Here is a 125,000-nt window from a genome sequence, read left to right on the forward strand (position 1 = left end):
AATTTACCGAAAAACCAAAGGGGGGGGGGGGTAATGCCCCTTTAATAAAAAGGGGCTAAATTTTAAAATTTCGAAAAAAGCGAAAAGGCAAGTACCCCAAAAAACCCAAAAGAAAAAAAACGGGGGGGGAAGGGTGGCCCGAATTTTGAGGAAAAACCCACAATTTTTTAAATACCAAAAACCCCAAAAAAAACCAAAAAAAAATTAAAAAACATTTCTTTTTTAACCCAAACCCAAAAACGAAAAAAACCAAAAAAAAGTTTTTACAACAAAAAAATTTTTTTAAAACTTTAAAAAGACAAAAAACCCAAATTTTAAACAAAAAAATAAAAAACACCCAAAACCCCGCTAAAATTAAAATCGAGAAAAAAATTTCCCAAAAAGCATGGATGAAATTCTAAAACATTTAAAAACAGCCCATCATAAAAAAAAAACAACAACAAAACCAAATTACATAACGGTGTAAAACCTGTTAAAAATATTTTTTCATAGAACCCCCTTTTCCCGAAAAAATCATATTTTAATTAATAAGAAATAGCCTGAATTATTTACATGAAATTATTTTTAAAAGATAAAGGGTTTCCCATGATTAGAAAACATTTTACTTCCCAGATTTGTTTTATTTTAAAATGTTTTTAATTTTTATTCAAAAAAGAAATTTTCCCTTTCCCCATACAAGTTTTTTCCCTTTTCTTTAAACTCCAAAATACATTCCAAAAAAACCCCGAAAAAAACAGAATTAATAAAACCATTTGGGAACGAATGAATTCAAAGCGTAGGATGGCTTTTTTGGGTTTGGGAACTTTCTTAAAAAAAGATAAATACATTTAAAAAAATTTTTTTTAAATTTAAAAAAAACGCTAAAAAACTATGTATGGATAGAAAAAAAAACGAGCATGAGGAAGAAGTTAAAATAGGTCTGCATATTTTTTAAAAACCCGGGCCTTTAAAAACCTCGATCGCTACCTCTTTTCGGTCTTTTAAAACCCCCCCGGGGGCTATGCAGACCCCCTCTACGGAAATTTACTAAATTAACACCCTTTTAAAAAAAAACAAAAAAAACCCAAAAAAATTTTTTGTAGTAATTTTTTAAGTGTTGTAAAATGAAAAAAAATCGTTTTTTCCCCCAAATTTCATATAAGTTCTTTTTATTTTTTTTCAAATAAAATTAATACTTTAAACGCGTGCAAATATCGTTTTCAAATTAAAATTTTGTAATTTTTAGAATTTGGCTCGACGTAAGTCTTCGTTTAAGGCCTTTTTTTTTTTGTTTTTAAAGCCTCTTTATTCTTTAAAATTTTATTTCTCAAATCTGATTGAAAATTTTTTTACACATGGATATCAAATTATGATTCGTTGCCCCAGAATTTAATAAACTTTTATTACACAATACGGGGGGCTTTTATTTGATTGAAACTGATTTTGCGTCTTTTCTGAAAAAATTTTTTCCTTTTTAAAAAATTTTGACCACAAAATCTGATTTAACTGTTCACTTAACTTCCTTTTTTTTGTTGTACCAAAAACCTTTTTCTATTTGTGTTTTCTTTTGAATTATAACAGTTTAATGGGATCCCCTACGAAAACGACATATTATATTTTACCCAAAATTTGAATGTTCTTTTGGTTTAAAAGAGCGAAGATAACTAAATCTGGTTGTAAAAACCCCTGCCCGTCAAATTTCTAATTATGAGTTAGGGGATATTTTAAATTTTCAATAAAAAATATTCCTAGACAAAGAGCAATTTTTTAAATTTATTCCTTACAAATAAAAGATTTCAAGTGGGGATTGTAATTCCAAACATATTTTTAAAAGATCTTTTATTTTAAAGTTTGTTTTAATGAATTATTAAAGAAAAAAATAAAAGTTTTGTTTTTTTTTTTTGCTAATTTTAAAATGTAATCTTGGGGGTAAAATTTTGTGGGAGGTCCTTACGGATTTGTATTTAAAAAATAGTTTTTTTCCGGCGATACAGGGTTTTAAGAATATAATTTTTTAAAACTATAGTTCACCCCCATTATGATTTTTTAAAATTATGCAAAATTTTTTACTAACATATAATAAGGGGTTATGAGCGTTTTCCGCGTACCCCCCAAAGGGTGTACAAATTTGTTTCCTTATTACATGCAAGAAGACCCAGTTTTGAGTAAGCGACATTTACCATTTTTTGTCTTAAAAAAAAATATTAAGGGGACTAAAAAGGGTTTATAACAACAAAAGAACATGCATAAATTTTGACAACTTCTATTTAATGACCCGTCATAAACATTGGTCTGCGTAAAATTGGAAAATTGATAAAAATAAAAAAATATTTCCACCTAATTAAAGCATTATACGTTTAAATTTTCTTTTGCTTTTTTATTAAAAAAATTGAAAAATTTATATATAAAAGGGGTTTTAAACCCAAAACCTTAGCCTAAAACCTAATTAGCGGGATGATAAAGGAGTAGTGATTTTAAAAAAAATAACAAAAAAAAAAAGTTTTTTCAAAATTTTTTACTTTTTTTTTTTAAAATTTGAAACTAATCTTTTCTAGAAGAGTATTTTTTTAGAGGGGTAAATTGGGAAAATTTTCTAAGCTGGTTTTAAAATGTTTATTTTAATTTTACTCATTTTTGTTGTAAAAACAATTGAGTCTTTAACACCAGAATTTTGGACGTAATTTTTTTTAGATTATGACATACCTCATTCCAAATTTGGGAAAGGTCGCGCGAAAAAGTCGCGCGCCCTTAAGGTCCGAAATAGGAAAGGTCGCGCAGAATTTTTCCCCGGGCATGCTGTTCAAATAGGGAGAGGTCGCACAATAAGAGGTCGCCAGTCAAAAAGTAAAAGGTTTTAAGTTATTTTAGCCCTTCACACTAATTGTTTTAAACAAAGCATAATTTGGTCATATAAGTTTTTATGAAGGGATTCTTACCCATTTTATTATGTCAGGTTTATTGGGTTTTAAATGTTGAGCTGTATGTTTAAAGCGGGAAAATTTTAATTTCTGTTTTTAATAAATTATCATCGTTTAAAATTTTATAGAATGTAAATCAGTAAAAAAATTTTTTTTGTTTAAAAACCCATATATAGTAATTATTTTTAAATTATGCAAGTATATTTTGCATTATTAAATGCTTTATGGAAATAATTATTACCCTTTTGAGTTTTCAAACATGAAATTATATAACTTATTTTTTTTTGTACTAATTTTGTATGAAAAAGTCTGTATCCCTAAACCATTGCGGCATTTTGAACATTTTTAAAGGTTTCAGCTTTTTAAAAAGGTCGGAAACTGGGTCGCGCAAGATTTGTGCAAAAGGGAGGGGTCGCGCAATAAGGCGCGAAACAGTCTACTTTTGCAACCCCCCCTGCTGCGCAGCAGGGGGTATATAGCTGGGAACTTTTCAGCGGGGTGAGTTTTGGGTTTTGAGGTTTTTTGGTGATTGGAGTGGTTGAGTTGGTTTTTTTAATTGCAAAAATGTTTTTTGTTGAAGTTTTAAGGGATTTTATTTTGGTTTTTGACTTTTGATAGAGAATAAAATATATTATTTTGATTTACTGCAAAAATAAAACCCTGCTTTATTGGGCTTGTTTTGTTCATTTTACAGCATGAGAAATTTTTATTTTTAAGCAAAAAAATGAATAAAAAAAAGTTTCCCCAAAAAGGGAAATAGTTTGAACACTGGTGGCAGCGGGGGGAAAAAGATTTTAACATCTCAAAAGGGAAAAACTTTGATTTTTTATTTTTGAGTTAATGGACTTCAAAATAAAAGGAATTAGAATCATTGCGTCAGACTGTTTTCTTTTGTTTTAAAAATAGAAATATCCAAAAGAACTAGTTTCATAGTGAAATCAAAACTAGTCTTTTATGTTTTTGTAAAAAAGTGAATGAAATTTTGAAAGAAAAAAATAAAATCAGTGAATTAAAATCTAAAATGCAAAAGGAGAGACGATGACATCATTTTTAGAAGAAAGCAGTAGTAGGGGATAAAAATCTGCTAGATCTGATCAGATCACGTCTTAAAAAATTCAGAACCAAGGGATTTACGTCAAAAAACTTTCCAAAAAATTGATAAAAAATGATGTTTAAAAGCAATTTAACTGATGCATGGAAAATTTTGGGAAAAATTAAATAAAACTGTAAAATTTTTACAACAAAAAAGCTGGTTTAAAAAATATAAAAAAAAAAATGAACAATTTGAAAGATAAGGAAAATTTAAAAATCTATATATAAAACCCCAATGAATAAAAGACAAACCCAAAGTATTGACAAAAAAATTGATGAATTAAAAAATATTTTACAATCAGAGTTTTAAACTTGCCTGGAACTTTGCATTAAAAAAAGAAACCAAAAAATTTCCCGGGATTATAATTTTCCACTACCAAACAGTTTTTTTTGAGGGAAAAAACGTCATACCCCCTTTCATACTAAATTTGCTGTGTTGGCTAAAACATCCCAAGGTGAAAAAAGGAGGATTTCGCTTGCTGAATAGTCTGGGGGATGATGCAGCAGATTTTTGTTTCAACCAGGTCGCCAAAAACTCAAAAAATCTTCACACATTTGACAATGTCTAGCAGAAGATTTGAGAAAGACTCTATGCCTTTTATCTGAGGACCGAAAATGTAAGTTTTCATTTAAAGGGAAAACCGGGGAGATGTTGCGAATAAAGCGCGGTGAAAGGGCTACCCACTGCAGATATCAACTTTTGGACAATTTTTTTGGGTTTTTTTATTAGATCTGGGTCCCCCGATGGCTGGGGCAAAGGGGATAAAGGGACCCACATACAAAAAATCACCGAGATTCTGGAGATCTATATTTTAAAGATAAAACTAAGGCAAACACCAAATTCAAATTTTTCTAAAGGGGAAAAAAAAATTTTTTCTCAGAGCATTTTTTGTTTTAAAGAAAGAATCGATAAAAATTTGAGGTTTGTTTTCATTAAAAAGAAAATTTGCGCCAAAAAAATTAAAGGGGGATTTTTATGTTGGTTTATAATGTATAATTTTAGGTCATTATCACGGATTGCACGGTCAGAAGTGATAAAAATAAAACGGAAAAATAGGTGGGGCAAGGGAGACGCCTCGTTAGTCCAAAATTAGTAAAAATATAAAAATTTATTTTTTGATACCGCAATGGGTTTTTGTTATTACCTTTAATTTGGGGATATAGTGCAAATTTTGTAGTAGAAAGGGGAATTTTTCTATTGTTTTTTTAATATCAATAGTTGGCTTTAATTGTCCTATTGGAGAAAAATTGATCCAAATTTTAAGCTTTTAAATTTCAAATGAAGGGATTTTCCCCCTTTTAGGTAAATTGATGAGTTTTAAAATTTATAAGGGTTATTTAAGTTCAAAGTTTTTATTTCACCCAAATTTAAGAAAATGGTCTTTTGGGTTTTATTTTCTACAAAAAAAATTTTGTGTTAAGTGCAGAAAGGTTTGCTCTAAAGGAAAGAAGATCCTAGTTGTGGGAAATTTTATTTTAAAATGATGCGTGTCAAAATTCAAACAGTCTTGTACAGCAAATAGGAAGGATAATAAAGGAATTTTTTCTGGGGCAAAATTGATACCGAGTTTTTGGGGGAAATTTTTAGCCATTAAAAAAAATTTAGATAAAAATCTTAAGTTGGCCATACCGGTCAACCTCTTTTAAAAATGGTTTTTCCAATTCGTTTAATAAAAATTTCAAGAAAATGTAAAAATTAAGCAACTCCTTGGGTATATTTAGAAGGAAAAATTAGTTTTGTAAAAAAAGATTTTTGTTAAAGAAAGTGTGACCAAAGCTTCCCTCTCATTAAATGACTTTATGAAAATTATGAAAAACTTAATTATGATAAAAAGTGAAAATAAGAATTTGATAAAGCTTTAAAAGGTTTGCAAATCCCAAATGATTTTGGGGCGTCATTGAAAAAGAGCACAACATCAAAAACTGGGAGCAAAGCTATTTAAAAACGCCTAGGCCCCCCAAAGTTTTGCAAATGAAAAAGAGAAAATAATTAAAGATGTTCGGCCAATTTTATTCAGGAAATAATTTCCTTGGGGTCACCCTTTGTTATGTCAGGGAAAGTGATGGAAAACACATTTTGTGGATTATCGTAGCTTTTAAAAACGTAAAGAAAAAGATGAACCCCCACCCAATATTTGTGTTGTTTGGGAAAAAAATTTTGGGGGATCATATATTTTTCGTCTTGGGTTTTTTTCACTTACAATTTTAAGTTTATGGGATCGCCCCAAAAACACCTTTACACGAAAATTTGGGTTTTTTTGAATATTTTGGTAATGCCCTTGGATATGTAATCACGTCAACCTCAACGAGTAGGGAAATTTGAATAGAGGGGTTTGTGGAAATTTTTTCTGATATACCTGATGATTTTATTATTTTTGCCGACTTAAAACATTAGATAGGGTTTATTAGTTTAAGCGTTTTTGTGATGTGGGAAAGAAATGAAGCCAAACAAATGTTTTTTGTTAAAAATAAGTTCATTTAGGGGCTGTTTGTAAGGGGCATAAGCCCCCCAAAAAAAATAAATTAGTTTTTATTGCAAAAGGGAAAACCGTACATTTAAAAATTGCGTCCTTTTTGGTTTTTGTTCATATAAGGATTATATTTGGATTTTCCCAAAAAAGAGGCATTAAAAAGGGTTTTTGAGGCCCCGGCAACCTTTTATGGGCTAAAAAGATGTCAGAAAAATTTCACGATTTACGAGGGATTTTGGGGAGAAGTCTGAAAACCCCAAAATGATGGGTTATTCATATTGATTTCGAGCGTCGAATTTCGGTATAGGTGGAGTTTGTACAAAAAGCTTTTTTGGGAAAATTGGACAGGTTCGAAACCAAAGAAGGAGCAAAAACTTGAAAAAGGCCAAAGACCTATTGTGAACCTCGGGGAAATGTTGAGTTTTTTACATTTTTTTCATGTTTAAAATATTGTTTGACGTTTGTTCTTGGAATGGATATTTTCTTAAATGGGAAATTTTTCAAAAACCGAAAACAGATGGGAGTGCTTGAAGTGTACACAATAGACTTTAACTAAGCATCGAGGAACTAAGCATAAAGTCTTTTTCGGATTCCGGTTTACCCCCTTTTTCGTGCTTTTATAGTGGTCCCCTATTTTTAAAAGAGCTTCCGTGGAGGGTTTAAAAAATGTGTGAAAAAACATGAACAGTGTCGGAACTGCAGTTTGAATTGGCCACTGGGGTTAAGAAAGTAAAACGGGCAGAGGAAAAAATTTCTGCCCATTAATTTTGGGATGTTTGCTCATGCGAAATTTTTTGTTGTTTTTTCTTGATCTGGGGCGTTTCCAGGGAAAATTTAAAAGAAATTTGTGGTTTGGGAAATTTTTTCGTGGGAAACTTAGGGGAACGGGGGAAAACGTGCGCCCAAGTCTTTTGCGGATAAATTGATTTTAAATGATGCCCCCAAAAAAAAGTAGACAGACATTAATCGAGGGTTTTACCCCAAAAGGTACATTTCTTCGAAAAAGGTATAAATTTCAAATTGGGGAGGTTGAACTTTTAAAAAATGGAAAGGGCCAACTAAATCAGTAGCGAAAAAAGTTGAAAAAAGTTTGGAAAACATTTAAAAAAAATGAAAATTAACACAAAAAGTAAATAAAAACAATTTAAAAATTTCAGGGAAAAAATACACAAAAGGCAGCTAGATTCAAAAATAAAGAACTTTTAAATTTACACTAAAAAAAATTAAAAAAATTCCAGAAAAAAAAAAAAAGATGACTTTTAAAATTCTTAGAACTAACAAAAGTGTGTTGAGTTGTGAATAAATTGAAGAACAGGGAAAATGTTTTTGGGTTTTTTCTAATTCATAAAATTTTGTTTATATTCTAAAAATCCCTTACTTATTTTTTAATTGTTTAGTTTTTTTATTTAATCTGCATAATATCATATAAAATAGTTTTTTTCACAGTATTTTTGTAAAACTTTTGTATTTTTTCCCTGTATTTTTAGTCCCAAAATTTTTCTTTTTTTTTATTTAAAATTTATTACAAAGTTTCAAAGGTTGTCAAATTAAAATTTAAATATTAAATAATTGGTTTTCTTGGAGTAAACAAATCAAAAGGGGGGAGGTGTTAAAGAAATTTGAAACTAATCTTTTTCTAGAAGAGTTTCTTTTGGATGGAAATTTTGGCAATATTTTAACTGGTTAAAAAGTTTTGTTAACTTTTCCATTTTTTTTGAAAACATTGATCATTAAAAGTCCAAATATTTGGCACACCGTTTTTTTTGATTTTGACAAACCCCATTCCAAATTTGGAAAGTCGGCAAAAAGGTCGGCACCTTTAAGTCGCGCAAAGGAAAGGTCCGCAGAATCACCCCCCGCAGCTAGTTTTAATAGGAGAGGGCCACAAAAAAGAGGTCGCGCAGTCTAAATACAAGGTTAAGTTTTTTACCCTTCAGCATCAAATTTTGTTAAAAAAAAATAAATTGGGCATATCAAATTTTTTAATGGGGTTTCCCTTTCACAGCTTATTATTTTAAAGGTTATTGGTTAAATGTTCTGGTTTAAATGGGGAATTATTTTCGTTGTTTAATGAAATTACATCAGTTTTAAAGTTTATAGAAAAGTCAACAGTATAAATGTATTGCTTTTAAACCATATATAGTACAATATTTTATTTTGAAGTATATTTTTCACATTAAATGCATTATTGGGCAGATAAAAATTATTTTTGAGTTTAAAATGTAAATTTATTTAACCCATTTTGATTTTGTACAAGTTTTATTGTAAACATCTGATACCTTAACCCGTTCGGCCCTTTTGACATTTTTAAGCTTTTCAGCATTTTAAAAAATCCCCCAAAATTAGCGCGAATGAGTTTTGTGCAAAAGGGAGGTCGCGCAATAAAGGCGCAAAGTCTACTTTTTCAACCACCCCGCGCCCAAAAGGGAAAGATTTTAGGGTGTTTCATTGGGGGGCATAGCCCCCCCAAAAATAAACCCATATAGAAAAACTACAGAAGTCAGTATATTTAATGCAAAAATCAGAAAATACCCCAGAGCTTGCAGCCCCTTTTATTTTTTAAATGTCAAAGGGGATTTTTTGATTGATGAATCATGAAGCCGGTTGTTTTCGTTTTCCTTTTTATGTTTTTTGGGAAATGGGGAAAAATTTATACTATCAAAACGACGAACGAATACGGAATATTTTAGCGCATATGTTATGAATAAAAAAAAATGTTATAAATAAGCAAACACTATCAACGCCTGAATCCCAGGCTACACCAAATGCTTTAATCGAGATATGTACGAAGGCACTCGTTGAAAATGGTCCTGAGACAATTTTGAAAGTTGGTCAAAATCCTTTAAGAATTGGATAATTTGCGCACAATTTGCTGTTTTTCTTTTCTTTTCCTCTCTTTTTGAAAACAAACGAATATCTCCGCCAAAAAGATTGAATCAGTAATATACCAACACTTTGCGCGAGGGTGACAAGGCTTCCGTGAAAATTTGGTTAAAATCTCTTGACAAATGTAGGAAGAGTGGCATACAGAAGAAATAAATTACGCCCGCCAGCCAACATACTACAATCTAATAACCACGAAACCTGGTTAAAAAGTCTACTTTTGTCTTTCAAAAATAGAATTGATAAACAGTTGTGCCTTTTGTTTGCAACCATAAAATGACACTGATTTTCTTTGACTGATTCAAAGATCATTTTTAATATACACGTGCAGTCAAAGCCGGGAAGAAAAGTACTTAATTCACCTTACTAACTAACACACTGATGTATTCCTTAAAAACGAAGTAAGGAATGTAAAAAAAACTCTTGACAGATTTGATCAAGAGCAACATAAAAAGTATATTAACACATTGTTTCATTCTGTAAAATTGTAGCGATAGCCAATGTGAGTAGTGTTCAGGGCCAATTATAATGTTTTCCTTCTTTACCAATTTATATGCTTAAAGGTTACGTACATACAACAACAATATATTGCTTGTTTATATTTGTATTCTAACTTATATACCTATATCTAAGAGGAACACGATGAAACTAAAAGAAACATACAATAATCAATATTTATCAAATTATCAAACGTCAGTTCACATAATGTCAAACTTAAACATTGGTCCATTCATTTACAACATGTAACTCCTATATGTACTCTAGATAGTCTAAAGGAATTACATGGACCTTCAGTGTGTGTTTTATGTCAAATGGATTAGTATTTTCTTTTAATACTTCTCATGTTTTGCTGCGATTTGGAAGGGACTGCTTCTTGTTTGTTTGAAATGGAAATATTTAATTGACCAAGGTGATCACTTTATATGTATGTATACACTAATTACAAAATTCGTACTTTTTAACACAATTTAAATGCTAAGATGTTCGGCATAGGGGTAGATTCACAATATTAAATAGTAGTCAATGACCATAAGTCATGTTCAATATTTTATCTTGACACTTTGTTTTGAGTATAAGTTAGAAATGATACTCTTGGTCACGAATAAGCTCTTTTTGTCGCGAGCATCGCGATAATTTATTGTATGAATGTTAATAATTTAATAAATGTTTCGTTTTTTCTTGTATTAAAGATAATAATATGATTAACTCATATAATGAATTTACACAATATGCATGCTCTTTTTCATATGCAACGGTGTTGTGTGTTGCTGTAAAGTATTCGTTTAGCAACGATGTAATTTACATTATTTGATATACATATACCGTTCTTATTGTAACGTTCAATCACCGCCGGGAAACGTCTATTGTTACATCAACGGTGTTTGACACCTTTGGTCATGTATTTTACGTGTCTTCTATATATTTGGCGGGAAAATTGATTCTATATAAAGGTTTCATAGTATATGTAAAAGTTAGTTTGTTTATGTATTTAGACCTTTCGGACTTGTAGAACTTAAAACTTAATATTGGATTTAAATTGTGATTCTTTGATCATTTACATGAAAAAAAGGATATTAAAAGTAGTCAATCATTTCTTGTTGTTCTTACTTATATATAACTGTTTCCAGTGTAGCTTTTAAAAGCTTAAAATTAAAACTTCGCTACATTGTTCTTCTTGTTCTTGTTTTTATAAAAATGACAAATATCTCATATATCAAAGGTGTTAAAACTAGGTTTTGTAATGTTCTAGAAAGAGAAATTAGTGTAGCCAAGGATTTACTTACGTGTATTGTTGAGAATGACGAAGAGGAAGAAATGGAATTAAAAATCTCAAAGTGCATGGAAAAGCTTACTTCTTTTATTGCAAAAAGTGGAAGTTCAAAGTGAAAAACTGTGTTGTTTCATTAAAGAAAGCTAAAGTGAGCCTATTGGAATGATGTTGGATGAAAATTGTTCATTGTGTACAGATGCTATAGATTTACATTCGGATTCAAAACATTACATAGAGGATATTGAATGAGTGTAGTTTAATACTAAATTTATTAAACGAGTTGAATAAAATCATATTATGCGAGCCTCTGGAGAGCATAATATTGTTTTGTCAACGAGTTTAATAAATTTAGTATTGAATCTACACGAATATGATATTCTATTTATCACATAATATAAAATAGGAACAGTAAACTGTTAAAATGAGTATTTTTTCAATGACGCGCCTAAAGTGTAAGGCTAACAATAGCGCGCTTTAACGCTTATTATGTTTATATTTAGCGCAAATGACGTCAGGTCAAAGTGTTATTAAATGCCTTTATTACATGCTTTTTGGTGGTTTATAGAAATATATCAGTGAAATAAAACTGGTAATTTCACTGTTTGAAACAGTGAAATTACCACTTTGATAATTTCACTGTTTTGAATTTAAGCCCCTTACGTTGTTTCAGTGAAATACCAGCGTGCACAGTACTGGGTACCAACTTAATGACGTAACGTCGTAAATGACGTCACGTTGTATTATTATTTGGCGCGCTTTTCATTCAGTATTAGGTTTAATGTCTTTTTAAAACGTTTCTTTGCATATAATAAAAAGAAAATGTGTTTAGTTTAGTGTAAGATCGAAATATATTTCACCTTGTGAACACCCAAAGTTCATATTTCACTCGTGGCTGCGCCACTCGTGAAATATACCTTTTGGTGCTCACTCGGTGAAATATATTCCGATCATACACTGAACTAAACAAATATCCTCTATTTATTACACTCCTGCGCCGCGTATTATGTGATAAAAAGAAATAATTGTACCTTGAATGAAGAAAAGCACCATAAAAAAGGAAGCTGTTGATCATCCTACAACAAAGCAATTACTTGATCTGCAAGCTAATACGCAGAAGTTACTTGAGTCTCAATTGAAACAAAAAGAACATTTTGAAATGAAATCGTTACAAAATGTTTCAACGGTTAAGTTACCTTAAATCGACATGATCTCATTCGGTGGAGACAAAACAAAATGAATCGAATTTTGGGACTCTTTCCAATGTGCTGTTAATAATAACAAATCTCTGACGGATACTGAAAGATTCAACTACTTAAAAACAAAGTTGTTTGGCGAAGCTAAATTTGCTATAGCAGGTCGAGCACTCTCAAACGAAAACTTCAAAGTAGCAGTGGATATACTATTAAAGAGATTTGGTAATTCTCAAGAAATCATTGATTTACACTACAATGAATTGATAAACATGCAACCTGCTTCAAATAAAGTTGAGTCCTTTAGGTGTCTTTCAGATAAAGTGGAGAGACATTTGCGAAGCTTAGAAGTTTTGAAACAAAATGTGGATCAAGATATCTTTGTGTCCATATTACGGTCAAAACTGCCGGAGGATGTTCTTATTCAGCTTGAAATTCAGAAAGGAGTAGACGTTAAGTGGACTGTGACTAGATTAAATAAACAATTACAAGAGTACTTGGTTGCTCGTGAACGTGCTGTTAAAGAAAAGGTGAAGGATACAAAAAGCAAAACAGAAGGTCATGAACGAAATACATCATTAAATAAACTGCCACAGGAGAGATATTCTTCTACCAGAAATGGTGTTACAAACATGAAATCATCGGCAACGGCGTTGGTTACTACAGTTGCCAATGCCGTAAAGAAACCTTACGATACCAAAATGCAGTGTCGTTACTGTCAGAAAGCACATTGGAGTGATGAGTGTAATCAATACAAAACTATACGCGAAAGAAAAGATCGTGTAAAAGGAAGTTATTTAAATGTCTGAAACCTGGGCACCTATTTAATGATTTCATGTATACTGCGGGTAAATGAATGCTCACCATAGAAGTCAATGTCCAAAAAGGTTCAGTCAAATTGAAAATGTGACACATTTAGCAAATAATATACAAATGAGTGACGAATCACAAGAAGTGAAAGAAAATGGTCTCAGGGAAATGAACAAAGTGATATTTATGCAAACTGCAAGCACTGAAATTCAAAATCCAGTAACAATGGAAAATTCACAAGTAAGAATACTTTTTGATTCAGGGTCACATAGGAGTTATATGTCGGAAACATTAGCACAAAAAATGAATTTAAAGGTGTTTGGAAAACAAGATATTCATGAATCAACATTTGGCAGAAGGTTATAACTGTAAATATTGTGCCATTTATAAGTGAAATATCTAGAGTCAGAAAGAGTACATGCCATAATGCATAGTGTGCAACTTGCAGATAGTTATGTCTCCAATTGAGTTTTTGATTGGTAATGACTGCATGTGTTACATAGATTTTGTTCTCAGTTAAAACCTGGTCTTTATTTGTTGGCTTCTAATCTCGGATGGATCTTCAGTGGAAGAACCTGTAATACAGAAGAGAAGATGACATAAGCATGCTTATTCTAATACATACCAGTAATACAATCAATGAATGTACATTTGCTAGTATGGACAAAAGTTTACAAACCACAAAAATTGCAATGGACGATCTATGGAATATTGAAGCAATCGGTATGACAGATAAACAGGTAGACACTGATGATGAGATAGCAATGAAGAAATTCCGTGAAACCATTCAATATAAAGACAAAAGATATTTTGTAACATGGCCTTGGAAGAATGAAGAACCCGATATACCCTTAAATAGAGAGTTGGCAGTAGGTAGATTAAGATCAACCGTAAATCGAATGAAAAATAAGCCAGAACTTATGCAGAAATATGATAATGTCATTCAAGAGCAATTTACAAAGGGCATCATTGAAAGAGTAGAAACAAAAAGAGTAGGAATTGTCCACTACTTACCTCATCATGCTGTTATCACTCCACAGAAAACCACCACAAAATTGAGAGTAGTATACGATGCCTCATCTAAGTCAAAACAGAGCAACAAAAGTTTGAATGAGTGTCTCTACAGAGGACCCGTAATGTTACACGACTTGTGTGGTATGCTTATGCGATTTAGACTACATAAGATAGCATTGGTTGCAGATATTGAGAAAGCCTTTCTACAAATTGGTTTATAGGAAAGTCAAAGAGATGTAACACGCTTTGTGTGGTTAAAAGATATCAATAACCCGAGATAAGACAATTCTAACTTACAGAAATATCGATTTTGCCGGGTGCCTTTCGTTGTAGTATCAAGTCCGTTTCTAATGGGTGTGACCATTGAACTTCATCTAGACTCCTATAATAGTGAGATTGCAGAAAAAATAAAAAAAGAACAAGACGTGTAACGAAGTTTGATTGAATGTACGTGAATGGATATCAAACAGTTTTGAAGTTAACAAATCATTTCTAGAAAAGGACAAAGCAGAAACTGAATCTATGAAAGTTTTAGGACATGATTGGGATGTTGATAATAACACTAATGACTAAGCAGTTAAATTATGGCAGTATTAATCATATGAGCCGCGCCATAACAAAACCAACATAATGGGTTTGCGACCAGCATGTATCCAGACCAGCCTGCGCATCTGCGCAGTCTGATCAGGATCCATGCTGTTATTATCAGTTTCTCTACTTGTAATAGGGTTTGTAAGAGAACAGAATGTCATTTTGTGTGTCTGAAAACAGAAAATAGACATAAATGACAGTGTATAATTGTTAACACTAACATGCATCACATAAAAATTCACTGTGTACAACAGTTAATTCTAATGTGCATGTCACATGATAAAAAATAAAGATATGCAACTATTTTTGGAAAATAAAACAAAACAAACAAAAAAACCACAACAACAGTGCTGAACATAAACAATACAATATTGTTACAAAACGCTTTCCTCTCTAATAGCTAAGCTGGAAAGTGTTACATCTGAAATCTTTGATTCAAGAGTCCTTAGTGAGACACAACTTTTCTATATCTAGAAGCATCATTTAGTAAATGACAATCTGTATAATATCATTGAGCTTTATACCATATTTATTTCTGTTTTGTTCTTTGTTTTTTCTTTTTGTCGGGTTTTACATCACACCAATAGAGCCTCAGGGGCCCCTCAGTGCATTTTTTCAGGAACAAATAGAATAGAACGAATAGAACCACAGACATTCCACAAGATAACTTGAAAGCTTCCTCTTTATACTTTTTACAATTAAACTTGTACCTTGATCCAAAATGACACAATGTTAGGTACTTGTATGCCAGCCATTAAATGAACTCCAAAGGAAGGGAGATAACTTATTGCTGAAACTTAATATCGGTATACCTTTGTGGTCTCCCTTGTGAAGATTACTGACAACATGTGTAACAAGCTCGTCGAAGTAAGACGGCCTACTTTTATCATAGTGGTCTCCCTGTATGAATTAATTTACAAATTATACAAATATCAATTAAATATCTAAGGAGATGCAGTGCTTGCTGCAAGGAAAGGTTTGCTCTCATATATGGAAAGTTTAAAGGAACTCCACTGAGGATGAAAAAAAAACACTAAAAACATCAAATATGAATTTACTTAGGTCAGCCGGGACATTTAAAACAGAAAAATATACAAAAGATGTTTAAGAAATATACTCTTGAACTATTTATAGCCCAGTTTGAGTGAAAAGCGTTGCAACACTTTCAAATTAATGTCATTTCTCATGATTAAAATACATTGTAATTATTCTCAAAACAAAACAAAATGGAGAGAGCGATTGATCTTAAATTTTGCACAAAAACTATTGGTCTATACCTACATCAAATGGAACATTATCTCAAAAAAATATTTCCAGTCCTGTCATGTCAAAAAACCTTAGTAGAGTTTCAAGTCTATAGCTTTTATAAGTTATGAGAAATGGCCTGGACAAAAATAAAGTATGAAAATTAATAAAGGTTAATAACTCAAAAATAAGAAGTGCAGAGTACTGGTTCTTATACACTGCACTCTTTCTTAATGAGATCTATCATCCTATGAAGTTTCATGTTCATAGCTTTTATACTTTAGGAAAAATGGCCCGGACAAAAATAAAGTATGAAAATTAACAAAGGGCAATAACTCAAAAAATAAGAAATGCAGAGTACAGGTTCTTGCGCACTGCACTTCTTCTTAATGAGATCTATCATCCTATGAACTTTCATGTTTATAGCTTTTATACTTTAGGAGAAATGGCCTGGACAAAAATAAAGTATGAAAATTAACAAAGGGCAATAACTCAAAAAATAAGAAATGCAGAGTACAGGTTCTTGCGCACTGCAATTCTTCTTAATGAGATCTATCATCCTATGAACTTTCATGTTTATAGCTTTTATACTTTAGGAGAAATGGCCTGGACAAAAATAAAGTATGAAAATTAACAAAGGGCAATCACTCTAAAAATAAGAAATGCAGAGTACAGGTTCTTGTGCACTGCACTTCATTATAAGAAGCATGCATACCAAGTTTGAAGTCAATCTGACTTATAATGACCGACTGATGCTCCAGACAAGCTTAAGGAGACACCGACGCCAACAACGATGCGGACAATGACGCCAACATCGACAAAAGTAACCCCTATATGTCACCTTTTTCAAAAGGACACAATAAACTACCTTTAGGGCATCCCTGTGATTATGTTTGTTTCATTCTAATCAAACTCCCTTACCCTTGTGGGTTCAAATCTTGCTAGATAAACACATTTCATATTAGGAAGCTATTCAGCTAGCTTAATGACTGTTTTACTGTCAACTTCCTGCTTTGTCTATAATAATGCCCAAGGTCTTTCTCCACCCACTACATGTCGATGTGACTTAAAACTTAAATTAAAAAACATAAATATTAACTAAACAAACATAAAAAGTCAATCAAACCTGTTTAAAGCCTTCCTGAGCTGTTTTATGAATATTTCCGTCACTCATGCTTGTAGATTTTGATAGCAATGAATTAACCCACTATGTCTTGTTGCTGCACATTTAAACTAGTGTAGAAAATATATTAAGCATGTCTTCATATAAGGTCATCAGATAATTAGAAAAAAACTACACAGAGATAAGTTTTGACCTGTGTTCAGTCACAAATGATAACAAATACTTCAGTTTTTTCAATCTTTCTTGTGACATTGTTGTTTTTTAAAAGTGATGTGTATCTGTTAAGAGGGAAAAATCAGGCTATACTTACTACAAAATTGGACAATCTAAATCTTTAATCACATTAAACTTAAAATGAAAATTTCATAAAATGCAACATTAACCTTATCTCATGTTAATAAAAAACTAAATAAATACTGTAAGTTTCAGTTGAGATATGATTAGTTTAAACATTATATTTACTTGTAATCTTTACATTTACATAATAAAGTACATAAAAATTTTTTATGGATTGAGTAGGAAACTCAAAAAGCAATTTTTAAAAACTCTCTCCCTATATGATTAATTATTTGTTCATTTTTTATATATAAGTCAAATGTGGCTGAAATGAAGTTCTTTCTAAACTTTAGTAAGAAGAGTAAAATTATACCATAATTATTATAGTTTTTCAGTGACATATTTCATCTACAGTACAACCTCTACAGCATAACACCCTAATGGACACAAAAATTTCAGTAGCTGCTGAAAGGTGTTACTGTAGAAAGATCAAATTTACTGTTAATGTTTACTTTTGGAAGAAACAATATTGTTGTTATTGTTGAACAGAGGTTATTGCTCTACAGAGGGTCTTTCTATAGAGGTTATACTGTAATTGAAAGGCATATTATAAACAAATACTTTATTCAGTGGGGTTGAGATGCGATGAAAAGAAAATCTAAATTTACCTGTGTGTAGTACAAGTGTTTAAAGTGAATCACTTATAAAATATAAATAGATATAAACTTTTATTTTGATAAAATCACCATTAACATGTTACCGTAAAAATTCAAAAGGCAAAACACTAGTGTTGAATGAAAATAATTTTGACTTTAATCACACTTGCATCTATATAACATCATGTAACTGGCTAATGAAATGTAACCAGTAGTCATGTCATGCATAAAGAAATTACATAATGTATTTTGTTAATGATCTTGGGAGTAAATTATACCAGCACAGTTTTTGTTAATAATCTTGGGAATAAATAATTCTTACCAGCAATGTTTTTGTTAATGAACTTAGGAGTAAATTATTCTTGGGAGTAAAATTAATTATAGCAGCAATGTGTTTATTAATGATCTTGGGAGTAAATTATACTAGCAATATTTTTGTTAATGATCTTAGAAGGAAATTAATATTCGGAGTAAATTATAGCAGCAATGTGTTTGTTAATGATCTTGGGAGTAAATTATACCAGCAATGTTTCTGTTAATGATCTTGGGTGTTAATAATACCAGCAATGTTTCTGTTAATGATCTTGGGAGTAAATTATATACCAGCAGTGTTTTTGTTAATGATCTTGGGAGTAAATTATACCAGCAGTGTTTCTGTTAATGATCTTGGGAGTAAATAATACAAGGAATGTTTTTGTTAATGATCTTTGAAGTAAATTATTTTTGGGAGTAAATTATACCAGCAATGTTTTTGTTTATGATCTTGGGAGTAAATAGTACCAGCAATGTTTACGATACTGTACAATTGTATCTACACTATATATGTAACAGCATGATAAATATTCAAACTCATGTTCCTTTAAGCTAATGTAGATCTGATGTTTTATTAATGAAATGTATGCTGACACATAAGTGATCACATTTTTTAGAAATTGAGTATTAACACACATTTGATTTAATGATAGAAAATATTCTTAAGACATTCACACACTTTTTATTTCAAAGAACCATATTCATTTAATGAACATAAAATATTTTTTGGCCAAGGGGCCGGGACAAAGTGGAGGCAGTAACTCTGAAGTATGTAAATAATAAATAATGAACTTTACAAAAACAATGGTGAGATTTACTGTGAGATTAACAACAAAAAGAATATCTTAAAATGGCATGCTCCCATCTTTGAGATCTTTGACTGGGACTCTATATGACTAGAGCAAATGAACAAGAATTTAATTCTCTTTCATGGGCAAAGGGAGAGCACAACTTTAATTTTGTGATATTGCAATTTTGTGATATTGCAAGATTTACTCCTCTTTGATAAAATAAATTAATGATGTATAAGTTGCTGCAGGTCATTAAAAAAAAGCCAAATAAGGAGTGGAAGAAAATGAAGAGAACTAAATTGAATCACATTTTATTGTATAACTTTCTCAGTACAATAAAAATCAGATTTAAAAGGAATGTTTATTTCTACATCATCTGTAAACGTCTCGTCAAGCACGGCTCGGAATTTCTGCACTGCCTCCTCTTTCCGCCGGGGGTCCAGCCTCGCTATAACACTGATTGACGTGAAATGATTGAGCACAAAATCTTTGTCACCCTGGAAACAAATTAACAATTTTGAATACAATATACCATTCAATAATATAATTTTGTACAAAAGAAAATGCACTTGATAGTCTGAATTTTATAACGGCTTAAATTATATCACAATTAAAGCTGTGACTTTATAAACATAGCACATTCACCGACTACAGCTTTAACTCAAAGTTTAAAGGATTTCAAAAAAAAATAATAAAAATAATAATATTTAAGCTACCAAAAGTATAGAATTATATATCAGATTGCACAGATGTGCAGGCTGGCCTGGCTCTATACTGGTGTTAATATAAATATATCATGGTTTAAGCATATTAAACAATTTATCTCCCTGGAGAGTCTGTGCAGTCTGACCAGGCTCTATACTATTGGCTTCTCAAATTTAAGTAGACTTTTGAAATCCAACTCCAACTGGACACTTCCAAGAATACAAAGTAGGGTTGTAAGTCCTATACCAATCTCAAATGGGTAAGGGTTAAGCAAACTTGTGGTTTTCATTGCACCAACAAAATTTAGGTCCAAAAAGGAATTCTGGCCAACCTCGTGTGTTACAAACTTAAAGCAACACCAGAGTTCATAACCATCTCACCTGCTGGAGCTGGGATATGCTAAGACTCCATTTATTCAAACTCATTTAGTCGCCTCTTACAGGGGGCATAAACAGTGGCTGCAATTCAGATGTTTCAACCCTTAAAGGCAAACCTTAAGCCACAAGGGAAGAAAACTTTTGTTTTGAAAATCACTTACCTTCATACCGTCAATACCAGCAAGGTATCTCCGTTCTACACATCTAAATAATGAACAATTATCAAATACATTCTTCCATGTCTCATTTATCTTCCGTGGTGTGTCGTCATAATAGAGTGTTAAAACGCCTTCCACCAGTTTTTCTCCAGCATCATTTTAGAAAAATTCTCCAAAAAGTTTTTCCACCTTTTCTTAAATAATTATTTCCATAAAATCTATATGTCAAACTTGTTTAACAATATTTAAAAACTATTCCTAAGTCAGTGTGAATGTAAAAATAAGGTGACAATTAAAATGGAAAAAATAAACTAACCTTTTCTTAGGTATCATAAACCAAAATTTAAGTCATTTATCATTGGAAGGGTATGATATTTTTGTGGCCGTTACCATTTTTTTAAAAAAATGTTTTGGCAAAAAAAGTCTGTACTTACAAAGTCTACCTCCAGGAACAAGAACTCTATGTATTTCAGTCAAACTTTCTTTGTTTGCAAACCAGTGAAAGCATTGAGCACAAATGATATTCTGAAATATATAAAAACTTACTTACACACTCCTATATGTAAGTACAATGTACATTATTGCACAAAATCAAACAAGTCCAATGAAAGAATAACACAGAGCTATATTAAGAGGGAGAGGAAGCTATGACATCATACACTTCAAATCTGAATCAGGGATTGATTATCCTGCAAGTTCACATTTTTGTGAGATTTCCCAAGACTGTCTTTAACATAGCAAATTTACCATGTAATCTGAAATTTGTTACAGTAATCGAAAGAAGTGACGAAAAAGTAGTTGCAAAACAAAAAGGAATAAAAAAAGATTACGAAGTGGAAAATATTTGATAATGGATGAAAATGTAAACACATTCAGTTAAAGTAAAACAAAATAGCAAAAATTGATTGACTAGAAGGGAATCTCATGCAAGGGATTGTGGGTCTGGACATGAAAATGTTCTATTTTTAGAGCTTCTTATCCCTCTATAATATATTTGTCTTTGAGAAGAAATGATAAAGCCACCCTCATGCTTCCATTCCTTTCTTCCACCTTGTAGAATGTGTTAAAAAACATTTACAATTTGACCTTGATTTATGTAACCACAGTTATGCAAGTCAAACAAGCATATTGAGAGAAATGATATACTCTCGTTTCTGCCCCCATTCCTTTCTTCCGTCCTATAGAATGTGCCTATACTCAGCTGATATGTGTAACTGTTAAACAAGAAATCATGACATTATTCTGCTATTCAGGGATTTTTTTTTTAAATTTTAAGTCCTAAGTAAAGCCTACATTTTTACACTAGCTTTTTAAATGATTTATTTGCATATGCAGAAGTCAGCAGTTACTATACAAAAAATTTGAAGATATTCAGAAAGAGTAATTTCAGGACTTGATTCTGTTCAATACACTTTTCCCAAAAATCCAAACTTACACTAGCTCTTTACTATCCAAATTCAGCAATTTTAACATTAATTCTTCTCAAAATCAAAAGGCTAAGACTGCTTCCCAATCAAAAAGGAAGAACCATTGACTTAATTTACAACATACCTGTACAGAATTTTCAGGAAAGGGTAATTTTGTGGCTGAACAGATTAGGGTATCGACACTAGGTGAGCGCTGTTTTAATACTGATAAAAATTCATCTGATGGCTCTGTTGCTAAATATCGTATTTTCTGAAGAAAAAAGAAAGATGACAAGAAATGAGCCGCGTCACGACAAAACCAACGTAATGCGTTTGCGACCAGCATGGATCCAGACCAGCCTGCGCATCTGCGCAGTCTGATCAGGATCCATGCTGTTCGCTATCAGTTTCTCTACTTGTAATAGAGTTTGTAAGTGAACAGCATGGATGCTGACCAGACTGCGCGGATGCACAGGCTGGTCTGGATCCATGTTGGTTGCAAACGCACTATGTTGGTTTTGTCTTGACGCGGCTCAAATCATTTCTGAAAGAATTAACATGTGCTCATAAGACACAAATGTCCCTATCTCTAATCTGTGTGTTTTTATGATGTTATTTTCATGACAATATTTTCATCAAATATACAACATATACAGATCATTAAATCTAATGTGCTCTCATTATAAATACATAAATAAAGGTTTGAACAATTTGAAAGGGGTAACACTCCTGATGAGTAGATAAATTTCAAAAATCTATCTGAATTTTTTTTTTTTTTTTAAATGTATAAATATTCACAATTGAAGTGAAACCTTATATGGTGTAGGCACAATATCATAAATTTGTATCACCATATTACTACCTATTAGCCATCAGTTTAAAGTTGCATCCTCCAGATGAGCCGAAATATTTTAAGAAAATCAAACTTGAGAAAAAATGCATTAAGATTTTAAGAAAAGTAAAAAGGTTCAAAATTCAACTAATAATTTACATGTCATATGCAGTTTATGACTGATTTTGCAGTATTTATCACCATATTTTCTGTTCATGACTAACTGGAGATAACACAGTAGTGGCTACTATTGCAGACAATGCAGGACAATATTTGGTGATTTACTAAGATTAAAAGTGCAGTTTGCAATGTGTAAATTATTTTCTTTGTCCACTTGGCAATATGTTTTCAAACTTTCAAACTTTTCACAAAAATTAACATGAAACTGGAGGCATGCTGGTTTAAAGTAAGTTCTGAAATTTATCTGTTCATCTTCAGGCATGCAGATTTAAACTTTAAACAAGATTGCATTTGAGAAAAATGCTATGCCACCGCATTAATCCTTGTACCTTCAGACAATAAGATTTTTTGATTTTTTTACTATATGTTTATATTGAAAATCAATGACCCCCGGGGCAAAGGCAATTTTGACCCCATTGCTATAATTTAAACAATCTTGCTAGAAGTTCATTTCATAATGTTTCATGCAAAATATCTAACCTCTAGCATTTGTCAATTACTAGAATAGATAAATAGAAGAAATACTAGAAGAAATTTTTTTAAAGTTTTTACTACAAGTCATGTTTAAGTTTTTTTTCCTATATACATATAAGGAAAACCAATGACCCCCGGGGCGGGGCCGATTCTGATCCCAGGGCTATAATTTGAATAATCTTGGTAGAGGTCTACCAGACAATGCCTTATGCAAAATATCTAAGCTCTAGGCCTTTTGGGTCTTTACAAGAAGGTATTTTAAGTTTTTACTATATGTACATATAGTGAAAATCAATGACCCCCGGGGCGGGGCCGATTTTGACCCCAGGGCTATAATTTGAACAATCATGGTAATGGTCTACCAGACAATGCCTTATGCAAAATATCTAAGCTCTAGGCCTTTTGGGTCTTTACAAAAAGGTATATTAAGGTTTTGCTATATGTACATATAGTGAAAATCAATGACCCCCGGGGCGGGGCCGATTTTGACCCCAGGGCTATAATTTGCACAATCTTGGTAGAGGTCTACCAGACAATGCCTTATGCAAATTATCTAAGCTCTAGGCCTTTTGGTTCTTTACAAGAAAGATTTTTTAAATTTATTCTTATAATTCCTTTTGGTTGCCATGGCAACCAGATTTCTGCATGGAATGAAATTCTTTCAACAACTTTGGAAGCCCTTCACCCAAGGATCAATCCTGCCAAGTTTGGTTGAAATTGGACTAGTGGTTTTTCACAAGAAGATTTTTTAAGTTCACTATATAATCTATATAACACACACACACACAAACAAACACACACACAGGTGAATCGCTATATGCCACCGCATCGCAGATGCTGCGGTGGCATAAAAAAAGAATTTTAGATTTTTACTGGCATATCTTTAAACTTCTCCATTATTTTCCTAGTAAACAATCCAGTTCCTGCACCAAGTTCTACAATGTCATATTGTGTGTCTGAAAAAGAAAAATTGAATAATACACATAATAATCACTGTGTACAATAGGAGATACCTATGTGAATTCCAGAACAATAAAAACTTCAATGTTTGCTATATTTATGCTGGGCATCATCAATACGTTATTTGTCATTTTTTTCATTTTGGGAAAATAAAGTTTGAACAAGTTCTTTTGATATATACATGTGCATTGAAATTTGTTTCAAATAGTCTTGTAAACATGACCAATAAGTTCATTACAAGAAAAACACAAATTTCATTAAATATCTGTAAAATAATTTCTTTCTTAACCCTTTACTCCATAGATACGTGTTTTAACGCATATGCGACCAGTGCAGATCCAGATCAGCCTGCACATCCGTGCAGTTTGATCAGGATCTCAACTGTTTCTATTTTATATCCACAAAAGAATTTTTGACTGAAAAGAGAACAGTGGAGATCCTGATCAGACTGCATGGATGTGCAGACTGATCTGGATCTGCACTGGTCACATATGCGTTAAACAGGTATTCATGGGGTAAAGGGTTAAGTAAAAACTGATCAATATACAGTATATTAATATGCTAAGACTTAGCACAGGTGAATGTCGCGAGGCCATGACTTACACTATGCCACGCGACGTTCACCTGTGAGACTTAGTTATTCTTTTTTTTATTAAAATTGTAAAATAAATTTTAAGAATTCAAATTTCATATTGACCGACGATTATAAGTCAAAACTTTACTGGAAAAAGTCAGTAAATTATGGTTAATCTTTCAATATATATTATTTATTCTTAAACCATGTACATGTACATTTGTATTTTTCTTTATCATTTTTTAAATTATCATTAAAAATCAAATAATTAATAAAATCTAATTTGTTACTTTGAATAATTCACCGGCATCTTTACGAATAACAAATAAAATAATATGTTTCAAAGTTAATAGAGTCATATTAAAACCATAAAAATGTACCTTTTTTCACAATTATTGTACATATTTATTGTTTATATCTCGTATAGATAAAATGAAACATATGCTATTGTTGTTGTTGTTTTTTTTTTCGAATTGTATGTTTATGTATAATAATAATCAATATATTTGAGAGTTGATCTATGTTTATTAATTATTGTAACCAAACTAAGTGACAAACATTCATTTTGGAAAAAAGCTTATTTATCTGTAAAATATTTGTTCTGTTCTGTAACGATATCAAACATCTACTCCAAAAACCGGGAGAGATCGGACAATAAACGTGTGATACTTTTCGCCGGTCACTAGTATCACGGTCAAAATAGACCGGGAGAGACCAGAATTACCGATAGGAGTACATCCCTCTATAAATAGATTTTCGAAATATTTAGGTCATCAACTCATCATTCTATTTTAATAACATACCATGATAACCCACTGTGTACTACAAAATGATAAATAAAAAACCGAAGAGACGGAAAAGGTTATTGCATTTGAAAATGAAAAGGTTATTGCATTTGAAAATGTTTGCATTGCGAAATCCTCCAGTTCGCTATTCATTGTAACATATCGCGACATTTAATTAATAATCAAGCACCCTCATACCGATCGGAATGATCGGCTTTTATCATGACCGACTTAAAGGCTCGAGAAGTTGCTGTCACCCTTTCACAAAATCTGATTTCGTTCCATAAAGGGGCGCGCGGACGCCAATAATTAGGTTTTTGAATGGTGATTATCTTCACTATATCACAGTTGGTAGATGACCAACTTATATAACTCAGCCCAAGACAGCTTATTTCATGAAATTGACCGGTTTTCAAACAATTCTATTTGCACAACTCTGGCTAGCTAGGCACATCATTTTAATAATGATTCTGCAGATGATAATTAGTTAATGTCATTTGTCCACAGTTACAATAAAATAAGATTTTTATGGAGAAGTTGGCAGTTACTTGCAATTAGACAGGTCAGTACTGGCGCCCAGTCCTAAATCAATCTTAATGCATTGGCTTTCCATTAAATTGCTGAAATATTACTAAAACTGGTACTCAGCCAATTAGAAAAGGGAGGTAACAAATTGTTCTTTATTCTATATATTACCTTTGTAGTCTCCCTTGTGAAGACTACTGACAACATGTGTAACAAGCTCGTCTGAGTAAGACGGCCTACTTTTATCATAGTGGTCTCCCTGTATGAAAAAAAATTACAATTATAAATCATTTCCAAATATCTTAAATGGATTCTTCCATCTTTTAATCTGGACAATACCAATCATCATTGTTTGGGAAAACTTGGAAAAATGTATAGACTGAATCACTATCAGTGGAGACCATAATCAGATGGCAGAGATGTGGCAGCTGGTCTTGGTTTGCACTGACTACATGGGTATAGTTAGTTGCAGGCTTAAGGTTAAAAAGTCTTAGACTAAGCAGACACAGTTACAGTATATTTGTACACCGTTCCAAGATAAGCATTGTTCTCATATTTTATAACGGTACAGAAACCAACTAAACTGGGTTAGCAATGATAGTGGCTTTGTTTTGGTTACAAACTCTAAGTACAATGTACATATATATTTCTATGATGAAAGAAATTAATTATATTAGAATTAAGTAAACACAACTTTACAGGAATTTTCCTTCATCCTAAACACAATATAAAATATTCATAATGTGGATTAATTTGTCAGATTGTCATTATTTCAAACATGCTTTACGTAGCATGTACATTTTTCACAATGCTTATGAATTCGCATTCAGGCCAATAACAAACTGCAATATAAATATTGAACTTAAAATATAAAAAACCCTTTTGGGCCTCTCTGGCTATATGTTTATGGATGTTAATTTTTAATCACATTTCCCGTTATCCAGCTAGATAAAAAGCTATTTATAATAAAGCTACTCAGCTAGCTTATTGACATTTGGTGATTCTATTAAGATGTCCACTTTTTCCTACAATTATGCAAAGAGTAGCACCCCGAGGTAAATCTGGAAATTCGCAATATGAACTATCAGTGACTCAGTCAAAAATGTGACTTAAAAGCTAACCAAAAGAATTTCATAACAACAACGCACAATATTCATTAAACTTTGATGAAAAAAAAACAGAAACACAAAACAAACAAAATCAAACCTGTTTAAAGCCTTCCTGTGCTGTTTTGTGAACATTTCCACCACTCATGCTTGTAGATTTTGATGACAAACTTCTTGTTGCTACACATTTAAACTTGTGTAGAAAATGTACTAAAGTCTGCCTTCTTAATGTCATTAGATACCTATAAAAATATGCCATGAGAGATAAGTTTTGACCTGTATAAAATGACTAATGTCAAATAATAGCAAATACTTCAGTTTCCTGTGACATCAGTGATTATATTTTGTCTGTCCTTGGGAAAATAGTGGCAATAGTGGCAAGTACCTTTGACAGGGAACAAACAGGACAATGTTACTTAGAACGTAAAAATGAAGATTTTTTTTAAAAAAACTACCAAATCAATACTGAAAGTTTCAGTTGGCTTAATTATGCTAATTGACTTGTACATCATTAATAAATAGTATAATATTGCCCAAAATAGTACAATGGACTAGTAATTTTTGATATCTTTATAATTCTAACTCAATATTAAGTACCCTATATGTGTGTAATTAGGTTAAGTGAAGTTCTTTTTAAATTCTAATTATGATTAACATTACATTATATTAATAAACAGGTCCATGTTTAATTTTAATTCAAGTATTTTGATTGTTAAAAAACTAAAATTGAATAAATAATTTGTAAGTTATCAAAAGATTGGCAGAAATGAGATAAGAAACTAATCTAACCAGTTATCAGAGTGATTTTGTTGGTATAAAAATATTGGGAAAATCACAATGTTAAAAGTACCTGCAGACAGATTTTAAAGTATAGACTTTTGAACATGTCCATGCCTTGATATCTGACAGTCTAAACTCCATTTCTTTAACAAATGGCTATTTTTTTACAACCCTGCCGTGTTTACATTTTCAACAAATCACGATCAAAACTAAATCATTAACTTTTCTTAAAAAATATTTAGTGCGGTTTTAATAACTTTATTTTTATTTTCTCTAAAAAAAATAGTTGGAAACAAAAAACTGACACTTACCTTATTGAGTTACAATTTGACAAAGTTACAATTTGACAATAAATGTCAATTAGTACTTACAAATGTCGTATATGAAATAAAGGGAAATCACTTTATTATCGACTTTTTAAAATATAACTTTCGATTACTTCCCTTGAAAATACATTAAACGGGAAAGATTCGTTGAGTTGAACTGAAGCCTATACTCTGGTTAGGGCCCGAATTTCGACAAATTTGATGGAGTTTTTACCAGCAAATATCGCTCTTGAGCACGGATCATAATTACTATAATATAAATCCGTGTCTTAGCAATAAGCGTATAAACCTTATTACTTGAAGTATAAATGATACAGTACAGGAAAAATCTGCAAACAAGGTTTTTGGTCGCACTCTGGAGATTCGTGGCCGGAATTTTGTATATTTTTGTTTGTCACCAAAGGCAGGACTTTTATATATATATGCATTGTGTTTATTTGGAACTATCTAAACTGTTTTGTGTCCTAGTTATAGGCTTCTGTAATCATACTGATACAACAAATAATTACAAGGCCCAATTTAAAGTTCCTTTATACTACTGAAGTTACTCGTTTGTCCTACGTCACAAATAAAAGGCTGGAAAACGAAGGTCCTTCACTACAAGTTTTTTCGACATGGCTAAAACTTTATAAAATTTAGATCCGAGACCAGATTTTAATACTTTTTTAACTGTAAAGTTTTTATTGTCCAAGACGATATAAGGCTGTTATAACAGTTTGAACAGTTTATTGAAAATGCTGGGCCTCTTAGAGGCATCAGTCACATATACAATAATATACATATAACATATACAATAATATACATATAATATGAAATATTATAAAGAGATATCCACGAAATACTACTAATGTACTACATGGCAAATATAAATCAAAAAGTTACAAACTATGAAAATAAGCTTAGTTATCAGTTACTTATATGCTGATATATTTTTTTTACAGAATATTGCAAGTTTTAACAATAACAATATATAGCTCCGAAACGCCTCTTTTCCGAAGTATACAGGAAGAACTGATAAAGTTCAGTGCTAAGACGACTTACATATGGTATAAAAAGCAACCAACCGTATCTACAGAATGGTGAGAATGCCAATGGCATTGTGAAGCCTGACAAGAATCTATACTGTTTACTTCTCAAGTTTAGCTTCTCACATTGAGACACTTTATTTAAAATAAATAATTTAAGTAAATGATAATGATCAGTTTCAAATTTAAATAAACACAAGTTAATTACACAGAGAATGGACCAATGAAATAACATAAGTCCTTTGATATCTTGTATTCTGTTCACTGCTTTGTTACACGTGGTACATGTACTAGATGTCATTTCTCCAGTTCTTTATTCGCGATATACTATATGTACAACAGGAATCTTTAGACTTTTTCAACGCAGAAATACTCGGATTTCAAAGGCAGATATATAATTTCGTCGTCAGTGAAATGAACATCCAAAACAGCACGAAATTTTCGCTCAGCTTTCAGTTTCTCTTCTATGTCAAGTCGAACTATTACGCTAATCGACATGAAGTGGTTCAACATGAAGTTCTTGTTACCCTGTGGGGGATATAAAAATATTGATATTTTATAAATAAATAATAACACTACTGTGGGTCTCATCTTTTAGCTGTTATCAAGTCATGTTCAATCCTCAGATGTTTAGGGGTGCTTTGATTAATGCATAGATTAGTGATTGTTGGTCAACATTAATGAGGCAGACTTAAAGGGACTCCACTGAGGTTTTTTGACATGATGGGACTGAAAATATTTTTTTTCCAGATAAATGTAGCATTTGATGTAGGTTTAGACCACTAATCTTTGTGCAAAATTTCAGATCATTTGCGCACTTTGTTTTTCCAGATTAATTATTGAAATTGTAAAAAAATGACCCAAAATTAAAAGTGTTTAAACACTTTTTACTCAAATCGGGCTAAGATAAGCATAAAAATACGATTTTCAATTCATTTCAAAGTATATTTCTTAACTATCGTTGCATTTATTTCTGTTTAAAGTGTCCCAGCTCATTTATGTAAGAAATTCAAATGTTATGTTTTTAGGCTTTAAACCTCAGTGGAGTCCCTTTAATGAAACATCTACTGACTAGAATACAAAAACTAATCTACTAAGTGGTTGAAATCGTGTTAGCGCGAGTATGATACAAGTTTGGGTTAGATGACATGAATCAAAAATTTTATTGGACAAAATACTGAAAGCGAAACGAACTAGCTTATAGTGCCAGTGCTTAACTTTGGGGCAGATCACTTATAAAGCTACATACACGTATACTTTTTTGATAATAAAAGATGCACTGAACATACATGTATAATATTTCTGAATCACCGAAACGAAAAAACAGACAGACAGACGGACATTTATATAATTTGACAATAACCTTCATCACGTTACTCCCCACGCTGTCTATATGCTCTACACATCTAAATGTTGGACAATTTTCAAATGCTTTCTTCCAAACGCCCATTATTTTACGTGGCGTACCGTCGTAGTATAACGTCAGTACTTCTTCCATTTTTCTCACCCATCCAATTTCAAAATCTCTGGTAAGCCAGACTAAAACTTGAAAAGGAAATAAACAATAATTTTAAAAACTTAATATAAAATATGAGTAAAAGTATACAGGCAATGAAATACATGTTTAGTGCTTCGTGGAAATATTTCGAAGTAGAGCTACCGGCTTTCTTTTATATATACTAAAGGTTGTATTTTGAAATGTGAAACTGAGATTTTATGTGGTAACATTAATAAATGCATGAAATATTAATAATGATAGCGCAATTAACACTGGAAAGTATCATAAATAAATTTTGACTTATACATGCATTAAGTTACTATAATGGCTCGAACAGTTACATATGCCTTCAACATTATGTTACATATGCCTTCAACATTATTTCTAGATATTTATGACAATTACATGTATTTACAATTGCAACATTTCGGCACTTTTCGTTATAGTAATAACTAATCAGCAAGGTGTCCCGAATGGTATTTTGTTAGTGACCCGTTTGTGAGAAAGAACAGACAATTTTAACATTATTTTCATCTTAAAAGACCGAAGATAAAATAAGTTTTTCAGATGAATTTGAAATATCTATAACAATGTACTTAGTCTCCCTCTCGGAACTAAAACTCTTGCAATTTCTGAAATACTTTCACCTGTGGCAAACCAGTGAAAACACTGAGCGCAAATTACATTCTGAAAGAAGAGATTGTAGCAAGTTTTATAAAGTGTTAATGAAACTAGGGAAGTTAAAAATTCAACATGATGCTCTTTAATTTCACCCTTGACGTATTTTTTTAGTAATATTTTTATCCAGTAATATAATTACTGTATATTGGCATCCTTAAGTGAAACTGCATTAGTTTATTTTTACACGAACACTTGGGATTTAGAGCTCCAAAACCACCGTAAAATCCGAATAAATTGTAAATTACTCAATCCCAGCACATACACCTATCATGTGTATCAATTAAACCTAATGTACGCAGTTTTGAAAAAAATCATGTCAAATTTGGATTTTAAAGGCGCATGGAGGTTTACACCCCAAGTGTCTGTGCCTAGGACCGTTAAAGCTTGAAAGTCGCTATAAGACATTGCCAGTAACGATGTGATTTTAATCTCTTATTCAAATGTTCAAAAAATCTTATGAGAATATCCTTCTTCATAATATGCACCCAGGATAAAACATATATAGCTATGAATCATCAAGGTCTCACCATTGCATGGCATGTTTTAAGTTGTCAGATGTCTTTCAAAACAATGATAGATTTCCGGCATGTAACGGGGCAATAAAAAACCTCAATAAAAAAAATATAAAATGCCATATTATATATATTGTATTATAAAGCCGTATAATATAAGTAGCATTTTTTGTAATATAACAAAACTGTCCAATACTCTCAATACCTGTATAGAACATGACGGCAATGGTATGCTCGAAGCCGAGCACACACTGGTTGTCAGTTCAGGTGTCTGTTGTCTAAGAACTGATAGGAAATCTTCCAGGGGATCCGTTGCTAAATAACGCTGAAGCTGAAACTAAAGTGAAAAAGTAAAACATTATTGAGAGAAAACAAATTAAAAATTGAACTTGAAATTAAACAGGCCATGTCATGCATTATCTTAGCGATGCGTTACTTAGGCAGGTAAAAACATTTAACATTTTGGGGTCGGTCCTCGGCTGGGTACCGTAATGCCAAGAACACCCGGCTGAGCAATGCCAAGGAACACCCGGCTTGGTAATGCCTAGGAATGCCCGGCTTGGCAATGTAGCTAACTAGTTTCACGCTTAGTATTTACAAAACAGCCTACCAATTGGTCAGTCCGCAATCGGTATGAGCTGATCGAATTTGATATTACAGGGAACGCACTGTAAAGTTGGATATTACAGTGAAGGCACTGTAAAGTTTGATATTACAGTGAAGGCTCTGTAAAGTTTGATATTTCAGTGAAGTCACTGTAAAGTTTGATATTACAGTGAAGGCATTGTAAAGTTGGATATTTCAGTGAAGTCACTGTAAAGTTTGATATTTCAGTGAAGGCACTGTAAAGTTGGATATTACAGTGAAGGCACTGTAAAGTTGGATATTTCAGTGAAGGATATGTAAAGTTTGATATTACAGTGAAGGCACTGTAAAGTTTGATATTTCAGTGAAGGCACTGTAAAGTTTGATATTTCAGTGACGGCACTGTAAAGTTTGATATTTCAGTGACGGCACTGTAAAGTTTGATATTTCAGTGACGGCACTGTCAAGTTTGATATTTCAGTGAAGGCACTGTAAAGTTTGATATTACAGTGACGGCACTGTAAAGTTGAACAATCTACTCACAGCTACAAGTAGAAACCGTCTCTATAAAGATTATGGTGATACAAGTAAACGCAATTGTTTAAATTATAATTATAATTTTAGATAGAATAAAGCATAAATTTATCAATATTGCTTTATTGCGATACAAATCTAAATGTTTACTGTTTGCTTTTTTTATTTTTTTTTTAATTTTACTCCGACCCAATCATACACATCTGGATTACGAACTATTTGGAAACGAATAAATAAAACTCAGGTCAGTATGAATACATTGTACTTACATTTGTTAACTTATCCAGTATTTTTCTTGTGAACTTGCCAGTACCTGCTCCCAGCTCTAGAATATCGTAATCCGTATCTACAAAATGACAACAATCATTTGAGATTAAAACGATAAAACAACAATACATGCAACAAAAATGCTGGCAGACATGTTAAACAGTTTGCTTGTTTTACCTAGAGATGACCAAGCGTCATACATTTTCATTCCTATTAGATTAATGTAGGCCTTAGTAATCCCAGAAATTCAAAAAAGTATTGCTTTCTCCCAGACTTTTCATGTTTGCATATGATGTCTATGACCAATAAGTCAGCTGCCACCGCTTATTGTTTCAATATCACCAGGAACATGCGTGTATAATTCTTTGTTTTGAACCTTTCAGCTTGTTTAGAAGCTATGCTTTGTGGTAAAGATGTTTTTATCCTAGCTTGTATAATACTAAGGTTCCATATTGAGGGGGTAAGTGAGGTCTTCCTCAACAAGCAAAAGATGTCATTTGATTTTGCTAGCTTAATAACTGAGTCAAAACCAGTTTTGTTTTAGGAATGTACGTGTAGGTCTATTCTGAAAGAACTTATATTAGTTTTTTTAGAAAGACTTTGATGGGTCTTTAGCAAGTGATTTGTTTTGAGTAAATTGTTTTAAACTTCATGTGAAAAGTCGATTTCATAAAACGTATGCAAACAATGCCTGATCACTTAAAATCATTTTGAAGTGTAAAATACGCCGAGAGCAATTAAACCGAAATCAAATAAGTGAATATCGTAGACTCCGTTCATTAGAGACAAATCACGACCTGTATGAAAATATATTACCGTGTCGTTCGGTGTAGAGATTCTCTATAACATGTGAAACAAACTCGTCCGTATATTCCGGTCTATACTTTTCATAAACAGTCCCCTGTATAATGTTAAAATATATACATAATTATTTAACAAATATTTATATAAAACCTTTTAGTGACAAACTCTTTTAGAAAATCAAAAGTTTTTTAACAGAAAAATGAGCCGTAACCAAATGCCTCTGATTAGATTTGAGATGTCCGACGCTCCAAAATGAGCTGAAATGATGTCATATTTTGAAAGTGAACATGTATATCAAGTTAAAAGTGAATAACTTTGATGTTTCCCGAAAAATGGACGTTAACAAAAAGGTTCACCAGGGCTAAAAAATCTTAGTTGAAAAAGAGGCTTAACTTTAAAAAGTTAACTTTAAGATTATCTGCCTTTTTTGAGATGGCATTCTTTTACGACAAGAAAAATATATACCAAGATTGAAATGAAAAGCATTTCCGAGAAAAAAATAGCCCTGAACGGAAAGGTTTACCAACGCCGACGAGAGCGGGACATTTCTTCGAAAGTTATGATTGTACTTTTTGTTATTTCATATAGATAACACACTCACCGTGTATATTCAGTAACGCTGGAATGTGAAAATAACGCACGATTCGTGCAATAAGTAACGCAGAATTGTTTAAAAAATGGCGTGCAAATAATCTTGATTAGGGAAGAAGAGTTATGTCTTCGCAGCCGTATGCGGCTATTGTTTTTTTTTTCTGTTCGGTTAGATAAAAAAATATATTGGCCAGTTTACTAACCGCGTTGGAAATCCTGTCAGGTATCCGCCATTTATTGCACAATTCTGCGTTACTTATTGCACAAATCCTGCGTTATTTTCACATTCCGGCTATACTGGATATACACGGTGACACTAGCCATATACAGCTTGTCTTACCTCTTTAAATCCCTCTACAGCAGTTCGGTGTACTTCACCTCTCTTTAGCATTGACATTTTGATTGTCTCGGTAAGATCTAAATATCAATCAGAAAATGTGCTTTCGATATACAGTAAAGAATTCATAAATATCTAAATGCCATAAAATTTCATTTATAAATGAATATATGAATTGAGGGATATTGGTATATTTGTGATGCAATGAAAAGCAAAACAGTGCCTTGTTTTCCAGCACACGGGAAAGTTTGCTTTCGGCTGACAAATGCCCTATTAATATTTTTGTCTATATCTACAACTTCACCGAGTCTCCTATCGATATTTTTTCCAAATCTATAACATCATTAAGTCTCCTATCGATTTCCCATTCCAAACCAATAACTGCAATGAGTTTCTTATCAAATTCTCTTTCCAACCCTATAACTGCAATGAGTTTCTTATCGAATTCCCTTTCCAACCATTTAACTGCAATGAGTTTCTTATCGAATTCCCTTTCCAACCCTATAACTGCAATGAGTTTTTTTTTTATCGAATTCCTTTCCAACACTATAACTGCAATGAGTTTCTTATCGAATTCCCTTTCCAGACCTATATAACTGCAATAAGTTTCTTCTCGAATTCCCAATCCTATGACCGCAATGAATTTCTTATCGAATTCTCTTTCCAATCTTATAACTGCAATGCATTTCTTTCCGAATTCCTTTCCAACACTATAACTGCAATGAGTTTCTTATCGAATTTTCTTTCCATCCCTATGACTGCAATGCTTTTCTTTTAGAATTCCCTTTCCAACCCTATAACTGCAATGCGCATTTCTTATCGAATTCCCTTTCCAACCCTATAAATGCAATGCGTTTCTTTTCGAATTCCCTTCAGCCCTATAACTGCAATGCGTTTCTTATCATTTTACCTTTCTAAATCTACTTCATTGAGTCTCCTATTGATTTCTCTTTCCAAATTGATTACTTCACTGATTCGACATTTCTTTCCAATTGAGTCCCCTTTTAATTTCCCTTTCCAAACCTATTTTTTCATTGAGACTTCTGTTTATTTCTTTACATAAGCTATTTCTTCATCGAGTCTCCATTCTATTTCCCTTTCCAAACCTTCATCTGTTTGATTGGGTTTTATGTTACACTGACAAAGTATAGGTCATATGGTGACGTTCCAGCTTTACTGGTGGAGGAAGACCTCAGGTGCCCGTTTGTGCCTGAAATAATGTTCCGTAAGCGTGTTGGATAGCTTCCTTACCTGAAAGTATCCAAGGTCCATTTTGGGATTCGAACCCACAGCGGTGAGGGGCAAGTGGTTTGAAGTCAAAGACCTTATCAAAACCTTTAACTTCATTTAGTATTCTGTTGGTTCCCCTGTCTAAAGTTACAACTTTATTGAGACTCCTATCAGTTTCCCTTTCATAACCTATTAGTTCATTGCATCAACTGATTTCCCTTTCAAACCCTACTCTTTCATTGAATCAACTTTTGGTTTCAAGAAATATTAAAAATCACTTCCTTTCAAAATTCTTGAAGTTTTAATAAAAACAACTTGATTCTAGTAGTTTTCCTTAGAATCCTGTGAGTACTGAAGTTTATAATGCTATACCCTGAAACTCGTTTTGGTTTATATGACCACCAACACTATTCATTTTATAAAAAACAGGTATTTGTATCACCTTGTATCCACTGTTTCCAGTAGTATGTATTGGTTATCATACCATTCAATTTATAACAACTTTGATAATTTATGCGAAAATACACAATGTATATGTTATCTTGAAACGTAATATTTTATATTAAAAACTTACCTTTCAAATATTACACCTTTTTATTTACCAAACTTTAACCAAACTTTATACCATACAAAAACATTCTAGTACTAAATACGAATACAAAAACAAATTTATACAACCTGCTTTCAATGTTTCCCACGCATCAACCGAAGAATCTTAACAATAACAACAACAACAACAATTGAGGTTTTATATATTTTTTTTTATTTTCAAGTGGTAACAAAAATAGTTGGAGGTTAACAATAACAACAATACACATTTCTATTGGATAAAATTTTCCTTAAATCCTGCTGATTTTCATAAATGGGTGTGTCCAACTTCCATTTTTGGAACATTCCATTATCAGTTTTGGGTATATCAAGATGAAAAAGAAACCTGAAGTTCGTCGGCAAAGATGTGCAGGCTGGTTTGGCTCTATACTTGTGTCAAAGACACTCTTCAAAAATGTAAATTTTAGCATTTTAGATAAGGGTTAACTTATTAAAACATAAAGCAAAAAGTTCATAACTGATCATACTTTCATTTTCTCTTCTTCAAATTAAGGAAATAAACAATAAAGTATGATGATGAATAAGAAAAAATAAACTTTACTAACCAGGAAATATATTAACAGCAGCTTGTTAACTTTATACTTCAAAAAAGGTGACTAGTTTTCTTTCCCTCAAATACTGATCCTTTCATCCCCTCTATTTGTGCAATATCTGGTTAACTCCTATTAAAGGTGCACGCCTCCAGATGAGCCAAAATATTTCAAGAAAATCAATATTTAGAAAAATGTACTAAAATTTTAAGAAAGGTAAAAATTTTGAAGATCCAAGTTATATTTTACATGTTATGTGCGGTTTAAGACTGATTTTGCAGTATTTAATCACCTTATTTATACTGCATTACTAACGCAGTATGGGCTGTTTTTGCATATGTGGACCACTTTTTGGTAATTTTCTTGGATTGTAAGTGCCGATTGCAATATGCAAATTACTTTTTTTGTTCACCTCACAATATTTTACTTTTAAATACATTTCCAAAATTTTCATGAAAATAAACATGAATCTGGAGGCGTGCTGCTTTAAATTTAGAAGGACTTGACCTATTACTGCACTAAGGTGACGATTTGTGAATCTGTCTACATGACTTGTGGCACAATCAAAACTAGTACACATAATTAAAATATATTTTTGAGAGATGACCCAATACCATCATTAAAAATATATGTATAAAAAATTGTAGTACATGTACTATTTACTATGTAATTACAAATAATCCTTCAAGAGAAAAAAACAAACAAAACCTTAGTACTTTATTTTTACTCAAGAATTTATCGACGCTTCTGCTTAAAAGGATTAAGATGCTCACAAATACATGTAAATGTACTGTGATGTTGTCCAAGTTTATCCAAATTAAAGTTTTCCCGAAATTTATAAATAAAAAAAGATTTTAAGTTTCAGTATCTATTAAAAGAAATTTCTCACTTCCTGAATCTATTTAAAGTGCAGTCTCACTTCTGAAGTATGTGTGAAATTTGAGTCCGTGAAATTTGGTGAAAAATGAAAATAAAATGCAGGGGGCGTTAATTTACAGCTTAATTGTTGCTATTATCCACTGTTACATTATATTACATTTGGCTTCAGAGCTTTTAAGCAAAGTTTTCTAAATAATTTACTATACTTTGCAATAATAAATAAACAAGATATGTTTGTAAAACATGTATGCCCCCTATCAGCAGCCAATTATTCATGTGATAAGGTAATTATGCATGACTTCTGACCCAGTGATCAAACAATTAATAAGGGTTATCAAGTATCTACTGGTCATGACCTTGACCTTTGACCCCTTGACCCAAAACTCAATAGGGGTCATCTGCTGGTCAAGACCTATCATCATACAAAGTTTGAAGTTCCTAGGCCTAAGGGTTCTTTAGTTATTGATCGGAAACTGTTTTTACCTAAGAGGTCAATGTGACCTTGACCTTTGACCCCTTGACCCCAAAATCAATAGGGGTCATCTACTGATCATGACCAATCACCATATCAAGTTTGAAGTCCCTAGGCCTAAGGGTTCTTTCGTTATTGATCGGAAACCGTTTTTACCTACAAGGTCAATGTGACCTTGACCTTTGACCCCTTGACCCCAAAATTAATAGGGGTCATCTACTGATCATGACCAATCACCATATCAAGTTTGAAGTCCCTAGGCCTAAGGGTTCTTTCGTTATTGATCGGAAACCGTTTTTACCTACAAGGTCAATGTGACCTTGACCTTTGACCACTTAACCCCAAAATCAATAGGGGTCATCTCCTGGTCATAACCAATCACCATACCAAGTTTGAAGTTCCTAGGCCTAAGGGTTCTTTTGTTATTGATCGGAAACCGTTTTTGCTTACAAGGTCAATGTGACCTTGACCTTTGACCCCTTGACCCCAAAATCAATAGGGGTCATCTACTGATCATGACAAATCACCATACCAAGTTTGAAGTTCCTAGGCCTTAAGGTTCTTTAGTTATTGATCGGAAACCGTTTTTGCTTACAAGGTCAATGTGACCTTGACCTTTGACCCCTTGACCCCAAAATCAATAGGGGTCATCTACTTGTCATGACCAATCACCATACCAAGTTTGAAGTTCCTAGGCCTAAGGGTTCTGTAGTAATCACTCGGAAACCATTTGGTCGACGGACCGACGGACCGACAAGTGCAAAGCAATATACCCCCTTTTCTTCGAAATGGGGGCATAAAAATTACAACATACCTGTTTATTTATTAAGAAATAAAAATTATTCCATAAGCAAATTTAGCTGCTTTTATGAATTGAGGATAAAAATTTCAAGTAAATTTTATGCTAAAAATTCTTACATATTTTGACGAAAAATAAAACGATAATCATATCTGCCCTGAGAGATTTTAACATTTATATTTTTTTATCATAATCTAAACATGAAGACACCACAAGTTATTTTCAAAAGACAAAATTTTACAACCCAAAACAAAACAAATTTGATATATACATATGTATTTGGTCTCTAATTATTATATGTTTAATTTGTAATTTTAGACACTTCTATGACACAATTAGCCAAAAATAAAAGCCTTCAAAAAAATCGAAACGAAGGCTTTACGTTTTTGTGTTAAATGATATCTCATACAGTTACAATCTACAAATTTAAATCTTACTTCAACTACTATATTAAAACAGCATGGTTTTCACATGTTTAATGTCATGGTTCAATTAAAAGTATCTTGAGACAGATTTTCATGATATATATCAAATAAGGATATAACATATTAAGGGTTTACTGCAAAACTGCAGTATCTTATATGAAATAAAGGACTTACAACAGTGGTCAACCCTCAAAGTATGTAAAATATCCTTAGCATGACAGGTTATAACAGCTTCCAGAAAAAAAGATCTAATAATCTATTGAAATGTTTCGTCACTTTATTATTCACTCTTCAGCATTCTTATGACTGTGAAATACAACAACAACAACAGGTTTGAGGCTCATTCTTTACAGAAGATGTCAGAGTTTGAACTTTTCAATTGATTTATGTCTATCTTCTGATATCGCTTATACAACAGTTTAAGACACTTAATCTATTATTTATGTTTTTTACTTACTTTCAGACTTTCTTAAAATACCATAAAATCCAGCTGAATATTGTCGAGACACTGATTGGTTACTTCCTTAACATAAAATTTGAAACTGGCCAATAAAATTGTAGCATCTGTCAAAATTTGAAACTGGCCAATGAAATTATAGCATTTGTAAAAATTTGAAACTAACTGATGAAACTGTAGCATTTGTTTTTTTTTAAATTAGAAACATGTGAATGATTATCATTTAAGATAAACACTGTCGTATTGCACAAATGTCATCGTAGCATACCACAAAGGTCATCATGGCATACCACAAAGGTCATCATGGCATACCAGAAAGATCAACATGGCATACCAGAAAGGTCAACATTGCATACCAGAAAGGGCATCATGATATGCCACAAAGGTCATCATGGCATACCATAAATGTTATCATGGCATACCAGAAAGGTCATCATGGCATACCACAAAGGTCATCATGGCATACCAGAAAGGTAAACATGGCATACCAGAAAGGTCAACATGATATACCAGAAAGGTCATCATAATATACCACAAAGGTCATCATGGCATACCATAAATGTTATCATGGCATACCAGAACGGTCATCATGTCATACCAGAAAGTTCATTGTGGCATATTATGAAGGTCATTATGACATACCAGAAAGGTCATTATGACTTTCCAAAAATTTAATGTCATCATGACATACATAACACAATATCATTGTGGTATACCACAATATCACCAGATGTAGAGTTCGCTATCATTTATAACAGTAACCTAAGTAAAGATAATACTATACTCTATACTAATAATAAATATGTATGAGTATTTACACACTTATATGTCATACATAGAGAGTACATGATAAATAAAGTTACACAAAAGGTCATATATGAATGCCCTTTTCCCTATATGTGTATTATAAACTTACAATATTAACATAAATTCAATTACACCAATTTTTTTAATTTACATAATTTCAATAAATTCAATTATTTCTATACACAATGATAAAAAAAGAAGAAAAAATGGGCAAAAAAATGTCAACTTACAATTGAACCAAAAAAACAAAATACAAGTTTAATACATGTACACAAAGAATGGAAAATAGCCTTAAGTTCAAATCAGTGATACACAGGAATGCTTCTTTCATTACAAAAAATTGTATACATGAAAATTACATAAAATTGTTATACATGTATATACCAACAGGGCGAGCATAGTATCCTCAAGGTATTAACATTAACAATTATATGAATAATAATAAAAGTAAATGAGTAACCGAAAATCATAATAATGGCTTTTACGTGATATTTTTGTATATGTGCATTTTAGCCAAAAAAAATTCCTCACTAATATGAAACCACCACATTTTCAAACATGAAACCACCACATTTTTTGACAAATTGTTTCTGAACTTGTGATCCCAACAGCAACAAGTGACAGTCGCAACAAACAGTGTTTTGCACAAAACAAATCTAATGCCACATAGAATAAAATATCTTGCATAAGGCCTGTACGTTTTTTCCTACAGCATTGCAAACAATTTGTGTTTTAAGATAAAAATTTGTAATTGAGTATAAACCTCCGTTTTCCAATTGAATTAACTTTCCTTGATTATAAGAACAACAAGTTTTCTCCAATAATATTTTGAAAGTTCCAAAATACCAATACAATTAACAAACATGGACACACAAAAGATTACCTTAACCCGCTGAATTTGTGTAATGGTTTTGCCCTGATTTAAATTTGGAACAGTCCATCCCAAATTTGAGAGATTTCAGTATCAAAATACAAAAAGGCTACCATTATTTACAGAGCCTGGCCAGACTGCATGGTTGTGCAGACTGGCCTGGCTCTGTACTTGCAACAAGGGCTAATCAAAAGTTCAAGCAAGTTAAGAGTTAACAGTCTAAAGAATTACCACAGAAACATATTACATTTTGGCTGAGTATTATAGTATATAAAAAGAGAGTGATGAAAAACTTGAGCAAATTTTTCTCTCTCTTTCAATATCATTTCTATAAAGATCTGAGTTTTCATCAATACAAATGGTGATTATACTGCAAAGGGAGAAAACTCAGATTATTAGTATTGAAACAAAAAAGTTTCACAAAAGAAACATATTAACCTCCCTTTGTTTAGATATTTGTTTTGCTTAAGGACACCATTACAACATCTGACATCTAAGCACAATTTAAAATTATAAACAACTAGGAAAACGAAACAAAATGTGAAAAATAAATTCATTTCCTCAAAAGTAGAATCTAATTAGCACTTTAATCTATGAAAACTCTATGACTTCTTTGAACATGTAATCTTTCACTGAATAAAACCATTTTTCTGCTTAACAATTTCTATATGCACACTTAAATATTCAAAATTTCTGAAAATATTTGCAACAACCTTGTTTCAGTTATTTACTGCTGGTGAATTTTTTTTTCTATCCAGGAAGCTTGCAAAAACTTGTTCATGAGATAAAATTTTATGATAACATAAAATCCTTTACAATGACCCGAAAAGTGGGGCCCGAAAAGTGGAACAAAACTATGGATATAATTAATGAATCGTTTGGCAAAAGATCATGATTCTGTTGGATTACTTATACTCTTAAAACTTAAGTGAAAAAACTTTGAATAATGACCTGTGTAATTATGATCTCCAAAAAAGCAATGAAAAATAACCAAACAAGCACCAAAGAATTGTTTGTGTTGAATGTTTTGTTTTTTATACAAATATTTTGTGAAATAACAGTGATAATGACTTCTAACAAACACCCTAGCCCACACCTTCAATGATTCATTTCTTTATTTTTTTTTTGTCTTTTATTTGTGTGTTGAAAAATAAAACTTTAAATAAACATTGCTTGAAAAACTACACATATACAAATACTTTCATCTGATAATAAACAAACGAAAACAAATTTCTTTAAGGTAAAAGTATACTGAATTCCTGTTCTTTGCATTTATCTATACTTTTTCTGTGCCTGAACTTTATTCTCCATCTGCATCATATATTTCCTATATAGTACACAAAAAATCAATAATTCTTGTCTATTCAATACATGACAAATTAGTAATTCTTTTTTGTTCAGTATATGAAAAATCATTATTTCTTTTCAGAACAGTAAACATACAATAAATCTTTTTTTGTATTCAAATAATTTCTTTAATGACTATTAAAATTTGGACTGTATGTTAAATGAAAAATTAAAATCATTCGTTTTGGAAGTTTAAATGCCATTTTGTCAATGATTGTATATAGAACATGTCTCCTCTTTCAATAATGATTCTAATCCCTTAATTAATGAATGACAATTTCTATGCATAATTATACCAAAGTTTTGACATTATTTTTTTTTTAAAGAGATTCATTTTTTTCCATCACATTTTCAATACAAGTTTTCATCCATAAACTTGGGCTGAATTCATAACATTTCAAAATTTTCAAGTAAAATCATAGCGAAAACTTGTTATCTAATAATTTTTCAGTATGGTAGAAATCAACTTGTAACTGATCAAAACTAAACAGTAAAATCATCTTTACTTGTCAATACATCACATTATTGGCTACAGGTTTTTTCCTTAATTCATTTCTGTATAATTTGTTTCTTTAAATATTGACTAGATAAATAGAATATTTAAATCGAGACTTGTAAAAGCATCATTATACCATATCCTTCTAATTTTTACAAGTGAAAAAGCATTTCTACACCAGCTTAGAGATACTAAATACAGAAAGGCTTCCCACTTCTTTGTGTATAGTGACAAAATAACGAGACAAGTTAGAATATAGACTTTACACATATGTACAAGTAGATATGAATGTTTCATTACACAAATGCCTTATCACCTGAACGACCTCCTGTACATGTTTGTTAATCCCCTATCCATCACCATTAATGTATCAATGAAATCACAAACTGTGGAAATTCCCATATCTATAAATAGCTATCCTAACACAATATAGATTTTCCAATATCTATAAATAACTTTCGACCTTAACACACATACAATATCTCTGCAACTGTGTAGTGCTGTACAGGAAAACTGTGTCACCATTCTATGCAATTTGTGATAATTTATAATACATAATTTATTATAGATATTATTGGTCCATATAGAAATAACATAATGTTATTTACACAGCACTTCTCCTCAGAAATGTTTTATATTGCGAAAGGTGAAACAATCCATCTTAAAACATTAAATTGGGTCCATGAAACTCTCTTTTTTCATTTTGCCCTAAGACGTTCCACTATTAAATAACTCATCAAAGTTATCTAACAGCAAAAGGGCAAATGTATTAACATGTCCCATTGTATTGAGCGACGCCTGACCCTTCGGCCAGATCAGGTTTGGTCCGAAACAAATTGCTAAGTTTGTTGTGGTCATCTTATTCTTGTCAGAATGGGCGGCGACCTGAAATAATAGAATAAATAGTATTTGTTATTTCACATGACACAGTTTGTTATGCTTGTATCAAAAACATTCTGACGAGTGTGCCTTATAAACACCATTCAAACATGACAAAAAAGTCTTTATTTTTTTGGTCAGGTGTTTTGTTGCACCAACACAGTATAGGTCATTTGGCGTTTTTCTTGCTTTTCTGGTGGAGGAAGACCTCAGGTGCCCTTTCATGCATTATATCCGGCACAAACATGCATCTAAGTAGAACCACAGACATTTCATAAGCTAGCTGAATAGCTTCATCAAATGAAAAATCCAAAATCCCTTTTGGGATTTGAACCCACAGCAGTGGAGGCCAAGTGGTTTAAAGTAAACCATTTTAACCATTTGGTCACTGACGTCCCTCTGAAATAAAAAATGAATGTAACAGTATACTCAAGTGATTTTTTTTGCTACAGATACTGTCACTATTTCAAGGTGGTATTTAGTATAGACTTGACTGCATCAGTTAAAACTCTTATCATATTTGATATAGGGATACTTCACACTTTCCTTGTACTGGTATAGGAAAAGTCCGGCACTTAAGACGGCAGTTTCACAAATCAAAATTGTTTGGTTTTCTTCCAAACAACATGGCAGAATAACCAAAATTAACATTTGTGAACCTCATATTATTTTACAGCTTATGTTAATTTCAATATAACATGTATTACATTATTATTGATAAAGATACCTACTAAAGGGGAAATCAGTTATAAAACCAAACAAAATCAAACATTGAAAACTCACTGTTTGGTCAATTGCAAATAGTAAAGACTACGTGGATAATGTCACAGAAATTGTGATATATATATAGCACATTATAAGATGTAGATCTATTGGAATAAGAAAATACCTCTGAAAGAAGATCCAGGATATATTTCAGTACAGTGTAGTTATCCTCTGGTAACTCTTCCGTCAACATTCTCTTTGCCTGTAAAATCTGCTCTTCTTTCTCTTGACCTACAGCCATATAAAATTCAATATTCAAATAAACCATCTCTACTGGCATGCGAGCAGTTCCCGTACAGAAGCAGTACCCGTATTTTTCATTTAAACGCTTGATTTTTACTTGCATTCTTCAAAAATTCATTTCAAATCAAGCAGATACATAAACGAGACAAAATCTAAGTGTCAGTTCGGCAGTACGTATATAAAGTCTCATTTTAAATCACTTTCACCTGTGCGTCGTCAAAACGTGACCTTGTTTTCTCTGGGGGATTCCGTCCTTGCGCACATGCGCAAAAATACTTACACGTGAGGCTTGTTAAAGGGTTTTCCACTAATACCACCTGTTTACAAATAAGTAGGCAATGTGATGAAAACTTGTTTAATTATCAGAATGTTGACCAATATTACTATATATAACAAGATATGTTTGTAAAACATGTATGCCCCCTATCAGCAGCCAATTAGTCATGTGATAAGGTTATTATGCATGACTTCTGACCCAGTGATCAAACAATTAATAAGGGTTATCAAGTATCTACTGGTCATGACCTTAACCTTTGACCCCTTGACCCAAAACTCAATAGGGGTCATCTGCTGGTCACGACCAATCATCATACAAAGTTTGAAGTTCCTAGGCCTAAGCGTTTTTAGTTAATTGATCAGAAACTGTTTTTACCTACAAGGTCAATGTGACCTTAACCTTTGACCCCTTGACCCCAAAATCAATAGGTCCTCTGCTGGTCATGACCAATCACCATACCAAGTTTGAAGTTCCTAGGCCTAAGGGTTCTTTAGTTATTGATCAGAAAGCGTTTTAACATACAAGGTCAATGTGACCTTGACCTTTGACCCCAAAATCAATAGGGGTCATCTGCTGCTCATGACCAATCACCATGCCAAGTTTGAAGTTCCTAGGCCGAAGGGTTCTTTAGTTATTGATCAGAAACCGTTTTTACTTACAATGTCAATGTGACCTTGACCTTTGACCCCTTGATCCTATAATCAATAGGGGTAATCTGCTGGTCATGACAAATCACCATACCAAGTTTGAAGTTCCTAGGCCTAAGCGTTCTTAAGTTATTGATCAGAAACCGTTTTTACTTACAAGGTCAATGTGACCTTGACCTTTGACCCCTTGACCCAAAACTCAATAGGGGTCATCTGCTGGTCACGACCAATCATCATACAAAGTTTGAAGTTCCTAGGCCTAAGCGTTTTTAGTTAATTGATCGGAAACCGTTTTTACCTACAAGGTCAATGTGACCTTGACCTTTGACCCCTTGACCCCAAAATCAATAGGTCATCTGCTGGACATGACCAATCACCATACCAAGTTTGAAGTTCCTAGGCCTAAGGGTTCTTAAGTTATTGATCGGAAAGCATTTTTACCTACAAGGTCAATGTGACCTTTCCCTTTGACCCCTTAACCCCAATATCAATAGGGGTCATCTGCTGGTCATGACCAATCACCATACCAAGTTTGAAGTTTCTAGGTCTAAGGGTTCTTTAGTTATTGATCGGAAACCGTTTTTACCTAAGAGGTCAATGTGACCTTGACCTTTGACCCATTGACCCCAAAATCAATAGGGGTCATCTACTGATCATGACCAATCACCATATCAAGTTTAAAGTCCCTAGGCCTAAGGGTTCTTTCGTTATTTATCGGAAACTGTTTTTACCCAAGAGGTCAATGTGACCTTGACCTTTGACCCCTTGACCCCAAAATCAATAGGGGTTATCTACTGATCATGACCAATCACCATACCAAGTTTGAAGTTCCTAGGCCTTAAAGTTCTTTAGTTATTGATCGGAAACCGTTTTTGCTTACAAGGTCAATGTGACCTTGACCTTTAACCCCTTGACCCCAAAATCAATAGGGGTCATCTACTGATCATGACCAATCACCGTACCAAGTTTGAAGTTCCTAGGCCTTAAAGTTCTTTAGTTATTGATCGGAAACCGTTTTTGCTTACAAGGTCAATGTGACCTTGACCTTTGACCCCTTGACCCCAAAATCAATAGGGTTCATCTACTGGTCATGACCAATCACCATACCAAGTTTGAAGTTCCTAGGCCTAAGGGTTCTTTAGTTATCACTCGGAAACCATTTGGTCTACGGACCGACGGACCGACGGACCGACAAGTGCAAAGCAATATACCCCCTTTTCTTCGAAATGGGGGCATAATAATTTTATGGCTTTGATGCGTAAAATATCATGCATACAAGCATGCTATTGCTTGTAAATGCGTTGGGGTAACGGTACCGGGTAATAGATACCCGCGTTTAGTCTACGCTCTATATCCTGAATTACATCTATTTATCTTTTAGATAATGGTCTGTTCAACAATTGTAAATGAAAAATAGGTCCGATATAATAAAATTGTATAATTATAATGGGTTAGATTTTATGTACGGGAACTACTTCTCTTCATACAAAATAATGGATAATTTCGGTACCCCATATGAGGCCTCATAACTAAGGGTTATTCTATGTTTAGAACATGATGGAATTTCCATGATTTGTGTGACGAGCTGAATATTGATGTGTAACATTCAAATTTTGGTGAGTGAGCGTAATAAAAAATAATGTTTAAGTAACTATGATTTTTGTACGGGAACTGCTCGCATGCCAGTATAGTCATAGAAATACAAAATGCTAAAAGCAATATGATTTGCCAATTTATGAAGCCAGGTTCCAAGGTTATATAGAAATGTTCTGTGATTGGTCAGAATGCACACTGACCAATGAAAATCAAGAGATTTAAGTCTGGTGTCAGAAAAAAAGGTTTATAAACTTGAAGCCAGATCAAACTACACAGTCTTCTCACTTCCCCTCAGAGCCTGCACATCAGTGAGAAGGCACAGGGTATTAGCTGAAGATTTGAAGACTTGGGATGGCAAAAAAGAGCAGATCTTGAAATTGAACCAGCTGCCCAAGTCCTGACTAATATACCAAGGGGAGTGGCCAAACAAAGTAGGCAGAGTTAACGAGGATGGTGTACTAGTTGGGGTGAGCCCCTACTAAGAATGACTGCTTGAAAAGAGGCTGTTTGCTTGGCACCAACAGCCCTATTAAATTTGTACCATTAAAATGTAATGCATTAAATATGGAACAATCCATTCACAGTTTACGAGATTACGAGAGCGAAAAGGTTTAGCTACAAATGTGCATGTAACCATGTAAAACAGACACTTACCATGAAGCCTTATAATTGGTTCATATAATTCAAATGTCAATATTGGTTCGGATAATTCTCTCAGGAATGTTTTTAACGTCACAGCAGCCGTCGTGACATCGTGAAACTCAGTGAAATCTATTGTCTCTCCATCATTCAATCTTCGCTGCACTTGTTTCAATGTGGACGCATTGGCTGTGCGTCTAAAAATACCCTCTGAGTCTAAGGCTGAAAATCAATAACAGTAATTTAGAATAAGGCTGAAATTATTTAATAAGCTATGACTTTCTAAGGCTAATAAGCATAAGCTTTGATTCTTGACATGAATACATATGTAGTAAAATAAGACTAGGGTATTTCAGTAACTTTCTAATAGTAAAATGATTAATATGGCTACTAAACTGCATGACATTTAAAACTAAAAACTATTTTATCTTGGGGGGTGGAAGTTGGGTTTAATGTTGCAACAACACTGTAAAGATCATATGACAATGTTCAAGCTTTACTGATGGTGGAAGACATCAGATGCCCCTCCATGCATTATCTCAGACAAGAATGGGAGCCTGAGTAGAAACCCCAATGTTCAGTAAACTAGTTGTATGGCTTCCTCACATAAAAGAATCTAAACTCCCTGGAGGAATTCGAAACTGCAGTGTTGAGGGGCAAGTGGTTTGAAGTCAATGACCTTCACCACTCCACCAAGGACACCAGAAGCTATAACTAAATTTCTACATACTAACATTTTTTTACTGCATACTGATATACAGTGTAACTTCCGAAAACCGAACACCCATGGGACTTGTCAAAAAGTTCGGATTTCAGAGGTTTCCGGAATTCAGAGGTTTATGATAATGGGGACAAGACTAAGCCACTTAATATCACTAAATGTCAAGGAAGATGTGGCCATTACTGTAATATCATATATAATAGTCTTTTAATCAAGATGAAGATGTGAATGAAAAGAATACATTTTTATCTTACACCTGCAAATGCTTTTGAATTTCTATCAGTTTGTAGAAATGTTGTTAATTGCATAAACTTACATATCGTCCGATGCTAGTTAATTAATTATTACATCAAATGCAATAAAATCCCTAAAGAGGTTTGATGCATACCTTGTCCCAACTAATTGTGATTTAATCCGCTAATAAACACTTCAAATTAACTGACCACGGTAAATTACTTTGATTAACCGCATCACTTCAAACATACCATTTCACAGTTTGTGATTTTAACGCGTGTCAAATTACACGATCACCGCTAATTAGTAAACAATCGATAGGGAGATTAAATCTTCCTGCAGGGTAAACATTCTCAATTTACAATGTATTTCACACCTTTGGATATTTCCGGTTTTCGGAGGTAAAATTGCATTGATTTGACTCTAATTTTACGAAAATATCGTCCGGAATTCAGAATTTAGAAGTTCCGGAATTCAGAAGTATTATATTAATAGGAAATAGAAGGGAAAAAATCGGGACCGAAAAAATTGTTCGGTTTTTAGAAGTTTCCGGATTTCAGAAGTTCCGGAATTCGGAAGTTACACTGTATACTAAATTTTGATAACTTTTGTATTTCAAAACACTGTGATCCATTATTCTTTAGTATGTAATCCATTTAGTACAGAATACTAAATACTAAACAATTTCGTTTCTATGAGTTGTATATGTTTAATTTCAACAATGAACAATATTTCTAGTTATTTATCTTCATATGTATGTACAGATGTATATATATTATGATTATCAGAATATGAATACTTTAATAGTAACTTATAAATCAAATTTTTCTATTACAGATGAAAGTATTAATATACCATGTACTCTGAGGAACTCTACAGTTTGTTGAACAGCTGGTGGTATAACCTGACCATAATTTGCTTTTATTCTGAAAATAATAATATAAAATCATGAAACTAAGAATTACTCATATTTTTTGGTTAGGTTTTGAGTCACAGAGATACTGTAAAGGTCATATGGCAACTTTCCAGCTTTACTGTTGGAGGACGACACAAGGTGCCCTTTCAGACACCAGGGTAGAACTGTCGATGTTCCCTAAGCTAGATAGTCAGCTTTCTCGCATGAAAGAATCCAAGTCCCTGGCAGTATTTGAACCCATAGCCATGAGGGGCAAGTGGTTTGGAGTTCAAGACCTTAACCATTCGTCCACTGATGCCCCTGGAAACCTTTTTACAATGTATAAGATAAGATAAAATTTAAATTAACCTTTTCCCTTATATAAGCGTGTTTCGACGGCTTTTTGCCCCCCCCCCTTTTTTGACGCCTCAAACAGTGAAAAAATGCCGTATTTAGGCCCCAAACACTGTTTTTCGTTTGAGAAATGTTGTTAAAAGAAGTGACCACTTTTTCGGCGCCATCCCCCATCCAAATATTACATCAGGGGGTTGCCAGAAGGGGGATGTGCCCCCGTCTGTTTAGGGGGTTTGAAGGGGGCGGAGTCCCCCTCATCACCAAGAAAATTTTTGACATGTGACAGGCTAAAAATGGCCTTAGGTTGATTTTAGGGTAACAAGTAACCTACGCTGAAAAGGCTTTTACTCTATGTCAATCCATTGAGAAGTTGCAGCACTTTGAAATCAGTTTTGATGGAAAAAAACAATGCAAAATAGTGATTTTTGGCAATTTTGAGACGTCCCCCGTTGCCATGGTAACAGGAAATTTACCATTGAGCATGCTGTTACAGAGGCTATGGTGTAGTCAACATTTGTGCCAAGTTTCATTAGTATTGAAGCATTTTTCATAGTTTCATAGCAGTTTGAACTTGTTACAGGAGGCTTTTCAATGAAAACGGCCATTTTTCGCAATATGCTCATGGGGTAAAAGGTTAACAAACTAACCCCCAAACAGACTCTGAATTTTTGAAATTGCATTTAATGGGGAAAAAAGAGATTGTTTAAATTAATAATTTCATAAACTTACAATGACAAAGAAACACCAAATTGTTGTGTTTTTAGTGAACTGTTGTTACGCTGCACGTCACCCTCATATGGATATGTAGGTTTCTGTGTTGAGAGGATCTTAGCATTGTACCTATAGGAAGAAAAATATACGCACTTATTAACTTGCTGACTGGCTTGACTTTATAATAAATGTTGACTTGACTTATTTCTAATTTTAATCATAGTATACTTCAAGCTGCATGCCTTCAGATGAGCCAAAAATTTTCAAGGAAATCAACCTTGAGAAAAATGTACTAAGATTTTAAGAACAGTTAAACATAAAACAATAAAACACTGAAAATTCAATGCATTTAATGAGTTAACAGTATTTATCACCATAATTCAACTGCATGACCAACACAGTCAGGGCTATTTTTACATATTTTGACCTATTTTTTTGTGATTTTTACAGATTTTACATGCCTACTGCAATGAGAAATTTACTTTTTTTGTTCACTTTACAATAATTTACTTTTTAATACATTTTAATAGTTTTCAAGAAAATTAGCATAAATCTTGAGGCTTGTGGCTTTAAGATTGAAAATAGATCTCAAAAAGGAAGAATTTTGCCAAGTTCTTCTTGCCAAGTTTATTTAAACATTGACTAGTAAGATTAAAATTTTATGTGGTATGCAAGTACATGCACTTATTAAAACCACAAATACAGTTGATCTACTTATTATATGACTTGATATGACTCACTTGGAAAACCAATTAAACATTGTCACAGAGATTTATGACTAATACTCACTGTAGCACAAGTGGAGGGACTTTAAGTTGGTCAAAGTGTAAATGAGCCTTCAATTCATGTAGATAGTTCACATACATAACCTTCCGGCCAAACTTTGCACTGAAATGTAAAATTTATACATTCTAAACTCTTTCAGATTGAGTGACAAAAAAGGGATAAAGTAACCTGTGATATCAGAAACATACATAATTTAGAGTCCTTAAATAACATAAAAATTATAAAAGATATATATATCATTGAAGTTTCAGACTGTAGCAAAAATAGTTATTTTTTTAATTATTCTTTTTTTCAATAAATCATATTACAATTCCTTTTACAATGTCTACTCAGTATTTGTAGCTTTTTCAGAAATCAAAATACTAACAATAATATAATCAATTATATACATTTACTTATTTGGAAAAAATACAAAAAAATCAAATTCATATTCAAGCTTCTGATGATGCTGTTTCCACACACACAAATTGACATGATAGATGGCTCTCTCACACACTCAAGTGAAGATAGAATTAGTTATATACAAATAAGAACGACATAATCAGTGCTCAGTGTCATAATATATATCTGGCTAGCAATGCATCGATCTGATCTTGACAAGTGACATAAAATGTATGAAGACAAGATGTTTCAAGTGAAGCACTTCTATTCAGAAATGGAAATATACCTACTCACTCTAAAAATATTTGTGTTAGAGAGACACATTGTGTTGCCGCAATAGGTGTGTAATATTTATTCATTAAAACTCTAAATGACTAACCACGTTATTGTGGTTCCTATACAGCTGTATATCTCTCGTTATATCATATGCGTTGTAAATAATATAGAGCTCTTAAGATATTTCACTTGTTTGATTAGTGTGCTGGAATAAAAAATATAATATATATAACATAGAACAAGTTAAGAAGAATATTCAGTAAGGTGTCCACTTATAGTGTAAAATCTAATGTAAAGAATGAAATTAATCACACCTATTATACATTTTGATATGTAATTGGAGTCCTCTATAGTACCTCATCACATAATTTAAAAATATATCCACAGAAAAATAATCCCTCAGTTTACATGACTTATTAGCAAGACAATAGAGTTAGCAGTTTCAAGGTAGTAGGCCGACTAAAGCTATTAGCACTTCCGTATAACATATGAAAAATAGTAAAATCAGAATCTCGGTGAATGATTATTAGTTCCGAAAATTGAGAGAAATTACTTGTCTATACATATATGTGCTATTAGAGTATATATTGTCCTCATTAATAAACTCTAAAATCACTGAGCAAGCATTTTATAGTAAATTTAAATAAATAAAACAGCGTATTAAACCTATGACTTTCAAGCATCCCTTCTACACTCATGGAATAGGAGACTGGGCCGTTCCATTAATATGGAACGATTTTTATATGAAATAAATCCTCAAGGTTCTAGATCTCATATATTACATGTTCAAACCCTCGAAATAATATGACTTATAACATATGTGTGATATTTTCATCACACTCATGTTCTCAAGTCTCAGTCTTCTCACTCTCCTTATTAAGTAACGATGTGTCCTTTCGATCTATAGAGCAAGATTTAGAATATAAATAACTTCTGACTATTCTTACGTTTTATTCTCACACTTATATACTATATCTACATGTAAACTTTGGGATTGGTACCTATAATCTATCGTCGCGATTAGAACTTGTATCTGATCTGTCATATTAAAGTAATCTAGTGTGAAATAATAAAAAATCATAACATACTCGAGATATGACACATATTGTGACTATTAATTTGTTTTTGAGAACTTATGAGTAAGCTTGTAGTCATAAAAGAAAAATTATTCTACTGCAATTAAAAAAATATAGAGTCAACGCGTAAGATATTACTATTTGAATATAAAATTAAGGAGTGAGTAAAACGTAATAATTTTGTGACGTCTAAAATATTTTTCCTCAGTGAGATAACATATTTACACGTACTAATTTCTGTTTGTTGTTTGAATATCTAGCATGGATCAGGAATATAAGACAGATGTGTGAAAATACCATTATCAACAAGACAACTAGTTAATTTTAGACATGTTCCGTTTAAATAAACATCCTGTCAAGATGCCTGACTCGCGTTTCGATGAATTATTCTTCAATTATATACTAAGACGAGTACAACAAATCAGGTTATAACTGTCTGCACAAAGTTGGTATCAATCGCTGAAAAAAACTCAGATTGCAACGATATGGATTATAGGAGTATCTCGTCACACTCGATGGAGTGTGAATATTCAACAGGCAAAAGTAATTATAACACAGGAGTCGAGCTAATATTATGTACTCAAGAAACCTATATAAATATCAAACTAATACAATAGAGTATGATACTATATGTCGATAACACAAATAAATAAATAATCCATATGCTTATACTATTAATAGTAACAATTTTGAATGTATATATCGGTTGTAGAACCTTCACAGTAGGACTAAGTGAGAAAATTACACCTGAGAGTTCACTATTCTCTGGCAGGAAATGAATCAAATTTATGTTTCAAAAATTTAACTAGAATGAATAACAATCTGGATATGTTGAATAGTCAAGATTGCTAGATTGTAGATTACTGTAATGAGTAATCTCATGAACACCCTCTCTATAGTCTTAGTACTAAATAATTAATAGTCATAGAGACAAGACATTTAATTCTCAGAAAATTATTTTTCTACACGTATTTAAGACACCTCTCAATTTGAGTAATAACGCCAGATATTTATTACTATTTAATTAATATCTTGTTTACATGTCAGTCGTCAAAGAGATACACCAAGTGCACCATAAGCGTGAGACTCAGAGAGATATTTAAAGCAGAATCACGCTTCGTGCTATGGCTTTTAATTTCTCACGTATTTCACATAATTACAGATATTAATGTCTAATACAAATTATTATTTAAATCTAGAACTGACATAGTCAGTTGGTGGTGGTTAACTAGCGCATTTTAGGCCGACCTGATAGCCGCGATATTTTTTCGATATAGAAGAGCCGAAATTCTAGACAGATTGATATTATCTTTGTTTGATTTTATGTCATCAGAAAGCCACGGAGGAAATTTATAATGGGCATTAAATAAATTTACTCATGATGTGGCCCAGCATTAGTGATTATAATATAAGTGAAGAAAGGCGGATTAATTGTATTTTGATTCTCAATTTGTGTGAAATTTTGGTTTGTGGGAGAAGTCGTTTTTTTGTACTGTGCACATAAATGCAGTGCTATTTAGAGCCTTATGAAAATAATGAACTATGCATTTTATGTTTTATATCTTCTTATTTTTTAATATTTGGGTTTAACGCCGCTTTCAACAGTATTTCAATTATATCGGAGAGAATTTAACGAAACCAGTTGTTTCTCACAGTAATCAAACTTCTCTTTTGGAAATGAATGAACAGGAGTCCCAGGTGGACCTTGAAACATTTCATTACACAGTAAACAATTCTTTAAGGATAATCTATAAGTACAATACGCAATCCGTGTTCATTGAATCCATGCCTTTCCGAAATTCAGCGTAAGACCACTTTATCAATTACACCCGTGGGCAACAGAAACAATATTCAAAGTTAAAAACCTGATTATGATCTCAACTTGAAGTCCACTTTAATTGATTTACATCATAAAAACACCGTGTTTTATGTGTGTAATTTGAGGTGTTTTTTTATAACCTTTACATAGAAATGCCTTTGTTGCCTAGAGTGGTTTCTCTACAGAGGTAAAATGGTTAGTGGAACTTCTTTAGAAATAAATAATACTTTGAGTGCCGCTATGTTATACTGTAATAAATTAAGAATCAGTGTAATGAATCCGAGTGAGTAATGGTAACTATATCGATGTTTACACCGAGCAAATAAATTCGAAAAAAGATCCTGAACAGTGCCGGAATATGGCCAATTATATGAGTTGTTCCCTTTAATCAGTATGATTGTTGTGCTTTCCAAAATAGTCTGTTTACTAGCTTTGTCCACATTAAGTTGCTCATTTCTCGTGCAACACATATAAGATCAATGACATTTTACTTAAACACTCTCACTAGTCTACTATGATTGTGTGTATGATAATTGCATCAGATCTTAAAATACTCAAGGTAATGTCCACAAAAATATTCACTAAAAAATAGATAAAATAATTATAAGAGTTTTTAGATGTTTCTTGTGAACGAGCTTTGTTTTTAAATAAGAGTTTTTCTTATAACACAGGCGGATCAATGCCCATCTGTAGACGTGCACTTGAGATATAAATAGAGGTTCGCCATCATCCATCAATAAAATTCTTAAGAAATAGATTCTAAAGGTTTTTTCTATTTCTACTATTTAGCTCTATAGATCCCTAAAAGGGCCATAAATTAATAAAAGCAACGTGATAAAAAAAACTCCTGAGAATGCTACAGACAAAGTTTTGATGGTCATCCATCAATGAGGTCTGTAGAAATAGACGTTAAAAGTATTTCTATTTTTAGCTAAACTGTCCCGTTAAAAGGGCCATTCAATTATATAAAGCAAATTTGATGATAAGACCTACTGAAGAATGATCACAGACAAAAATTGTGGTGATATCGAATTAATTGAGTTTTAGAAGAAGATGTTTAACATTTTTCTTATTTTTAGCCCTCTAGAAAGCCCTTTAAATGGGCAATAAAATAAAAATGGACAAACTTGATAAACTCTACCTAAGAATAGCACAAAACAAAGTTTTTGGTGATCTATCCATCTTTTAGTTTTCTGTAGAAATTAGACGTTTAAAGGATATATATTATTATTTAGTTTAAGCAGCCCTTAAAAAGTGACCAATCACATACAATAAATAAGCAAAATAAATTAAAACAATACCAAGAAAGCGCGGTATCAGAACCAATGGTTTGGGCCGATCACCATCAATTAAGAAACATTACGTTTATGATTGAGAAGCCTCATATATATCATATTTATAAAACACATTTATATAATCATCATCTATAAAACAACGCTCGTAGTTACTGAGAGGCAACCCTCAAAATGAAATAAAACAAAGAGCGCGAGAGATATAAACAACCATTATTAATACCTGAATAATTATTGGAATCACAATCTCATGGATAGCTCTATTCAAATAAATGATATATTGTTCTTTATGGTTGATACTTGCCAGTTGGATTGGATTACAAGTATCGAAATCAATATAAGAGAGTAAATATTTAGCTTTCAATATAATTTATAGGCCGCACATAAAGTATATAATTAAATATTCATGAATATAAGTAATAAAATCCTGCAGCAAAGTTTAACAGTGCTTTTAAAGGTTAATAAGTGGACCTTGAACTTTAGAAATATTTAAAATAGAACTTGGATTGTTAACGGCATGGCCCGACGAACGACCCGGGAACGCCCGGTGAGACACTCACCGCTTTTTCCATGCAATTAATATATAGGTAATAGAAAACTACACTCTCTATAAGCTTCGTCCGATTATAATGCGAGAACCATCTTCAATACTTTCAGTAATTAACAATTACAGCAGTATATGCATGTGCTTATGAATTGATGCAATTGAAATACTTCGTAAATAGAAATGCAAGAAGCCTAAGTAATTAAACTAAAATATTAATTATATACTTATTTATGTGAGGTTAGAGGTGTGACAACTCTCTCGGCAGCTGGACAGATTAAGAGAACTGAATCATCTCTCCCGCAGCTATTGAGCTTTAAGGCTATTCAACAGAAGTAATGATCGCCGTGATGTAAGCGATATTATTGTCAATAACAGACTAGTTAAAATTATAATATATATATAGAAACTCAAGAAATCCAAGAGATATTGATAAATGGTTCGAATATTTGGTACGAATCGGCATTGAGTTCGAATGATTTCTAGAATACGAATTGTTCTGATAATTTACTAATATCAAAAATATATCCCGTCTCACTATCACACATCACTGTAGCATATTCCTATCAGAGTAGATATAGAGAGAATATAATATAATATATTCATAATATTATTGATGTATTACTTAGAACACATATAATGATTAATATAAAAAGTGAACAATACCGTATAATCTAAAACACAAGTAGATAACATATTGTGATGTTTACTCTAATGTTTACAGAACAAGTTAAATAAACGTTTCCGATAGACTCCTAGAGAATAGTCTATATACCACATAAAAGATACATTGATAAAGAACGGCATTAAGGACTGAAAGATTAGTAAAACAATCTTCACTGGATTACCCCCGATCTCTCAAAAATCATGCGTCCCGCATGATTGAAAGTTGAATATTATATGTACTATGAATACTATTTTTATGATATTACACTAAACTTTCTTTTAAAATCTCAAAAAAAATATAAAATATATCTCCTAATATATATTATAGTGTTGTTATATCATATGTTTCTCTATAATTAAATATCCTTTGCTTATATCCACAAGAATTATCATATCTTTATAAAATCACGAGACATTATTAATAGTTCCTAATATCTGGATCAAGGATCCACAGTCTTTCTTCTACTCAACATCTTGTGATTTTCTTTAACTTGTTCACCTTTATTTAACTTATTGAATCACTTTATTCAGTCATCTTTGTAAAATCAGGACTACTACGCCCGTGTTTTATTATTTCCATTAATGTCTCTTCAGATTACATGTAATTTAAGGAAACCTTACTATACTACATCTTAATTATACAGGTTCGTCCTTTTCTTCCCTCTTTCTACATTTCAGTTTAATTATAGTTCCCTCTAGGTAACAGGTCTCCGTATATTACTTGTTATTTACAATACAGGGCACAGTTGTCGCATTAATACATGGTTATCCATTTTTTCATTACTGCCTCCTTTTCTTTCGCTTGTCTTTGTCCTCACCGCCATTGTGAAGTACTTAAAAATAGAACTTTCTAACAATGCTTATGCCCTATTCTCGATTTTTATACGTTGTTTTCTTTTTGTTTTTCTACTTGAACATTTTAATCTTTCTGCTTTACTTTGGTTCCTGTCTCTTACAACATTATATTGATACCGTCGTAGATGCAGAAGATTTATCGACTTCATATCGGGATATTATAGATCAATGCCAAAACACCCTTATTTTACCGGTACAAATTAAATAAATAACAATATGCCCTTTCAATTCCATTGTATTTCTAATTAACATCAATACAAACACCATACTGTTTAATGAATATCAAGGACCTTTAAAACAACTCTCAATTTCCGATTTACAGGCTACTACAACCCTATGGTTCTTATAAAGGTGTCTTTTTTAAACCCATCAGGTCTATTCTCTGTTTGTCCCTTGGACTTTTTAATAGGTCTCAACCAACTTGTAAAATAGTATATAGAAAAAAGGTGATAATTTTGTATCATTGGACTCATTAAGTTTAACGAGACCACAAAAGATGTTTTCTGAAGAATAACGAGTAACAGTTAGCTCGAAAGAGATATCCTACTAAGCAATTTACTGAAAACATTTACCAACTTTTGCATAAGCATATTAAACCAGCCCATTAAATGTCCCTGACGAAGGTTGATATTTTGTTTGTCATTTACGCTCATTGTTATTTTGATTAGTTGTTGTTGAGTATTTCTGTTTTAGTAGTTTTATGTATATGTTACTTCATTATAATTTTGGCCCTGTACGATTTCTTACTGGTATAACCACTATCAGATCGCTTAAAAAAACTGAAGGGTATTAATGTTAGATAGCTCGGTTTTCTATTTGTCTATATCTTCATTGTATATAACGATGTTGAAAATTCTATTTGTGGAAAATGTTGTAGCACGCCTTTCGATCATACACTATTTGGTGTATTCACTAATTAACATATCATAGTATATCTTAGCCAGTTTTCTATTAATCTGTCTCCTGTGACGCTGTCAGATATAACTTATTAAGGATAAAACCCTATCAACACTTTGTTTTAAAGAAGATACAAACAGTTTTAAGTTCTTTCAAAAACTCTTTTGACAAGTATTTTAAATCTGTATCTGACCATATCTCTATCATTCCCTGCTGCTTCTTTATAGCCCCTGGGCTAGAAAGACATCTACATAGTAATACTACTAAGCACGGATGGCCTTACATTGCCATACATTCAAAATAATAACATGGTTGTGATAAGCTTGTTTTATCTGAGACGCATCTCTGATTATCTTGGACACTCAGAGGTATATATAAATAACTCAATAGAATGCTCACTTAGCTAAAGTGTACACACTCGAACACTAGTCTTATAGGAGCTCCATGAGTGGTACGCTCCTTGATTTGCAAGCGACGAAACATCTTGACTACACAGGTTTCAGCCATTATGATTCAGTAAGCTTTTTCGAATAGTCCTATATGACTATAACTGAAACTCTATATAACTCATCTGATTTCGTTTTCGAAGTGTCGAAAATCTATCTATTCGAAAAGATAGCCTTCTGACACATTCCTTTTACACCTATTTTGTTTTTACAAGGGATCTAAACATCCCCTCATTATAATTCCTATTAAATGACTGGCAAAATCATTAACCCTGTTGGATTCTTTTTGACTCGTCTAGAAACTGTTCTCACACAAAACTCCTGAGCCCTCTATGTGCCTCGTAAGGAATACAGATAATTGTATAAAACCTTTCTCATTTTCATTACACAATTCTTATTCAAAGTTTGCATCACACGCTGTCAAGTGTGCTTCTATAGTGTGTTCTCCTACACATTGCACCAAGTTCCGTCATAAGTTAGCAGGTTTCTAATGGTACAAAGCAATAGACTTTTCGCAAGTCTCTCTTCACACATATGAAATCAAAACTTTTGTCTGAATAGATTGATAGATAATATTTCCCAATTTCTGTTGTTCTTTTTGGAGTTTCAGCGGGTAGCAAGTCAACAATCCTCCGTCTTTGGGTGATCATTTCTGTCATTTACATCCCTCTCATGTTTTTCACTTTGAACAGGCAATGAAGGCAAAAGACGTCTAGGCCTTTGAGGTAGTCTTTCTACTTGGTGTAAAACTTTCGAAAGTATTCTCTGTTTTTACCAATAGCAGGTGCTTGATGTAGCCAGCTCAATACTTGTCTGGTCAAATTTGTCTTTGAAGACTATCAATCTCTCTCTGGAGTTTCAGCCTACGATTCTCATTCCTAAGATTTTCCATTTCATCGTACATATAACAAAAGTCTTCATCGGACCATTTACTTCTATACTCAGCCATGTTCGTTATAAGTCTAGGGTAAGAAAAGCCTATCTTAAGCTAGAAGGGTCCCCCGTTGGGCGCCAATTTTGTAACGTGCACAGGCTAGCTATTATATATAATTTTTCTTATGGCTACTTTGCCAGTTGATTGGTTACAAATGATTATAAAATAATTTATTCAAACTTTGGAATCAAGTTTAATTAACCAATGTTATAACAGTAACGTGCTTGAAAGGTAATAAGTGGACCTTGAACTTGATATAAAATTGGGGTGACACTTTTTAGGCTATTTAATATATATAGAAAAAAACACTTGGATATCGAGTTTTCAATACTTTAGTAATAACAATTACACCTAACGCAATGTTAAATTGATGCAATTGAAATACTTCGTAAATAGTGCAAGAACCCAAGTAATTAAACTAAAATATTAATTAATTATTTATGTGGTGTTGACACTTCGGCAGCTGGACAGAGACTGATCGTCCGCAGCTTTGAGCTCTATTTATACCCAATAACGTAGTTGTATTTAATAATCGTTTACTGAAGTTGAAGAAATCAAGAATCCAAGAGATATTGATAATGGTTCGAATATTGGTACGAATGGCATTGAGTTCGAATGATTTTAAGTACGAATTGTTCTGATATTTTACTAATATCAAAAATATGCCCGTTATATCAAATAATTGCTACGAGTAAGTTGTTAAATATATTCATTTAATTTTTATGTATTTTCTACTTATTTATAAAAGAACAAACTATACATTTAAACACAGGATAACATATTTGTTTACAATTTAACTTACCGATAATTTAGGTATCAAACCACTAAATATCATGAAAGAATCTAGGCTGAAGAGAACAATCGTCACATATATGCGAAGATAGTTAAGAAATATACTTTGAAATAAATTGAAAAACGTATTTTTATGCCTTTGTTAGCCCGATTTGGGTGAAAAGCGTTTAAACGTTTTTCATTTTGAATAATTATTCTGGAAAAAACGGAGTGCGCGAATGCTCTGCAATTTTGCACAAAGATTAATGGTCTAAACCTTCATCAAATGGTACATTTATCTGGAAAAAATATTTTCAGTTCCATCATGTCAAAAAACCTCAGTGGAGTCCCTTTAACATATTTGAATATTATTTCTGAATTTTATTTATCACTTATTTCGGCACATTTGTATGCATATCTATTTTAATTGTATTTTTACTGTGTTTTGACATCGAGGTTCGTCTGCCTTTATGTGATTTTATGAGTGGCTGAATGTAACGTAAAATAAATATTCTACGGGTATAAGCTAAGCGACCTAATATTCTTACTTCATTCATACAGCAATATGTGAATCTTATTTTTTGCGCTGAAACTAGTTAATTCATATAATAATGTAACACTTTAACAACATTACATTATAAAATTAGAATTAAAAGATGTATGAGACTGTGTCCTGCAAATTAGGAAAGTATTTAAAAGGGGATTGTCGGATTAAACATTGTAAATGTGCTCATCTAGCGCATGGTTTCAATGAGCAAAAATAATCAACATTTTTAAAAAATATACATTTCATCAAGTCCCAGTGTGTTGTTTTATACTTACTATCGTAATGTTTGACGTAAGAAAATTGTTAGTTTTGGTATTATTCTTTAAACTCCAACATCTATTAACGTCATCAAAATCATTACGTTTCACTCACCCTTTATTTTATTTTAAAACAGTAATAGCAAAATACTTACGCGTTGACCCTATATTTTTATTGCATAAATATTTTCCTTCACTATCTCACTACACGCCAGGAAAATTATAGCAAAATTCACCATGTTGAATTTTTTTTTATTACACAATCTTTATTGCTATATCGCGCGATATTTGCATCAAATATGGACGTCAGAACGTAGAGAAAAATGACGTCAAATCGCAGACTATTAAGTAAATGTTAAAGAAAGACATCATTACAAAGACATACATTTACTGAACATTATTAAAACTAAAAATGAATGAAATCGGATGAAATTGATAAGAAAACAGACCGGTTTATTGATTAAAAAGACGCAATTTCACCGCCCACCGATAGAGGGCGCTTTGACGTCATAGTAACGCTGTTTATTTATAAAATAATACTGCAGAAGTAAAGCTTACATATTTATATGTTTGCATACCAAAAATCATCAAGATCTGAGATGTTGTCATATTTCGGTCGGAAAGTAGCGAGCTACCTTAATCAAATAATTAAATAATGTTCTGCTAAAACTTCAAGAAAACACAGTCTATTTTTTGTGCTTTGAAGATATACACAAATTTGTACAATTTGATGGTGATAGTGAGTCCAACTCACACAAAAGATCCCATGGCATGTTCATTCAAGTCTCTACAGGAGTGGAATTCCTATCTCCACAGCTTGACCTTCCTTTATTTCATATGAGTAACTACCCTTTCACACCAAGCCCTCGATCTGTAGTTATATACCTCCTTTTTTGTCATAGACCATTATTCAAATGAGATAATAGTTTTCAAACAAGATTGCATTTGAGAAAAATGCTATGCCACCGCATTAATACAACACTAAATAGTAGTGTAGGAATAGATTTTCTTTGTTTCTATACAATTTTGAAGATTGTCATAATGCATAGATCCCTGACCTATCTAATTATTATTATCAGATTAGTGGTTAAATCTGTTGTTAACTCAATAAAAGATCAGAGTAGGAATATATCAATGCACTTGAGTCTAGTGAACTTGGTGGTGAAGGTCATATTTCACACAGCCTAAATTTCATGACTACATCAAAGGACAACATAGTAAGACACTTTGTCAAAATCTAGGTCAGCTGAAATCAAAGTTCACTTAACATCTTAATCTTTACACATGGTTCTAATTTCATAGCTGTACATCAAAGGACAAGAAAGTAGGTCACATCATCAAAATCTAGTTCACCTGATATCAAAGTTCAATTTTACAACTAAAACTGTGCACATGGTCAAAATTTCATTGCTGTACATCAAAGGACAAGAAAGTAGGTCACTGTCCCCTTGGGCAAGGCAAAATTTTGGACCCAAGGGTTTAATTCAAAACAATCTTGATACAGGTCCACCAAACAACATTTCAAGTCAAATATCTAAGCTGTAGCTTTTTCTCCTATTCAGAAAAGATTTGTTTTATTTTCTGTTTTTACTATGTGAACATAATGAGAATCACTGCCCCTGGGCAGGGCTAATTTTTTAACACTAGGGGCATAATTAAAACAACTTTAGTAGAGAACCCATAGAATATATTATAGAGAAAACATCAAAGCTCTATGCCTTGTACCTTCAGACAAAAATATTTCTTTTTTTTTTTACTATATGTACATAGTTAAAAAATCAATGACTCCTGGGGGTGGGGCCAATTTTGACCTAAGGGCTATAATGTGTACAATCTTGCTAGAGGTTCACCACATAATGTTTCATGCAAAATATCTTAACTCTAGCCTTTGTAAAATTAGAAGATGATTTTTTTAAAGTTTTTACTATAATACATATAAGAAAACCTATGGCCCATTGGGGCGGGGCTAATTTTGACACAAGAGGCAAAATTTGAACAACTTTGGTAAGAGTACCTATAGATGATATCATTTAACAAATATTCAAGCTCTAAGCCTTGTACCTTCAGACAATAAGATTTTTTTTTTTTTACTATATGTATATATTGAAAATCAATGACCCCGGGGCAGTGGCCAATTTTGACCCCAGGGCTATAATTGAACAATCTTGCTAGAAGTTCACTTCACAATGTTTCGTGCAAAATATCTAACCTCTAGCATTTGCTAGAAGAAATTTTTTTACTATAAAGTATTTACTATATACATGTAAGGAAAACCAATGACCCCCGGGGCAGGGCCGATTTTGACCCCAGGGCTATTAATTTGAACAATCTGAGTAGAGGTCTACAAGACAATGCCTTATGCAAAATATCTAAGCTCTAGGCCTTTTGGGTCTTTACAAGAAGGTATTTTAAGTTTTTACTATATGTACATATAGTGAAAATCAATGACCCCCGGGCGGGGCCGATTTTGACCCCAGGGCTATAATTTGAACAATCTTGGGTAAGGGTCTATCAGACAATGCCTTATGCAAAATATCTAAGCTCTAGGCCTTTTGGGGTCTTTACAAGAAGTTATTTTAAGTTTTTACTATATGTACATATAGTGAAAATCAATGACCCCCGGGGCGGGGCTGATTTTGCCCCCAGGGTTATAAATTTGAATAATCTTGGTAGAGGTCTACCAGACAATGCCTTATGCCAAAATATCTAAGCTCTAGGCCTTTTGGGTCTTTACAAGAAGTTATTTTAAGTTTTTTACTATATGTACATATAGTGAAAATCAAATGAACCCCCGGGGGCGGGGCCGATTTTGACCCCAGGGTTTATAATTTGAAACAATACTTGGTAGAGGTCTACCAGACAATGCCTTATGCAAATATCTAAGCTCTATGCCTTTTTGGGTCTTTACAAGAAGATTTTTTAAATTTATTTATATAATTCCTTTGGTTGCCATGGCAACCAGATTTCTGCATGGAATCAAATTCTTTGAACAACTTTGGAAGCCTTCACCCAAGGATCAAATCCTGCCAAGTTTGGTTGAAATTGGACAAAGTGGTTTTTCACAAGAAGATTTTTTAAGTTCACTATATAATCTATATAACACACACACACACAAACAAACACACACACAGGTGAATCGCTATATGCCACCGCATCGCAGATGCTGCGGTGGCATAAAAATATTAAAGACTGCAACCACGGTAATATTTAGGGCTCAGACTCACAATAATTGCCAGGATCCACAGATATGCCAAGTAACCTAGTCATCGATGTCGAGTCAACATTTGACCACTTCACTTCCAACCACATGATAAGATTTACAATATATGGGAGATAGTTTATAATGCCCCGTCCAAATACACCCTTATGTATTTATATAAGGTATATGAATACATTAAAAGTAAACCTTTCATTCGAAATAAAACATAAATCTGACACAAGTTTATAACAAAATTGTTCAAGATTGAAGCTATATACCAATCTCCACGCAGTGATCTCCCCTTCATTATTCAGCAGCCACTGTGAGGAATTTTCCCATATACACTTTTGGTTGAAAACTTGTTTTGGTTGACATAATAAAAAGCCAGAATTAACAAGATTGCATTTGAGAAAAATGCTATGCCACCGCATTAATACAACACTAAGCCTTCCTACAATAAGATTTTTTGAATTTTTTTACTATATATATATTGAAAATCAATGACCCCTGGGGCAAAGGCAATTTTGACCCCAGGGCTATAATTTAAACAATCTTGCTAGAAGTTCACTACATAATGTTTCATGCAAAATATCTAACCTCTAGCATTTGTCAATTACTAGAGGATTTTTTTTTTAAAGTTTTTACTAACATGTATAAGTTTTTACTATATACATATAAGGAAAACCAATGACCCCCGGGGCGGGGCCGATTCTGATCCCAGGGCTATAATTTGAATAATCTGGGTAGAGGTCTACCAGACAATGCCTTATGCAAAATATCTAAGCTCTAGGCCTTTTGGGTCTTTACAAGAAGGTATTTTAAGTTTTTGCTATATGTACATATAGTGAAAATCAATGACCCCCGGGGCGGGGCCGATTTTGACCCCAGGTCTATAATTTGAAACAATTTTGGTAAGGGTCTACCAGACAATGCCTTATGAAAAATATCTAAGCTCTAGGCCTTTTGGGTCTTTACAAGAAGGTATTTTAAGGTTTTGCTATATGTACATATAGTGAAAATCAATGACCCCAAGGGCGGGCCGATTTTGACCCCAGGGCTATAATTTGAACAATCTTGGTAGAGGTCTACCAGACAATGCCTTATGCAAAATATCTAAGCTCTAGGCCTTTTGGGTCTTTACAAGAAGATTTTTTAAATTTATTCTTATAATTCCTTTTGGTTGCTAAGACAACCAGATTTCTGCATGGAATAAAATTCTTTGAACAACTTTGGAAGCCCTTCACTTAAGGATAAATGATGCCAAGTTTGATTGAAATTAGACTAGTGGTTTTTCACAAGAAGATTTTGTAAGTTTACTATATAATCTATAGAACACACACACACACACACACACACACACGCGCGCGCGCGCGCGCGCACACACACACACACCAACACACACACGCACGCACGCACGCACAGGTGAATCGCTATATGCCATCGCATCGCAGATGCTGCGGTGGCCTAAAAATAGTCCATAAATGGTATGAACAACATATAAGTATAAATATAAAATATTACAAAAATGCTATATTTGGTGGGCATAATAATTTGGGACATTATTACACTCAAGGTAAATTCATAGCTTGACCCCGAGACCAGAGGTTGTCCTCTATATCACTCTAACAACTCTTTTAACATTATAAAACCAACTAAAAAACAAGTTTGAAGTAAAAGCAACTGAAAATGGTGAAAAGCAGTCTTTATGCTGGTAGTCCACATAAACTTTAAGTCAGCTAGTAGCAAATGATTCTACTCATGCAACCGGTGCAAACTCTGACCAGCTGGCAAATCTGTGTCATATGATCATGGTCTGCACTGATTGCTATTCAGTTAGTACAAATTTTGAAATTTTTTCCTAAAAATGATGAATCATCTTGTGTAGCTAGAAAGATGGATAAGCTCATTAAAAAATTTTACATTATATTAAGTTTTAAGTTTAGCATCAATGATGGTGATGTGTTTGTGCTGTAAGTCAATCATAATTTATGAAATATATCATAATAATTTATAAAATATATCTTAATAAGATCTTCAAGGCTATTTCTTTTTAAAATAGGATCTTTTAAGCTATTTCTTACTTAACAATTACCTAATATTCAAGCATTGCAAGCTGTGAGCAAGAACTGAGTTACTTTTCTTATATTTTAACAAAATTATGCATTAAAGTTAAAGTGTGATGCACTTTTAAAATAATGAACACAAATCTGCCATTTTCAAAGCTGGCTATTAACACTGAAGTATTCTTTTGACTTAAATCATGTCATGTGATAACTAACATATATCAAACACTTTTTTCTTTGATATCAAATATTTTCTCAAAAAATCAGTGTATAATTACGGATAATTTATCAGCACTTAAGACATATGACTGTATGACTTTTGTTAATATTTTAAACAATCAGAATATCAAAGACCTGAGAAGTTAATGTGAATGTGGTCTACCATACAATAATACAGTTAATGTAAATGTGGTCTACCATACATCAATACTGATACAAAACTGACCAACCTTATACAGCAGACGGGTGACTAGACATTTATGTAAAGGATATTCTAAATATATACACTCACCTACTACAAACAGCAAACAAAATAAGAAAGAAAACATGTTAAAATTCTACTTAACTCTACTTAAAACAAAGTATCTTAACACTATAACACAATGCACTGAAAAATTTAATTGCTGGTGCCTAAAGTGATAAACCTTTGTCATCAGTATATATAGAGCCAGGCCAGCCTTGTACCTATGCACAGTCTAACCAGGCTCTATACTGTTGGCAGTTCAATTCTAATAATCCCTTAAAATTTCAAATGGACTGTTCCAATTTAAAAGCAGGGGAAAACCATTACACAATTCAGCAGGTTAAGGGTTAATTATTATCCTTGAAAAATGACTTGTCTACAATGCAACCAAGCAGCAAATAAACAGGCCAGCCCCATACATTGGCACAAGTCTCAATATACTCTACACTGTTAGTTGCTTGCTTAATATCAATGTAACATTTTGATATAGTAATACCAGTAACTAACAATGTACTGCTCCAAATTCAGTGCATTAATACAAGTCATTTATTCAAGTTTCATATTGTATTTGTTAAATTGTACTAAAGGAGCACAACTCTACATAGAATAAACAAGACATAGACCAAGGTACCGTAAAGCCTTGAAAAATTAAAATTCACTAGAATCTGGCAAGAAGATTGAAAAGATGTTGTAGAAATTTTGATGTATTGCAACAAAAGGAACAAATGTTAGCGAGTACAATTACTAAATGAATTCCTTTCTTTATTTAATGCACAATAACTGGAATTAAAACAAAACTGATATCATCTTTGATAAAATATTGATAAAGTTCATTTACTAAGACAAAGTTTCTTGTAATAGTTTCAAATTACTCTTTCTGGACTACATGTAACAATTCTTTTACATCGTAATGTTTATTATTGTAGTATTATTAAAAGTTTGATTAATATTTAGCGCTGATATTGAAAGTTACATAATTTCAAAATACATAAAAGTACATGAGTAATCTAAATAAATATAAATTGTAATGTACACTGCTTAAAATACATGATTATGCAATAAAAGTTTTTAAATACAATATTATATTTATATATTATCAATATTATTGCATATAGCCTAAGTAAGCTGTATAAAGCCATCTTAAATGATAATTACTTCATATATGATTACATTCTACAATTATCAATTATCATCTATCACTATATTAGATAGAATATGATAATGGATTCTTCACCAAAACCAAAGTTAACCAAATTTTTAAGTTAAAACCATCACTATTAGTTCTTTGTCATATAAGCTCCAAATACAAAACTCATAGGTTAATAATTCCGTTAAATAACCAAATGAACTTAAAGAAAAGAAAAACATCTTCACATTCAGAACAAGATGTATTAGTAAAAACCCTTATGTCTCTTGTCCAACCTCTAACGTTCCTTGTTGAAGTCCTGATCACAAATAACAAAATTATGATGTTATTCCCCAAATTTTGTAAATTTGACATTAAAGGTCAAGGTTATTTAGGGGTCATAATTAGGGGTCATAATTAAATATGATCAATTAAATAAGTCAAAGATCTTGTCAAGAGGAATGTGAAGGCAATGTTTATTGAATGATGATGATTTTGGGCTCATGTGAAAGCTGTCCTCATGCGGACAGACTTAAAAGAAAAACCAAACACACCAACCAATCAATGCAGGGATATCCAAACAGACAGCAAAATAGACAGAATGATGAATGGATGGATGGATGGATTGAGAGACAATGCAGAAGTTCAGTATTTTGTGCCTCAATGCCAGACACACACACTTAAGACTGCAGCAAATATTAGGTAGCTAGTTTATCCAAGTACTAACAATATTTAATAATATACACAGAAAATAATAATAATATATGTGTATATATGTGTACAATTACAATACCAATGTAAAAAAGAATTATGGGAGACAGGGAGAGGAAATTGAAAACTAAAACTAGCAGCTGGTATAACACTAGTTTATTTCACCTTATCTGACCAGCTCACCTGCTGGAGCTCAGAAATGCTTAGACAGCAGATATAAGTTTATACAGAATTTAGCTTAGATAGTAAGTAATAAGCAATGTATAAAGATACTTGCTCAAGTAAGAGACAGTTTGCCTCTGACAGGGTTTGAACTCACATGACCAGCAATACTTAGATTACTAGTCTGACACATTAACCAGTCGGCCACACTGCACAGTAGATATTTAAGAACAAAATAATAATTAAAGGCTTTAAACATTAGCGAATTTTTCTTTTTAACTTTAACCTCTCTACCACTTTGACAACTTACTTTATTTTTTAGCCTTTGCTAGTTGATAGGAGGTGAGGCTGTGGCGGTGGGGTGGAATTGGGGGATCATGAGCCAATATGTCATAAACTGGCACATTCTGGAGTTTTTATTCTGTAGCCTGAATCACAGAGTTCTGGTGTTGTTTTTGTTGTGTTTTTTTCTTTTTTGTTAATAGCTTAGCTTTAAGGGTCTAGGGACAGTTTTAAAATTCTTCATTTAGCAAACTGTCCTGTACACAATCCATTGTGTTAAATACTGATATTACATGTACACTGTCTGTAGTTAATAAAAACACATACATGTATGTTACCTTGACTAAATAAAGCAATACTGTACTGTATCATATTATACACATATATATAAACATATCACATATCTTTAAACTAAGCAAACCATCACAGAAAAAAAATGTGCAGCACCTAGGATTCAAACCAGCAAATCAAATGCTCATTGTCAGAAATTATTCTGTGGGCAAATAGATGTAATGTCATTCTAGGATACACATGTAGTTATGCTCAAAATTAATTTCTACAATTATTTTTGCTCCCTATTTAAGCTGTAAGCAAGAAAGACTTCAGAAACAAAAAACCTTTGCCCCATACAAAACAAAAAACCTTCCCCTTGTATCATAAATAAAGGAATAATTTCAAAACAGTTAAAATTGAAATGGCGCATTGATAATATCAATTATAATGACAACAATATTGCTGTCAACATAAATCCATAAGTAATGAAAAGATCTTAAAATGCATGCCTGTACGCTTTTATTTGAGACCATGAAAAGGTTTTGCAATTTACAACAAAATATTCTTATTGCTAATTAAATAAATTTCCCTGTTAATTACATCACAGCTTAAAATTTCATCCAAAATAAAAAATAAAACTTAATTCACATGTTAATAATTATAAATGTAGCAACTTTTTTCAGACTCAACGAATTTCATATATTTGTTTGTGAAATATTTACAAAATCTTTGTAAATCATCAACTTTATCATTATTGGTATCAACAAAAACTGACAGATTTGCCTCAAACATCTGCTCTTCCTCACATAATAGAACCAAAACAAGAGGGCCATGATGGCCCTAGATTGCTCACCTGACCCATCAAACTCATCCAAACAATTACCTAGACAAGCATTCTGACCAAGTCTCATGACAGGTGAGTCAAAAATGTGACCACTACAGTGTTATAAAGGATTATCCATATTTGAGCAGTGTGACCTAGATTTTTACCCAGGTGACCCATATTCAAACTTGACCTAGAAATCATCAAAACAAACTTTCAGACCATTTCCGGATACTTGGATCAAAACAGTAAGCAACTAGAGTGTTAACAAAAGGTTTTTTTCTATTTTTAGCTCCTGTTGACCCTAGTTTTTCAATCCGAGGATGAAACCCATGTTCGAACTCATCCCGAGCAAAGTACCCCTAGACAAGCATCCTTGATCAAGTTTTTGATGACACTTTTGTGTCAAAAAATGGTGACCGCTAGAAGGTGGGTTAACAAGGATTTTTTTATTTTTTGTCTGGTGGGACCCTAGTTTTCATCTGAGATGAACCCATGTTTTTCAACTCATCCAAGCTATCAACCGCTGACTAAGCATCCCTGACCAAAAGTTTTTTTGAAAAATTTGATGATTGGGGAGGGGGCAAAAAATGTGGACTCTGCTAAGAAAGTGTTAACAAAGGTTTTTTTTTTTTTTTAGCGCCGGTGGGAACCTTAGTTTTTTCATCCAGGATGACCCCATGGTTTTTCGGTGAACCTCATCCAAGCTATCTCCTTAGACAAGCATCTTTGGACCAAGTTTTTGATGATGAAATTGATGCAAAAAAGGTGACCGGGCTGAGTGTTAACAAAAGGGTTTTTCTTATTTTTTGTAAGGCCGGTGGGACCATACTTTTTTTTCAATCCGGATGACCCTGTTCAAACTCCAATCCCAAGCTATCAAACCTAGACAAAAGCAATCCTGAACCAAGTTTGAGATGATTCAGTCAAAAATGGTGACCCGCAAAAGTGGGTTTATAAGGTTCTTTTCTCTTTTTTTTAAGCTACCCGGGGGGACCCTAGTTTTTTCAATCCAGTGATGACCCATGGTTTTTCGAAACCTCATCCAAAGCTATCACCTAGACAAGCATCCTGACCAAAGTTTGATGATGATTGATGCAAAAATGTGACTGCTAGAGTGTTAAACAAGGTTTTTCTATTTTTTAGCGCCGGTGACCTACTTTTTCATCCGAGATGACCCATGTTCCAACTCATCCGAGCTATCACCTAGACAAGCATCCTGACCAAGTTTTTTTTTTTTTTTTTTTTTTTGATGATGATTGAAAACAAAAATGTGACCGCTGGAGTGTTAAACATGGTTTTTTCTATTTTTTAGCTTCTTTGTGACAGCTAGTTTTTCATCTGAGATGACCCATGTTAGAACTCATCCGAGCTATCAACTAGATAAGCATCCTGACCAAGTTTTTGATGATGATTGAGGCAAAAATGTGACCGCTGGAGGTGGTTAACAAGATTTTTCTATTTTTAGCTCTGTTGACCTAGTTTTTTCATCCGAGATGACCCATGTTCGGAACTCATCCGAGCTATCACCTAGACAAGCATCCTGACCAAGTTTGATGATGATTGATGCAAAAATGTGACCGCTAGAGTGTTAACAAGGTTTTTCTATTTTTAGCTCCGGTGACCTACTTTTTCATCCGAGATGAGCCATAATCGAACTCATCCAAGCTATCACCTAGACAAACATCCTGACCAAGTTTGATGATGACCTAGACAAACATCCTGACCAAGTTTGATGATGATTGAGGCAAAATTGTGACCTCTAGAGTGTTAACAAGGTTTTTCTATTTTTAGCTCTTGTGACCTAGTTTTTCATCAGAGATGACCCATATTCGAACTCATCCGAGCTCTTGTGACCTAGCTTTTCATCCGAGATGACCCATATTCGAACTCATCCGAGCTATCAACTAGATAAGCATCCTGACAAAGTTTGATGATGATTGAGGCAAAAATGTGACCGCTGGAGTGTTAACAAGGTTTTTCTATTTTTAGCTCTGGTGACCTAGTTTTTCATCCGAGATGACCCATGTTCAAACTCATCTGAGCTATCACCTAGACAAGCATCCTGACCAAGTTTGATGATGATTGAAACAAAAATGTGACCGCTAGAGTGTTAACATGGTTTTTCTATTTTTAGCTCCTGTGACCTAGTTTTTCATCTGAGATGACCCATGTTCGAACTCATCCGAGCTATCAACTAGATAAGCATTCTGACCAAGTTTGATGATGATTGAGGCAAAAATGTGACCGCAAAAGTGTTAATAAGGTTTTTCTATTTTTAGCTCTGGTGACCTAGTTTTTCATCCGAGATGACCCATGTTCAAACTCATCTGAGCTATCACCTAGACAAGCATCCTGACCAAGTTTGATGATGATTGATGCAAAAATGTGACTGCTAGAGTGTTAACAAGGTTTTTCTATTTTTAGCTCTTGTGACCTACTTTTTCATCCGAGATGACCCATGTTTGAACTCATCCGAGCAATCACCTAGACAAACATCCTGACCAAGTTTGATGATGATTGATGCAAAAATGTGACCGCTAGAGTGTTAACAAGGTTTTTCTATTTTTAGCTCCGGTGACCTTCTTTTTCATCCGAGATGACCCATGTTCGAACTCATCCGAGCTATCACCTAGACAAGCATCCTGACCAAGTTTGATGATGATTGAGGCAAAAATGCGACCGCTAGTGTTAACAACTTAATGTGAACGGATGACGGACGACGGACAATCATCGATCCTAAAAGCTCACCCTGAGCATGCTCAGGTGAGCTAAAAAGTGAGCAGCTAGTGGCAGGTAGTCGGGGATTACCCCTTTTCCAGATTTTTTCATCAACTATATCCATACATACATGGAGGTCCAATTATATCTTTTAAAGTAAAATGAAAACAAATAACATGTGCACCCATTTAAACCATTTGTGTGGTTTTTATTTTGTAACTTTGAGTGTGAATTTTAAATATATACCACTGCAAAATGGGGGGGGAAGATATTTTGTTAAGGATAGGGCTTTGACCAGACACCAGTAGAAAACCAGTTTACGCTAGGTAAAAATGTTAGTCAAAAGCTTGAGAGTATATCACATACCTTCTTTTGTAGCACACAGGATTATTTTGCAACAACAAAATCACCAGAGTTTAATTAGTCGCACATAGTCGATAAATGTTTTTTTTTTATAATGTAGAGTGGAAATTGTTTAAAGAGATATGGTATACATTTCAAAGTAACCTGACCACAAATAAACAGATTTTACCATTTATGACTGCATATGCAAAATTAATATTTTAAAATGCATTTAAAAGTATCTATTCATAATCTTTTTTTTAAATCTAAATTTATTTTTCAGTTTTAATAAATAAAGAGTTGAGGCTTTAATGGTGGAAATATATTGTTATTCATATAATATATAACTAAAATTTAGCAGGCATTAAAATGACATGATATTTGAAAGATGAATTCTATGAATTCTACAGCATGATATTTCATTGGTGTGAATGCAAAGTTTGTTTCCCAAGAATAAATGAGTGGCGTCATGTCAAAACCAACATAATGGGTTTGCGACCAGCATGGGTCCAGACCAGCCTGCGCATCCGCGCAGTCTGATCAGGATCCATGCTGTTCGCTTACCAACTCTATTACAAGTAGAGAAACTGATAGCGAACAGCATGGATCCTGATCAGACTGCGCGGATCCATGCTGATCGCAAACCCATTATGTTGGTTTTGTCATGACGCGGCTCAAATATTAATATAAAATTAACCTTAGGGCTCAAGCTACAGCTTTACAATATGTAATATCTTTTAATAAAAAGAAAAAGAAAAAAACATTGTGGTTACTCAAAACTGAAAATGTTTCCCACATTCAAGTTCAAAATAATATTGTTATTATGCAACCAGCTTCTAATGTACGGTAATCTAAATGTACATAAAATAGAGACAACCCAACAAAGACTTATTCCTTTTAAAATTCTAGTAATTGTCAAGTGAAAAAAAGGGGGTACTAAAATCTCTATCTCTAAAATACATCATGCAAGACCCATGACCACGTATTTTCATTGTTGCATTAACATTTAGTCTGAATTTCAATTTCCTTTTTTTGCTTAATAACAGAATTGTTCAATGAACATAATTTCTTTTGTAAGTTTGACCTTTGACCTAAGTTTTAAAATAAATGTATAATCCTGAGAAGCTCTCAACATACTTGTCAAAACCTTTGACACATTAATAAACTTTTGACCTCTTTAAAACTGCACTTAACCTTTGACCTCTTTTCTGCAACCTTTTTTTGCAAGACCTCAGATCTAGATCGATGAAAATTATTTCAAATATTAATTTAACATAACTCTTGCCAAGATCTATTTTACCCACTTTTGACCTTTCAGTTATGTGATCTTGACCTTTGACCTAACTAGACACAGTCTTATTTCAGGTTCAGATATGTCATTCATTGAAGTTAAATCTTGAAAGCAATAACATTTTGTGAATATTTTTCTAATTTCTTATATAAATAATTTTATTTTCTAAATTGCTTATATAAATAATTTTATTTAAACTGCTTATTTAAGATATATAAAGTTTTTAATATTCAGCTGAAAACATGTCCTTTTTTATATGAAAACATTTAAAAAAAGTCCCTTTCAGTAAAACACCTCACAGTTTTCAAAACTCCATGCCAATGTGAAGCTGCACTAAGTACAAGCATCTACTAGGGGGAGGTTACTAAGCTAAATATAGTAACAGATTTACCTGATGATGGGCTTGAATATATTCCACAATATTCTAATGAAATTGGTTGGATGCACCAAATATAGAGCTTTCAAATTCTTTTTATACCTGGAAAACATGAACAAATTATGATAAAGAACATTAACAAATTTCTACTGCTGGCAAGAACAGACTATACCCATGTGACCAATACAGACTAATGATCAGTCAGCACTGCAGTGTACTTTATACTATGAATAACTTAATCTTTAGCCTGCTAGCTGCAGCTGGACTTACCAATGCAACTAGTGCAGACCAATATTGTGACATTGCCTTTTAACCATAGCCAACACTGTTTACTGTTCAGTCAGTTCATATTTTTTAATTTTCCTTAAAATGATGATAGGTTTTGTCCAGATCCAAACATGATTTATAGTTGATTAGGAATTTTACAAATCTCTTAAACTCCATAATACAGTTCTAACTTTTTTTATTGGGTTTTACATGACACCAACACAGTAAAGGTAATAATTAAGACAACTTTCCAGCTTTACTGCTGGAGGAAGACCCCTCTGTACATTATTTCAGGTACAAATGGGCACCTGAGTAGAACCACCTTTCAGGCACAAATGGGCACTTGAGTAGAACCACCTGTTTTATTTTATTTTTATTTTTTTCAGAGGAAAGGTGAACAGAAGTTTGGATGTTTTTAGAATGTGTATTTTTTTATTTTTTTTTCTATTTCATGATATTTAAACCTCATATCAATTTTTTTTTGTTGTTGTTTTTTTTTTCTCATAATATTGTCATCTAAATACTTTTATATCAATATAGATATATATAGAAGCAAACTGTAAATATTACTCTGATGATGCGCAAAAAACATATATTTTCTTGTTTCTTCGCCTAACACATTAATTACGTAAACAAGTTTTGTATCTTTATAATGAACATTTTGTTATTTAAACTTGCCTGGGAAGGGCCTTCATTAATGTTGGTAAAACTTGTGGCCCAACCCATTTGCTTCAAACTGTTAACATACATGTTTCCTTATTCGTATTTATTGTATTCTGTTTAGTATTAATGTAATCTCTATGTTACATGTACATGTTTCAAGCAATAAAATATGATTAAATCAAATCAAACCTTTCAGGCACTAATGGGCACTTGAGTAGAACCACTGACATTTTCCTAAGCTAGCTTGATAGCTTTATCACATGTTGAATCCGACACACTTGCGCGGCTCGAAAATACACCAGTGAGAGGCAAGTGGTTTAAAGCCAATGGATGCTCCTTTTAATTTCTGACAATTTATATATTATTATTATTAGAGACGTGTAGGTGACTTACTTTCTGTCTAGTTCCCTATATACTTGTACCATCCAGGACAACTTTGGTTTGTTTTTACTCGTCATGCCGTGATGGAAATACACTATTACATAATCCATCTCTACATACTGGTCCAATGTCATCTTCATAAACCTATACATACACAGACATACATGTATAATAAAATAACATATAATCAATTTTGTTTGTTTGTTTGGTTTCTGATTGGCCCACCAACACAATTAAGGTCATATGGCGCTAAAACAGGAAAAATGAAACAAATAATCAATGTTCAGGTTTATCAATCAATGTTCAAAGATTCATGTACCCATTGTACATATCTGCTTGTTTGATTGTTTTCTTAAATTAATTTTAACATTGTTTCTAAGTAACAAAGTTGTAATAAAGTTCTAATGGTTAATTCTGTCTTTTATTCCATAGTTGTATTCTGTGATACATATTTAATTACGAGCCTTATGCCACAACATGATGTGTATTGTATTATGTGATGATTGTGTTTTGTTTAAGACTAAAGTGTGAAACAATATGATTCGACTTACTCAAATAATCTTTGGTGATTTAGTTCTGTTTTTGGAGGTAATTTACAAGCAGAGAACACAATAACCTTCCTGCCGTATACATCATCGCCCGCCACCTCAATGATGCCATGTCTAGCAATGTCATGATAATCCCCAGCCTCGGCCTCATCCTCATCCTGTTATATATCAATAAATAAAACACATTTGATAAGTTGAAATAAGGGGGCGCACAAAATATTTAAAATTTCAAATAGAACGCTTTGGATAAAATCTTCTTGCACACAGACATGGAATAGGAACTTAGAATACAGCAAAATCCACTATTGGCAACACAGTTGATAAATATAGATTTGTTATGGTAAACGCTTGCATCAGCTGAAAGTGTTTTTTCTTTAGACAGGTTAACGGAACAGACCTCTGTGATTAAATTTGAATCCAATATGGATTTATCAAATTATAACTTTGTTTCACTTGATTTTACAATGAACAATAATGTTTCACCATTTTCTTTCTTTTCAAACAAGATTTTCTTATGTCCTTATCAATCAATCAATCAATCATCCAATCAATCAATGTATCAATCAATCAATCAATCAATCAATCAATCAATCAATCGAAACAAACAAGACCTTTGTTGATCTTATTACCTTATTAATCACTCAAACAGGAATTATGTTTTACCTTATTTATTAAAGGCCCATTATATCCAAAAATGCTTTATTTTTTATAGCGTTGAAAGCTTTTTGTTTTTGGTATTCTGTTTAATTTTAGCCAATTATCTCAACTATTTTTTGTGCTTCTGTTGCATTTTGGCAGTTAGTGCAGATATAGTGATTAAATATTTTATATGGAAGTCAAACTGTTACATTTTGCTACTTTTATGACATATAATTTCATATTACACGCTATCTTATTCAGGTAACAAACATCAAACATACTCTCAAACAATTTTTATTTTAAAGTTGTAAAACTCATGTGTACCCTTTCTAAAGATGGAAAAAAAGAATTCTTGCTCAGGCATGTACCTTTAATCACACAAGACCTTTCACCTTATCTATAAATCAAACAAAAAAGTACTACCACTCATACACTGTACTCTATTCCATGTACTTCAAATCTTATACACTTTTTGGGTTTAATCTTATCTTTATTCATTAAATTGTACATACATATACAAATAAATAAACTAAAATGAGGAACAACAATACTGGATGAGTTAACATGTAATTAAAGCAGTAATAAATGGAGTTTGTCAATTTTTTAATCTGAACAAATTTTTATCTTTTAGGTAAGAAAAGGGAAGTAATTAAAAAGAATGTTCAAAAAATCTTTTTTTTATGAAAGCAAAATCATTTTACATCACTATTATTTCTGCCTTCAACAAAATTTATTGTGCTAAATAAGTAAAGAAGTTTTGATTTCAAACTGTATGAGATTTCATTTCTTATAAAACATCAATCCCTTTAAGCTTCCTGATTGAAATGACATTTTTTAAGGAATCAGTCTATCAAAGTTTTGTTTTGTTTGTTTTGGGTTTTACGTCACATCAACACAGTATATTTATATTGCGACGTTCCAGCTTTACTGGTAGAGGAAGAACTCAGGTGCCCTTCCGTGCATTATTTCAGGCACGAACAGGTACCTGAGTAGAACCACCGACGTTCCGTAAGCTATATATATCAAAGTAATCTATCATATATTATTATGTAAATATAATATAAATAGATAAAGATTTTTTTCATTTATCACAAATCTATGTTTTTCATATTAAAATGTTATGTAAAATAACACTTTGACTTACATAAAATATAGACGCCATATTAAAATTATCCCTGCTATAAAACCGTAAGACCTCAAACAATAAAAGAAAACAGATATGCCTTCTTAAACCGGATACATTAAACCTTCTTAAATAGAATAGATAAAAATCTTTACACAAAACTGCACTTACATGTAACAACCATACTTTACAACAAGTTAAATAGACTTAGTTTAAACATATTTATTTAAGCTCGATTACCTATTAAGTTCTTGCAACTTATATAAATTACTTATGAGCCCGCTTCCTGGAACCAACCAGTAATCATGTCATATGAAGAAACATGGTTGTGACCTGATTTGGACTCGGTTGAGAGGCAGACACCTTAACCACTAGGCCATCGCCTCCCCCTATATAGACTTTCATATCAAGGCCACACTTACTAAAACTTATATAAAATTAAACACTTAATACTATCTTTTATCTATTAATATACATTACATTATCTACTCATGTACATTTATATACATGAATATCAAAGTCAATTGCTTGGAAATCTCTATCTAACACTATTCAGCTATTATTCGCCACCAGTATTGATTGACGTATGAAAAGGCGGCCATGATTCATTACATTAAAGCACTGGTTTTACAATTAGCATCGTACAGTATAATGATTGAGTATATGTCTTGAGTATACTGGGTAAATTGCTACCGATTTTTTTTTTTTTTAGCTTTTTTCCCCCTCCAGAGACTTTCTAGGTCTGTTGGCAGCTGTTTATTTATCCTTTTACTTTGTCATTACAATATACATTTGATGAAGTTGTAGCTATGGTAATATAAATTACAATTTATAATGATTAATATCGGAAGATCATTAATTCTGTTTGATTTATCATTAGTCTGCCAGTGCAAGTTATTTTTGTTTGTTGTTTATAATTTACTTTTTTTTTGAGAGTGGAGGTGGGGTGGATGGGGGGGGGGGGCGTCATTGGTTGAGATTTAAATTTAGAAAGCAGGCTAAAATAGAAATGTATTTTTCAGTGTTTCGTTTAATGTGGCCATTCCCCATTATATTCAGGAAATATTCAGTTATGTGCACACTTAAACAAAATATCATGCACAACTTAACAAATACCATGACTCAAATAATAGCATGGTTAAATAAGAAAGACTTTAGATTCTACATAAACTGCAGAAAGAGCACAGAGTCATCCATAACATTTCTAAAATTACATCATATGAGCCGCATCATGACAAAACCAACATAAAGGGTTTGCGACCGCATCCGCGCAGTCTGATCAGGATCCATGCTATTCTCTTACAAACTCTATTACAAATAGAGAAACTGATAGCGAACAGCATGGATCCTGATCAGACTGCACAGATGCGCAGGCTGGTCTGGATCCATGCTGGTCGAAAACGCATTATGTTGGTTTTGTCATGCAAGGCTCATTTATTTTCTCATCATTTTAATCAGCAAATTCAATACAATTGAAATCTTACGATAGGTTGTCCAATTTCCTCCTCGAAATCCTCGTCAATCAGACCATCTGGCGTGATAGAACCACTTCTGAATGGAGCACATCCTTCCGAACTATTACGAGACAACTCTGAAATCATACTGTATCGTTAAATTTTCTATCATAACTTAATATAAAATCATTTTGTTTCTTAAAAAATAAAATTTGCTAGAAAAACTTTATGTATCGAAAACAATTCTCAAAAATTCATTAAATACAATTATACAAAATCACACTTCTGCATTAGTTCTTTCAGCCAGTATGCTAAATGGAAGAATGCAATAGCTGCAAATATCAAATCACATCAAAATTTTATGCAAGATATTTTGATGAGATGAACTAAATAAATAAAGTGGAACATGTTGTTCTTTTACATATAATCTGGTATAAATGTTCTTTTATAATTTATTTAACTGTTGAATTAATTAAATTCAATTTTCTTTCACAAACAACTTTGCTCACATGCTATAAAAATTTTAAGACAAAATTTAAAAACGTTAATTATTATTACTTCAGAGCTGTGTTTTCATAATATAGCCTGCAAAGCACTTGCATAACAATGCATTCAGAGTTAACAGTCATCTGTTAAAAATTCTTAGTTAAAAAGGGGCATAACTCCCAATATACTTTTTCAAAATTATGCCGCTTGTCTAACAACTGCACCTTGATAAGCAAGTATTCCAGGTTTCAGGTTGATACTTTTTAAAATGTTTGAACAATGGGCTACATTAAAGTTTTTGCACACCAACAAGGCCACTATTGCCACAGCAATCAAAATAGCTTGAGTTTTTCTTCAAAACAAACTAAAAACACTAAATTTGTATGATGGACTTGCCTTCCTTTGAATATGGATCAGTATAATGTAAGATCAAGGGGGTTCAATATCAAAAGCAAAATTTCCACAGTCACTCCAAACAAGCACATCTATTTATCAATTAATAATGAAATTCAGATTCAGTTTTATCCCATAGGATACATTATTTGTTGCACAAGCAGAAAGCAATAGGCAAAACTCCCTTTGGGATTTCCTTACATTTAAAATATTATGATTAAAATAGCAACTTCATTATACGCAGAGAACATCGGAATTGTAAAATAAAATTAAGCTATCTGAAATGTACTGCAGCATAGAAAAGTGTGAAAGTGTGTGCCGCAAATCTGCACAAACATAAAGAGTTGTTTTAATACTTCGTGAAAAAAGTGCTATATCATATAGTAAATGTTAGACTGCATATATTCACATTTCTCTGATTAAGTTATTAATACTCTCATATAATAAATAATATACTAATAAATTATAATATATTCTGTAAGACAAAGCTAAAAGTTACAAAATGATACACAGATAATATAAAATGTAATATAAATAACATATTCTACCCAGATATGTCACTTGCGTATGCAATAAATACTTTGAAATGCATTAAATAAACTGTGAAAAGCATTGTTGTTTATATACTAAATTGTTAAGCATTAAGCAAAATCAATAAGCAATTAATCAATCAATTAATTAATCATAACACAATTATTTCCCAGCATTCATTTCTGTTATGTTGTTAGACAACACTTGAAGAAAGGAAAAACTTAAGTGAGACATTGATGTTTTTGTTTGTTTGTTTGTTTTGGGTTTTACGTCACATCGACACAGTATAGGTCATATCGCATTCAGAGTCAAAATTTGTAGTCTTGGATAAACCTTAAGAAATAAGATCATGTCATCAAGAAACTAATCATGGTAACTACACTTTTAAATTATTCTAAATCTTGGCCCTTACTTAAAAAGCTAAACATTATAAATGGATTTGTCCATCATGCAATCTGGACACAACCATTTATCTTTTTTAGGGAAAATTTCAAAACAAATAGCAAACTGAATAGCGAACAGTGGAACCATGATCAGATGTCAAAGATGTGCCAGCTGATATTAACCTGCCCTAGTCAGATACTGGTATATTCAGTTTTGACATCGGCATGCTAAGTGTTATAGTAAAGCAGATTTCCATCCATATTTTCTAACTATACAATTAGCAAAACACAAGAACAGAAATGGTAAACCTGATCATGATGCTTTACAGAAATGGGTAATACCATGCAGTTTTGCAAAGTGCATGCTTACAGAAACTAATTTGCACTAACGTAATGTCTTTAATTAATGCACTTCTTGATTAATTATACATCCTGGTTTTGGACAACTAAAATGTCAATTTTATATTTCATTTTAAAAAAAACCTTATATGATCAATTTTCTGTGCTTCCAAGGCATAAAGACAGTTAAGACTCCATTGTCAACATTTCATTATATTAGTGCTACAAGTTTTAGGAACCACCTATTTTGAAATGTTTAAAATTCTCAATATAAATATAAAGAAAACCCTCTAAAATTGAAATAAAATTGTTCTATTCAAGTTTCTTAAACAAGATCTTGCCTAACAGCAGTTACCACAGTTAAGGGTGATTTATTTCTGTTTTATTCTTGCTTACTTTGTATTTTATTTCTATTTCTGATGTGGAATAATTCCTAAATAACATGATTATGGTGTTGTACATTGTGTCTTGAACATAATACAAAAGGACAAACAACTGCAGATTACCAATATGTTGTATTTTTCGTCCAATCAGGCGCATGTGCCTCTATTTTGTCATTTCTTTGATTGTAAATTGGTATTTGTTTGTCAGAAGAATATAGTAAACAGTGTAATAAAAAATTTGAACAAACTAATGTAAGATTTTAACAGTCCTCTTGTATTTACAACATACAATTTCTAATATGATATTATGGACAGTAATCATAAATTTTTTAATAAAACGTGCATTAGTATATGATTTAAACAGCACGCTTATCTATCAACTGGCTGTAAATTAGACACTTACTAAGACTTAGCTTATTTGTAGTTGCTTGTACCAGTATAGCATGTCTCAGGTTGTATCAATAAAAAATGCAAAAATTCAATGTTTATCATTTATTATTTGCTTTAAGTAAGTATTAATTCAGGGAATTTGCTACCATAATACTTAATTTAAGCAACCTTCTTGTACAGTATTATGTCTTGCCTGAGAATGTATGAAAGTGTAGGCTGACTAGACTATACTTGTGACATAGGCAAATCATTACAGTCTCTAAGCATTCAAAAAGTTGAATGATATACATGTTGTCATAAAAAAGGTGAAATATTAATGTAAGTTAACTGGTTATTCTATTAGCACACATGCACATCAATCAGTGAAATATAACTAGACAGTAGAAATATAATATAATATCAGTATTTTGTGATGTGTGAGCATATTTCCAACACAGTACAAGCTCATTATCTTGAACAAAACCAATTCTAAATACCAGATTTCAGTTTGGAAAAGGCCAAAAATGTAAGTGATAAACTTTTTTCAAGTTAAATTTCAATGAAATATGCATGTACCATAATTATACAAGCCTGTCTAAAAATGTTTTTTATGTATATCATAAATGGTCTCCATGAACATCCTGTTCTTCACTTTAAAAAGATTACAAAAGCTGTCAACAGGCCAAAATAATCGACTAGTAGTTTTACTGTTTTTTAATGCTTCCTAGGGATTACTTTCTCCCAGATATTAGTACATAATAACGCATTTGCAATATACATACTCTAATTACTTCAGTGGAAAGTCAGATGGTAAGAAAACTTTTACTAATGTGTGGTACTGATGTACTTTAACTTACCATGGTTTTAAAACAAAAGTTTTGTTTGATGACAGGTCTTTTGTACAAGATCTTATAACATAAATCACATCTCATTTTATCTATTTTTTTTTCTATTCATTTTAATTTTTCAATGGCCAATACACAAGAATCGGACTGTACCTGTTGCATATATGCCCACATAAACATTAAGTTAGCATAACTTCTATTATTATTATAACATGCCTAGTTGGCATGTACTGGTTTACCTGTGCCTATGTCCCAGTGCAACACTGGGGTCTGATGGGAGTTTGTTTCACCACTTCTTACCTCCCCTTGATAAAAAACACAGAAGCATGCAATTTTTATGTAAAATAATAAGCTAAACAAAATAACAATAAACAAATTGTGCAACATGCTAAATTAAAAAGATAAAGAAACTGAAGATTTCAAATAAAAACAAATATTCAAAATTGCCTTTCTAATTTTAATAATATTTCTAATGTTACATCATAAAAAAACAAAGATGATTTATTAAACATGTACATGTACTAGAATGATGCTGCCAATTGCAAACTGGATGAGGTCATTATATCTGACCTTGACCTATTTTATGACATCATGACTTTTAAAATTTGCTTAAAATTCAAGTATTTCATCATAACCAACCTTCACTGTAAGTAATTAGAAGATATTTCATTTACTACTCTAAACATTGTTTTTGACCTTCATAGAGTGACCTTGACATTTTTTTTATTTCAAAACTTGACCTTTGGGGTGTAACTTGACATGTCAAATATACAGATGACCTCAAAATAATGCTGTGAATGTCACAGAAGGGCAGAGTCAAAAGTTTAACAAACTGTCTAAAGGCAATGGCTTGTGCCAGTGTATATCTACAAGTAACTCTTTTGTCACAGACCAGAGAAATTTGCCACAGACTGACTGTCAGTTGGACACACTAAATGACTACATACTTCATCATCAATTTAGGGCTAAAAATCTATACCAGCCGAATTTTTTCAGTCTCTTGCTATAACGAAAACGTATGATTTAGAATGTTTTCACATTGAACTCCTCAATGGAAAATTTACAAGGAAGTGCAACATTAACCTCATAACAAATAGACAATTCAATTATAAATATAATGATAATCTAACATAATCTCACAAAATCTCAAAATAAACTAATTTCACAAAATCTCATAATATAATAAGCTAATCTTACAAAATCTCAGAATGAAACCCACTGTCTTTTCCTAGTTTTTCATGCTATTTCAAACTGGTTAAATTATCAAGCAACAGGGTAATTTGTATAAGAATAGACCATAATCCAGGATGGAAAAAGTGTTATTCCAAATGCAGGAAAAGCTTTGAAAAACGGTCAAAATACCAAAAACATCTGCTCATTCTAACGTGCCTCATTAAGCATGCATCTAATATTGATTTGCTATCAAAATGCTGTATTTCTCGTACACACATTGATGCATTTATGCAAGGGTAAACAAGACAAGAGCTGTCAGAAGGACAGCGCGCTCGACTTTTTTAGTGCTTGCCTATAAAACAAAACTTTGACAGTTAAGGGCACACAAGACTTTAACTAGGAATTTCTAAGTACAAATCAAGAAACATTTTCACAGAGTTATCTTCTCTTGCTTACAGATAGGTCTCATGATGGCACATAAGAACTCCAACTTCCAAAGTAATATCTCAAATGGTTAAGTCAACAAGTGGACAAGAATGAAAATCTTAACTGAGTTTCTAAGTCAAAAAGGGCCATAATTCAAATAAAATCCTTAACAGAATTACCTTCTCCTGCCCATGTTTTGGGACCATGATGGTAAACAAGTATTCCAACTTTCAAATTAATATCTCAAACAGTTCAGTCAAAAAGTGGACTGGTACTAAAAAACTTAACCAAGATTCTAAGTCGATAAAAGGCCTTAATTTTTAAAACAAATCCTTGACAGAGTTACCTTCTCTTGCGTACAGATGGGGGTAATGATGTGAAATAGCATTAAAAGTTTCAAAGCAATATCTCAAAGGGTTAAGGCAATAAGTGGATTTTACCCATATTCAATGTATTTTCTAAGTCAAAAAGGGGCATAATTCTGTCAAAAACCTTGACAGAGTTATGTCCTCTTGTCTGTTGATGAAGGTCGTGATGGTAAACAAGTATGGTCAGTTTCAAAGCAATACCTCCAATGGTTTTGAAATAAAGTGAGGTGGTACAAAAAACTTAACCAAGCTCAATACACTTTCTAAGTCAAAAAAGGGCCATAATTCTGTCAAAAACCTTGACAGAGTTATGTACTCTTGTCTGTAGATGGAGGTTATGATGGTGAACAAGTATGGTAAGTTTCAAAGCCATACTTGTAATACTTCTGAAATAAAGTGGGGTGGTACGAAAAACTTAACCAAGGTGTGACGCCAACGCTAACGCCGACGCCGACGCCGGGGCGAGTAGGATAGCTCCCCTTTTCATAGAAAAGTCGAGCTAAAAATCACAAAATCTTAAATGAAACTGAAATTTCTCATGCATCTTTATGTACCAATAATCAATATGAAATCTGAAATAATGATTTGTCTTGCATTTTGTGGCATTATTTAAAATTTTGCACGCAATTCTCAGCTAATATAATGTAGCATTTTATTTTGATTTTTGATAAACTTTAATTTAATAGAAAGGTTTATTATACTTGTACAAATATCTTTTAAAGGAACTCAACTAATAGGTTCAAGCCTTTGACAAACTGGGGTTCTTAAAATAGAAACTAACAGACATTGGACTTTAAAAACATTTCTATGTGACACTGTTTTCCAGTGAATGCATACTTACACGTACACAAACAATATCATTCAGTAACTTTTAACGATTGACACTTAGATAACCTTTCATCTGTCTTATTGCTTTTAAGTCGGCTGAGCTCACTTCCTGATTATAAGTGGAGTTACAATTCATTAATAACAATAGTCCACTTAAACGTTGGTATAAATATTACATCATTCTTTATACAAACTTCCCCATGTTCTGTTTAAAGATGATGTTGATTTTGTGGTAAACCACATACATGCAATGACTTCATTAAACTGGGCATATGTTCACCCTTATCATGTGACAAGTCACAATTTATACAATGGACTTATCTTGATTTTTACATTTGGTACTGTCCTGTGTTAAGTACTTCCAAGAATTTCAAAATAAAAAATACTTGAACTGAAAAGTGTCTTACTGTTAACATTTTCAGCTGATGAAACATCACACAAACAAATTTATCATGGTCATATGGAGAATTTCCATCTTTTACTGGTGGAGAAGACTTCAAGTGCCCCTACATGCATTATCAATAAAAATATACATTTATATTTTTTTACTCTTGGAAGGGATTTTGTTTAGAAATTTGGTAAGGGAATGGGGCCAAATTTCAGCCCTAAATTGGCCTTAAAAAAGGACTGTCAACTCAAAGATCATGAGTAACATTTTGAATATGATACAAAATTCTTTCCAGTACAGGAATATGTGTGTCTATGATAACCAAAATTAACCTAAAATTTCAATAATGGTGATTTAAACTAGTATGGTTCTTGAAAACTAATATGGTAGTTTCAGCTATCGATGAAGCACTTATCGTTAATGAATGATGATATCACTCAGAGATGAAATATCACCTAACCTTCAATCATATGATGATTTTCTAATTACTCACTGCAAAATTTATATTATATCGCCACAGTGATGCATGAATATGACCCTGATAGAGGTATATTTCAATTCAGATTACATTTTTTTTCTGCGTACCTCAAGATGTATTTCTCAAAAAGAAGCAATACAAATGGCTAGACTGTGTTTAGTGTGAGACATTCTATCATTAACAGCAAGTACAATAAACAATAACTTGTGAACAGTACTACATCCAATAATACTGGTGAAATAATATCTATTTTGGACTACCTAAAAAAATCATACCACATATAATTATAAAAACAGTTTTTTTGTCATAATCTTAATACCTGTACTGACCAAAGACATTTTTTTTTAATTTTAAAATGCGTGATATTCATTCAGTATCTTCAGTATGCATTAATCTGGAATGCAAGTATATTCTTTCTCAAATCATTTAGCAATTCCTATTGTTACATATTTTGAACCCTTGCCTTAAAAGCTATCCTTTTATTAAATAAAATAGGCATTCTGACACAAAACATATATTACCAGAAATAGCAACATGTTGTTAAGGGGTCCAAAACCTTAAAATGACTTAAAGATTACCTCCCTTTTCTCTTTTTTGAGACATTAAACTTAATGGTTATGCTCAGACGACAGAGTTTCCTAGGTCATAATAGGTTAAAAATTTCAGCATATCACCTTTCAACTATTAAATACAATACCTAAGGCAAGAACATCCTTAAAATCAATTTTTCTGCGAAAATATGATCAACTTATTACTTTTAGAATGAAAAAAGTCTTAAAGTCAGTGAAAATCAAACTTATCGGGAAGATATGATTACCTTATTACTTTTAGAATGAAAAAAGTCTTTGAGTCAGAGGAAAAAATTATTAAAGGGAGATAATCTTGTCATTAAGTCTTCATGCCTCTTTCTGAAACTTGAGTTAGGACAGAACCATGCATGATTGTAAATGTATACCTTCTAATTCTGCCTCGATGTCTAACTCTGCTGCATGGAAAACAATTCAAAAATGCACAAATCATGTAAATAAAACCACTAAAAATATCTATATCAAATATGCTGAAACTTTACACAAATAATATGAAACATGCATAATACATATTTTATCTTAAATCAAGGACTATTAATTTATGCTATACTACATAATTAGATATAGGAACATAACAAACTGAAACGTTGTAGGGATTCACTTTCAATGAAACATTTAAGGAATCCTAATGAAACATTTAAGGAATCCTGTCATAAAGGTTACTTTTACTGTCAAAATACTAACAGTAATAACTTATTTTGATAATCTTAGTACCTGCATTGACCAGAACATGACAAACTTTACAATCTACTATAAAATCACATGATTTAAGCATGCAAAAAGAACTTTAGAAGGCTAATAATAACGTAAAACTTAATAATAAAATGCAAAACTTAATAATAAAATGCACTCTGTACAAATAACATTGAGAAACAGGTCAGGTAAAAAAAAATCTGAATTTTTTTCAATAAACAACAGTAATGAGATTACAATTATATTTTCATTTCATTAAAAATTTCATTTTATTTATACATGCATTATCAAACAACTATGAAACTGAATGGCACATTATGCCTCAGAAATCCATTTTTCAAAAATTCTTTAGGAATGTTAAACATGTCTTGTACAATGTTTTAATTATAAATTAAGAGCAAGATAGATGTTTAACAACTTAAGTAAGTAGACTTTAGTGCTGAACGTGCAGTAATGTGACATTAAGGTAGCAAAATGTAAACAAGTATTTTGACTTCCAAACAAAATACTAATTCACTAATAATATACTAATAATCAACAGAGTAAAATATAGTTCATGTATATGGCAAATGATGTCTCTTTAGAAACTGTAACATGATATCAAAAATAAAAATGTTTGAAGAAATAAAAAGGATGCATTTCTGAGGCATTCTGGGCCGTAAAATAAATATATAAGTTTCAGTATGGAAACTTTAAATATTACCTTCTTTAGCAGCTAAATCAAGCCCATCTTCATCAAACTCATATTCAGGATCTTGAAAATCAGAGGCTGGTGTCTCTGAAATAATAGCATAAACTTACAGTATACATGTATTTTAAGTAATCTGATCCATTACTCAAGTAAGTTGCATCAAATATCATGACAAAACCTTCAAATTTTGGATAGAAAAATGCCCAGTCTAAATTAAAAAATATCGCACAGGTCACATGAAGTAGACTGTGGTGTACGATATATTAGGCTAAAATTTTCAACTGATTATTTAAGAAATAGAACATGTATGACTGGATTGTATGTAAAAATTTCTAATATAAAAAAAAATCTGGACAAAAGTTATTTTGTAGTCAAGTTTGTATATATGAGTGTTATACTTGTTTACATCTGAAAACAACACTAAATCATACATGTTCAATAACTCTAAATAAAAAGTTTAACAGTATAAAACAATGGCAGTTATGGTCGTTGGATACTTCCAGTGAAATAAGGTCCATTTTCTCAAAAGCACAAAAAGGGATTTGTATCAACTTCATGACTTCCATTTTTCTTACTAAGGAAAAGTGGAGTAGGGATATAGCATGAAGTTGTTGACTTAAATCTTTCATGTGGTGAGATTCTCTTAAAAAGTTGACTTAGAACTGAAATACACACTGGTGGTGTGATTACTGATGATTCAGGAAACTCAGGAAGCAGTCTTTTGGCACTACACAATGTACTTGATTTTTTTTGCCTCTAATGTCAAACGAATTATAAAGATTTATATGTTGTCAAAGCATGCAGATAACTACCAATAATGTCTAACCCATCACAGGGAGGTACATAGAGGTAGGTACATAGACTTATCAATAAAATTCCAGTGTTAGCTCTAGTTGGGAGCCGCCATTTTCAATGTAACTGAATGATAATAGGCAGGGTATTGGATAACTAACAATTGCAACTTTTTAAATTAATAATAATCAGTGAGTATTCCGACTGAAAATTGAAGCGGTGGATAAAATACCGAATGACACCTTTAAAACAGAAACTATTTTTTAACCAGTTCATAGGCTTTGCCTAAATTCATATTATCTTTTGCATGCACCTGTAGCTGGCTACAATCACGGTTTATAGTAAAAGTCAGTGGAAAATAATTCAAAAGCGAGCTTGAAGAGCTGCCCTAAAGGGCTTTACGGTAACGTGAGTACCAGCTGCTAGATATGTGATGGTTTTGAAAACTTTCGTCGGAAGTACTGAATTGACACATCGCAACTTTTTGAATTACAAGATAACGATAAAAGCCGAGGTTTTCTGTTTGAAAACAGATGCGTAAACTGGTATCCTGCGCACTTTCATTGGAACCATAGATTGGCATAATAGGACAGGGAACCAGAATAAACGGACGCACTGTAATCTGTATAAAATATAGAATGACAGTTTTACAGGGAACCAGAATAAACGGACGCACTGTAATCTGTATGAAATATAGAATGACAGTTTTAAAACAGAAAATGTAAAATAAAAATGAACAATTATTTTATACTATTTCATGGTAAAAGTAAATCGAGCTCACTTTGATGCTTTGCCAAAGTTTTCATATTATTTTAACTAACTCAAATTATAACAAGCAATCTGTTTACCTAGACTTTCTGCATCTATACTTTCTTGAAATTCCAGTTGGGAAGGCCGACCATTTTCAGCCATTTTGCAAGTGTTGTTTCTAAATATTCATGAGTGATATTTTGAATGATGAATCAAGAAAGTATTCACTGATTCAGTTTTGACCTGTCAACTGTCAAGTGTGTAAACTACTAAACATCAGAAAAAACGTATTCCAAAATTGACCAGCCGTTTTTGACTGACATAAAACGCGTAACAGTGTCAAACTTTGTATGAGCAAAAAACAATGTGTAAACAAATGATTGTTAAAACCCTACACGTTTCTACCATATAAACAATGACAAATACAAGGTTAATAATTTTTTAAGGTTTTGCCAGTGGGCGGAAGTTGACATTACTATCGGTCAACGTTGTAATAAACATTAATGAGATTTACAATTAAATAGACGGTATTGCACTACTAAATATATTCCCGCATTTATTAAAAAAACAAAAAAAACCACCCCCAAACAAACAATATAGTTTTTTCCTTATGAAATGACTAAGCACTCCTTTACTAATATGTAGACATGATGTATGCATTGATAAAGAAATTACACTTACTTAAATTTTTTCTCATTAGGGGCTGCATTGTTTTTTTAAATTTAAATTTTTTAAATGTAATTTAACTTAATGGTTAGTTGAAATTATGTACATGGGTATCTCTATAATCTGTGTTATTGATATCAGTAACCTTGTTACAATCAGGGATTTGTTTGTTTCCTATTTCTCTAGAATTATGAAGATCAGTTTGAATTTCATAGTCCTCAAACACAAATACCCGTTTTAATTAATTTCTAAGGTGGAGTGATAGCTCAGTTGACCACTGACTGTCACTCCTGAGGTCCCAGGCTTGATCCTTGGTCGCACCCTTGGGATTTTTCAAGAGACACTTTCAATGTTTCCCACCTACCTAGAGGTGTACTGGTAAGAAATCCAGATAATCTCTCATGTATCAGTGCTATACACTGGGCATGTAAAAGATTCAAGGGGTCTATTCAATAAGAGCTAGGGACTTGTTCCCAGATTCCCTTGTATCACATAGCTGTCTCTGAAATCTAGAGTCATGTCTACGTCCACGCAAGGGTTTGGCATTATTGGAAGATAAATAGGTAGAGTTAACCGATCAGGGCCCCCCCAACACCTTATTTGGATTATGGTTTTTCACAGTTTTTGTACACCTTCCATAGTTATATATGTTGATATGAGGCGTAGTAGGTTCCAAGGCATTCTCTACTTGGTTTACTGGTTTTAAACCAGCATTCAGCTTTTACTTTCCGCATCTAATGGTATATTTGTTCATGAATTAAACTGCTTTGGTATATGGAAGTTATCAATGAAAGAGCCACTATTGTGCTTTAAAAAGTAATACAGCCATGGGGTTTATAAAAAAACAAAACATATAAGATCTAAAAAGGAACATTTTATTGCATGAATTAAACTATTAAAGTCTTCATTAACAGTACAACACCAAAATATATAAAGAATGATAACTAGTTTCAAAATTATGCTAGGAAAGAAAGTTTGAAAGCAACAAACTTTTGAGCATAGACAAACACTTGGAGTGATTACTGTGTACTAGTTATACAACATTTTTGTTATTCTTTAAGAACAAGAAAAATTCAAGTATCATTGAAAAAAGAAACATAACTAACAATTTGTTATAACCTATCTTGGTTAACTGAACAAAAACATTGTAAATTATATAATAACAAATATATAATGGATAAATGACTTCATATAAAAAAACAGACGGAAAATGCAAATTTGAAAATATAGAACACTTTAAAACATAAATACCAGATGCAAAAGCCTTACTACTTGAAAAAGCAGGCTGTCTATTTTTAGCCTTAGTGACCTTGACCATGAGACATAATCCCAGACATCTGATACATCGCCTAGGGACAGAGGTCTAAATAAGGTAGCAAGACACTAAATATTTTAGCTGAGGTTCCATTATAGTCACTAACAGGCTAAATAAGTAAGTTATGACATTATCAAGAGGCTGAGGGAAACAGTAGACAAGTGTGATGGTAGGAAAATGAAACTGGCAACTATATGCATCACTGAAAAAATTTAGGGAGCATGAAAATAAGGTAAAATAGAATTCATAATACTGAGCAGAAAAAAAACAAAAGAAATTATGCACATATTGGGAAAAATGCCAAGGTAAAGACACACTTGGATAAATGCTCAAAGTAAAGACACACTGGGATGAAAGCTTAAAGTAAAGACATATTGGGACAAACATATACAGTAAATGAGTCAAACATAAAACTAGATAATGATCAATGTCATATGCAGTAAGAAAAAAACAAGTACAATACTGGTAATAGTTCAACTATGATACATAATATAAATTTTTTTTCATAAAATTCAACTAAAATTTTAAATGATATTTTGTATATTATATTGGTAAGAAAGCATCCTTTTAAAAAATCATTTCTGTATCAGTTGGGTTGTAAGTCACACCAACACATATGCATTTACAAAAGAGGGACACGTAAATTTTTTTTTTAGATAAATACAGATAAGAACTTCAAATATTTGGAATAAACCAGATTCACTCATTGTTCTTATCAAATATTTGGAATAAATCAGAATTATTTACAGTATGAGAAGTTAGTATTTGTTGATAAATGGTAAATATCTCAAGGATGAATATCCCCCCTCCAAAAACAAGAGGGCCATGATGGCCCTAGATCGCTCACCTGAATTATCAAACTCATCCAAACAATTACCTAGACAAGCATTCTGACCAAGTCTCATGACAGGTGAGTCAAAAATGTGACCACTACAGTGTTAACAAGGATTATCCATATTTGAGCAGTGCGACCTAGTTTTTTACCCAGGTGACACATATTCAAACTTGACCTAGAAATCATCAAAACAAACTTTCAGACCAATTTCCAGGATACTTGGATCAAAACAGTAGCAACTAGAGTGTTAACAAGATTTTTCTATTTTTAGCTCCGGTGACCTAGATTCACATGCGATTTCGAACTCATCCAAGCAATTACCTAGACAAGCATTCTGACCAAGTTTGATGATAATGGAGTCGAAAATGTGACCACTAGAATGTTAACAAGGTTTTTCCATATTTGGGCGTGTGTGACCTAGTTTTTCATCCAAGATGACCCATGTTCGATCTTGACTTAGAAATCATCAAAACAAACTTTCAGACCAATTAACAGAATATTTGGATCACAACAGTAGCCACTAGAGTGTTAACAAGATTTTTCTATTTTTAGCTCCTGTGACCTAGTTTTTCATCCGAGATGTTCCATGTTCGATTTATTCCCAGCAATGACCTAGACAAGTTTCCTGACCAAGTTTGATGACAATTGAGTCAAAATTGTGACCACTAGAGTGTTAACAAGGTTTTTCTATTTTTAGCTCCTGTGACCTAGTTTTTTCATCCGAGATGACCCATGTTCGAACTCATCGGAGTTATTACCTAGACAAGCATCTTGATCAAGTTTGATGATGATTGATGCAAAAATGTGACCGCTAAAGTGTTAACAAGGTTTTTCTATTTTTAGCTCCGGTGACCTACTTTTCATCCGAGATGACCCATGTTCGAACTCATCCAAGCTATCAACTAGATAAGCATCCTGACCAAGTTTGATGATGATTGATGCAAAAATGTGACCGCTAGAGTGTTAACAAGGTTTTTCTATTTATAGCTCCGGTGACCTAGTTTTTCATCCGAGATGACCCATATTCGAACTCATCCGAGCTATTATCTAAACAAGAATCCTGACAAAGTTTGATGATGATTGGGTCAAAAATGTGACCACTAGAGTGGTCACAAGGTTTTTTCTATTTTTAGCTCCTGTGACCTAGTTTTTCATCAGAGATGACCCATGTTCGAACTCATCCAAGCAATTGACTAGACAAGCATTCTGACCAAGTTTGATGATGATTGGTTCAAAAATGTGACCACTAGAGTGTTCACAAGGTTTTTCTATTTATAGCTCCTGTGACCTACTTTTTCATCCGAGATGACCCATGTTCTAAATCATCCGAGCTATCACCTAGACAAACATCCTGACCAAGTTTGATGATGATTGGGTCAAAAATGTGACCTCTAGAGTGTTCACAAGGTTTTTCTATTTTTAGCTCTTGTGACCTAGTTTTTCATCTGAGATGACCCATGTTCGAACTCATCCGAGCTTTCAACTAGATAAGCATCCTGACCAAGTTTGATGATGATTGAGGCAAAAATGCGACCGCTAGAGTGTTCACAAGCAATTGTGGACGGCCGGACGGACGACGGACATTCATCGATTCTAAAAGCTCACCCTGAGCAAGCTCAGGTGAGCTAATAAAAAAAAGAAAAAAAAACACCCCAAAGAAATATGAAATTAATTCTAACAAATAATTTAAAAAATATATATGCAAAAATATAATGTAATAATTAAACACATTTCCACTCCCTATAATCTACAAATATATAATAATATTAATTTATAATATAGCACCTACTACAATGTGATCAACCTACTTATAACAACAACACTTTAAAGGCATCACAGTATATGGTAAAAAAATAATATAAATACTGACGAAATCAAAATGCAACAAATGCATATTCAACAATGTAAAAACAGTAGGAAAATATTTTCCAGTGATAAATTTGAGCACTTCGAACCAACTACTCTATGAAGAAAATATAAAATGTTGAGGTAAATATTACAATTATACCTAGATTGTCATACAACTTGTATTGGTACATTTAGAACTGATCTACAATTACATTTCATCATACTTTCTCACTTTTTTTTGTTTCTCACATTTTGTTTGCAGAAGAACTGATGCTAATTTGGCCTATTATCACAATAAGGGGAATAAATATGCAACATTTTTGTTTTGTTTTTTTTTCTGTTAGACAGCTACTTTACTTTACTATCATCTAATTACAGAAGAATTTTAATTTCTGAGCTAGGTTTGAGAAAATTGCACAAAAGATTATGGCATTATGCAAAAAAAGAAAAGAATACAAAAATCAAAAACTTATTTAACTATATATTGAACACTAGCATGAAACAATTTTTCTAACAAATAAAACTATTACAAAGAAATATTAAGAACAGCAGTACAGAGGTAATGTTAATATATTTTTACACATTGTATGATGAATTCAGATCAAAAGGAAGCAAAATAATAATATTGAAAAAAGAATAGAATTTTGGGTGTTTCACAATGAGCAATACGTGTAAAATAAATAAGTGGATGGAATGTGACTAAAACAGTAATTACAACAACAAAACCCCCAAAAATAAATACTGTACTTTGAACTCAAAATATATATTCATATGTATTTATGATGACAGATCTCTCTATGTTTTATCACTTATACACCAATGAAACTTATTAACCTATGCAATTTATAAATACATGCAAATACTTATGAAACTTATACACCTATGAATTTTATTAACCTATGAATGATCAATCTTAACCACCTATGAAACTTACACACCTATGAACTTGCACACCTATGAAACATACACACCTTTGATAGTTGTTAATATCAATTATTTTAGATTCAGCACCAGTAAGAGCCCATTCAGATATAGTTGCTATGTACATAAATAGCTGCCGATTTCTCTAAATAAATCATTTTTAGTAGTTTTATGACATGCATATATTTTGTCACTGCAACATCTTCAATATAATATTTATCATATGAATTTTACACACGATACAAAATGAATAACTTTCTAACCATTTAACTCAGCTGGATGATACAAATCTACTTTTTCAGCACAAGTTAAAAATATAGCCAAGCTATGTCAAAAGTGGGTGTAAATAAATTACCATCGATTACAAACCAAACAAGTAAGCCAATCTTTGCAGCCTTGCAGGAACTTCAGTAATTGTGCTTATGTTTTTTTAAAAAAAATATCTGTAACAGTTACTGACATATAAAATAAAGAATCACTTTCACTAACATAAAGGTAAAAAGATATGATCTGCCTGAAGTAAATTCTGATATTCATAAGTTTGGCAGTATTTCTATAAGTATTTCATTTTAACTAACAAACATGCACAAAATATTCCTGAAAATAAGTAACTTGTTAAAAATCACAACCTTTAAATATAAATTGACATCATAACTGTTATAAAAAGAATCAGAGCTCCAAATAACAAATCTTTCATAAAATATTATACATTTACAACCTAGAATATGAATTAACTATAACAAATTCGTAACATTTCTAACAATAACAACAAAATTGCATAATTATCTCAAATATCTTATTACCCTTTGTTTTGGAATGTTAAGCACACAAAAAATATCACAAGATCTTTTGAGTCTAAAATAAAACCCCACTTCATGTTTTGTATTTTGATTTGATGTATAAAAATTTCCCTTCTAAGACATCTTCCCCCTCCAGGTAGTCTATACTGTTTCTACGACGATGCTCCACTGCTAAGACTGGGTTATGCTTCATGAGGTAGTGTTCCAAGGTATCCCAACCGCCGCCGACTCGTACCATCAAATGCCGATTCTTTAACAGCTGTAAATAATTTAAAGATCAGATATTAAAACACAGTTTAACAAAAATATACATCCTAGTTGAATAAGAACATTCATAATAGTAATTGGTAATCTCTGATGTCCTTTTGACAAAACTACTATGAGAGAGAGAGAATATAAATCTATTTTTAGCTTCAGTGACCATGACCAAATTCATGTTGAACACCACAAAAAGAAAGATGTCTACAGCAGATACACACTCACCAAGTATCTAAAAGCAACTGCAATATTATAATAATATTTTGTCTGGTTACGCATTTTAGGTCAAGGAACTGATCAAATATTCATGTACATTTGTTTCTGTGTTATATGCATATGTTACATTTTGCAACAAAGGAATGACTGTTTAAGACTGGTTGAACCACAGTAACAGAATGACTTCACATAAATCGAACCAAAAACAGTTTGGTCAATGTTTATTCGGATGTCATGGTAATGGATTGAAGAAACCTTAAGATAACAGTATTAAATGGAGGTGCTATGAGAAATTTTAAGCATATGTGATGGAAAGTCAGCACCAAGGACTAATACTGGCAGGTATAAGATCAAGAGAAAAGGATTTCTGAGAGCATATAAACAGCAGTCATTACTGAATATATAATATAATTTAGAAAATAAATTATTTTTAAATAACAGGTCAACATTACAAAAAGGCCAACATTTAAACCAAAAAGGCTTTAAAGAATAAAGATAGAGAACATTATTAGCACTACGTCACATGAGTAATAACCTTTAAGTTATACAATAATCTTTTTATAAGGTTATCAGATGTCAAACAATTTTAAAACCCTCTTTTTAACAAGATAACTCGCATAATAAAACAAAATTATAACTTCTTTAAAAGTAAAATTCAAATATGCCAATACTAACGAGAGCTGTCGGTAGGACAGCATGCTCGACTATTCTTAGTGCTTGATAGTAAAAGGGTCTTGATAATGTACCATTTTCTAAGTTCACAAAAGGGCCAATTTTTTTTCAAATCCATGTTAAAGGCCTTGAAGAAAGTGCTACAATGCTCACAAAGAAGTGTATAAAATTTCAACTTGTTTCAAAGCAAGATGTCAATGATACGAAAACTTTAGTCAAACAAGAGCTGTCACAGGAGACAGCGAAGCTCGACTAATAAAATACTGGACGCAGTAAGGAGGACAAAACTATGAAAGAAAAATCAATTATGTATAATTACGTATTAAGTTATAGTAAAAAAATAACATTTGTTAACATAAATTCCAAGATCAAGGGGAATAATTATAGAAAAAGTCATGCTAGAGTTATGGATCTTGCCACACAACATTTGTGTAATGATAAGAAATATATATTTGAAGTTTGAAGTAGATACCTTAAAAAGTAAAGAAGTTATTATATTTCTTAAAGAAAATCCTAAGTTCAAAGAGAGATAAATCTGTAAATATTGCTTCAAGAGTTATGAACATTGTCACATAAAATGTAATTAATGATAAGGTATAAGTATTTGAAGTTTGAGGTAGATACCTTTAAAAATAAAAAAGTTAAAATAAAAAATAACATTTTTCTAGTAAATAAATCTAAGTTTATGGGGAGATAATTCTTGCAATATTGGTGCTAGAGTTATGAACCTTGTCACATACATGTAAGATGTGGATGATGATTACGTAATTATATTTGAAGTATAAAGTTGATCCCTTTAGAAATAAATAAGTTACAGTAAAAAATAATATTTTTTATGGAAAATTCTAAGTTCAAAGGGAGATAATCTGAAAATATTGGTGCTAGAGTTATGAACCTTGTCACATAAGATGGGGATGATGATAACGTAAATATATTTGAAGTATGAGGTCGATCCCTTAAGAAACAAAGAAGAAACAGTAAGAAATAGTATTTTTTGAGGAAAATTCTAAGTTCAAGGGGAGAAAAATCTGAAAATATTGGTGCTAGAGTTATGAACCTTGTCACATAAGATGGGGATGATGATAAGGTACATATATTTGAAGTATGAGGTTGATCCCTTAAGAAATAAAGAAGAATCAGTAAAAAAATAGTATTTTTTAAGGAAAATTCTAAGTTCAAGGGGAGATAAATCTGAAAATATTGGTGCTAGAGTTATGAACCTTGTCACATAAGATGTGGTTGATGATAAGGAACATATATTTGAAGTTTGAAGTTGATACCTTAAGAAATGACAAAGTTATAGTGAAAAATATTTTACTGCACCAAAACTTTAATCTAAAATCTGGACGCGGACGCCGACGCCGGGGCGAGTAGGACAGCTCTCCATATACTTCGTATAGTCGAGCTAAAAAGGGGCATAAAATCCGCATAATTCTATCAAAATGCTTAATAGAGTTACCTCTTCCTGTCTACAGGTTGGGGCGCATGATTATGAACAAGTGTGCAAAGTTTCAAAGCCATATGTCAATGGATAATATTTGAGGTGTTACAAAAACTTTAACATAAGGGGTTATGCCGACGCTTGGTGACTAAGATAGCTCTACTTATTCTTATCTAATAGTCGAGCTAAAAATTTGACACAATAAAAACAAATTAAATAACAGTTTAACTTTTAACTATAATAAACAAAATATGCATAACAAATAAAACTTTTCTGTAAATATAATTTACCTTAAACCTGTCTGAATTTTGCAGCATCTAAAAGAATATAAAGCTATTAACTTTTAGCTTGCTAATGGCCACTGAATAGACTCATGCAATCAATGCAGACCTAGATCAGCTAGTACATCTGTACCTGTCACTGCCTCCAGAAACAAACACCTGTCTTTGAATCCAGAAGCAGGCACCTGTCTTTGCATCCAGAAGCAGACACCTGTCTTTGCATTCAAAAGCAGACACTTGTCACTGCATCCAGAAGCAAACATCTGTCACTGCATCAAGAAGCAGACACCTGTCTTTGCATTCAGAAGCAGACACCTGTCACTGCATCCAGAAGCAGACACTTGTCACTGCATCCAGAAGCAGACACTTGTCACTGCATCCAGAAGCAGACACTTGTCACTGCATCCAGAAGCAGACACATGTCACTGCATCCAGAAGCAAACACCTGTCACTGCATCCAGAAGCAGACACCTGTCTTTGCATTCAGAAGCAGACACCTGTCACTGCATCCAGAAGCAGACACTTGTCACTGCATCCAGAAGCAGACACTTGTCACTGAATCCAGAAGCAAACACCTGTCACTGAATACAGAAGCAGACACCTGTCACTGCATCCAGAAGCAGACACCTGTCACTGAATCCAAAAGGAAGCACCTGTCACTGCATCCAGAAGCAAACACCTGTCACTGAATCCAGAAGCAGACACCTGTCACTGGATCCAAAAGCAGACACCTGCCACTGGATCCAGAAGCAGACACCTGTCACTGAATCCAGAAGGAAGCACTTGACACTGAATCCAGAAGGAAACACCTGTCACTGCATCCAGAAGCAGACACCTGTCTTTGCATTCAGAAGCAGACACCTGTCATTGCATCCAGAAGCAGACACTTGTCACTGCATCCAGAAGCAGACACCTGTCACTGCATCCAGAAGCAGGCTCCTGTCACTGCATCCAGAAGCAGGCACCTGTCACTGCATCCATAAACAGACACTTGTGCCACCACTTACATTTTATCAATCATTTGAAAAGCTTAAAAACCAACTAAATAGCCACATTAAATTAACTAACCCTTATTATCACAGCTTTTCCAAACACCATATACTTTCCTTCTCTAATTCTAGTAACATGTTCTGAACAATTGCACTTTGCTGCCATCTTACGGACCTGTTTGAAAAAAAAAAAAGATTTCGAAATTTGCGCAAATCATTTAACATTTGGTTGGCTATATAAGAAACTCAATAATATAATAGACTGATAGAATTTATACAATATGTGACTAGGTTTCTGATGTTCAGATAAAGTATAAAAAGGTCTTGTTTATTATAGTGTCACCCCTACTGAAAGGGCCAGCCATTTTGACTTATGAGACACCTTTTGGTTGCATACCATGTAAAGTATACTAAAAACTGAATTAAAATTTACACATGAATGATACCTTGAGTATGAAAAAAACACTATTATTGTAATTACTGTGATAAAAATTAAAATTGTATTTGGTTACAGAAGTGTAAAAGTTCAAGTTTAAAGTTTATTTATCATTCCTGCCATTTCAGTATCCTCCTTAATCATCAAAAATCTTACCTCTTCATCTAAATTTAGTGGTCTTGACCTTGCTGAAGGAGGTGCTTTAGGTTTTTGGGGCGGAGCTTCTGGTTGCTCCTCCTTCTCCAGTTCCTTCTCTATTTTGATGATACTGGGCGGTTCTAATCCATATTTATATCCAATACGAGCTAACTCTAACAAAGTAACTATCACCTGTCTCTCTGATTTGTGAGAAACTGAAATGTAAATGATTCCTTTCTTTAAATAACTTCTCAAAATAGCCAGTAACAAACATTTTTAGTGACATACTTTCAAACAAATTCATATATACAAAATTACAATTAACACCTGCACTACTTATTATAATTAATAAACTTATAACATAGAAATATGAATATCTATCAATGACCTTTGACAAGTTTATGATAAGAGCTATCCAATACAGTGCTCCAACATACCCAAACCAGCCTTGATTGTAGGTAAATAATTTGATGATAATTTATGTTAATTATGTCACTGATTTTAAATTCTGTTTGATATATCTTTTTTTTAAAATCAATGTGACAACATATCTAATAAAGTGCTCCCAACCCAAGTCAATTCATAACTCAAGTGCTAATAGTGCAATGCAAATCCTCCACAAAACTTGCATTTGCTATTTAGATACAATGGGGTATTTATATGTTTTCAAATATCGTTCTACTAAATAATATTTTGGAAAATCTTATACATTGTAGTGATTCTATTTTAATTTAATGGAAAAGCCAAGAAGATTTGCTCATACAGAATCAACCTTAAGATTATTCCTGATATATTATGACAAAAAGGCAATCCATTTTAACAAGAGCTATCTGTAAGTCAGCGCGCTCAACTATTCTCAGTGATCGCCAGTAAGGGGCATTACTCTGTTTAAAAGGTAACTCAGAGTTATAAGACCTGTGCTCAACATGTTAGTCAATAACAGAGAACAAATGTGTGAAGTTGCAACTCATTCCCTTCTGCATATTAAGAGATACCAACCTGTACGTAAGAACTTAACCAAAGTGTGATAGGGAAGCCAAGGTCGACACCAACACTGGGGTGAATACAACCACTGTCCCTATTTTTTGAATAGTTGAGCTATAAACAAACATGCATTTCATATCTATCTATGTTAAACAACCAACATCAAATATCATTCAACAAGAATAATTGTTATATTCATGGGACAAGTATGCATCTTATAACAATACAATTTTGCATATACATGTACATTTAGAATAGTAGCCCAGCAAGATTTTAATAATAGTTTCATCAACATGAACCATCCATTCATTCATCAAATTATGATATTAATAGATAATATATCATTCTTTGTGCCGCAGCCTTTAACCCAGAACCTGCTGGACCCAAAAGTAATTAGCCTTTGCCACCAGTAAAAAGCCAGGCTAGCCTGTAAGTCTGTGCAGTCCGTCCAGGCTCTTTAATGTTGATTAGCTGAATTTTGGTATTTTTAATACTAAAATTCATTAAAATTTCAAATGGACTGTCCAAAATTTAAATCCATTACACAAATTCAGCAGGTTAAGGGTAAAAATTACGGAAGCTTCTAACAGATTATCTAAGGGAGCATTCATTTAATTAATCATTTATATCACAAATTGATTTATTATCAACAACAATACTATTCTATCTATAAAGAAGCAAGCATTTTCCATTATGAACACTTCAATATCTGTTGTTTGGCTACAGTTACTATTGCTAAATGAAGTTAACAAAAACCAGTCAAAAACTCAAAAATTTTATTGGCTGATTCAAAGTTCAAATTCAAAATCAACCAATGATAGGGCTGCTACAAAGACTGGTCAAAGGTGTAAATATAATCGCTTCATATTGTTAGAAGATATTGTGGGAACCAGTCTGCAAAACAAATCATTGATTGGTCCTTTCATAGCTCTATTCTAAAATCAGCGGGTTTTTTCTTTATATAACTACTACCCTAAAAAGGTACTGTTCCCAATAGAAAATGTTTAAATTCCAAAAATGGCTGTTCAAAATTCCTACAAGGCCAAGTGATTTCTCTAAAATCATTTAAATCCAACATATTCATATAAATCACCACTCAATAGTTCTACCTGGACAGTGAAAGCTGTTAGCTGTCTTTATTCATGGTGAATAATCTTATTTGTAGCTGAAAAAATGTATAAAAAAATTCCCAATTTAAGTCAAAATAACGCATTTTTTCCCAAATCAGTCTGGTACCGGCACCATTCCAAAAGAAGGGAAAAAAAACCACTGAAAATGGACCAGGTGCAGATCACTTCAACAGTATTTACAGCTTGGACTTACATTGCTTTGTTTATTTTAAAATTGTAAGTCGTAAAATTTTGTCTGCTTCACATTCTGTGCCGTATACTCACCAAATATCTTCCAATACCTAGATGATAAACATATCACACTATATTCTTAATCTAACACATCACATTACATAAATGTTAAGATGTGTGGTTGCAATGAGAGTTTTCCGTTTTACAGATTAAAATAATAAGAAAATATGTAAAAAAAAGGATTATTTAGGTAATAGTTAAAATTGCGGATTTTCTGATTGTATTGTAATTACAAAAGAAGTTTTTACAAAAAACAGTAAGTGTAAAGTTCTAAAGCTTAAATATTTTATTAATTGTTTCATATAATTGTCAAATAAAAATAATTAAAGTGGAAAATGAAATTTACCGACGATAATATACATAAACAATTAGGAAACCCCTTGATACATCTAATCAACTGGCCCGCTCTCTATATCTTAAATAAGTAAAGCAGATGACTTGTTTCCCGATCTTCTAATTTTAGAAACAAATGTCACTGACACGTTAAAAATAGCTCTTGGGCCACTGTTTTAAAGAAAATTTAACAGTGATGGATCCAAGATGAAATCACTTTTGAAACAAAATTTAACAGTGATGGATCCAAGATGAAATTACTGAAATACTTAGTTTGAAACAAAAAAGAATTGTTTTTCCAACAGAAAATAAAAGCTGGAGAATTCTTTCACAGTTCATAACTTTTTTAACAAATGATCAAACATTTTAAATGGTCAAACATTTTGACTGCTAAAAAAACATTTTTTAGCATGATCAATATCATATTCCAATTCAACCAATCAAAATACATTATTAAGATGCACAGAGGGCAGGGCTTTTTTTTCTTCTATAACAAGGGCCTATATAAGGCCCCTTCATAATTCAAAATTACACTCTTTTTTTTTTCACAAAGTGGCGGAAAAAAATTCACAATTTCAAAAGAAATTTCACAAAATATTGGGACTTTGTCTTTGAACATTGTTTACCCTCCAGTTAAACATGATTTACGCCAATTTCAAGAACACAGAAATAGTTTTAATCAATTTAAATGGTTTAAGCACATGTTAAGAGGGTTAAAGTACCGACTTGAAGACATTTTCCAGTTTCATAATGTCGCTAAACGCCAAATAATATGTAATTTTTTTTCACAATTTTATGACAAATCATGCTTTTTCACAAAATGAACAGGTCCAGGCCCCTTCACAATTTTGACAAAAAATGCCCTGGAGGGATGGATACATGACAATGACTACTGTATTATCTATTATAATACAAATGTATAACAATGGACTGGCCTTACCTAGGTCTTCTGACTCAAACAAACAGTCATCCTGCATTTTGAAGGATTTACACCATTTGAGAAAACTAGCAGAATTGTCTCTAGCAAACCAACTACCTGATTGTGCATTTCTTCGACATTTCAAATGTACTTTTGGTATATCCTGAAATAGAGTTTTGATCAATTATAATTATACATAACTGATTGAATTTACACCAAATGCAAAAAACAGTGCCAGTTGTTTACATATTATATGAACAGGACATGTGTCTGTGCGGTTAAAGCTGCATGCTTCCAGATCAGCCAAAATATTTCTTCAATAAAATCCAACCTGAGAAAAATGTACTAAGATGAAGGAAAAAAGATAAGATTCAAGATTTAAGTAATAATTCACATACAATGTGCCCGTAATGATTGATTTTCAGTATTTATAACCATGTTTTTACTGCCTTACTAATGCACTAAAATAAAGCACAAAGGGGCACCTAAGGTATTCCTCCACCAGTTAAGGTGGAAAGTCACCAATATTATGGCCTTTACAGTGTCCATAAGACTAAAAACCCAACACCCTTATGAAGTTATCACTAAAACCAAAACCATGCAATGCTATTTATTTTTCAAACTCTTTCCTCATAGCCAAAAATAAATTAAACATATACAAGTTGATTTACTTAATTTGTTTGTAATACAAGTTTATACATGTACATACATCAGTACAATTTCCCTCCTTTACACACTCCTCCGCCTTTCTGTGAATCACATTTGCAAGGTCACATAGATGTACTCCATTGTCTAACACATCCATGAAGTTCTCTGATGAAATATCTATTTCTGAAATAATAATATATGATTATTATATATAGGATTATTTTATTATACAATTAAAGACTTATGTTCAGGGCTGTATATAACTTTTATCAGGTCTGAAAAACTATACACTTAACAAAAGTTCTAACCGATCACTTTTTAAATTTTGATTATTTTATAACGGGTCAATAGATCCTTATAAAATTTTGCAGAGGTGATTTTTGAGTCATTTTCTACCGATTTGTGGAAAGAAAAATAATTTAATACGGTTCCATGCTTTCACGCGGGAGACAGGGTGCGGTTTACACATTTTGGCACGAAATGTTCGTGCAGAGCGTGGTGAGTATTAAAATTTACATTGCATAAATCCTTGTTAACTTTATAAGTGAAAAAACATAAAACATGGCACGAATGTCGATGCAGGATCGTGCCGTAGCAGTTGGAATGTTGAATGCTGGAGCCTCAATCAGACAGATGAGTGGCTGTTCATAAATTATTTTTTTTTTAAATATCGATAAGTATTATTTAAATAGAAAATGTTATAATTTTATTATTCTCAATGTGTTCATTCTCTTCGAAATAAAATAAAAGTCGGATCTATTGGTATTATTCTTTTTCATATATAAGTGAAAACTCAGGGTGATCGGTTAGAACTTTTGTTCAGTGTATATTGACGGAAACATAAGTCTTTTACAACTTTCACCCCCCACCTTTTGAGGCCTTAACAAGTGAAAAAATTCCCTATTTTAGACCCAAAACACTTGTTTTCGTTTGAGAAATGGTCAAGTGATCAATATTTCGGTGTCATCCCCTATCAAATAGAATGATACATCAAGGGGGTGCCAGAGGGGGATATTCCCCCTTCTGTTTGGGGGGTTTGAAGGGGGTCAGCAGACCCCCTCATCTCCAAGAAAATTTTGGGCTTGTGAGAGGCTAAAACTGGCCTCAGGTCTACCTTAAGGTAACGCGTAACCAACGCTGAAAAGCCTTTGACTCTATCTCAATCCATTTAGAAGTTGCTGCACTTTGAAATCAGTTTTGACTGAGCATGTTGGCATTCCAGTCAACATTTGTGCCAAGTTTGAACGATATTGAACACTTTTTTATAGTTTCATAGCAATTTGAACTGTAACAGGAGTCTTTTCAATGAAAACAGCCATTTTTTCACAAAATACTCATAAAGTAATGGGTTAAAATCATTAGATCAACATATCTTTTAGTGGTCTACATGTCCTTTTGCTGACATAAACACTTACCAGCCAATCAGAAAGGTATGTTTAGGAAATACATGACAGATCAATATACTACACTCCTTTCGCAGCTAAGCGAATACACTACTGTTGCTTCAAAAGTAAAAGTGAAGAAAGGCAAGAAAAGAGAGTGCACAATAGTCAATTTTAGTGGAATGTCACAGGGTGAGGAAAATGTGCAGCCTGACCGGGACTCGAACCCAGGACCGTCGGAATACCGTACCGCGGCTCTACAGATAGAGTTACTGAGTTATCCGGCCGCTTACACATCTTCTCCCCTATATAGAGAACAGTTCTGAACCGTGACATACTCCCCTGCTATATTGAAATTCTTTTTTGAATTTCACGGAGTTACACAGCAATGTGAATTAAACTCTGAGCTATATTCAGTCACGGTCCCACGTTGGGCGCCAAATGTCACAGGGTGAGAAAAATGTGCAGCCTGACCAAGACTCGAACCCAGGACCCTCGGCTCTACCGACTGAGCTATCTGGCCGCTTACACATCTTCTCCCCTATATAGTGAACAATTCTGAACCGTGACAGGAACATTCAACAGGATTTACAATATACATGACAATCAAATACATGTACATGATTACATGCTCCTTTCCATCAGTCAGTTATCTAAAAAAAATTCAAATTCCAAGAAATAAATTTTTCTTTTTTGTTTTGTTTAGAATAACATTTATTTCATTTGTTTCACTGACTCTGTAAAGGTCATAAGCTTACTTTTAAACTTCACAGATAATGGAAGCACCCAAGTTCTAATATTATTTCAGGCATGATAAGGTATCTCAGTAAAACCAACAACCTTTTGTAAGCTAGCTGGATAGCTTTAACACATGACTTAAAATCGAAGTGATTCGAGCCAAACAACTTAATAATAGAGTAACAAGACATCAATTGTGTAATCAAGGGATACAAATTGAAAACAGATTTGATTTAACTAATAAAAATAATTAACTGTCAACTGTTATTTATAATGAGATACCTTTGACTTCAATAAAGTTCTCTTCTTCTTTTTTTTCAGAAAAATAATAATAAATCTAGCATGTGACAATTTTGAATTTCATGGAATTTACATCATTTCCTGCAAACAACTTCTGTATACACATTACAATGACATCGCAAGTTTCACTTCTACAAGTTGAAATTATCTATCCTACCAGTAGGGTATGATTTTACCTAATGTCTTTGCTATCCAATCAGCAAGGTCTTCTTTAAGTGGACCCATGCTCTCCTCCTGCATGGCTAAACTCTTCTGATGTGTCGCATCTGGTTCTGTCCCAGTCTCGTCTTTATTATTATCACTCATTGTAAAAGTCCTGTACAAAGAAAGTTGAAACTGTTACAAACATGTTTTTGTATTTGTCTTTAGTACATTAAAAAAAATTTTCTACCTTTTCCTTTACATTAATTCTAACACATACCAAAAGCCTGACATGGGTTGTCATTTCAAATTTTCTTTATATGACGACTTTCTTGCTTTAATGGTGGAGGAACTTCACCGACCTCAGGTGCTTCTCTGTGAACAGTTTATGGCACAAGCAGGCACCAGAGTAGAACCATTCACATTCCATTTAAGCTAGCTTGTTAGCTTCCATATTTGAAAGAATCCAAAGTTCCTTGCTTGATTTGAAGCAACAACAGTGAGAGGCAAGTGGTTTCAAGCAGTACTTAAACAATTCACTCCACTGATAATTGGCCTTGTAACAACTTGTCCTACTTTAGTAATGATTAACCCCACTTTATATCATATAGAGCAACAAATAAGCTTTGAAAAAGTGAATTGGGTATTACTCTATTATTTTATTTGGAACTGGGTATTGACTCCATTTGATTGGGTAAATTATTAAACATGTTACCCTATGATTTTAAGATTGATTCAATGATTTGGTATACAATTATGAAGATATGAATTTCATGGTTTCAATACCAATAAAACTTAAACTGTTTTAAAATAAGAGCTGTCATGCAAAAGTGACGAATCCGGGCTTATCTGTTGCTCTGGAACAGGATTAACCAGGGTTCTAGCCAGGAATTTCTGTAGGCATGTTGCAAAATGTTTTTAGCCTGTTGGCTTGGCTTAGTTTATAGGGAAGGGTAGAATACGTTAGAAATATGAGCTAATTAAGTAACTATCTGCAAGATTGCATATATGTAACTCATTAAACTTTTAAAAAGAAAAAAGAAAATATTTCAATAGAGTTTACTCATCTACATGTACTCTCATGTATATTTACTGTATGACCTTTTACATGCGTTTACAAAATCATGTTTGAGTTCCAGTTTTCGAAGATTAGGGGAGTGGAAGCATGCCAGTGATGCTAGAGGTCTGACCATAATCTAGCTTAACCCATTGGGCTGCTCTTCTTTGGTCATTTTTGATTTGATCTATTTGTATTTTGGTGTGGGGAGACCATACTTCTGAACCATATTCAAGCTTGGGTCTGACTAACGTCTAGTAAGCAATGGACTTAATGGATACTAGAAATGTGTCCATAGGACACGGGTGCCCCCACCGCGCCACTGTTCTGTCAATCTTTTTACTAAGTCAAGGGAAATAACTCTACAAATACTGGATAAATCCACAAGCGAAACCCAAGGTGCAAATCTAAATATGCTGAGCAAGCTGCCCATAAGGTTTAATGACTATGTAAAATCCTTTTTTGAGTAACTTGCGACACAAGTTGAAAATTGCGAAAAATGTCTAAGTGAAGGGCAATAACTCTAAAAATACTAAATAAATCACGACGAAAATACCTGGTGCACAACTGCAAATGCTGATCAATATTCCTGTAAAGTTACATGACTCTAGGTCAAATACTTTTGAGTTATGTGCGACACATGTTGAAAATTGCAAAATTTTACTAAGTCAAGGGCAATTACTCCGAAAATACTAAAAATATCCACACGAAAATACCCAGGTGCACAACTACACATGCTGATCAACATTCCTGTAAAGTTTCATGACTCTAGGTCAAATACTTTTTGAGTTACATGCGACACAAGTTGAAAATTGCAAAATTTTACTAAGTCAAGGGCAATAACTCTGAAAATACTAAAAATATCCAGACGAAAATACCCAGGTGCACAACTACACATGCTGATCAACATTCCTGTAAAGTTTCATGACTCTAGGTCAAATACTTTTTGAGTTACATGCGACACAAGTTGAAAATTGAAAAATTTTACTAAGTCAAGGGCAATAACTCTGAAAATACTTAAAATATCCAGACGAAAATACCCAGGTGCACAACTACACATGCTGATCAACATTCCTGTAAAGTTTCATGATTCTAGGTCAAATACTTTTTCAGTTACGTGCGACACAAAAGTGAACGGACGGACGGAAGGACGGACGGACGGACAGACGGACGGACAAGGGTAAATCTAAATGCCCGCCACTAACGTGGGGGCACAATAAATGGTTAGTTTATTCAATATTGTAATTGTGATAAGAACTGTTATAGGCAAAACAGGAAAATAGGACATCCAAATCTCATTACTGACTTAAATGATCTTTTTGATTACATTTTTGATTTATGTTGTCATCCCTATTTATTCAAATGGAATTTGAAAACCACATAATATTATGTCTATATTTTAGATAATAAACAATTTACATGTGCAGCTGTAATAAAATGAAATAATATTATAAATTTGTGTTTGTAATCATAATGATATATAACTGCTAGCATATCATTATCTTAACAAAGATAGGCATTGTTCTTATTATTTCCAGCAAATTGTACAAATAAAAGAACTTGTATTTACTTTTTTATTAAATTGTGTTCAACTGTCGCATGTTGACTTTAAAATACACATGTCATCAGGGTTCTCGGGGACGCTTATTTCGGCGTCCCGGTACGCATGTTTATTACAGCTGGACGCAAATATTTCAGAGCAAGGATTCCACGTACGCTTAATTTTGCCTGGGGACGCATAAACATTACCGATTGTTCACAACCACAAATACACAAATGCGTCAGCGCGTGTCAGTCTATAGGTAGGCGGTCCTATGCACATTGACCCGTGAAGCGATTAGCCAATCAGCGCTAACGCTTCCGATCATTTTCACGCAATAGTGATCAGACTAATGTTCAGTACATGTAATTACCAGATATAACACGAGGTGATAATTTTATATCTTTGATCAACAGTTGATTGGAAATTAGCAAATTTTACCGACAAAAGGATAAAATTATCGACTATTTACGCCGCAAGTTTAAAGACTGTTTTCTCAAATTACAAATGAGTGTAATTTTGAATGATTGTCGAATATTTTTGGCATTATAATGATAGTCGCATATTTTCGGCATTTTCTAAGCACAATTTTGCAAAAACTTTCTATAAGAGTATTAAGAATTTATGATATTGTGCCAAAATGCCAGGTACACATACGCTTTTCTTTGATATTTAGATTCTATCCGAAAATTGATCCCGAACATCGGCGATTTCACGTTGGCCAGAAACCCTAAAATTTCGCAAAAATTCTCGGTTTCCAAGCCAAACATGCGAATGCATTGTTCCTTTATTATTTAATCAACATTAAATCTTTAAATATCGATCTTCAATTTGCCCCATTTTGAAGATATTCGATCGGATGAATCTCTTACACACTATGTGAAGCTGTACACGATTTTCCTATTCATTCCGCTAAACGCTGCCTATATACATTTACGTTTTTTTTTACAAATACAAACTTTTTGTCTTTAGAGTGGACTTTTATAACCAGAATAAAATTTGATTTGGTATAAAAGTGAAAAAAAAAAAAAGATTTCCATGTGTTGATGCATTATAATGAAATAATTTCATAATAAATATTAACAACAAAACAATAATTAAACTATGTAGTTCAGAGTTTCTTTTGAATAACTATAAACTTTGGAAGTCTCTTGAAGATTCAAAATATCAGCAATGCTATTGTGAGCATTGAATGACTAATCTGTAAACATATTAATTGTGACGCGCTTTTGGACTCCAACTTTTTCAGGGTTGGGAGTCCATGGACTCCATCTTTTCAAGTCCTAGTGAGAACCCTGGTCATTCATAGAATAACTCAATGATTAAATTAGAAACATCTATGGTCATTCAGCCATGTTTGAATGGGAGCTTAAATGGAGAGCACTATGGTATAATGGTATGTAAATTGATAGCCCTTTTTGGCTTTGGTAGAACTTTTTTTCAACAGAATATGACGTCATTGCAGTTTCAGCAGACGACCTTCACTTGGCAGAACATGAAATTATCAGTTTAACTGGTAAATATGGGGTAAAATAAAAAAGTATTTTCAACATACTCGGGCAGCTTTGGATTTTCCTATCAATGGAATTATTTTTAAGTTTTAAAATAACTAATTACGACACTGAAACTTGTTTTTAAATCATTGTTTTGGTACCCTTTGGGCAATTTGTGGGAATAGGCAGAATGACTTTCCGTAGTTCTATTTTAATGGTGGAAACAGTCAATTTTTGTTCAGTGTGTAAAGAAACTCATTTTCAGATTACATCTGAATGGGCAAGGATGCTTTACCTGCAGGGACAACTAAACACTGCCTTAAAATAAAAGAAGATGTCATTTTATTTCATAAACATACCAATATTTACATTTTATTAAATCATAATAAATGTAAATGATACGAAGTACATTTCATATGCTTATTTTAACGTGGGGCTAATCGTCACTCATCTGGGTCGAATCGTCAGTGGGGCGAATCTTTATAAATTGAGTCAAATTAATTAACCAGCGATATCCTTTTCAATTATTATGGGCCCTATATTATTATATATGTGTGTATATCACAATTTGAACTTACTTTGATTACAGGTGTACTTTATTTTGTTTCTTTAGGCGGTAATTTTAAAAACTTTCTGTTGTTCCCTCAGACGCCATTTGTAAACAACTTTTGTGTACTGTAAAATTAATAACACTGTGAAAATTATATTATTTTTGGGTCTTAAACCACTATATAATTTCCACCCAAGCAATGTGTGATATACATACAGTTTTGTTTTGTGTGAATTCTTCAGGACCTCAGTTCTGAGTGAAAGGATGTGAAAATATGTACTACGCGGTAGCAGACATGACATTTTAAACTTGACAGATTCAGGGGTGACCCATCCAGAGACTTATATTACAGAATAATATTCGCCCCGACAAAATGAAATTTTTTTGAGGCATCGCAGATGGCTAACCTAATTTAATATACAATGTTTTTCTGATCTCATTTTACTTGAACAGTGTTAAAGACAATATATTTTGGACAAAGTCACAGTTATGCAAACATTCTCGTGTGGGGCTTGACTAGATTCTTTCAAATATTTGACAAAAAAGGAAAATGACAAGATAATACAGTTCATTTACATCTGCCGTTCGAAGCTGGTTAATTTTAAACAACAAGCAATAATCTTATACACTCCTTCTGGCTATTAATACAGTAAAGCAGACTCCTCAAGACATAAATATTTTCTTTTCTACAATTATGACATTTATCCTTTTTGAAATGAATTTATGTATTTTGGTTAATTTTTAGAAATATGCAATGCAATATTCTTATGAATAGTCATGGAGCTAAATTTAAGATATATCTGTGGAATTGTCAATACATACATGTATAGTCCAATATAGCTTTATAAGAAATCATACGAAAATACCTACATTGGTAAAATAATGTTTGTAAATTTCCGACAAAGTGTGGTTTGCATAAAAAATAAACCTATTAAAATAAGCATCAAACATTTTCTCCCGTTTTCATATGTAATCTACTTGTCATAAGATATGAGATGTTGTGCTCTTATTCGTTATAGCTCCTGTAATAATACTTAATAGTGCTCGCCAATTTTTTTAAGCCAATCACCGACGAGGATTTTTCAAATTTTCAGGTTACAAATCTTAATAGAACAGATTTTATATAAACTAGACGTTTTATATTATAAAACGCAAGTGGGCGGAGCACTAAGCCGGTTAGAGTGCATATTGGATGTTCTTCGTAAATAAGAAAGCTACAGTCGCTTCGCAAGCTCCGCTCCTTTTTAGCTTTCTTTTTACGAAGAACACCCAATATGCGTTGTAACTTACATGTATATCTAAAACATTTGTCACACCTTTAATTTTAATAAGCCAATCACCTTAAGCTTGTTGTAGAAATATTTAATTGACGTCGACATAATCCTTTAATTATCTGACAATGTGATCAGATTTCAAAACAATGCGGCAATTCAGCTTATTTATGTAAATTTTGTAATAAAATATGTTAGTTATATAAATGTGTATAAATAAGTAGAGTTATTACAATCAGATAATAAAGCTATACTTGTAAATTTAGGAAAATATATAGATGTAGCTAATAAAAAGCGACAAGAATTGTTACTCACCCGTTGTTAATTCATAACACATTTTTGAAATGTTAATTGTTTCAACTTATTATCGTTAAAAAAGATACATGTAATACTATACTTTTGACGCTGTTATTGTCACGTCTTTTCTGTTTTTTGGTGTTCTCTTCTTACTGGAACTTTTTATTTCTATGAATGATAATGAAATAATTTTAATTGTGATGTTCTTTGTTCCCTTTATTTGCAGCTGTCTGTTCTCCGTTAGAATGTCATCAGTTAAAACTTTTTATGTTCTTCTTATTATTATTTTCTTTGCTTTTGTCATGTGACCACACAGTTATAAAATGTGTTACGTAATTTTGTTAATAAAATATTTGGTTTTCGCGTGTTTTTTATTCAATAAAAGCTGTATTAAGTGTAATTAATTTATGTAATTAACAAATGACATATAAAATGGAAACAAATTTCCATCAACAATTTGAAAACAGGTGTGAAAAAGTTTGTTTTTGAACACGTGGCGAATCGTTATTTAACTGTGGCGAATCGTTATTACTCTGTGTCGAATCGTTATGTGGCGAATCGTTAGTGTGGCGAATCGTTACATTACCCTAACAATATATCCATACATCATTTGATAGTCTATTGACATGATATCTTAATGTCCCACTTTTTTCACAGATTCATCGTCTAGATATTGACATTTTCCTGCAAAGATTTTACACGCTAAACACGAATGAAAAATACATTCCTGAAAATGTTTGCAAAAAAGGAACTCTCATGAATTTGCTTAACAGCGGGATACCCAATCCAACTCTGTGGTGGAATGGTATGATATATTGGTTAAATTTATCCAGGCCCAGACTGGCAGCTCTATTGGGCTTACTGTACCTAACATAATCTGTGATTTAAATCAAACACAATAAAAGCCAACTACATTGCAAAAGATAACTAAAAACTTGAAAAATCAAAACATTCAGATATCATGTCAATAGAGTATTGATGTATGGATATATTGTTAGAAAATTTGAAAACGGCATAGTCAAATGAAATGTCCAAGCATCTTAAATATAGTTTGTAAACAGTCCACTATCTTATTTTCCAACATTATATATTTAGTGGTATATTACCCAAAAATACGTATTAGAGACCGGCCGGCAGACACGGGAATTGTTCTGTGCCCTAGCAAAATGGTAGCCCCCATTAACTTTGGAACTGTCGCTTTGAGTCAGTGTGTTACTGCTCTATTCCACCCTATTGGACATGCTAAAATTTTGATTCAGGTAAAGTTAAGTGTTCTTCACTTATTGAATTATTCAATGCCTAATTTGATGTCACGTATCTGGTATCGAAAGTTTGCTTGAACTGTCTTTTTTTTTCAATGACACTCCCAAAAATTATAACATTCAGAAATAATTTAGAAATACGATGAATTAACAATTGTTGTCCGGCTAACATAGTATTAATTATTTTGTATTTTATATGTAAATAATATCTGTTAAGCCGTTTGAAATGTAGTGATAACTGAAGATCATGAAAATCCTCAGTTGTTAGGTCTCTGGACTCTGGTTTGGAACGGTCAACCCAGGACCCAAGGTTATAAATATACATTATATCTTGCTTAATCAATGAAAGTGGCTAATTTCTAGCCGTACGTGACTCACATACGTTTAGACAGGACACACTGAATTGTCTAGCTGTACGGTACTTTTCAAAATTATATATGGAAGTCAAAAATGCATAGCTATGTTATTTTATTTCTTTAAGGGAAGTGGCTAGCCTTACGGATAGCCAAAAGTTCTAGCCGTACGTGAGTCACGTACTACTAGCAAGGACACACTGTATTGGCTAGCCGTACGGCATTTTCAAAATTAGATGGAAGTCGAAAATGTATATGTTATTTTATGACTTTAAGCGAGGATTTTTAACCAAGAAACAGCAATTGTCTTCGTATGTTTACTTTTTAGAGATTAATCGCCTTGTTCGCTACTGGTCGGTGACCATCAACCGGACACTTTTGGAACATTTTTCCGTACAGATTTCATAATTTTTAACCTAGAGACCAAAAAATTTGACACGATTCAGCTAGGTTCTTCTCCTAACTAACAAACTAATTTGTTTATGTCTGATTGTATTGATATTTATATCTGAGGCTGGACAAGGAGGGTATCAAAATTACCTAAATTGTCTACACTACAGTACCATGTGTCCGGACAGATATGTACATGATGTGATTTAATTCAGATAAAAGCTTGGGTGTTTTGATTTTTTATTTGTAACATGATAAACAATATGTCAGCAACAAATGCTGAAGTTTTGGATATTCTATTATTCACTCTGCAAATGATTTTAGCTGGTATATGAGGTCAGGCATTGCTTTCTTGACCCCCGAATTTCAACGTCAACATTTTTGAAATAGACATTAAAATATTACCATTTACGGAGGTTGAAATAAATTTATTTACTTAATTTTAAAAGAAACATGCACTTATTGTTGATAAAAAAGTGACTGACAACCACTGAACAAAGAAAATACTAAATTAAGCATTTTTGGGCCCGTACGGCTAGCCACTTCCTTCTTTAAGCGAGGATTTAACCAAGAAACAGCAATTGTGTTTGGTTAATTTTTAGAGATGAATTGCCATGTTGGCTACAGTAAAGAAAGTACGAATATCGATCTTTGTCAATCACCAGACGGCAAGAAAAGATGAGCATTTAGTTGCAAGTGATTAACATCAATTGAAATCGTTTACATAATTATTAATAATTCTTATAATAATCCTTTTTTGTTTCAAGAAGTTTAATTCTCAACATCTTTAAAATGAAAAACAGCATTGAAAATATTTATTATTGGACTAAAATTATTGTGTCAATTACTGACATTAAAAGTTTATCCACTAGTAAGGAAAGTTGGCATGTTCTATGAAACGCATTTTTAATTAAAGCTAATTGATTTTGATTTAATGTTCGATATTCATCTATTTGAAAATAAAATTATACATATAAACACACGACACCAGGGCTCTAGTGAGTTGCATTTATTTTTTAAATAGACGAAAACAAGATTTTTTGCTGTTATATGATTATTTATTTATTCCGTGTGCTTAATTAACAAATAAATGATTTAATAATTCTTCTTTCATACAAATAAAACAACTAAACATTAGCATAAAAAGCACGGACGTTATAACTTAAAATATTGATCATTTAATCATAAATATAAATTTGCATACACATACACAATGTATGTACTTTGAATATTTATGCATCATGTAATTTTGTCACTTTTATCAAGATGACAACACTTGTATTTCCATCGTATATTTTTTTTACAAAGTGGCAGAGCATCATTATCAAAGTAAACTCACAAACGGCTAGAACTTTTGGCTAGCCGTACAGGCTCATACTGTTAGTCACTTTCTGAAATTCCTTAATCAATACTCTTCAATCAACCCTCCAAAACTTGAAATGAATGCAACCAGTCAGAACGGTGCCTCAGCAAATAAAAAAAGGATAAAAAATAGTAACAATTCAGAATGAGGCTAAACATATTTCTGAAACATTACAAACATGGTATAAAATAAACCCTATAAACTTTGACCTTTCACCTGTAGCATTTGACATCAGAAGAAAAACAAAAAAGCAGGAAACAAACTTTATTTGAAAGGCAGCTGTACACAGTTTAAAACAGGAACAATGTTCCTCATACTTTTTTAATTATTGTCTAAGAAGGTGCGTTCTTGGCTGAGTGGTTTATGTTGTTGACTTCAAACCACTTGTCCCTCACTACTGTGGGTTCAAATTATGATAGAGACTTTGGATTCTTTCATGTGAGGAAACTATCCAACCAGCTTATTGAATGTGGGTGGTTTTACTCAGGTGCCAGTTCTTGCCTGGAATAATGCACAGAAGGGCACCTGAGGTCTTCCTGCTCCAGTAAAGCTGGAAAGTTGGCATATGACCTATAATGTATATAGGCGTACTTTAAAACATAACCAAAAAAAAAAATAAAAATTAAGTGCATAAGAGTCAGTGATGCATCAACAGAATACAGCTTCTGCAAGTATTGCATGCAGTTATGATTTTACCTTTCCATTAAAGGAAATGCTAGAAGCAGTGTCCTATTCCTTAAATTCCTGTTATTGACTTGCTAGAAAGATCTGTCTGAATCATTTTACTTTCAAAAAGCATAAAGAATTCTCTTCATTAAAAGAAGTAAAACTTGTCATCATGTACGAGAACAATTACATGTAATTTTGGAAAATAAGTCTAATTGTAGATATTAAAAGATTTGTTTTGTTTTATCCTTTCCAGCTTGGACATGAGCCAATACCAGCTAAACTTGGCACCAATATCTTTGGAAAGGAATATTATTATTACCCGAACATTCTGAAATATGGTTAGTAAAAATTATACTATTTAAAACTAAGTGTAACTATTTTTTTAGGGAACCATATCTTTTTTGTATGACACTCAAAAAATAAGAGTAAAGCAATAAAAAAGGTAGAGTTTTTTTATCATAAGAGATGTGTCAATTAATTGAGGTGCTCTGTGGAATTGTTTCAGTTTGTTTTGGTTAAATATTTTCTATACTTTCAGTTGAGATGAAATGTTATAATATAAACTGATTATAAAAAAATCATGCTGTTGATAGCAGTGCCATGATGAAAGTTTAAAACATAGTTAAAATAGTAGACTTCAGGGGTGGCAAAATCAATTGTCTGTATTGCCCAGTTTGTCCCAAAGCTAGCATTGACAGCTGGAATTTTTCAAAATTTGACAAGCTAAGAAATGCTTCAGATAAAGATAGATAGGTAAGTCAAAATCAGATTTTGCCTGTCTTGCAGTAGTACTGCTTATAATATAGACTAATTAATTTGACATGGCGTTTTGACTTATTTTCGAAACGTTGGAATTAAGACATATTGCCTTGCATGCATTTAATAACTTTAACTTGACTCTTACATTTAATTCAATCTGATGGCCTTGTGGTTGAATTACAGATAGCTTAATCACTAAGCAACCCTTCACCCAGTGTCAAAAAAATTACTTTATTTGTTCATTGCATGTACATTTTGTGTATTTATTATACCCCCAAAAACGAAGTTTGGGGGGGTATATAGGAGTCACCCGGTGGTCGGTCGGTTGGTCGGTCGGTCGGTCCAGACGTCCGTTGCATTTTCCTTGTCCGGAGCATAACTTGAAAACTAATGGTTGGAATTCAATATAACTACACACAATGGTCAAGCACATTGAGAGGAAGTGCAGTGCACAAGAACCATAACTCTATCTTGACTAATTACAGAGTTATTGCCCTTTGTTACTTTTCCTTGTCCGGGGCATAACTTGAAAACTACTGGTTGGAATTCAAAACAACTTCATACAATTGTCAAACACAATAAGGGGAAGTGCAGTGCACAAGAACCATAACTCTATCTAAAGTAATTACAGAGTTATTGCCCTTTGTTGCTTTTCCATTGCTTTTTTTTTTGTCCGTTGCATTTTCCTTGTCCGGAGCATAACTTGAAGACTAATTGTTGGAATTCAATATAACTACATACAATGGTCAAGCACATTGAGAGGAAGTGCAGTGCGTAAGAAACATAACTCTATCTTGACTAATTACAGAGTTATTGCCCTTTGTTACTTTTCCTTGTCCGTGGCATAACTTGAAAACTACTGGTTGGAATTCAAAACAACTTCATACAATTGTCAAACACAATAAGGGGAAGTGCAGTGCACAAGAGCCATAACTCCATTTTGACAAAATACAGAGTTACTGCCCTTTGATACTTTTCCTTGTCCGGAGCATAACTTAAAACGTACTGGTTGGAATTCAAAACAACTTCATACAATGGTCAAGTTCAATAAGAGGAAGTGCAGTGCACAAGAACTATAACTCTATCTTCAGTATTTATAGAGTTATTGCCCTTTGTTCTTTTTCTTTGTCTTTTTGGACTTAATACAGAGTAATTCAATTAAACTTCATCAATGGCCAACCACATTCAAAGGAAATGCAACATACATGAACAACAATTATCTTTAATTGCCCACAACCATAACTCTATGTTTCAATTCTTTTACAAGGTATTCTGTTACTAGTAACATCCTCATTTCCGAAGCAGACTTGTGGGGGTATTAATCACATTTAGTGATAGTTCTAGTTTGTCTTAATTTTATTTGAATTACATTGTAATTATAAATTGACGTACATGTATATCTAATCTTTGTCAACGATATTCTTTCAGCTGGACATATATGGACCACAGATGGATTCATTGGAATGTACACAGGCTTGTTACCCCGTGTGCTGGGAGCCTTCACTGGTACCTGTACTCAGAATGCAGTTCTAGAGGTATTTTAATTAGGCTCTTAAAGATAAATGTAGCTAATTTACCTTAAAGGCTCATGATGGTCTACCTAAAGAAGGAAATATAAGTTTTATGTCAAGGATATGACATTAGAGTGTATAATTCTGAATCTTTTGTTTAAACTTTAGTTTTTGAATGCTAATGGGGCTTATAACTTTCCTATTTGAACCCATAAAGTGCTGGAACTGAAAGCGTTAAGCCTTGGCCAACAGTGTAGAGCCAGCCCAGTCTGACCACGCTCTATACTATTGTCTGACAAACTTTAGATATTCTAACTGATATCACTATAATTGATAATGGACAGTCCCAAAATGGAAGTGGGACAAGTCCATTTAAAATATTTAGCATATTCAGGGTTAATAATTACCACCAGTATAAAACCAGACCAGTCTACACATTGATGCTGTTAGACCAGACAGTGACTCTGCACAGTTTGCTGCTTGATTTAAAGTTGTTCACAATTACATCACTGTACAGTTTTGAAGTCAAAGCAGTGCAAGTCTGTTGTACAAGTTTAGTCTTGTTTTTTTTGGGGTAACTGACCCTAGGAAGAGCATACAACAACCTTCCAGCTTTAATGGTAGAGGAAGACTTCAGGTGCCCAATACATGCATTATTTCAAGTATTATTTGGCAACTAGAAACACCAAACAGCAAAGATATGAACATTAATTGAAATAAGATATTTTGGTTTTTAAGCAATCATTGTAATAATTTTTCAATATTGTCAGAAAAAACATATGACATGACAAAAACAGTATTGATGTTATTGTAATACTCTAAATAAAAACAAAACAAGAAGAATGGAACATGTACTTACAACTGGAAGTGTTGTTATTTTCAGTGGTTGAGACAAGATGAGAAAAAAGAAAGTGAGGAGGAGGAGGAAGATGGAACAGACTGGATTAAAACACTGTGTATAAAGGTATACTTGAAGTACTTTATAGATAACTACACATAATATATACACGTGTATGTAGAGAGATAGCCTAATATGCTCATCAAGGGGAGGGTAACTGGGGGTTATGTCTAATGATGTGGACAATGCAAATTATTTCCAAAAGTTATTTCATATAATTCGTGTCGCAGCCTCTTCATGTCAAACAGGTTAGTAATGGTACAGACAATAAGATGACTGTCTAGATAAAGTGCTTGACTGTTTGTTTGTTTCTTTAGTTTTGATGCTGATTTTTAGCTCGACTATTTGATAAGAATAAGAAGAGTTATCCTAATCACCAGAGTGTCGGCGTAACCACTTTTGTTAAACATTTTGTAACACCTCAAATATTTTCAAAGTCCATTGACATATGGCGTTAATACTTAGCACACTAAGTCTTGTTCATTCTCATGACCTCAACCTGTAGAGAGGAGGTAGTAACTCTTTCAAGCATTTTGACAGACTTATGCCCCTTTTTCGGCTTAGAATTTACGTAAATTTTG

General features: G+C 32.6%; 7 protein-coding genes and 1 long non-coding RNA gene across 17 annotated transcripts in view; 4 read left to right on the forward strand and 4 right to left on the reverse strand.

Annotated features, from left to right (window-relative positions):
* Positions 1-11,038: 11,038 nt before the first annotated feature.
* LOC132716224 (uncharacterized) lies at positions 11,039-13,113 on the forward strand. Its single transcript, XM_060699450.1, has 2 exons — positions 11,039-11,226; positions 12,417-13,113. The coding sequence occupies exons 1-2, from the start codon at positions 11,039-11,041 to the stop codon at positions 13,111-13,113; spliced, it is 885 nt and encodes a 294-aa protein (XP_060555433.1).
* Positions 13,114-13,156: 43 nt separating this feature from the next.
* Positions 13,157-14,349, forward strand: LOC132716225 (uncharacterized). Its single transcript, XM_060699451.1, has 2 exons — positions 13,157-13,473; positions 13,773-14,349. Exons 1-2 carry the CDS (start codon positions 13,157-13,159, stop codon positions 14,347-14,349), a joined length of 894 nt encoding a protein of 297 aa, XP_060555434.1.
* Positions 14,350-19,417: 5,068 nt separating this feature from the next.
* Positions 19,418-27,475, reverse strand: LOC132716226 (uncharacterized). The gene is made up of 7 exons (XM_060699452.1): positions 27,305-27,475; positions 26,270-26,357; positions 24,128-24,210; positions 21,914-22,039; positions 20,753-20,887; positions 20,366-20,521; positions 19,418-19,619 (listed from the first exon to the last, which is right to left on the reverse strand). Exons 1-7 carry the CDS (start codon positions 27,461-27,463, stop codon positions 19,434-19,436), a joined length of 933 nt encoding a protein of 310 aa, XP_060555435.1. The 5' UTR covers positions 27,464-27,475; the 3' UTR covers positions 19,418-19,433.
* Positions 23,306-24,077, forward strand: LOC132716206 (uncharacterized). The gene is made up of 2 exons (XR_009623783.1): positions 23,306-23,674; positions 23,843-24,077. It is a non-coding gene; the product is annotated as an uncharacterized LOC132716206 (long non-coding RNA).
* A 1,534-nt stretch (positions 27,476-29,009) lies between the features above and the next one.
* Positions 29,010-38,645, reverse strand: LOC132716209 (uncharacterized). 3 transcript variants are annotated; one of them, XM_060699424.1, is made up of 8 exons: positions 37,529-38,645; positions 35,148-35,224; positions 34,229-34,313; positions 33,415-33,491; positions 32,232-32,363; positions 31,430-31,520; positions 30,699-30,880; positions 29,010-29,863 (listed from the first exon to the last, which is right to left on the reverse strand). In XM_060699424.1, exons 2-8 carry the CDS (start codon positions 35,202-35,204, stop codon positions 29,684-29,686), a joined length of 804 nt encoding a protein of 267 aa, XP_060555407.1. In that variant the 5' UTR covers positions 35,205-35,224; positions 37,529-38,645; the 3' UTR covers positions 29,010-29,683. The 3 variants fall into 3 exon arrangements, with proteins under 3 accessions (XP_060555407.1, XP_060555406.1, XP_060555405.1); XM_060699423.1 differs by having other exon boundaries at positions 37,053-38,645; XM_060699422.1 differs by having other exon boundaries at positions 36,949-38,645.
* A 5,765-nt stretch (positions 38,646-44,410) lies between these two features.
* LOC132716208 (rho GTPase-activating protein 8-like) lies at positions 44,411-93,882 on the reverse strand. Of its 6 annotated transcripts, none has more exons than XM_060699416.1 (14): positions 93,483-93,882; positions 91,855-91,929; positions 90,827-90,853; positions 86,450-86,515; positions 82,512-82,618; positions 79,269-79,423; positions 78,730-78,861; positions 77,422-77,508; positions 52,817-52,915; positions 52,046-52,156; positions 50,923-50,993; positions 49,128-49,334; positions 45,835-45,941; positions 44,411-44,951 (listed from the first exon to the last, which is right to left on the reverse strand). In XM_060699416.1, the coding sequence occupies exons 1-14, from the start codon at positions 93,544-93,546 to the stop codon at positions 44,775-44,777; spliced, it is 1,485 nt and encodes a 494-aa protein (XP_060555399.1). In that variant the 5' UTR covers positions 93,547-93,882; the 3' UTR covers positions 44,411-44,774. The 6 variants fall into 6 exon arrangements, with proteins under 6 accessions (XP_060555399.1, XP_060555398.1, XP_060555400.1 ...); XM_060699415.1 differs by having other exon boundaries at positions 90,827-90,856; XM_060699417.1 differs by lacking the exon at positions 90,827-90,853.
* A 5,524-nt stretch (positions 93,883-99,406) lies between these two features.
* On the reverse strand, positions 99,407-115,790 carry LOC132716210 (growth arrest-specific protein 2-like). Of its 2 annotated transcripts, XM_060699425.1 has the most exons (8): positions 115,675-115,790; positions 111,042-111,181; positions 108,507-108,628; positions 107,819-107,960; positions 104,219-104,415; positions 103,706-103,801; positions 102,647-102,673; positions 99,407-100,028 (listed from the first exon to the last, which is right to left on the reverse strand). In XM_060699425.1, exons 2-8 carry the CDS (start codon positions 111,169-111,171, stop codon positions 99,843-99,845), a joined length of 900 nt encoding a protein of 299 aa, XP_060555408.1. In that variant the 5' UTR covers positions 111,172-111,181; positions 115,675-115,790; the 3' UTR covers positions 99,407-99,842. The 2 variants fall into 2 exon arrangements, with proteins under 2 accessions (XP_060555408.1, XP_060555409.1); XM_060699426.1 differs by lacking the exon at positions 102,647-102,673.
* Positions 115,791-118,328: 2,538 nt separating this feature from the next.
* The window catches only part of LOC132716211 (mitochondrial carrier homolog 2-like), a 34,120-nt gene continuing 27,448 nt past the window's right edge, over positions 118,329-125,000 (forward strand). For both annotated transcript variants that reach the window (XM_060699427.1, XM_060699428.1), the window contains exons 1-4: positions 118,329-118,473; positions 121,505-121,589; positions 123,439-123,545; positions 124,405-124,485. In XM_060699427.1, the coding sequence (XP_060555410.1) occupies positions 118,381-118,473; positions 121,505-121,589; positions 123,439-123,545; positions 124,405-124,485 (366 nt within the window). In that variant the 5' untranslated portion in view covers positions 118,329-118,380. The remainder of the gene's footprint in view (positions 118,474-121,504; positions 121,590-123,438; positions 123,546-124,404; positions 124,486-125,000) is intronic.

Source organism: Ruditapes philippinarum, unplaced genomic scaffold, assembly GCF_026571515.1.
Source record: "Ruditapes philippinarum isolate M1 unplaced genomic scaffold, ASM2657151v2 ctg863_1_1_1_1, whole genome shotgun sequence".
NCBI lineage: Eukaryota > Metazoa > Mollusca > Bivalvia > Venerida > Veneridae > Ruditapes > Ruditapes philippinarum.

What these genes read in the sequence shown, in the direction of transcription:
- LOC132716209 (XM_060699424.1), bottom strand. Translation starts at nt 35,204, where the DNA reads ATGTCAATGCTAAAGAGAGGTGAAGTACACCGAACTGCTGTAGAGGGA. An exon ending in TGCCGTCATGTTCTATACAG is followed by an intron (nt 31,521 to 32,231) that starts GTATTGAGAGTA and finishes CTCTTCTTTCAG; the next exon opens with AATGTAATTTGCGCTCAGTG. An exon ending in AGTTCCGAGAGGGAGACTAA is followed by an intron (nt 30,881 to 31,429) that starts GTACATTGTTAT and finishes TTCCTTTTCAAG; the next exon opens with TTTTAGTCTGGCTTACCAGA.
- LOC132716225 (XM_060699451.1), top strand. Translation starts at nt 13,157, where the DNA reads ATGAATGCTCACCATAGAAGTCAATGTCCAAAAAGGTTCAGTCAAATT. An exon ending in GAATCAACATTTGGCAGAAG is followed by an intron (nt 13,474 to 13,772) that starts GTTATAACTGTA and finishes TACATTTGCTAG; the next exon opens with TATGGACAAAAGTTTACAAA.
- LOC132716226 (XM_060699452.1), bottom strand. Translation starts at nt 27,463, where the DNA reads ATGGCATATTTTTATAGGTATCTAATGACATTAAGAAGGCAGACTTTA. An exon ending in AGAAGTTTAAAGATATGCCA is followed by an intron (nt 22,040 to 24,127) that starts GTAAAAATCTAA and finishes TTTTTTCTTCAG; the next exon opens with AAAATACGATATTTAGCAAC. An exon ending in CTGGTATTGACGGTATGAAG is followed by an intron (nt 19,620 to 20,365) that starts GTAAGTGATTTT and finishes ATTTGTTTCCAG; the next exon opens with GGTGACAAAGATTTTGTGCT.
- LOC132716208 (XM_060699415.1), bottom strand. Translation starts at nt 93,546, where the DNA reads ATGGCTGAAAATGGTCGGCCTTCCCAACTGGAATTTCAAGAAAGTATA. An exon ending in CATCGAGGCAGAATTAGAAG is followed by an intron (nt 86,516 to 90,826) that starts GTATACATTTAC and finishes TTTTTTATCAAG; the next exon opens with GGGAGGTAAGAAGTGGTGAA. An exon ending in AGAGTTCCTCAGAGTACATG is followed by an intron (nt 49,335 to 50,922) that starts GTATATTAATAC and finishes ATTGATTTTCAG; the next exon opens with CCTTAGACTCAGAGGGTATT.
- LOC132716224 (XM_060699450.1), top strand. Translation starts at nt 11,039, where the DNA reads ATGACAAATATCTCATATATCAAAGGTGTTAAAACTAGGTTTTGTAAT. An exon ending in GCAAAAAGTGGAAGTTCAAA is followed by an intron (nt 11,227 to 12,416) that starts GTGAAAAACTGT and finishes GGATACTGAAAG; the next exon opens with ATTCAACTACTTAAAAACAA.
- LOC132716210 (XM_060699425.1), bottom strand. Translation starts at nt 111,171, where the DNA reads ATGAGTGATAATAATAAAGACGAGACTGGGACAGAACCAGATGCGACA. An exon ending in AGGAGGGAAATTGTACTGAT is followed by an intron (nt 107,961 to 108,506) that starts GTATGTACATGT and finishes ACTCTATTTCAG; the next exon opens with GATATACCAAAAGTACATTT. An exon ending in CACTAAATTTAGATGAAGAG is followed by an intron (nt 103,802 to 104,218) that starts GTAAGATTTTTG and finishes TTTTTCAAACAG; the next exon opens with GTCCGTAAGATGGCAGCAAA.